Here is a 144,179-nt window from a genome sequence, read left to right as displayed (position 1 = left end):
GCATGCAAATATACAGTATAGCTAAAAGAAATAACTACAGACTTTTCCCAAGATCATACAGGTCTTTGAAGCATGTGATAAAACATCAGCAACATCATATTCATAGATGATATCATCAAAGGAGTCTGTGCTCTTTTTTTGTCAGGCAGAGATGACACTTTGTCTTATTAGTAACAATTTTAGTACACAGTATTTGTGGAAATGATACTGTTTTTAACCATAAGTATCCTCAACCTATGAGCATTAGTTTAACAACTGAAGTTACCATGACGCTGAAAAAAATGATTTACCACCAATGCTCATACTTATGACTGTAACAGAGTCCCTATAGTTATATGTTGAAAGAAAGTCTTCATCAAGGTCCCGTCCAAGCTGGGAATAAACAAAATGGAGACTGCTTTAGAAAGAAGGTTGTGGTTTATTGAAGAGCAAAGCCAGACAGAAGCATGGCTCTGGAAAAGCTGACCACATGTTGCTGGGAGTGGTGGGTTTTTATACCTTCTGGGGCTTTTGAGGTTGTTTCCTGATCCTGTTTGAGGATTTATATTTCCTGTGTCATGTACTTTGACCTGAGTCTGAGTGTACCTTTTTGGTATTGGTGGGGTAATCCTGTCCATAGAGTTTGGGTGGCGGATGTAGATTTTAGGGGTCTTTTGTCTTTTTAATCTCATCAGCGTCTAGCTTCCTGGCTCCAAGCTTTCTGAAAGGATTATCACATCTGCATTTTTAAAAGCTGGCCTCTGCCTAGTTTCTGCTTGAGGGAGAGGGGCAAGGGGTGGTTTCTGGGGGCCATTTTATGTCTTCTTCATTATTTGGGAAAATATATTCTGCCTTTTTAATATTCCCCAAAATATTTCTTTTTCTGGATTCTTCCCACAGTTATATGATAAAAATTTGAGTGAATGACAACTAGGAATAGCAATAGCATTTAGACTTATATACCGCTTCACAGTGCTTTACAGCCCTCTCTAAAGAGTTTATGGAGTCAGCATATTCCTTCCAACAATCTGGGTCCTCATTTTACCGACCTCGGAAGGATGGAAGTCAACCAGTCCTGAGTCAACCTTGAGCCAGTGAGAATCGAACTGTCAAACTGCAGGCAGCCGGCAGTCAGCAGAAGTAGCATGCAGTACTGCATTCTAACCACTGCGCCACCATGGCTCATAACTAGTATGTATTTGTGATCATTGCAGCATCCTTGGGACATGTGCTCATCATTTGTGATCTTTCCAAGAGGCTTCTGATAAGCAAAGTTAATGGGGGAACCCAGATTCACTTAATGACCGCATTCTTTAGTGACAGATGGTCTGGTCCCAGTTATGGCTGTACATTGAGGATCATTTGTAGAACAGAAGTGGAGACTGTTTTCAACCAAGGACCACAGTGAACATTTTTTGAGAGGCTGAATAGAGGTGTCCATGGAGGTGGGATGGGGTTAGAAGATAGTGGCTGTGATTGTGACATCCTACCCCCTTTTAATGTGTGCCATATCTGAGAAAATGGCAAAGCTTCCATTGGCTGCTGAGTCTCTGGGTGCTCCATCACCATTTTAAAAAATAGAGTGAACAACTGCTTGACTGAGATGGTATAAGGTCTCCTCCCTGAGCAGGGGGTTGGACTAGAAGACCTCTTAAATCCCTTCCAATTCTCAAAATTCTATGAAAAAGAGAGAAGAGGAGAGGCCTAACTGGCCTGAGCTGAGCTATGGTGGTTTCCCTCCCCAAAAGTTTTCCCTTTGAAATTGGGGCAGGGGTTGTTTAACATGATTATATTTAAACATGTGCTTCTGCCAACAAAACTCTCTCTCTAGTCCTAAGTGCTGATAAGGGCTTCTAATCTTGCCCAGGAAAACTTGTAACTCCCTTGCTACCCCTCCACAAGGGAAAAAAAAAGTATTTGAAAAAATCCTTTGGCAAGAATTTTTCCAAAGAGCCAGGAAAGAGTAAGCTTTTGTTAGGATTTTGAAATGCTAAGCAGGAACGGTTCACCTTGCAACAGATGTAATTGCACACCTTATGTTTTAGCCTTAAGAAGAACCCCAAAGTATTACACAGCAGCAAGAGGGCACACCCTGTTCTACAATGTTTTTGGAGGAGAAGTGTTTTTTTTTTTTAGTAGAGACACAGACGCCATTCGGAATTTTTTAATACTTCTGATTTTAACCTGATTTTGCTGAGTTGTTTTCTTTTCCAGAAAGGCAGTTTTTTATTGATTTTCCTGCCTGCCTTCTTTGGAATTGGAGACAGCTTGTTCTGTTTGTTCCAGACAGTTTGCCCATCTCACAGTCCTGGACAGGTTAGACTGCTTTTTCAGTGTCAACCTTTGCTCTTCTTCTAAGGTTTCAGTTATTTGCAGTTGATATTTCTTTCCCTCTGCCCCCTCCCATGTTTTGGCATTGAGTCATTGTATTATAAGAACAGTCCTTTTGTACCAGGAGCAGAGAGTTGTGTATAGGTGTGATTAAACGTGATCCAAAATGTACCATATATTTAGTTCTGTTTGGTAAATATGCATCTGATTTCATCAGCTGCCCAAGTTTGAAATTGTACATCATATATAGGTGGCTGTTTGGCTAATTGCCTAGGCAACGAGGGCTATCTTAATCATTTTATGAACTAGATTGAGGGACAGGCATTATAGAATTGAATTTACATGGAAGGAAGTATGTAGTGTGTGTAGTGGGGTGCCCCAGGGCTCTGTTCTGGGTCCAGTGCTCTTCAACATCTTCATCAATGATTTGGACGAGGGGATAGATGGGGAACTCATCAAATTTGCAGATGACACCAAGCTGGCAGGAATAGCCAATACTCCAGAAGATAGGCTTAAGATACAGGAGGTTCTGGACAGACTCGAACACTTTTTCAATTGTGAAAAAAGTAAGGTTCTACATTTAGGCAGGAAAAATCAAATGCACAGGTATAGTATAGGTGGTACCTTGCTCAATAGTAGCAACTGTGAGAGAGATCTCGGAGTCCTAGTGGACAATCACTTAAATATGAGCCAACAGTGCGCTGCAGCTGCCAAAAAAGCCAACACAGTGCTAGGCTGCATTAACAGAGGGATAGAATCAAGATCGCGTGAAGTACTAATACCACTTTACAATGCTTTTGTAAGGCCACACCTGGAATATTGCATCCAGTTTTGGTCACCACGATGTAAAAAATATGTCGAGACTCTAGAAAGAGTAGAGAGAAGAGCAACAAAGATAATTGGGGGACTGGAGGCTAAAACATAGGGAACGGTTGCTGGAATTGGGTATGTGTAGTTTAACGAAGAGAAGGGTGAGGGGTGACAGGATAGCAGTCTTCCAATATCTCAGGGGCTGCCACAAAGAAGAGGGAGCCAAGCTATTCTCCAAAGCACTTGAAAGCAGGACAAGAAGCAACGGATGGAAACTAGTCAAGGAGAGAAACAACCTAGAACTAAGGAGAAACTTCCTGACAGATAGAACAATTAACCAGTGGAACAACCTGCCTCCAGAAGTGGTGAATTCTCCAACACTGGAAGTTTTTAAGAAGAGACTGGCCAGCCACTTGTCTGAAAAGGTATAGGGTTTCCTGCCTGAGCAGGGGGTTGGACTAGATGACCTCCAAGGTCCCTTCCAACTTCTTCTTATTATTATTATAGAGATCTAATTTTTAGGACCAATTTGAAGTGACATGGGGCAGTCATCGTTCATCTGTCCTGTTTTGGTGTAACAGGCATAGACTTGCTGTCAGAAAAATAGAGGAGAAGGAAAGAGAAGCGGGTCCCGGACAAAGGAAACGAGAAAGTATGCAGAGCATATTTTCTGGAATTCTTTCCAACCCCTTTACCAGTAGCAGACTCGAAGGAATCTGCACTTTCTTCTCTGTAATGAAATAATATTTTGCATCTGTGTATGTATATTTCCGGGTTTCTGCTCCCCCCCTTGTGATACATCTGCATACGTTTTTGTGCATTCGTTCGTTCGTTCGTTCATTCATTCATTCATTCATTCATTCATTCATTCATTCGATTTGTCTACCTCTTAAAACCTATTCAGCTTTCAGCAGCTTATAGCAGGATCCCCAACCACCGGGCCGCAGCTCCTTTTGGAACTGGGCCACGCAAGCGCCCACCACTTGAGCAAATGGAGCTGCATGTGCTAACACGCCTGCCTGCCACTCACACGGAACCATCCCCTTGCCCCTGCCAGGCCAGCAAGCCAGAAAGGTTGGCGGCTGCTGGCTTATAGAACTTAAATTATACGCACCAGAAAACCTAAGGCAGGGGGTATTTGCACTGGTCTGGATCACAAGACTAGAAGAAAAGAAGGAGGGAAGAAGCTTAGACTGAAGCAGCCACAAACATTCCAAGTCACTGCCCAGTAGCTGCCTTTCCCACTGAAATACACTGGGATTTTTTTTTCTGGATTTTTTCCCCCTACTCCCAGAATTTAGAGAATTATTGCTGATGGACAGACAAGAATCCTGACTCCCCCCCCCCCTTGCAAACTTCTCTTTTCAATGTTAGGTTGGGTTAGACCAAGGGTAGGCAACCTCGACTCTTGTATGACTCATGGACTTCAACTCCCAGAATTCCTGAGTCAGCTATAAAAATTCTATAAAGAGATACAAATAGTCCTCATTTAGCGACCACTCATTCAACAATTGTTCAAAGCTATGACGGTGTTGAAAAAGGAGTATTTAAAGGGGGTTGTTGAAGTTGTGGTTGTCACAGTGTTCCCAGAGTCATGTGATTGCTATTTGGGACCGTCACTGGTGGCTTCTGACAAGCAAAGTCAACAAGGAAGCCTACAGGAAATGGTAAGTCCCAGTCATGCGATGTCACACTTAACAACTGTGTATGATTCACTTAATGACTACAACCAGAACTATTATTGTACGTTGGCATGGTCACATCTTTTTTTAATTTATTTACAATTGTGTCACTTAGTGACAGAGCTGTTTGTCCCAATTATGGTCATTGACTGAGGATTGCCTATAACACCAGTTCAACAGTTGCTTCAGCCCCATCTAATTGCCTCCACGTGACAAAAACCACAACTGAACTTTGTATATGTCTAATTCTTACATCAGGAGGACTTTATAGGTGAGAATGGCTCCAGTGAAAAACTAAGATTTATCTAAAAATATTGCATATAAATCAAAACAAAGACTTCACATATCACTGATCTAGTTCATGTTAATTTAATCCCCAATAAAAGAAAATATGTGTATCATCAGGGTTGAACTGTGGAGTCCTTGGTGCTCTTTGAGCTTGGGTGTTTTCTTGCAGACATTTCATTACCCAACTACAGTATGTGAGATCCACAATTTAATCTCCACCAGCATTAAGCATTACAAATTCATCCTAAATTCTAGGGAGACTCTGGACAAGAATTAGCAAAATGCTTTCACGCCCATGCACAAAGACAAAATTTTATTCATAGCCCAAGTTATATTTTAAGCAGTATGGATGTTTCAACTTCAAACACAGAAAAAGATATTTATACGAACAGCTGTTAAAAATCAAAATCCATGCCTTTCAGTGGCAGAGACAATGCTTGTGATTTAATCTGGGCAGCATTGTTTTTTATGTGATTGATTATTCATTGATCCAACAAATTAGGTATTGCTTTTCTTCCCCCCCCCCCCTGTTCTGATCTTATCCGGTTCTAAAGGATAATTACTGGTGGAATTGTTAGCTAAGTTGTCATGAGGATTGTAATGCTTTTTAGTTAATGCATGGCATATGTCCATGGTGTTCATTTAATTCACATATCTCTCCCCACTATTAATAGAGGTTACATGCCAATTATCCCAGATTCAATCAACTCTCTTAAGATACAATAGCTGTAGTGTTCACACCCTTGATGAGTAGCATTCCACTCAGATATTATAAACAGCTGGTCTACATAAGATTGAAGCAGTATTACTACTACATACATTTGCCAACAATGTATTTATCACTAGTGTCTCTTCAATGGGACAAGATTGCTCACTAAATATTCACTGGTAGTAATTCATTACTTGCTATTAGTCTCACTAAGTTCTCTGGGATGCGGTCCCAGATAAACATGTTTACAGAAAGTAGCTAGGGATCACATATTTTTAGATTGAGAAGTGAGAATTAGTGTGATGCCTGTTCTTCCATGTAATGGCCTACATTTAAATCTATTTTAATCTCTTCTCTTCCCCCCCCCCCAAAGCACATTAAAAAATATTGCAAACAAATTTCCAGGTTCCTGTGGCTTGAAATTTTGTTGAAAGCACTGGTTGTTAATGTTTGTTTTAAGTCAGAAAAATGACTCTTATTGCAAGATGAGTTTAAAAGCCCTTGCAATGTTCCTTCATCATCTTTCATGTCTGTAAACAAATTAGAGGGACAGTTGTGGATTTTGACACCTGAACATAAGACAATCCCATCTGTTCCCATGGAGATGCTGTATTCCTTTTCTGAGTCAACTGGTCAATCCACAAATGCTGTCCTTGCATTTCTCTCTACAAACCAAACATTCTTATCTGTATGCTTTGGGTAAAATTAAGGAAGATTGAGACAAAACAAAATGTGCTGGGCCAACACAAGGTTAGTTCCATCCTCCAGTTTCCAGCAATGCTGGAATTCCACTATCCTTGTTTTCTGAAAGTGCAGGAATACTTCTCAAGATGTAAACAATAACTATTAACCAAATGCAATAAAAACAACACAGGAATCCATCATGTTTATTTTTTTAAAGGTATTTAATCAGCTTTTTCTTGAAGAAAAGCAGAGCACGAGTGCTTATGGATTTATTCCATTGGCTACTGTAGTTTCCTTGTGATTTTGGTGTCATAATAACCCTGCAAGGAAATTACCCTTAGAGGGAGTAATTTGGCAAACAGAGAACACAGTCAGCCATGGTTTGCTTAATCAGTGCTTTTGGAAGACGTCCAAAATCAAACAAACCACCATATAGCTTCATGTGGAGATATGCAAGGTAAGACACTAAGAGTTTTGCAGTGTGACTGTAAGAAGCTAAAAAAATGCTGCCTGCCTGCCTATGTCACATTTCTAAACCATTCATCTCCCTCAAAGAAGGTCTCATTCTTTTGAAAGGGCAAAAGGAAAATATTGTTAATATAGGGCTATATTGGTTATGTTAAATTAAAATTAAATGTTTATTAACTTAAAGCAAACCAAAGAAAACCTTATCTCTCTCCCCCCCCCACCTTAATCTTGGTTCTTGGTTCTTCTTATCCAAGATCTAGACCAGGGGTAGGCAACCTCGGCTCTTTTATGAGTCATGGACTTCAACTCCCAGAATTCTTGATTCAGCATAGCTGAATCATGGACTTCAACTGAGTCATGGACTTCAACTCCCAGAATTCTTGATTCAGCATAGCTGACTCAGGAATTCTGGGAGTTGAAGTCCATGACTCATAAAAGAGCCGAGGTTGCCTACCCCTGATCTAGACCAATATAGGCACACCCCAAACTGCATTCTTTGTTGAATTGATCTTTTCTCATCAATTTTCTTTAACCTGAATTCCTGAAAAGCATTTGTGCTCCTTTGAAATGGCAGGCACCACAGCCTCAGTGTATAGGAAATGGCCGCAGGATAGAACCTCCAAGATCCCTTCCAACTACTACTACTACTACTACTACTACTACTACTACTACTACTACTACTACTATTTCTTCTTCTTCTTCTTCTTCTTCTTCTTCTTCTTCTTCTTCTTCTTCTTCTTCTTCTTCTTCTTCTTCTTCTTCTTCTTCTTCTTCTTCTTCTTCTTCTTCTTCTTTCTTCTTCCTTGAAATAAAGAGCAGGGCAGGAAGCTCAACATGACAGAGAGAGTTTGGCCACCACAATTATGTAAGCGGTGCTTCTCCTCTTAATGAAGTTGCTCTAGCATATCTAGCGGCAGAACAAATCAGCCAAATAAATAAAGCTTTACATTCTCTTGGCTTAGGCTGAAACCCGCCTGGCTGGTTTTACAACTTCTCACTAAATTGCATTCACATCCTTCCATGGGGGAGGTTTCACTGCTCCCAACTGTTAGGCTAGAACAAAGAAACTTAATATCTTGGAATCTTCCTCTGGCAGGAGAGAGAACAGCCCCTGTGTCAAAGGACAAGGCAAGCAGGACTGTTAGAAGGACAGAGAAGGTGGTTGGTTCCTGAAGCCTGGATGTATCTGCCATATCTATTTATTCATTGCTGTGTTTGATTGATAATGGCTCAATTAACTCAAGAGCGTTGTAGCTCTTCCACACTGCAGGAAAACACATCATACCAGTGTCTTTTTTTTCCTTGGAAAAAACCAAAAACAAAACAGATCCAAGAGAAGATACTTTTTATAGTGTGGGGACCATAAGCCACTTCTTGGAAAGAGCTGAAAATTGCATAGTAATAGGGCCATATCATGACCAAAGACAAGGCTGGCATCGTTTCTATGTGGCCTTCCTTGTATTTGGGGAAGTAGGTTTGTACAAACAATTTTACATTGCCATGTTCATGGATTTCCTGTCTGAAGATAGCCAGAAATAGCACTGCTGAGTTTTGACAATTGCAGAAGGAATTCTGTGGGCTGTGGAAAAAGAAGATTAGGGATCACATGCAGACCTGGAGCTGAAGTCACTCATCCTTGCAATAAACCATTTAAAAAATAATACTTTTAAGGCACACTGAGACCATCAGAGCAGAGGAAGGACAAGATAGAATATTGTGACAAATTTCCCTGGAAGTTTTCTTCCTTTGTGAAAAGACCTGTCTGTTTTCTAACCTAATCCTGCCGGATTTATTTTGGGGTTCTTGGATTTTTATTATTAGAGAAAGTACTTTAGAATGACAGGTAGGTTTTTATTTTTCTTCTTCATCACTCTGTAGCCTTCCTAGTTGTCTATACTACTTGTTCTGAAGATCTTGAGATTTTTTTCTGGGGGGTGGGATTGGATGGAACTAAGAAGGCTACAGATTTTTCGGGAAAATATTATACAGTAGAAGACAGAATATTTACACATACCTCCCTGTCATGGCTCCCACACTTACATTATTCATGGAAATTAATGAAGATTTTATTGTCCTTCCAATGTTTTTCTTTGGAGAAAAAGTGATTGTGGAGCCCCCCCTTTTTTCCATTTTTTCTTTTTTCTTTCCTTTCCTTTCCTTCCCTTTCCTCTTTTCTTTTTTTGTTTTGAATACTTTGCTTTTCCACTTCTATCTTTCTTATGCTTTTATATTGCTATTGGTTATTAGGTATTAGTCTCAGAATTGTACGGGAATCAGTTGGCCTATGAAAGAAACAAATAAATAAACACATAGCCATATGATATATATGATATGATAAATATAAGTACAAAAAATGAACTTGAGTTCAAAAATAGCTCTCAGAAAGAAGGGAGCTGTATCTCAAGCTCTGCAAGTTGCTAACCTGCATTAAGACTTTCCAGGTAGTCTTGCAAAGAAATACGAATCCTTGTTACCTTTTCTGTACATCTGAAAGTCGTCTCATTTCTTTTCTTTTTTTTCCCTTCATAACAATCTCAGAATATAGTCTTAGCAAAAATGTCACCTTCATTTTCTCTGATGGGCGGTCAGGTCAATATCATGGCCATAATATCTGAGAAAGAAATTTACATAGCTAAATTTTGCTCCTTAGTCATGTTTATAAAGAAATGAGATAGATATTACTGTTTCCTTTCAATTGGGAGGTGATCCTTTCCTCCCACAGTTCATCGGCTAGGGTGCAAATGAAAACATTTTTCCCCTAGATCTAAATAACATCTTAGTTGAAAGGAAATACGGTGCAGAGTCTTATAGTCCAACCACTGCAAAGTCCTTTTTTGTGTTACTGCCTTTAAAAAAGTAGCTGAGAAAGTAATCTGAAGAAAATGTTTGATGAAGGAGAAAGGAGACACTCTGCTTAGCTGCACTTGCTTCAACTTGCTCACAGAATTCTCCGCCTTGATTACTGAATGTGGAATCCAGAATTGCATGGAATAAAATGGAAGGATTTCAAGGGCTAAAAGGAAAGGAGATTTTTCTTCTCTCCTTGCGCATATTCTGTCTGGTGTTTTTAATTCAGAAAGGTTGAGAAATCCTCCACAAGTGATTAGGGGTGGAGAATTGGAGAGGGAAGAGGGACCTTTTATTTGGTTTCAAAGCCTGGTTGTCTCCAACAAACTATTTTGTTCATGGAAGTCCAGTGTGGATACAACCCATTAGGTATTTATTATAGACCGGCTGGCCCCATGAGAACCCCACCCCTGCTCTTATTAGCAACTGTTAATACCTCCCTCCCCCAATCTTGGAAATTTTTCACCTTTTGAAATTTTCTAATGTTATTTTTAGAACTTTAAACATTTTAATCTTAAATTATTCTGATTTTAGTGTTCATTTTATTGATTATATTGTATACTGCCCAGACCCCCTCTCAGAGGGAGATGGGCAGTTAAGAAATATGAAATATAAATAAAATGAAAAAGGCGGTGACATCAGAAAACCAAGCATTGAAAATGATTAGAGTATTTTCCTTTGCTCTCAAGAATCGCTTTCTTGAACTGAAATATGATTCAATCTCTCTCTCTCTCTCTCTCTCTCTCTCTCTCTCTCTCTCTCTCTCTCTCTCTCTCTCTCTCTCTCTCTCTCTCTCTCTCTGTGTGTGTGTGTGTGTGTGTGTGTGTCCCTCCCTTCAAAACCTTTTGTGTTACTGCTTAAATCCTCACCCGCTATTGTATTCATGCTCAGTCATCTTTAAATGCAGTTGTCTGTATTGATTTGTCCTTGTTTTGATTTATTTTCTCTTCCTTTCTTTTTTCTTTCAATAGTTTGTTTTAGACTGCAAGCTCTTTAAAGAAAGGACTATTTTTATCCATGTGATTTAGACCTGCAGTTCTGTATATACCCGCTAGTGTGCATTCTTTTACTCTGACTGTGGATAAGACTGTATTCCAATGAATGTGTTGCTAATGTTGCCATTTTTGAATGAAATTCTATGCTCGAATTACACTTTTAAACTGTTCAATAATTACTACAATGACTACAAATTAACAGGAGAGCTAATAGATTGGAATAGAATTTTATGCATGATAGCATGAGGACCCAGATTGTTGGGGGCAATAAGCTGACTTTGTAATAATGCCGCTTGGGGTGTGTGTGAAAGCCCTAACAAGCAGGCATATACATAGAATGAAGGCTACTGCTAAGCTTGTAAGCCGCCCTGAGTCTTCGAAGAAGGGCGGGATATAAATGTAATAAAAATAAAATAAATAAATAAATAAAAATAATATTATTGATTATTATCGTAAATAAAAGAATGACTTAACAGTTTCTTTCCCATTATGCTGTTGATATTTTACTTTATTGCTGCATCTTAATTTCTCAGCAGCAATTCTAAGTAATCTGAATTGATCGTTACAGATATTGCAGCTTTGCCCGAATATGTGATAATATTGTATAGCTTTACTGCACTTTTTTAGGAGTTAGCAACGTCAAGAATTGACATTGCTATTAAATAACACATTTGTATTATTTGAACTCAAAAACACATTTGAACATTCTCTTGTTTTATTAAAATAAATCCTTCCCATCTTTATTTTATTTTTAGTCTATATGTTCTCCATCATAGAAAACATTTAATTCCATTACAGAATCCCCCCTTCCATGGGTTTTATTTTTCCCTGCAGCTGAAGATGAAAATTCTACAATATAGAAATTACAGTCCTCAGTCCAGAAAAATTTACAAAGAATCCCCCAATATTAGCATATCAATAGAACTTGCTTTCCGGGAGTTAAGAAGGGAAGACAACATTTGCATCTGCATTTTTTTGAACAATGGAAGAAACTGATGGATCTACAACTTCACCAAAATTTATGCAAACTCCAGTGATTGTTGTTGGTATTGTTAATAGAAAATTAAAACTGAGAATAAATCAATATATACAGTATAGAGAGACATTTTATGCACTTTAACCCTGCAGTCAAAAGAAAGCAAATTACAGTATCTTCCCATCCTGTTTCTCACCTAGAAGGAAACAAAAAGCATTTCTATATTTAGTGAATGCTGAGTCTAGTTCTGGTCACCATGATGCAAAAAGATGCTGAGACCGTAGCAAAAGTGCAGAGAAGAACAACAAAGATGATAAGGAATTTGGAGGTTAAACCATATGACGAATGGCTAAGCGGACTAGGTATGTCTAACAAAGAGAAGAATTAGGGGTGAATAGCTGTCCACCAGTATTTGAGGAGCTGTCCCAGAAAGGATTGATTTATTCTCCAACAGACCTGAGGTTAGGACAAGATGCAATGGATGGAAGCTCCTTAAAGAAAGAACCAATTTGGAATTTCCTGACAGTAAGAACAATTAATCAATGGAATAGTTTGCCTCCCAGAGTTATGGGTGCTGTATTGCTGGAGGTTTTTGAGAATAGACTGGATAACCATTTGACCTGGATGGCATAAGGCAGGGGCCCTCAACCTTGGCAACTTTAAGACTGGTGGACTTCAACTCCCAGAATTCCTCACCCAGCTTTGCTTTGCTGGCTGAGGAATTCTGGGAGTTGAAGTCCACCAGTTTTAAAGTTGCCAAGGCTGAGGACCCCTGGTACAAGGTCTGTAGCCTTGAATGAGGGTTTGGACTAGAAGACCTCCAGGGTCCATTCCAGCCCTCTGATTCTATGAACTTTTAAATTATGACACACAAAATAGTTTATTGAGAAAAAAAGGAAATATAGGTAAAATAAAAGAAAGCAACACCTGGGTAGGCAGAATTCGAACACTCAGTTTATTTATTGACTATCTCAAGATTTGTTCCCTTATCATTCTAGAGAGGACAGTCAAGAGACCTCATCCAGATCTCTTTTGGAGATGTTGTTAGGTAGGTTGTTGTTGTTTTTTGAATTTTTACTCTTAGGAGTCTGTTTGGTTTGGAGTTTTTTTAGCTGTAACATTCTTGAAGAAACTGTTGTTTTCCAAAGCTTTCCCAAATTTTCTGTATCTGATGTTCTGGGTCTAGCTAGCAAATCAGAAATTATTTATTAACTAAACCAACCTTCTTAATGATTTCTGATGGAACAAACTAATTTTTTTGTGCTATTGTATAAGAAAGATTATACAGGAGAAGCTTTTTTAAAAAAAACAACAAAAGATGAATTCCATCTATTCAGGTCTCTCAGCATGGGCTCAATTTACAAATGCTTCAGGAAGAACAGTTGTGTCATATCAAAAAACAAGATTTGTCAATGTATTGTTATTTGTCAGCTGCTTTTGGTGATATGGATTATGAATGCTGAATTGAACAAATAAATATGTATTTTAACTGACAACAGCTGCTCAAAATCTCTTCTCTCTTAGCATACAGTATGTCCTACATGGCTAACATTCTGTTTTGCTGTATTTTACTTTGGACAAAAATGTTTTACAGACCATGAGACATAATTTGGCATCCTCCCATTCTAGTATCTTCTGATGCGTCATTAGCATAATTCCATGTTTAGTGATCTAGCTTTTATTTATATCCCATCTTTCTCCGGGACTATCAGAGAGCTTAAATGTGGATCTGTCTTGATCCTATTCCAGAAGAAGAACCCTTTTCTGATAAAGAACAACCCTGAGCATTGATGATGTTATCTAGTTGGACAATGAAACATCTGTCTTGTTCCTCCAAAGCAGATAGATATTCACTGAAGAATGGGTCCCTTTAAAGAGGTAGCTAAGCTTATCTTTTCTTCTCTGCAATAGCCCATGCAGACAATTGGCTTCTATGTCTACTATAAGTTTCTACCATGGGGCTAAGGAAAAAATAATGGGCTTAGTGCTCCATTTGTGGGATCACAACCCTGCACAGTCATATTACATAAATACAGAAGCAATTCCCACTTTTGAAATATCTCCCTCTGATTCCTAGACAGCAGGAGATGACAAGGTGCAATTAACCTATTCTGATGCTTATTGTATCAGGGTCAGACAGCTCTCTAGTGGGAATAGAACAGAACAGAACAGAACAGAATAGAATAGAATAACAGAGTTGGAAGGTACCTTGGAAGTTGTCTAGTCCAACTCCTGCTTAGGCAGGAAACCCTATACCATTTCAGACAAATCATTGTCTAATCTCTTCTTAAAAATTTCCAGTGTTGGAGCATTCACAACTTCTGGAGGCAAGTAGTTCCACTGACTAATTGTTCTAACTGTCAGGAAATTTCTCCTTAGTTTGAGGTTGCTTCTCTCCTTGATTAGTTTCCATCCATTGCTTCTTGTGCTGCCTTCAGCTGCTTGGAGAATAGCTTGACTCTTTTTTTGTTGTGGCAATATCCCCGTATGATGGTAGTGTCTTGTTTACTTGGGCCATGTTACGGGGCAGCCGGTGGGAGAATTCAATGGAGAAAGCAATTGTGTTTGGAACAGTTAATGGTAAAAGGAAAGCAGACTATGAAAGAACACAGTGGCTGGACACTCCCAAAGTTGACACCAGCCAGAAAATAGAAAATCTCAAAGAAGTGCAAGATTGGAAGATGTGGAAAGACCTGGTCCATAGAATCACCAAGAGTCAGACTTGATTAAATGGATAACTTCATCATCATCATGGCAATACCTTGAATTTAGAGAAAAAGCAGAGAAGCTGATTTAGTAGTTCTATTTCTCAAGCCTGGCCCTGGGCAATGGCAAATTAAGCTACTATTCAGACCAAGGCCTTCTGTGTAGAAAGTGGCTTATTAATAACAGAAGTGGCAGATGAACCTTGGTCTACTCTATACTTTGATAACCCTTCCTACCTCTGAAGGATAACAGGAAATAAGACAAAAAGGCCTATCAATAGATGCTATTTTTTTAGCAAATATTTGGTTATCCAGGAACAACTGATCAGAAGGATGTTGGATTTGGAATCACTTGTTTTAGTCTAGATTAGAAGATAATTATTTTGGTTCCAGGAAAACAATAAGAAAAATCACTTGTTTTAGTCTCGAGAATAATTATTTTGGTTCCAGGACTAGAATAAGAAAAAATAGGAAAATTTGTCTGTAGATTGAAATAATTTATAACCTCCACCACCTCCTCCTCCTCCTCCTCCTCCTCCTCCTCCTCCTCCTTTTTCTTCTCTTCTATTTTTTTGACAAGTGATTTTTAATGCAGCTGCAAAAGAGATAAAGAATTTGCAAAGGTGTGTTGCCATGAAAAGTTTTAGAAAAATCCCCAATTATTGTTTACAAAGAGTCCTCGACTTAACTTTTGACTTACCCATTTGTTTAGTGGCCATTTGAAGTTACAATGACACTGAAAAAAGTGACTTTTGGCTATTTTTCACATTTACAACCATTGCTGCATCCCCATATTCATGTGATCAAAATTTGGATGCTTGGCAACTGGCTCATATTCATGATGGTTACTCACTTAACATCTTTCTCACTTAGCAACAGAAATTTTGGGTTCAATTGTGGCCATAAATCGAGGACTCCCTGTATTTTATTTCTAAGTTGTTTTATTGCATTATGAAATATCAATAACATACTGTAGAATATAAATAATAACTGACTGAAGTGATAGTTATATAATGGAACTAGAAACTGTTAACACTGTTAACAGTGTTGTAAGTAAAATAAATTAAAACTTTAAATATAAGAAATATATATATATATCAGTGTTAAATAGATTTTTTAAGAGGTTAATGAACATAAGGTTGCTTTAAATTGTGCATGTAATGATAAATATGACATTGATGAAATTTTCTTATTTATATTTGATGAGTGGTTATGAAAATATGAATTATATCATCTGCTACATTATTTTAATGCTAGTTATATTAAAAACGTCAATGAAATTTTATAATGTGTAATAAAGAAGGGAAATGTTTTCCTGTTAAATTATCTGCAGAATTTAGCCTTTCACACAGTAGCTTTTTTAGTATATTGAAATTATTTCTATAATTAGGATAGCCCCCCCCCCCTTTTTTTTAATCCCTAGGGGAAGGATATTTCTGTTTTGATCTCTGGTCTCCCCAAAATAAAGGCATTTAAAATCTGTTTATTGTAACTTTAAAAAAATACTGTACTTCAGATTGTAGATACTGTTTATTGTAATTTTTTTTAAAAAAAATATATATACTCTACTTCAGATTGTGGATACCATTGACCATTGTAGCTTCTAAAAAAAGATCCTGACACTGCACACAAAAGATAGAAGCTTAAATCTCTGACTTTATTATGGAAGGTTGGCTTAAATTCAGAGAATTTTGCCATTGTGCGTAGTAGGAAGTTTTAAAATTCTTTCAGCATTACAGTTACATCTCTGCATAGTAAACAAATCTAAAGCTTCAGAGTTTGTAGGCAAGATTCATTTGTGTTGACCACATGTTGCCATTAATTTTTGGCCCTCATTCAAAAAAAAAATGTAAATAGAAAACTGGATGTAAAGAGTGGCTTTACCAAGGCATTGTAAAGTGGTATTAACACTGCATATGATCTTGATTCTATCCCTCTGTTAATGCAGCCTAGCACTGAATTAGAATTAGAATAACAGAGTTGGAAGGGACCTTGGAGGTCTTCTAGACCAATCCCCTGTTCAGGAAACACTATATCATTTCAGACAAATGGTTGCCCAATTTCTTCTTAAAAACTTCCAGTCTTGGAGCGTTCACAACTTCTGGAGGCAAGTTGTTCCACTGGTTAATTGTTCTCACTGCATTGGCTTTTTTTGTAGCTGCAGCACACTGCTGGCTCATATTTAAGTGATTGTTCACTAGGAGTCGGAGATCCCTCTCACAGTTACTTTATATATTTGTATCTGAACTGAAGTTATTCTTTTTCTATCTTTAAAAAAATATTTTACTCTATATTTTATCAGTTTTTGAAATTCAATGAAGTCTTATTTATAAAAAAGATCACACCTCATCTTTCTGCTTATATAAGCACTCTAGAGGATTGACAGCCATTAATGCAATATATAGACTATGACAGCAAGATCAATGCACTGAAAATCAGAACTGAAATCAGTATTGTTAAAACAATTTAATGGTTAAAAGCTTAGGAAAAGACATGCTGTGTAGCTATTTCCTGAACACTGGAGTCCAAATGCATCTGAACTCAGCAATTCTGTTTGCCTTCTAGCCAGTTATAGCAATGTAAATATCTTGAACATCTTACCCAGAACAATTGATTTTCACATATATTGGTCTTTTTGCTATACTACCTAAATGGCAAAAGACAATTTATGAAGTGAGATATACATAGGATGAAAACAAAAATGACTTCCAACAATATAAAGTTCTTGAGAATGGTGTTGTTGGAAACTAATTTAGGCTATGTTTCTTTTTCTTATCTAATGGATTTATTTTCTTTTGGTTACTGTTTCAGTGCTTTGTAGAAATTTCTGTACTTTGCACCCTAATCAGATATAGTGTGATGGATAGGCATGCCTACCATCCCTATCCCATTTACTCTTTTAAAAAGTTCTAATCTTGTTAAGTATAATGCATATTTATTTGTTTATCAGATTTTATAGGATGGCAACTATCTAGGTCTCTCTGTGTTTCACAATATTAAAGATAAAGGAGGAAAACCCCTTAAAAGCAACATTTTTTTTAAAAAAATTAAAGGATCAACGTTAAAAGTCTACCCCCAAAGAAGCATTTGAAAAGCAAAGGAAGAAGGATGAGGCTTCAACTCAGTAGGGAACGCATTTCAAAGAATTGGGGCACCAGAATGAAAGCTGTTTTCCAGTTGCTAGAAGGAAACCATGACAATTGTAAGCTTTACAGATAAACTCAGTGCAAAGGAAGAACAGACCTTAGAGAAAAGAAGGCTTTCTCTTTAGGTAAAAATTATCCTGCATGAGAGACAGTACATGCAACATAAGCAGGGTTCTGCATGCTCATCTTTACCAGGATAAGAAGTCATGGAGTTGTACAAGTAGTCCTCAACTTACAACCACAATTGACCCCAAAGTTTATGTTGCTAAGTGAGAAATTTGTTAAGTGAATCCTTGCAGTTGTTAAGTTAGTAACAAGGTTGTTAAGTGAATCCAGCTTTCCCATTGACTTTGCTTGTCAGAAGGTTGAAAAAGGGGATCCCATGAACCTCGGATGCCGCAACCGTCATAACTATGAACCATTTGTCAAGCCTCCGAAGGTAAATCATGGGGATGCTGCAATGGTGATAAATGTGAAAAATGTTCATAAGTCACTTTTTCCATGCTGTTGTAACTTCAAACAGCCACAAAATGAACTGTTGTAATTTAAAGATTACCTGTATTGTATGATGGCTTTTCATAACTTGGGAGATATGGTTATACAAGTATTCCTCAGTTATTGACAATAATTGGAACCAGGAACTCTGTCGCTAAGCCACATGATTGTGCCAACTATCAAGAGCAGTTGAAGCTGTCACAGTTGTCATAATTTTGGCAAATCCTGCATAGTTGCAGCATTCTGCAGTCACATGATGGCCATTTGTGACTTTCTGCTGGCTTCCCCATTGACTTTGCTTATTGGAAGTCAACAGTGAAGGTGTTTGAATTGTAATCCCAAATTGTGATCATATGGCTATGGACTACAACTACAAGGACCTATCTATCGTATGTACCTCTTGTCTAGCATCATTGTAACTTTGAACATAACTGAACAAATGGATATTTGGTGAGTACTACCTGTGTATATATTTGCTATATAATGAATTAGATTATTAGACTCCAGAATTGCCTACTACAGGCAGTAATGTTAAAGAAACATAAAGGTAAAGGTAAAGGTTCCCCCGCACATGCGTGCTAGTCGTTTCCGACTCTAGGGGCCGGTGCTCATCTCCGTTTCATAGCCGAAGAGCCAGCGCTTGTCCGAGGACGTCTCCGTGGTCATGTGGCCGGCATGACTAGACGCCAAAGGCGCACGGAACGCTGTTACCTTCCCACCGTAGTGGTCCCTATTTTTCTACTTGCATTTTTACATGCTTTCGAACTGCTAGGTGGGCAGAAGCTGGGACGAGTAACAGGCGCTCACTCTGCTACGCGGCACTCAGGATTCGACCCGCCAAACTGCCGACCTTCCGATCGACAAGTTCAGCGTCCTAACCCACTGAGCCACTGTATTTATTCTATCCCAGCAGAAACACCAGGTCTATTTCATTTATGTTCAATTAATTACTTTTCATATACTTTGAAATATGAGGGTTTATTCCTGCTTGTCATAAATGGGCAAAGAAAGTGCAGTTTCTTTGATATAAGCACTTGTGACAGTATCATAGAATTAGCCTGCAAATGCAACACCATGTCTATTAATCCTAGATGGCAGCAAAGAATTGTTTTTTTCCTGTACCCTTTGCTGCCATCTAGTGGTTACCCAGGTATTAATAGTCTATATCTGGCAGACTTTTGACAATGATCTTCCTTATTCTGCAATCTGGTATTTAATGCTGTATCCATTTCTGCTTTTTAAAAAAAAACAAAAAACAGGTTTCAGTATTTGTATTATGCTTCCCATTCCCCTAACTCTAACACTAGCTGGTTTAGAATAAGTATCTCATATAAATCTATGAATATTAAGTTAGCAAGAATACTCTGATCACATTACCAAAGACTGGTTGTCTATGGAGATTCTTAGTCATCCAGGTCATAGTTATACCAAAGATACTTTTTCACAAGGCCTTTGCCTTGTGAAAAAGCATCTTTGGGACTGCCAAAGACTGGCTGTCCTATGACCTCAGAAAAAGCATTCTCAAGATAAATGCTTGATTGCTGAATCCCCTTTTCCCTCTTTTTTGAGTTAAAGCTGTTGGCACATCTTTAGATGTTTGGTACCAACTGAAGACATAACTGATCATCTACTAGCCCAGTGCTGGGGAACGATGGCCCTTTTATTACTTGTGGCCTTCAACTCTCAGAATTCATGAGCCAGCTCAGGAATTCTGAGAGTTGAAGTCCACAAATCATAAAAGGGCCATCATTCCCCACCCCTGATTTAGTCATTCTGTTAAATGTGTTCTGCTGGCTTTCCTTTTTCCTACCAATGTCTAGTTGTTCCATGATGAGATATGAATTTTAAGCCAGGATGAGATTTTTAGCTTCCCACCCTGTCTCCTTCTAAATTTGCTTGCAACAACACTCTGGTGGCAAAACTATAGATTTTAAACTATTTTTCTCCCTCTAGAGAGAGAGAGATGAAAAACAACTTTAAAAGACAGGAAATGGGAAGGGGAAGGAGAATTGAAAGTACAACTAACTGAGACATATAAGATCATATGTTCCCATGAACAGGGCTAGAATTTTCAGATTGACAGGTACTGACTTTTTAATTTTTTTAAAAAAATAGGTATCACAAAGAACAACAATATGAAACAAGCAGGTAAATGTTACACAAGTATCAACCCCATCGTCATTATTTACATGGCTTTTGAACAAGGTGTGGCTCTAGAGGAAAAGAACAAGCAAGAAGAATCTTAAGACGGAACAAGGGCATTTGAGTTTTATTCATATCATGCAGAGTTATTAGTCATGTGTTTCAGCATTTCAAAATCCTGACATTCTAATTTAAGCTATTCTTCTCTCCTAAATTTCTCTGCCTATGTCAGCACTCCATAGTAAACCATACCTTTAACCATGTGAACAACAAACCATCTAGATCAGGATTTTCAATATTTGTGCATTTGTTCAGAGTTTACTCCTAGGTGCGTGCCTGAAATAGAAAAGTACTGAAAGATACAAACGCTAAAACATTTAAGGAATGGTTGCTGGAATTACTTATGTCTACCCTAATGAAAAGAAGGACTAGGGGTGACATGATAGCAGTGTTCCAATATTTAAGGGGTTGCCATAAAGAAGAGGGAGTGAGCCAGTGGTAGGATTCAAAAATGTGAACAACTGATTCTCTGTGTGGATCCCAATTCTGGAAGTCCATTCTGGGCCTGGGCAACAAAAAAATAGCTACTGGTTCTGCTGAAGTGATGTCAACCGGCTGAAACCCATCACTGGAATCATCCCATTCTCCCAAACATCTGAAGGCAAGACAAGAACCAATGGATGGAAACTAATCAAGGAGAGAAGCAACCTAGAACTAAGGGGAAATTTGCTGACAGAACAATTGAGCAGTGGGGCAACTTGCCTCCAGAAGTTGTGGGTGCTCCAACACTGTAGGTTTTTAAGAAGAGATTGGACAATCATTTGTCTGAAATGGTATCGGGTTTCCTGCCTGAGCAGGGGATTGGATAGAAGACCTCCAAGATTCCTTCAAACTGTGTTATTCTGTTCTGTTATTCTGTGCTATGAGCTACAATATATTTTAATATTGGTCAATTCATCCATTTTCAATAGACCTCTTGCTAAGTTTATCTTAGTGGTATCTTTTCCCCATTGTGGTCTGCCCCATGTCACTGTGAATAGCTTTCTTTAGCCCTGGCCAAACTTGCTTAATATTAGTTAGAAATTATAGGAAAGAGCTAAACATGAAAATGTAAAATAACTGGAACAGAAAAAAGTGAGGATAGAACTGGTAGTTCTGCTTTTTTTCATCAGCAATCATTGCATGAGCCTGCAAGTAAAAATACATAGAAGGCATTGCCAAATGACCTAGGTATGTGTGAGAGAAAGCGAGGGAAGAAGAGAAAGAGAGAGAGAGAAAAAAGGAGACAAGGAAGAAATATACCATGAAGGGAATTCAGGGAAGGAAGTTCTAGGATCAGTTGAGTGATAGATCAGACTAGTAAATTAATTGTTTATATTTCGACTTCACCCCATTAGAATGAATTCCATTACCCTTAAGAAATGATGCTATCATTCCATCAGAACAACTTGTCCTTATTTATAGAAGCCCATCAACCCAGCTATCTGAAATTTGGCATATGTGTTCCTCAAAGAATTGGGTTCACTAACTACGAATGTCCTCATATCCTGACCCAAAATATAAGCACTTAATTTAAAAAAAATCAAAATCCAACTGTAAATACTTTAAGCTGGAAACACCTTGTGCCAATTTCAATAAAATTTTAACTTCATCCTTCCTTAAAACACTTGACTAAAGAGACTCAAAGTTCAACATGCCCACTATTGTAAAAAACATTGCTACAGTACTGTATCTGTTTGAAGTCACTGGCTAAATGGTAGGAAAACCAAGCTTGTCAATCAATTTCTTCTCTTATTCCAGGCAAATAATTTGGTTAGGTGACCTTCAGAGAAATTCATGCCTAAATATTTTCAGGGGTTGGGTTGAATCCCCAAGCTGGACCCGGTGGAGTTTGCGTATATTTTAATCTCTAGCTAGTTTTCACTGAGTTATCCATAGCTCCACACCTCCTTTCCTTCTTAGTTGGCTGCAAACTAAGAACTCCTTTAGGATCTGAAGAAATCTTAAATATTTTCAGCAAACTACATTGTTTACTTGTAACTAAATCCTTTTAATAATACAGTACAATACAATCATGCTATGCTATGCAATGCAATGCAATACAATTATTAGTGGAAGACCCTGAAATTTATATCCTTCTGTTGGGAAAACTACCCATATATTTTCCTGCTTTCTTATCTCTATCTAGGCTATTATCCCAAAAGGACATCACTTATCTTATGAATGTTATATTTGCTCAGAAGTCTTAGATGAAGAAATTTGTTGCAAACAGTTTGAAAGTCCAAGCAAATTGCATCTTTTGGATCATCCTTATCTGTATGCTTCAAAGAACTTTTCATATTTGAAAAGTCTCTAGAATTTTACCACCATTTGCCTCTGTTTCTCAGATTCTGTCTTCATAAGATTGGACATTGCTATTCTGTATCTACAGTGGAGATGTTCCTCACTTCTTTGAAGTCTCCTTATCTTTTAATATCCCTTTACCTCCCATGATCTCTAATGGTCTAAACGCTTTCCTTGCCAGCTTGCTACTTCTATTGCTTTTTAAATTCATCTTAATCTGATTGATGACATGCTCTTTTAACATTTAACATTTTTGTGCAGTGCTGTGTTCTGTTTCATTTTTTTGGTCTGGCAAGATTTCCAGTTTCAAAAGAAGTCTTCTCTTCCCCCATATCTTGTTTGAATGCTGCTCCCCCATGTGGGTGGTCTCTTGGATTGGCTCTATTGATTTGTTTTATTTATTTATTAAAATTATATGGCCACCCATCTCACAGAAGGTGCCTCTGTGTGATGTTCAATAAAACCAACAGTTAAAATGGTAACCAAAAAAACCCCCTCCCAAATAAAATAAAATCAGAATTTTAAAAAAAAGCCCCAAGGTGATGAAAGGGAACACATCAGAATATCATATATAATGCAGGCAACTTTTTAGTTTTGGAGAGATGCAACCTGTTCAATTTTCTCTTTCAGCTTTTCTTACATTGATCCACTCATTTCTAGAAGTTTTAAAGTTCAATGTAATTATATTTTGATGCCTTTGGAAGCTTTCAGCTAAATGCAAATTATAGCTGATGGCACTGAGACACTCTAATCCATTCAACAACATCCATATCTTCTAGTAAGCAATTTAGGGAGAAGTCAAGTCAGGTTCTATGATCGTGGTTTAATTTAGGGCATAATCATTTAGGTATCTAAAAATATACAGTATTTCTTTGTGAGTGGATAGAGTATTATATCTATTCAGGGTAACAGTACAGCTTAATTCCAGGAAGCCTTGCATTCTTATCAATTTTTGCAAACTTTTGGAACCATGCTACCCTTAAATATTCTGAAAATGTCAATAAAATTGTTTCATCTTTACCATTTGCCATTAAAAGAGGGCAGTTAGCCTCCCTTATGCAATATTGAACCCACAATCTAGAACCGCACTGCTAAATGTTGTTCATAAATGTATGAAAGTTCTTTCTCATGAATGATGAAGAAAAAAAACCTTCATACATACAAGGCAGAATTTCATTTGCACTTAACTAGGAATAGGACAGGTAGATTTTGACGTACGGCTACAATTGAGCCCCCAAATTTCCGTTGCTAAGCAAGGCGGTTGTTAGGTGAGTCATGCCCCACTGTCATGACCTTTTTGCCAAGGCTGTCAAACAAATCTCTGCTGGTGTTAAGTGATTCATGCTGTTCTTAAGGAAATCTGGCTTCCCCCATTGACTTTGCTTGTCAGAAGCTCTGTAGGAAGGTTAAGGTTCCAAGGACAATCCCAGGGACCCTGATGCTGCAGCCATCGTAAAAACAGCTGGTTGCCAAGGGCCTAAATTTTGATCACATGACTGTGGGGATGGTGCAATAAGTGTGATTGTCATGGTTCCGACAAATGCACTACTTCAAAGAATTCAAGGCATTGTTTACCTTAAAGAATCTTTTATTATAATTGTATAACTTCAGCACGTACATATTAGAAGCCAAAAATCTGAATTCTCCTCCCCTGAACACATCGTATCAAACACAATTCCCTCCCTTAATTTAAACGTCATAAATCACATTCTCCAATTAGTTTCAAATGCAAACTTTCCCTGCTAACATCGGACGTTCTTGCTTGACCGCGAGAACCAATCATGTCAGTTTTTTCAGTGTCGCTGCAACTTCAAACTGTCACTAAATGAAGGGTTGTAAGTCAAGGACTAGTTGTATTTTTACAGCTAGTCCTCGACTTATAACCATTCATTTAGTGCCCATTCAAAAAAGTGACTTATGAACCATTTTTTACACCTAGGACTGTTGCATAAGTGTATGGTCACATGATCAAAATTCAGACGCTTGACAACCGACTCGTTTTTATGATGGCTGCAGCTTCCCAGGGTCATATGATCACCTTTTGTGACCTTCTGACAAGCAAAGTCAATGGGGAAGCCATATTCACTTAACAATCATCTCACTAACTTAACAACTGCAGTGATTCACTTAAGAGCCATGGCAAGAAAGGTCGTAAAATGGGGGAAAACTCATTTAATAAATGTCTTGCTTAACAAGAGAAATGTTGGGCTCAGTGGTGGACGTACTAGCTGTCTAAAGAGTTTTTAGTCAAACAGTCAAGAAGGGTAAATAGCTGAATTTCTCTTATAAATTGTTCCACGAACTTTTTGGAAGTGTGGAATAAAGTGGGAGACCTCCAAAATCAGAGACGTACATATTCTTCATTTTAGCACTGCAATTTGTTAAATAATCTCATTGACACCCTAGCTAAGCTAACTCAATACAGTCCTTAATACAGTACATTTGTGACAGAGCTAATGAGAATACATTGTCAATTTTGTACAACAGCTGTTCCCAACTTGGCATGCTTGTCATATGTAGAGACATGTCAGCTGAGAATTTAGGCAATTACAGCCACAAAACATCTGGAGGACAGGAGATTAGGAAAAGCAGTTTTAAAGGAAAAGCCATTCTTTACAAACGTCTAGTACGCTGAAATGTTCGAGCAAACTTGAAAAACTGGATGTCCTAAGCTAACAGCAAACAAAATTGCTGATGTGTGTTCTACAGAAACGCCCAAGAAAGACTGATACCTTATTTCATTCTCTTTCCTGCCAAGTACCCAAATAAGAGAGTGATAAAAAAGCTCCAGAGGCATTTATATACATACTGCCTAATCTGACCTTAACTTTTAAAGAACAAAATAAATCTTCTCCTCATGAATAGGTTCACTTTTCTTTCCCTGGTTCTCTAGAGGTGAATAAAAGAAAACATTTTGTGTTTTCATGCAGTTCAAATGTCTTTATATATTGGGGAAGCTGAATAACCTATGATTTAACACCAGTATCTGCTGATCAAAGAGATAAACTGTCTCCCGTCTGTCTGGTACATTTCTTAAGTCCTACACCTTCAATTATGTTTTTTCCTCCAACTCTTCCTAATGCATGCAGATGAGTCATTAGGGAGCCCAGCTTTTGCATTTTAAAATGTGCCCTGGAATTGACTTGTGAGAGAAAATTTGTTTTCCTGTTGAGGAGCAGCTGGTGAGAATGGCATAGAAAGGATAATCGAGAACAAAGCTGAATTCTTGAGAAATTCCAGCCTGACAAAACCCACATAGCTTCTTGCTTTAATGAAAGATGGGGGGGGGATTAGAAACCTCCCAAAGTAATTAAAGGAAAGCAGTTAAAATCTCTTCCCTTGGAGTTTGAACACTACTACTGTTGCATAAATCTATTTTTTTTTCTTAACCTTAATATGCAGAGGAAATTTTGAACCGTTTGAGTTGACTTCCTTTTTGCATCTGTATAGGTATATTTATATACACTGTTACACTTAAAAGAAGCTCTACATGGCAGCCCACTTCCTGAACCGAGAAGACATCCGCATTGAGGCAAAATGAAATGGGATCACAGAGAGCTGTTAACAGCCCAACTTTCCTTGAAGAGTAAGTGGAATAGTGGTATCCAGCTCCAGTGCAGTCTGTCAATTAGGTCCTCTTTTGGAAAAACCTCCTTCTATTCTTCTGCCCTGCTTTTTCCTTCTACCTTCAAAGAAATATTTACTCATCTACAGCTTTCTTTTCTTTTCTTTTTTTAAAATGGATCTTTTTATACTTCTGTAAAATTTGGAATTTGTTTTAGTGAATGCATATTATTCTCCCCCCATTCCCCCCAAGACAGGTTTCTAAGGGGCTGCCACAAAGAAGAGGGGGGGGGAGGTGTCAACCTATTCTCCAAAGCATCTGAAGGCAGTATAAGAAGCAATGGATGAAAACACCCATTACATCCCAGAGTTCTGAAACAGCTGGCAGATGTTATCTCAGAACCACTGCACCACATCATTCATAAATCCTGGAGCACCGGGGAAGTACCTCAGGACTGGAAAAGGGCTGATGTGGTTCCCATCTTCAAGAAAGGGTGGGGGGGTAATGGACCCAGGAAACTATAGTTTAACATCAGTTTAACATCAATACCTGGGAAGATCCTAGAAAAGATAATAATAATAATAATAATAATAATAATAATAATAATAATAATAATAATAATAATAATAATAATAATAATAATAATAATAATAAAAAACAGATATGTGAACAATTAGAAGCAAACAAATTTATAACCAGTAGCCAGCACGGGTTTGTTAAAAACAGATCATGCCAGACAAATCTTATTGCATTCTTTGATCAAGTGACAAAATTAGTGGATCAGAGGAATGCTGTGGATATAATTTACTTGGACTTCAGTAAGGCATTTGATAAAGTAGATCACAACCTACTACTTGATAAGATAGAAAAATGTGGGTTAGACAGTATCACCACCAGATGGATTCGTAGCTGGCTGACAAGCTGTACTCAGTGTGTGGTCCTCAATAGAACCACATCTACATGGAGAGAGGTGTGTAGTGGGGTGCCCCAGGGTTCTGTTCTGGGCCCAGTGCTCTTCAACATCTTCATCAGTGATTTGGATGAGGGGATAAATGGGAACTCATCAAATTTGCAGACGACACCAAGCTGGCAGGAATAGAATCAAGATCACATGAAGTATTAATACCACTTTACAATGCCTTGGTAAGGCCACACTTAGAATACTGCCTCCAGTTTTGGTCACCACGATGTAAAAAATATGTTGAGACTCTAGAAAGAGTACAGAGAAGAGCAACCAAGATGATTAGGGAACTGGAAGCTAAAACATATAAGGAACGGCTGCTGGAATTGGGAATGTCTAGTTTAATGAAGAGAAGGAAGAGAGGGGACATGATAGCAGTGTTCCAATATCTCAGGGGCTGCCACAAAGAAGAGGTAGTCAACCTATTCTCCAAAGTGCCTGAAGGCAGGACAAGAAGCAATGGATGAAACTAATCAAGGAGAGAAGCAACCTAGAACTAAGGAGAACTTCCTGACAGTTAGAACAATTAACCAGTGGAACAACCTGCCTCCAGAAGCTGTGAATGCTCCAACACTGGAAGTTTTTAAGAAGAGACTGGACAGCCATTTGTCCAAAATGGTATAGGGTTTCCTACCTGAGCAGGGGGTTGGACTAGATGACCTCCAAGTTCCCTTCCAACTTCTTCTTCTTCTTCTTCTTCTTCTTCTTCTTCTTCTTCTTCTTCTTCTTCTTCTTCTTCTTCTTCTTCTTCTTATTATTATTATTATTATTATTATTATTATTATTATTATTATTATTATTATTATTATTATTATTATTATTATTATTATTATTATTATTATTATTATTATATCATGCCAAACCAATCTTATTTCATTCTTTGACAAAGTGACTAAAATAGTAGACCAGCTAAATGCTGTGGACATGATGTACTTAGATTTCAGTAAGGCATTTGATGAAGTAGACCACAACCTACTCCTTGGTAAGCTAGAAAAAGGTGGAATAGACAACATCACCACCAGATGGATCTGTAGCTGGCTGGCAAACGGAACTCAATGAGTAATCCTCAATGGCACTACATCCATATGGAGAGAAGTAAGCTGTGGGGTACCACAAGTTTCTGTCTTAGGCCAAGTACCCTTCAATATTTTCATAAATGACTTAGATGAGAAAATTGATGGGGAACTCATCAAATTTGCAGATGACACCAAACTGACAGGAGTAGCCAACATCCCAGAAGACAAACTCAAGATCCAAAAAGATCTTGACAAACTTGAACAATGGGCCCTATCCAACAAAATGAGTTTCAATGTGGAGAAAAGCAGTCTTATATGTAGGCAGGAAAAATCAAAGGTATGAGTACAGATTAGATGAGACCTGGCTCAGAAACAGTAACTGTAAGAGGGACATTGGAGTTCTAGTGAACAATCACTTGACTATGAGCCAGCAGTGTGCAGCAGCAACCAAAAAAGCTAATACAATCCTGGGTTGTATAGAGCAGAATTTTTCAACCTTTTCACCCATTGTACCACTTTTAGGATATGGCAACATCCAAGTACCACCAGTTGCCTAGCAAGGTGTCAAAAACTTGATGACCAAAAAAAAAAAGGAAAAAACTGATAAAGTACAGGTAGTCCTCGACTTACAACAGTTCACTTAGTGACTGTTCAAAGTTACAATGGCACTGAAAAAAGTGCCCCCCAAGCCACAGCCGAGCAAGATGCCTGCCCACCCAGCGGCACTCTTCCTCCTGTCCGAGGTTTTCATTGTGAGCATTTCTGTTGAGGATTGGCAATGGTTGTGGGGTGGGGGGGCTGATTGGTTTTTATTCCCCCCATCTGCTGGGTGGTTGCAGCAGGTTTTGGTCACTTCACATGACCCTGGGACACTGTGACCATCATAATTATGAATCAGTTTCCAAGCATCTGAATGTAAATCACAAGACCCTGGAGATGCTAAAACATTCCAGCTGATCGGTGCTTCTTCTGGGCTCAGCAGAAGCACCAGGATCAGCGCCGAGCTCCAGCTGGAGCCTGGCACTGATCCTGGTGCTTCCGCTGAGCCCTGACAGCCCTGCAGCTCCAGCCATCTCTCACTCAGGCTTGTGTGGTGCTGCCACCGGTTCAGCTCATTCCCCTTCTCCACTACCACTTTTGTAGGATGGTTGTGTACCACCTGCCAAGTGCCAATGTACCACAGGTGGTACCCGTACCACTGGTTGAAAAGCCCTGATATAGAGGCATAGAATCAAGATCATGCAAGGTATTAGTACCGCTTTATAAAACCCTAGTAAGACCACACCTGGAATACTGCAGCCAAGTTTGATCACCATATCACAAAAAAGATGTTGAGACTTTGGAAAAAATTCAGAGAAGAGCAACTAAAATGATCAAAGGCCTGGAGACTAAAACATATGAAGAACAAGTGCAGGACTTGGGTTTGGCTAGTCCAGGGGTCGGCAACCTGAAAAAGCAAAAGAGCCACTGGGAACCGGTTCCATCACACATAAAAAAAGTGGGAGCCGCGCGTGTGCATCCACGCACGTGCATGCGCATAAAACAAAATGTTTTGTGCATGCGCAAAACATGTTTTGTGCATGCGCAAAACATGTTTTGCGCATGCACAAAACATTTTTTGCGCATGCGCGTGCGTGGATACACACGCACGGTTCCACTTTTTTTATGTGGACACACCTGCACGCCAGTGGCGATGGGTCTCCGTGGTGACGGGTGCTGGGTTGCGGCACCGCCTTCAGCCCGGGCATCGCCGGAGCCACCCCCAGGACCTCCAAACTGCCGCCCGAACACCTGTTTGGAGACCTGCTGGTGCCGGTTAAACCGGCACCAGCAGGTCTCCAAACCGCACCTCCGCTCAAACACCAGCAGGTCTCGACACGGGTGTTCGGGCGGAGGTGCGCGCGCACCTCTCCAAAGGTTTGGAGAGGTGCGCGCGCAGCTCCACCCGAACAGCGGTTTGGAGACCTGCTGGTGCCGGTTTAGAAAGCTGAAACCGGCACCAGCAGGTCTCCAAACCGCACCTCCGCTCGAACACCAGCAGGTCTCGACACGGGTGTTTGGGCGGAGCTGCGCGCGCACCTCTCCAAAGGTTTGGAGAGCTGCGCGTGCAGGTCTCCGCCCGCAGCTCTCCAAACCTTTGGAGAGGTGCGCGCGCAGCTCCGCCCGAACAGCGGTTTGGAGACCTGCTGGTGCCGGTTTAGAAAGTTGCTGCGGGCTGCGGCAGCTTTCTAAACTGGCACCAGCAGGTCTCCAAACCGCACCTCCGCCCGAACACTAGCAGGTCTCCAAACAGGTGTTCGGGCGGAGGTGCCAGAGAGGTGCACGCGCAGCTCTCCAAACCTTTGGAGTGGTGCGCGTGCACCTCCTCCTGTTCGGAGTGGTGCGCACGAACCGGGCGACTGGGAGCCGCAGGAGACGGCTCAAAGAGCCACATGCGGCTCCGGAGCTGCGGGTTGTCGACCCGTGGGCTAGTCTAAACAAAAGAAGAATCAGGGGTGACATGATAGCAGTATTCCAGTATTTGAGGGGCTGCCACAAAGAAGAGGGGGACAAATTATTCTCCAAAGCACCAGAGGGCAGGACAAGAAACAATGATTGGAAATTGATCAAAGAGAGAAGCAACCTGGAATTAAGGAGAAATTTCCTGACAGTGAGAACAATTAACCAGTGGAACAACTTGCCTCCAGAAGTTGTGGGTTCTCCCAAACTGGAGGCTTTTAAGAAGAGATTGGACAACCAGTTGTCTGAAATGGTATAGGGTCTTCTGCTTGTGCAGGGGATTGGACTAGAAGACCTCCAAGGTCCCTTCCATCCCTGTTATTCTGTTATTCATTTGGTTTAACACAACCCCATTGGGTTTGCATTGTTTTATTTACAATTGTTAGATTCCAAATTAAATAATGTCCATTCCTTAAATATTTTTGGATGGATAGAGAAATCAAATCTATTTCAGGAAGAAATTAATCCCTGGTAACATATGATATACAAAGGCTTGGTTCAGACATGGTTTGTCATTGTCTTCCTTCTGGGATGATTTTTCAACCTCTCCATCTGCCCTACCCTTCTGCATTTCTTACAACCTTCTCATTCAAGTGCAAACTAGGTCTGGCCTTATTCTTTTTCAGATCTGCTCAGATGGGCTTCCATTGCTGCCTAACTGGGCTCTCTGCAGCTCAAACAAATGAACCATAAAATGATAGAAATATGATTAGAACAAGAAAATTCTAAAACTACAGCTGTAAAGAGTTGAAAATTAAAAGAACTGAGAAAGTAAACATGGTTTGAGCTCCCTACTAGAATGATGTAGGTCTTTGAAGAGGTTTCACTCACCACATACTGCCACAACTGCAATTTTGGCAAGGTCTTTAAGGATTACAGTACATCATGAAAAATACCTTGTGCTACTCCAACACTAAAATTACCATTGCATAAATGATCAAGCCAAAGACTTTCTCTTCTCGATAGGGCAAAGTTATTTATCAGCTGAAAATGACAGGTTGTTTTTGCTAGGAATACTATGTGTGTAGTGACAGGATCTAGTTCCCTACATTGCAAGCAACTTCTTTAAGTGAGAGTACAATCCCATCAAGAACAGGATATATTTTCAAATACTTAAACCAGCCCCTAGAACTGATAACAGCTCAGTTCTAACTAATTTTAGCTTCAGCCTACTGTATTTTCTCACATTGAGTTCTTTTTATCCTGGAACAGGGTTTCTCAACCTGAGCAACTTTAAGATGAGTGGAATTCCCATAATTCCCTAGCTAGCCATGTTGAAGTCCACATGTCTTAAAAGTTGCGCAAGTTGAGAAACCCTGCTCTGGAGAATTTGAATCCCAAAAGAACAGCAAGGGGAAAGTAACAAACTCCCATCAGCATATTGATGACAATAACCCCCAAATGTGCAAATAATCCTTTCCTTTCATGTAGATGCTAAATAACATGGGAAACAAAACAGAACCAATGGAAAGAAATTAGAGAGAATGAGGATGATAAAGTGGAGCATTCAAATTGCAATGTTTACTGGCAAAAAGGGCCAGGATGACCTTAAGTTTAAAGATGCTAGTATTTTAAGAGCATCGATCTGTATTTTGATGTGTGTAAAATGTCTGTACTTCATCTATATTAATAACATTTTAACTGGTTTCCATCAATAATGAGGCCTCCATCTAGAAAAAAACCACCCTGAGGGAGAAGGAATGTTCACCTACCCACATAAATAGAAGCTTGTTGACAGTTCTTCCAACATACGTTTGTTTATATAGACAGAACATCTTTAAAAGATCCCAAATTTGGAAGCGTGAACAATAAAAGAACAGTGCACTTCTTTAAATCGCTTTTACTTTGGAGATGGATAAGTGGTGGGGGCCTTTAATACAAGATGCAAATCTTAAATTCTACATCACAAGTTGGCATTCTCCAAACCTAAGATTGCATGTATCCCCAGAATTTATTTTTGCAACTCCCGGCAACTTATCCAATCATGCCATTAAATTTCAGGCACTGAAACTGCCTGAAATTGATTACATGGCACCTGACTGTTTGGAGATGAGAATCAAACAGAAACCATAATAGAATCAAAATAAAGTTGATTTATTTTATCCACTTAGAAAGTGAATTTAAATATCTAGGTATTTTAAGTGATGCATTAAATATTTAAGGAATTATTTTCTTCTCGCCATTATTTATATTCAAAGACCCAGCCTTGTGGCTGATTTAGGGGAATTATCTGATGATGTTGAAGAATCAGATCTGTTATTTATTTTATTAATTTATTTTTCTCATTTCTGAACCGCCCATCTCCTTCAAAGAGAATTCATTTGAGAGATTTTAAAAAATAAAATAAAATTACTAATTGGGAGGGAATTATTTGTTGTTTTTTTTCCAAATAAAGGCTTTTAGGTCCATCAGTGTGCTGGTTTGGCTGATTGCCACAACAGCTGAAAAAAAATGTCAAGTGCTTCTCCATGGCTCATGTTATCTCTGCATTCATTAGCCAGGATCCTGAAGGATTAATATTTCCTTTTGTATTGAACAAAAGGGTAAGAAACACCTTTGTGATTTCCCTTGAACCTTCACAAGTAAAATGTTTAGCGATTTAAAGACCCCAAAGGCCTGAAAACCAACAGAACAGGCCAAAGGGTCACCCTAAGAGGGGGAGGGAGAAGAGATTTGGCAATAATTCTTATGTGTGAAGTTCAACCCCTGTATATTAGAGCTGTATACCTTTCTGAATCGGACTGCATCTTATAGATTGTAGGGGAAAATGTACTATCTTCAGTACTTCTTTTGATTCGAGGAGACGGTGGTAAGCCTGCTTTCAGGACCTTAGTATAAAAATCCGGGATATTTGAGGGAACACCTGCTGCCAGCATCAAGTTCCCTTCGTCCAGTGCGCTCCCACAGGGAGGGTCTCCTCAGGGTGCCGCCGGTTAAAGACTGCCGGCGGGTAACACCCAGGGATAGGGCCTTCTCAGTGGGTGCACCTGCCCTGTGGAACCAGCTGCCTGCAGAGCTTAGGACTGCCCCCAACCTCCGTTCATTCCACCGGGACCTGAAGACCTGGCTCTTCGAGCTCTCTGGCCCAGGCTGAGAATATTTTTTAATTTTAATTTTAACCGGGTTTTAATTTTCTCAGGGTTCTATTTAATCTCTTTTAATTTTGTTTTAACGTTTGTATTGACTGTTTTTTAAATGCCCTGTAAACCGCCCTGAGTCCTTCGGGAAAGGGCGGTATATAAATCTAAATAATAAATAATAAATAAATAAAATTGTATCCAATCTGTATCTGGTCCCTGCATAATTTACCACAATTCCAATAGGTATTTCCCATCTGAACTGGATTTGTCGCTTCTTAAGCTCATCAGACGGAAAGGCAAAATCTTTCCTTTTTCTAAGAATTTTTGGAGGTATCTCCTTTAAAATCATAATATCTTGGCCTGCAATTTGAAATTTTCCCCGATAAAAAGGAGATTAACCAGAAATTCTAACTTCAGTACTTCTGAATGAAAACTCAAAGTGCAAGTACTGAATGAGTTCAAGAGGTGAAGAAATAATAACAAATGAAAATCACTGGCTGCACCAATAAAATGTCAGAAGTACAAGATAATCTGCAGTAAGCAGTGGGGTACCACAAGGCTCCGTCTTAGGCCCAGTACTCTTAATAATAATAATAATAATAATAATAATAATAATAATAATAATAATAATAATAATAATAATAATAATAATAATAAAGTTGGAAGGGACCTTGGAGGTCATCTAGTCCAACCCCCTGCTAAGGCAGGAAACCCTATACCATTTCAGACAAATGGCTGTCCAGTCTCTTCTTAAAAACTTCCAGTGTTGGAGCATTCACCACTTCGGGAGGCAGGTTGTTCCACTGATTAATTGTTCTCACTGTCAGGAAATTTCTCCTTAGTTCTAGGTTGCTTCTCTCCTTGACTAGTTTCCATCCATTGCTTCTTGTCCTGCTCTCAGGTGCTCTGGAGAACAGCCTGGCTCCCTCTTCTTTGTGGCAGCCCATGAGATATTGGAACACTGCTATCATGTTACCCCTCACCCTTCTCTTCATTAAACTACACATACCTAATTCCAGCAACCGTTCCCTATATGTTTTAGCCTCCAGTCCCCCAATCATCTTTGTTGCTCTTCTCTTTACTCTTTCTAGAGTCTCGCCATCTTTTTTACATTGTGGTGACCAAAACTGGATGCAGTATTCCAGGTGTGGCCTTACCAAGGCATTGTAAAGTGGTATTAGTACTTCACGTGATCTTGATTCTATCCCTCTGTTAATGCAGCCTAGCACTGTGTTGGCTTTTTTGGCAGCTGCAGCACACTGCTGGCTCATATTTAAGTGATTGTCCACTAGGACTCCGAGATCCCTCTCACAGTTACTACTATCGAGCAAGGTACCACCTATACTATACCTGTACATTTGATTTTTCCTGCCTAAATGCAGAACCTTACTTTTTTCACAATTGAATTTCATTTTGTTACATAGTGCCCAGTGTTCGAGTCTGTCCAGATCCTCCTGTATCTTAAGCCTATCTTCTGGAGTATTGGCTATTCCTGCCAGCTTGGTGTCATCTGCAAATTTGATGAGTTCCCCATCTATCCCCTCGTCCAAATCGTTGATGAAGATGTTGAAGAGAGCCCTGGGGCACCCCACTACACACTTCCTTCCATGTATCTTCGTAAATGACTTAGATGATGGAATAGAAGGGGAACTCATCAAATTTGCAGATGACACTAAACTGGCAGGAATAGCTAACACTCCAGAAGACAAGCTCAGGATTCAAAAAGATCTTGACAAATTTGAACAATGGGCCCTATCCAACAAAATGAATTTTAATGTGGAGAAAAGCAAAGTTTTACATTTAGGCAGGAAGAATCAAAGGGACAAGTACAGATTAGGTGAGACCTGACTCAAAAACAGTAACTGTGAGAGGGACCATGGAATCCTAGTGGATAATCACTTGACTATGAGCCAGCAATGTGCAGCAGCAGCAGCCAAAAAAGCTAATACAATGCTGGGTTGTATAAACAGGCATAGAATCAAGATCACACAAAGTATTAGTACCGCTTTATAAAACCCTAGTGAGACCACACCTGGAATACTGTCACCATATCACAAAAATGATGTTGAGACTTTGGAAAAAGTTCAGAGAAGAGCAACTAAAATGATCAAAGGCCTGGAGACTAAAACATACAAAGAACAACTGCAGGAATTAGGTTTGGCTAGTCTAAAGAAAAGAAGAAATAGGGGTGACATGATAGCAGTATTCCAGTATTTGAGAGGCTGCCACAAAGAAGAGGGAGTCACATTATTCACCAAAGCACCAGAGGGCAGGACAAGAAACAATGATTAGAAACTGATCAAAGAGAGAAGCAACCTGGAATTAAGGAGAAACTTCCTGACAGTGAGGACAATCAACCAGTGGAACAAAAATCGTGGGCGCTCCATCACTGGAGGTTTTTAAGAAGAGACTGGTCAGTCACTTGTCTGAGATGGTATAGGTTCCCCTGTTTGAGCAGGGGGCTGGACTAGAAGACCTCCAGGTTCCCTTCCAGCTCTATTCTATTCATATCTGGCAAAGTGGAATCAGATCCATTAAAGCCAATATCACAATTCACATGCTAGGCTTTGACTTCTATAAAACCTTCAGCAAAACAAACTACTGACTTCCCTAATTGAGAAATCAGGGATGATCCCTTCCCTTTCAGGAAGATTTCTACTATTTTTTTTGTCACCAGGGGGTTCAATAGATCTTTTAACACATCACTGTTAATTAGCAGTTTAATTGTCTCTCCAATCCAAAGCTGTAACAATTGCCAATTAACCATTATTATTGGATTTCATTCAAAGAATGATTCCTTACAGGTTTATTTTTAGAAATGCCGGAACAGTATTATTAAGTATCAGTTCCATATTATCTTGAAGAAACAAGAGATCTATAAGATTGGTTTGGTTGTTACTTATTGGATGAATCCAGACCATCTCTGCTTCATTCTATTCTTTGGTGCATAAGCTCATGATAATATTTGCTGACTATCTTCAGCTTTTAGTAAAGAGCAGTTATTTATTTCCTGGCCATGGATATAATCCCCGAGTTCTTTAGTTCCTTGTTGATGTCACTCCTCTAGACGTTATGGTTCTCTACTTAAGAAATTTGAAATTTGAAAGATATTTGAAAAATCACTGTGTAGGTGTAATCAGGAAACCTGATATTTATTTTGGCACAGATAATAGGATTGCCAGCAAAGCCTTTAATTCACACCCACCCACCACCGTTACTTAAGCAAGAAGGATGCATATTATTTACTTTGCAAAAGTAATCACAGAGTCCTGAAAGGAAAACAAGCTGGAGTTAAGTCAAACAGAAATGATTAAACATGAACATAATAGAAACAGCATGTCTCTTTCCTTCTAGCTTCTCTCATGCAGGAATGAAAAATAAATTTTGAGGAAATATAAATTGGATTAGGTGAAGTCTTGAGAGAGAAATTGTAACATTTACGAAAATGGCCAATATTTGGACATCCAGTTATAGACCAACTCTTCTGTTGTAAATACTGCAGAATCTTCTCCAATATTACAGGCAGGGTTTTTTTCCTCATAGAACGCTCAGAACGGAGTTCCGGCACCTTTTTTGGATGGAACCTTGTAGGGTAGGCAAGGCAGGTTGTATGACAGGTGTGAGTTCCGGCACCTTTTTTTTTTTTTTTTACAAAAAAAGCACTGGTTACAGGATTATTATAGAAGAAATTATAAGTAATGATAACTGCTTATAAATCATAGTTACAATATACTAAAATAGATATTCAGGTGTGTAGAGACACATGGAATAAGGAATTAGAATGCCCAGCATGTGAATCTCAACTAAAATTATGATTAATTGAACAAAAAGTTGATTTTGTTTCTGTTGGGTGAAATGTAACTTTTTAGGAAGGAATTGATGGATTCGGTTAATATTACTCAATATTTGTGGGTGCTTATGTTCTTCTATATCAGAAATCAAATCAAAATGGTACAGGGTCTCCTGCTGAAGGAGGGGGTTGGACTAGAAGATCTCCAAGGTCCCTTTTAGCTCTATTCTCATTTAAAAATCACTGAAGGTTAATGCAAGTAAATACTATGCCTTCTGTGATCACAAAACCCCCAAATATTAAAGATTGGGAGGATACTATTTCTCCATCAAGTGTCCCATGTCCTGAGGAACATCATTTCTCTTTCTATATTTGAACAAGCATGACATCGCCTGGAATTTTTCCTGACTTCAAGGATTTAAAAGAGCCTCCTTTGACATTTACAGCCTCACTGATGCATTCAGGAAAAAGGACAGTTTTTAATGGAGGGTTGCCATTGAAGGGTGCTTCAACTCATCCCATCCGTCCCTTTCCCTATTCAGAAAATCATCCTTTTGGTGTGTGCGTGTGTGCGTGCACATGTGTGTGAATAAAATGAGAGTAAATAGACAGTGTGGCTGTCTTTACACTCAGAGAATGTAGAATGTGACCCACCCTGATTGGTTGATGTGTTCCTCATCCTTGTTGCACTAACTGGCAGTTTTTCTCAAGAAGCAATTGTTTGTGAGAAGACATAACACTTTCCAGAAATCATTTATTCATTATTGTTCCTTGTGAATGTCCACATGATTTTAAGAGTGGCCCTTTCCCCTACTTTACACATGATGGTTCCCTCTTCCAAGTGATCTTCCAGTGGAAGACCTCAGGCTACGGTGAGATTGGACAACCATTTGTCTGAAATGGTATAGAGCAGTGATGCCCAAACTGCAACCCAAAACCCACTTATGTATTGTTGGGTGGGCATGGTCCATTGTGTGGACGTGGCTGCAGTGGTAACGGCAGACTGGGTGGGACTAAAAAGTTCAATCAATCAATTCCAATTTTGCAAGATCTTTTTTTTTCCTGTGAGAAGTTGAAATTGATTGATTGAACCATATTTTTTTGCACACAGCAGTGGAAGCCTAAAGTGAAAAGGTTTTATAAAACCCAGCTGAAGGCCTAGGACTGAGGCGACAGCGTGCGTGCCCACAGAGAGGGCTCTGCATGCCACCTGTGGCACGCGTGCCATAGGTTCGCCACCACGGGTGTAGAGTTTCTTGCCTGATCATAGGGTTGGACTAAAAAACCTCCAAGGTCCCTTCCAACTCTGTTATTCCATTCCATTCCATTCTATTTAAACTGCAGTATTTTCTTCTGCATATACATTTATGCATAAAATTAACATACAGGTAGTCCTTAACTTATGACCACAGTTGGGACTGGAATTTCCACTGCAACACAGTCATTAAGTGAGTCACATCCGATTTGACAACCTTTTTGCCAGAATTATTAAGCAAATCACATGGTCATTAAGCAAATCCAGTCTACAGGGGGTTGTGTGTGTCAAAAATCAAAATGGTGGTTCCAAAGGTGTGACAAAAACCCTGCCAGTCTTCTGCTTGTGTCTTGATGTATGAGAAAAAGGAGTAGGGTGTCCATCTTGACCTTTCCTATTCCGACTCCCCTTGGCTGCATGAGTGGGTCCAAAAAATATGCCCTGCATATTAAACTTTAATTGCGGAACTATGGCTGAGGGCGAAGTGCCATTGACTGCTGGGAAACTTAAAATGCATTTTCAGCTGGCAGGAATGGTAATTAATTGAAAAGACAGGAGGTGAAGTGTAAGACAGAAGAAAGAAAGAGGAACTTCTCCAGTGCTGATTTTTTTCCAGAACTGTAGTTTGTGACAGTTCTCTTTTTTCCCCTTTTAATCTTCCAAATTCTTCTCCAAATGGCAGCTCCAAGCCAAAGACAGGATTCCGGTCAATTAAGTACATCAGGGCTTTCAAACCTGGCCACTTTAAGACTTGTAGACTTCAACTCCCAGAATTCCCTAGCCAGCATGTAAGACTTGTGGACTTCAACTCCCAGAATTCACTAGCCGGCATGTAAGACTTGTGGACTTCAACTTCCAGAATTCCCCAGCCAGTGTGCCTGGCTGAGGAATTCTGGGAGTTGAAGTCCACATGTCATAAAAGGGCCAGGTTTGAAGACCCCTGTTCTAAGACAAACTTGATGGCCTACATCAGACATGTCAAACACAAGGCCCGGGGGCCATATCTGGCCCGCAAAGTGGTTTCATGCGGCCCGCGAAGCCATCCTGGAAACAGTGAGGGAACGGCCCCTACTGCCTTGGCCCTGGCCCAGAGACCCTCCTGCCAGAGACCCTCAGATCTTTCCCACTCCTGCCCAGGCCCTCATAGGCACCCTTGATGCGAATGATGTAGAGCTGGCCATGCCCACCCAGTAGGCCATATGCACTTTAGCCACGCCCACCCAGTAGGCCACACCCACCCAGGCCACACCCACCTGGCCCCCTGAGGGCAACCGCAATGCTGATGCGGCCCTCAATGAAATTGAGTTTGACACCCCTGGCCTACATGTTTCTTTCTGCTTCTGGCTTTATAGTAAGAAACACACTAATGATTGTGAAACAACCACAATAAGCTCTTAATATACTCCAACAATTTATTCTGGGTTACCTCAAAGAAGAGACCTTTGTATTTTGCTCTAAATCATAAGTCATTCTGGTCTGGTTTAGAATGGCATTCTGAGTTCTTGTATGAAAGTCCAGGTAACTAATAAGAATAACAGAGTTTTTTTAATGGCTTCCTTTGCATAAAAGGTTTGAGAAGTAAAACCTGCGAACTCCTATGGTTTTGCTTTAGATATTGCTTGACAACACCCAAATCTTTATAGGTTTGGGGATACTTTTTAAAAGAATAGGGATTTTTTCGGGGGGAAGGAGGGGTGTGTGTGACCTGGTTCCTATTGGGTTAGTTCCTGATCTCTGCTCTGAAGCCACTCTTCAAAATATCTTCACTTCCCCTTTCAGTCAGGAAATATGGTTTCAACTTATATGCTCATTGCATTACAATTCTGTGCAACAAAATTATAAATACTGGGAACTAGGGGATAAAACGGGATATGCCCTTTGCTTGACGTGATCTGGCTGTACGTATGACCACTTCTAAACTGGGGTGCTTCCTGTTTCTCTTTCAGATCCATCGAATTTCTCACCTTCAGCAAACTAAATGGAATGACGGTGCATGTAAGTTGCCAAAGGCTGCTGAGATACACCTACTTGAGTAATAGCTATATGGCTAAAGAGATTTCCTCTGAAAGCAGAGGGTGAATTAGAGCTGTAAGGCAAAGCAGAGATATAATAGCTAAACAAGGATAGGTGGACTCCCTATAAGTTTAAGAATGTTCATACTCAAGAAGGGGATGAGTACAACTAGTCTGTAAATTTCTGTTGCTAAAAGACACAGATTTTAAGTGAGTTTTGCCTCATTTTATGACCTTTATTGCCAGAGTGAATCACTGCAGTTGTTAAGTTAGTAACATGGTTGTTAAGTGAATCTGGCTTCCCCATTGAGTTTGCATGTTAGATGGTCGCAAAAGTTGGTCGCATGACCTTGGGACACTGCAACCGTCATAAATATGAACCAGTTGCCAAGCATCTGAAATTTGATCACAGGATCATGGGGATGCCGCAATGATCATAAGTGTGAAAAACAGTCATTAAGTCACTTTTTCAGTGTTGTTGTAACTTTGAACAGTCACTAAACGAATGGTTGTAAGTCAAGGGTTACTTTTAATGCACAATGAGAAGACATCAACCAGAAGATAAACTGGTTTGATCTGCACTAGGTTTGATAACAAAGAAATAAAAGAATCTGAATCATATATGATTTGTTAGGCCATTAGAAAACTCAACTATTCTAATTTAATTTGATGAACAAGAAATTGCTTCCCCCCCACCCCAAGGATAAGGAAATAATCAGCGAAATTCTCACTACATGGAATCTTAGTGCTTCCTTTGCTACATGATGGACGAGAAGTGTAGGTATAAATGTTTATCTTTTATGGAAAAATCATCTCTCAAGTAAACTGTGGCTTCTTTTAGTGCTTTCAATTTAATGTCATGAGAAGAAAGATACTGACAGGAACTCTTCCATGTGGCAGACTTTTCTGCTTCCAAGCATAGTTCCAAGGTACATCATCAGAAAGAAATACGAAAGAAATTCTCAGAGATTCTCAGAGAATTCCCTGAGAATAATGTAGAAAAACAGCAGCATGTTTTGCTGGGGAAGAAAACATTTGAGAAATTTCCAGGCAGACTCCAATGCAGAAGTCTCAACTGGTTTGAGATCCTGTTGCGTTTTGGCTCAACCACTTTGAAAGACAATATTGCCATTTCCAGTTCCTGCAAACTGGCTTTCTGAAGTTGCTGCAAGGGGCAGGAAATCATGGTGCAGTTATTACTTTTAATTGCTTAAGGAAATACTTGTATATTAAGTAGATCAGCCCCTCTGAGTTCCACCAGTACTGCTGATAGAGATATATCATACAAATGGTGCAGGCTCTCTTCTTCCATATATTTCTCCCTGAATTTTAGAGGCACAAATGGGACTTTATTGTACACTCCATCAGTTACGGAAGCACAAGGTCACAACTTTGTTTCTGTAATATAATGGTGGTGGCATTGTTGAATCACCTTTTCTCATGAAGTCTGTTCCATAGGCAGCTTCTGTTTGTCCAAAGGTTATGTCAATTTTAAAGGAATGTCTTTTTTTTAAAGTGCATATCAAATTTTTCTGGAATCATTTTAATTTTAAATGACATGCTCGAAGGCCAGCTTCAGCTCTTCGCTGTGTGTGTTGCTGCGTGTCTGGAGATTGTGCTGGTGTTTTTATGAAATTCTGTTATCACTTCTGCAAGGCTTTTGATTCTATGTTTTACTGATGGCTTGAAATTGATTATGTGCCATCGGGTCATTTTTGACTCTTAGTGACCACACACATAGATTTTCTTTGAAACTATCTATCCCTAACCTGTTTTTTCAAGACTCCCATCTTACACTGATGTTTTTTTAGATTCTGGGTGTTGGTGTATTCCCATGATCAAATAACTTTCTTGATTGCTCTCAACCCCCCTGGAATTCAGCCTTTCCTCTTTCTTACTTTGTGAAAACTAGAATACAAACACTTGTACACCATAGACCAGGATCTCCAAACTTGGCAACTTTAAGACTTGTGGATGTCAATTCTCAGAATTCCCCAGCCATCAGGGGAATTCATTTTTATATTCTGAAGGAGCTTTTGTAACTTGTAGATATATACTTGGGAATAAAAAACCTGGAAGAGAATGTTTTATTTGGCAATGTGCCAGCTTTTTATTTTTGTTTTTCAATACATAACAAGTTGCTAGGGCAAACAGCCTGATAGCTCTAAAAGGGACACTGGCGCCCCCAAGGCCATACCTACTTAAATGAAGAGTTCCTGAGGATTACTAAGCGGACTACATCATTACTATTTCATTTGGAGATTGATTACATGCCGTCAAGTCGGTTTTGAGTCCTAGCAACCATGTAAGTAGACGTTTTTTCTATATTGTTCTATCCCTAATCTAGCTCATTTGCATTAGAACTCCAGACAAGCTTTCAAATTATAGATGCCATTCAGATTGATAGAAAAAGTTGGAACACCTTCAAAGAAAAGGAAATAAGTCTCTATTTTCCTGGTCTATTTCATTGCTCTCTTCTTTCTCTGACTTCCTAGTTTTCTAATTTCTCCCAGTCCTGAAAGCCTCATTACTAACTCCTTTGTTTCTCATCCTTCACACTTCTACAGATGATATGATCATCGTTTCTCTTCCCAACAGAGTTCCTCAGCTGTTACTTTATGACATGTCTTTGACGTAAGCGTACTATTTTTAACTTCCAAATAAATACTGTGCATATAAGTATTTCCAGTGCTTTTTTTGTAAAAGAAAAAGGTGCCGGAACTCACACGTCATACAACCTGCCTTGCCTACCCTACAAGGTTCCATCCAAAAAAAGGTGCCGGAACTCCGTTCTGAGCGTTCTATGACAAAAAAAGCCCTGAGTGTTTCAGATTAATTGAAAATGCTTCTTTTTCCCATTCCTGTTCTTTGTATCCTCTTGTACATCTAATGTTTTTTTCCCCAGCCCACAGGTTTTTACTTCCTATCGACAACAGTATTCTGTAAGAAGGACTAATTCACAGAAATTTAAAACAGGAATTAAATTGCTTACTGCTTGCTCATTTTTTTTAGCCCCTGAATTTAAAGGAAGAGTGGATTAATTCTTTGCCTTAAGAATGGCGATGGAGAGAATGAGAAACAACTGAAGAAGTTTAGGATACAGTCAAAGCCATAATTTATTTATAATTTATAACATTGATAGGCTGCCCAACTTACCTCAGAGTAACTGTGACAACCCTGGTGACATGACATCATTGGTGCAATGATATGGGACCTGTGATAGTACTTGTCCCATTCCAGGGGTAGGGAACCTTGGCTCTTTTATGACTTGTGGACTTCAATACCCAAAATTCCTGAATCAGCCATGCTGACTCAGGAATTCTGGGAGTTGAAGTCCACAAGTCATAAAAGAGGCAAGGTTGCCTACCCTTGTCCCATTCCCTCCATCATTTATCTTGAGGGAGACTTTCATGTTCTTCAAAGCTGCTCCCTAATTGAAATCCCACCGATGCAAAGAACCTCTTCAAAGGTCTTTACAGATCTAATGTTACTTTTTGCATGTCCAGGTGGAATAGGAAGAAGCCATTCTTTAAAAGAATGACCTCAGAAAGTACATTATAGTGCCCTCTGCTGGTTGTAAGAGATTAAAACTCAGCTAGAGAGCTCTTTAGAAGTGGAGAGATGCGAGTGTATGAAGCAGAAAACAGAGCGTGGAAGTGGAATTAAGTAACAGTCAAGGAACTTTGTCAATAAAACTGGGCAAGGCGTGAACATTGTAATCACATATCAGGGAGGACTATCGTATTCTTAGGAGACCATGCACAGCTGTGTACATGTACAGTAACTAGTTCAAGATGTTGAAACAGAAGTTGTTGGGAGAGAGAGAGAAAAAACAGGAACTGAGACATTTTCCAAGTTGTTTGATTTCCTCACCACAAGGAGAAAGAGGTTTATAGTAGTTTGGCATAGGCTGGCAAGTGACTGTCCAGTGATGAAGTAGTTTGGCATAGGCTGGCAAGCCCCCGGTGCTGAAGCACCTACAACTTCTGAAGGCAAGCTATTCCACTAGTTAATTGTCTTCACTATTAGGAAGTTTCTCCTTAATTCCTGGTTGCTTCTCTCCTTGATTAATTTCCAACCATTGTTTCTTGTCCTGCCCTTTGGTGCTTTGGAAAATAAGTTGACCACCCTCCTCTTTGTGGCAGCCTCTCAAATACTGGAATACTGCTATCATCTCACCCCTAGTCCTTCTTTTCTCTAGACTAGCCAAACCCAAATCTTGCAACTTTTCTTCATATGTGTTAGTCTCCAGGCCTTTAATCTTCTTAGTTGCTCCTCTTTGCACTTTTTCCAAAGTCTCAACATCTTTTTTGTAATGTGGTGATCAAAACTGGATGCAGTATTCCAGGTGTGGCCTTACTAAGGTTTTATAAAGCAGTACTAATACTTCTGTGATTTTGATTCTATGCCTCTGTTTATACAACCCAGGATTGCATTAGCATTTTGGCGGCTGCTGCACACAGCTGACTCATGTTTAAGTAATCGTCCACTAGGCCTCCAACGTCCCGTCTCTCCCCCAACATTTACTGTTTTTGAGCCAGGTTTCCCCTATTCTGTAGTTGTACCTTTTGTTTCTCCTGCTCAGGTGTAAAACCTTGCTTTCTTCCATATTAAATTTCAGGTTGTTGGAATTGTTCAAGTCTATCAAGATCTTTATGGATCCTGAGCTTGTCTTCTGGGGTTTTGGCTATTCCTGCCAGCTTAGTGTCATCTGTAAATTTGATGAGTTCCCCTTCTATTCCATCATCTAAGTCATTTACGAAGATATTGAAGCTACTAACAATTGACTCATTAACATTAGCACATCTGCAATTGAAGATTGACAAAATATGTGTCTGAGCAGACTTTAATCCAGCAGTTTCCTGTGTGCGTGAGAAAGAGAATGAGTAGGTGAGTGTCAGGTTTCCAAATGCAGTGTGTGATGTTTTATTTTTTAAAGAAAGCTTTATTTTGTTTGTATGTATGTGGAGTTGTCTTTGTTAAGCTGGGTGGCTGTAATTTTTATATTTGTTTCTTTTCCTTTTTTCCTTTTTATTTCAATAAAACTACACACACACACATATTGCAGATTAATCAAATTTTCTAAAATTTAATTTCAAGACAAAAAACAAACTCAATGGTTCTCTTACAAAATATTATAAAAAGTGACACAAAATTATATTGAGTGATTCTGATTAGTTGATAGAATTGCCTTTTCAAAAAGGGATGTTACTTATCTCTGGAATTAAATCCTTAACATGAGGAATAGTACTACTTTTCCAATTTTTCAAAATAATTATCTTAGCCATATCCAAGGCCCTAAAACTATCCCTCCTCAAAAATAGTCATAATCTAGAGTTTTGGGATATAATTTAACATACCAGTAATACTAATATCTTTAATATTAAAACATTTTCTATAAATCTAGTTAGTTATCTGAAAATATTATTCCAGTAAACCACAAGACCAAATCACATCTTAACAACCCTGTAATATTTTCCTCCCAAACCAGTGTTGTGATGGCAGCTTAGCCATTTCTCTACAAGTATGACATCACACACATGTATGAAGAATAGAGCTAGTGGCACAATACTACGACATCACTTCTGTCATTGTGACAAAAACAGGACGATCCTGAAAATACCTACAACGCTTTTTATCTCTCAACACTGAAAAAAGCATCCATACACAATTGCTTAAGAGGTAAAAAGAATATGGAAAAAACAAAAACCAAGCCAAATATTCTGAGATTTCACAGAAGAAGGTAACCACCTATGCTTGGGGCAAGCTTATTCTAGCATATACATGATATCAGACATTACTTAATCAGCAGTGTCTGTCTTAGTCTCCCAAAATGTACTTGGAGTTTAACATCTGATTATTATCAAGCAATAGGAGCAAAAGAATAAAAGAAAAAAAATATCCATAGGATTAATAGATGTTAATGTAAATGAATAGCTCTGGTATATGGGTACATAATTTTGTTGTTGTTGTTAGCTGCGAAGTCGTGTCCGAGCCATCGCAACCCTATGGACAACGTTCCTCCAGGCCTTCCTGTCCTCTACCATCTTCTGGAGTCCATTTAAGCTCACGCCTACTGCTTCAGTGACTCCATCCAGCCACCTCATTCTCTGTTGTCCCCTTCTTCTCTTGCCCTCAACCTTTCCCAGCATTAGGCTCTTCTCCAGTGAGTCCTTCCTTCTCATTAGGTGGCCAAAGTATCTGAGTTTCAACTTCAGGATCTGGCCTTCTAAAGAGCAGTCAGGGTTGATCTCTTCTAGGACTGACCGGTTTGATCGCCTTGCAGTCCAAGGGACTCGCAGGAGTCTTCTCCAGTACCATAGTTCAAAGGCCTCAATTCTTTGGCACTCGGCCTTTCTTATGGTCCAACTTTCACTGCCAGTACATAATTTACATAGAGCTATATTAGAGAACAAAGGCGCGGTGGCTCAGTGGGTTAGGACGCTGAGTTTGTCAATCAGAAGGTCGGCAGTTTGGCAGGTCGAACCCCGAGTGCCGTGTAACAGAGTGAGCGCCCGTTACTCATCCCAGCTTCTGCCAACCTAGCAGTTCGAAAGCATGTAAAAATGCAAGTAGAAAAATAGGGACCACTATGGTGGGAAGGTAACAGCGCTCCATGCGCCTTTGGCGTCTAGTCATGCCGGCCACATGACCACGGAGACGTCCTCAGACAAGTGCTGGCTCTTCGGATTTGAAACGGAGATGAGCACCGGCCCCTAGAGTTGGAAATGACTAGCAAGCATGTGCAGGGGAACCTTTACCTTTACCTATATATTAGAGAACTGGGTGAAATCGCCTCACCTGACAATAAATGAATTTAAAGCATTGGAAGGGTATTTTTTTACATTTTTTTCCTATTTAAGAAAGAGTTCTTACCTTTAAACACTGGGTATTGACGGAATCATAAATATTATCTGGGTAAATCACAGGATAATATGTGGAGGTTCTGCATTTGTTACTCTTAGTGTAAATGTTTGGTAGAGTTTGGCACCAAACTGTCAATATCTTCAGATTTGTTTTAGGGAGAAGACTTGGAGATCTTTCAAATGCAATGAAGAAAGATTGGGATGAAAACCTGCTTTGACTAAGCTGCATGTAACTGGAACACCACTTCCTTGTGAATCAAAACGTGGGTGAGCCAGAAATGTATTTTTTAATGATTCACTGGAAAATCAGTTTTGGGGAAATAGATTTATCCGAGAGTTTTAGTAATTACAGTATGTTTGTTCTTTTGGTTTCTAGTTCCTCAGCATGGTGTACTTCAAATGTATGGGACCATAATTTCCAAAAATTTTGAAGTGGTGGTCACAATATATCTAGATCTAATCTTGGCAACTTTAAGACTTCAACTCCCAGAATTCCCCAGCCAGTGTTTCTTAAAATTGCCAAGGTTGGACACTCCTGATTTAGAAGGTGTCATAAGAGCTGTGGTGGCACAGTGGTTAGAATGGAGTATTCCAGGCTAACTCTGCCCACTGCCAGGAGTTTGATCCTGATGGGCTCAAGGTCGACAGCCTTCCATTCTTCCGAGGTCAGTAAAATGACTCAGATTGCTGGGGGCAATATGCTGACTCTGTAAACTGCTTAGAGAGTGCAGTAAAGTGCTATGAAGCGATATATAAATTTATGTGTGATTGTGATTGCAATTAGTATTGCCTATGGTTAATAGATAAAAAGTCACCTCATCAAGCTTCTAATCTTTAGCCTGAGAAAACTTTGTTAATCTTTTCAGCTTCAAGGCTTACCAGCTCCTTCTTGCATAATCAGTAGTAAGGAAATGTGGGACGCATAATACAAAGTGTGTAGAAAGCAACATGTTGTCCTTCCTTGATTTTATACAAATTACTTCATTAGGAGCATATGTGAGTTTGAGATTTAGTAAGCATTGAGTCTGGCGGCAAATGAAATGTGAATGCTATAGAAAGAGATTATATTTTTAACAGAGGCTGTCCATGAAATAATTGTTCTCAAACATTCTTTTAGGTGATCTGGAGCATGGCAGGGCTTTCTTGAGTGAGAAATGTAAATTGGAGTAGTTAATAACCTGAAGGAAGAAGACTGCTATCTAAAACACAAACTATGTAACAGGAAGATAATATTACTGAGGTCATAGAAAGAAAATGGAAACATTACCATTTTGGAAAAATATTTTCATTGAGCATGTTCTTCAATCCAACCAAAAACTGGATTTCCTTCAAAATATGATCAGAAGTTATGCTTGATGAAACTGCACTGTCTTTTCTTCATTAAAAGGAAGAAAATAGGGCCACAAAAATCTGAGCAACCACTAGATGGCAGCAAGGAAGCAGTTTTCTATATTAGCTTGATGACAGCTAGTGGTTATCTGTTGTGAGATGGGCTACACAAATTATTTAAATAAATTGCAAATAACGTCTAATAAACAACAAATTAATAACATCTGGATTTTTGAAGACCCTGTATTGTACTACCTCATATCTATGTTTGATCTAATGATTAAGGCACCAGGCTAGAACCAAGAGAATGTGAGTTCTACTCTAGCCATGAAAGCTGGCTGGATGCTTTGGGCCAGTTATTTGTTCTTATCGCAACCCCCCTAATGCTAGTAAAAAAAAGAACTTTCTCATTCTTAAGCAGAATAACAGAATAAAAGAGTTAGACGGGACCTTGGAGGTCTTCTTGTCCAAACCCCTGCACAAGCAGGAGACCCATTCCAGGCTCTTCTTAAAAGTCTCCAGTGATGGAGCACCCACAATTTCTGAACGCAAGATGTTCCACTGGATAATTGTTCTCACTGCTAGGAAGTTTCTCCTTAGTTCTGTGTTGCTTCTCTCTTTGATTAATTTCCATCCATTGCTTCTTGTCTTGCCTTCTGATTTTTTGAAAAATAGGTTGGCCCCCTCCTCTTTGTGGCAACCCCTCAAATATTATATTGGAACATTGCTATCATGTCACCCCTATCATGTCTCTAGACTAGCTAAACCCAATTCCTGGATTTGTCTAATTGAGTGAAACAAACCCAAATCTTCATTAAAATCTTTATCTCAAAATCTTTATTTAGAAAATTTTAAGGATTTTATTAAAAAAAATCTTGTTCTTTTCTGAACAGTTTTAAGAAAAGTAGCTCATTTTAACATTCTGGTACCATTTTGAAACAATGCATCTGCAAAGCCCATTGAGACTGTTTGGAGGATGGATGGATAGATAGATAGATAGATAGATAGATAGATAGATAGATAGATAGATAGATAGATAGATAGATAGAGGCATGTGATTCTTCTCTTAGAACTAGGACCACCATATCTGGACTACATATTTCTGAGTTATATAAGACTTTTCTGGACCTCTTTGTTGCTAGTTTGTGGATTTTGTCTTTCATATCTAGTATTTATTTCAAGCTTTTATTACAGGGGAAAAAACATCCCTTCAAAAGGGATGGTGCCGGATTTCCTGTTTTTGCACTGTCTGTAGTCTGTAAAGAGTGTTCACTAAAGGAGACACAATGGAAAGGGAGGAATTGTAGTTTTCCTGAATTCTTTGTTTAAATGTTTTCTTTACAAATGGATAGATGAGAAAATAAACTTTATGCAATATGTTTTCTGAAAAAAGTGGGTGCGGATAGGCGTGCGTTGGGGGTGTCTGAGGTCATGTACTTCTAAGCCACGATTTAGAAACCAGAGGAGCTAGGCTCATGCTACATGAAAAGGTAGAACAGGTACTTCTCATTTTAGTGAAATGTGTGAAGAAAGAGAGAGAACTTTCCAGGTCAGGCCTTCACTCAACCTGCTTTTCTTCTTCTCTCCTAATTACATATTGAAGAACACAAATGGGCATGTACACTCAAAAGGTTTGATTGCAGAAGTCCCTGGAAATGAACCATCCTGAATTTAGAATGAAATGCTTACTAAAAGCCCTAAACTGGAGCAATCTGGAGTGGTTTCAAAAACTACATTGGAGTGGGTGCTCCAACACTGAAAGATTTTAAAGAAGAGATTGGATAATCATTTGTCTGAAATGGTATAGGGTTTCCTGCTTGAGCAGGGGGTTGGACTAGAAGACCTCCAGGATCTCTTCCAACTCTATTATTCTGATATGGTCTAGCCCAATGTTTCCCAACATTTGGTAACTTTAAGATGTGTGGACTTCAACTCCCATTGGGTGTTTAAGTCTCTGTCTTAAATCCTCTAATGAAGGAGCATTCATCATCTTAAGCAATATCTTGTCCTAACAATTGTCAGCCTCAACTTGCTTCATGTACTTTTAATTCATTGGTTCTACTAGTCTTGACCTCTGGAGCAACAGGAATTAAACCTATTTCTCTTTCTGTGGGATCACTCTTCAGATATTTGAATATTGGCATCATCTCTCCTCAGTTGTCTCTTCTGTAAGCTAAACATACCTAGATCTTTTAACTATTCCTTTGTTCCAACCCCTTTTCCATCTTGGTAACTTTCCTGAGCATGCTTCAATTCTCTTTGAACGTTGGCGCCCAAAAATTTCCTTTCTCCTTAATGCAAGATTCAGAAATCTGAACTAGGTCAAACTGAACTAGTCTAAACATGAGCTTCAGTATATTGCCGAATATTCAGTTTCCAATAAGGTTCAAATGTAGAAAAGATGATTTACTGTACTAATTTAAACTTAATATAAAGGTAAAGGTAAAGGTTCCCCCGCACATGCGTACTAGTCGTTTCCGACTCTAGGGGCCGGTGCTCATCTCCGTTTCAAAGCCGAAGAGCCAGCGCTTGTCCGAGGACGTCTCCGTGGTCATGTGGCCGGCATGACTAGACGCCAAAGGCGCACGGAACGCTGTTACCTTCCCACCGGAGTGGTCCCTATTTTTCTACTTGCATTTTTACTTGCTTTTGAACTGCTAGGTTGGCAGAAGCTGGGACGAGTAACAGGCGCTCACTCTGTTACGCGGCACTCGGGATTCGACCCGCCAAACTGCCGACCTTCTGATCGACAAGCTCAAACTTAATATATGATATGTAATATGAAATTGATTTACAGCAATCTGCCCCAGTCAAATGGCCACCCAAGAGGAAGAGCAAGAAAGACACATAGACACATGCATAACTGTCAATCATTTGGCTGGAGAAGTGTAGATTACAGTTTTCTGTGTTCATGTGTGTCATTTTCTCATCAAAAATTCAGTGAATGTCAAAGTGTCCTTGGGTGTCCAACATTTGATGTGGACTTTGATACATCCTAAATATATTTCAGAAAACAGTAAAAAAGCATCAATAAGTGGTACTCAGGTTTTGCAAAATTGGGGTCACAGTCACAAGACAATTAATAGAAATCTTTAAATAAGCAATTAAAAGGAAATAGGTTTTCTTAAATAATGTTTATTGAATCAGAAGGAAATCAAAATATACAAGTATTTAAAATTCAGGTGCTAGTTTAAATTATAACATTAGTCTTACTGTTCCTTACTTTTACAATAATGAATAGAATGTGTTTGTATGTGTAGCACAGATGTGCTGTAAAAAGTTCTGACCACAGAATGTTGGGTAAATCAGTTATAATTTGCATTTGTTCTTATCCATTTTTTTAAAAAAAATCATATAATTGAATAACCTAACAATCCGATCTTTCCCTGCATAATAACACACAAATTATATTAATAACACAGAAGTAAATATGTCCTTTAGGTTAGTAATAAAAGGGCCTCCATATTGCTCCTTTGTGTTGGATTCTGGTTAATACTTTAATTACTTTTGAGAAGCAAACTTTTTGCATTTCATTACATGAAGACAGGAAGAGATGAGAATTAGTGAGAAATCCTGTACATTTCAGCTTTTTCAGTAAAATTACAGGTAGTCCTCGACTCACAATCATTGTTTGACAACCATTCACAGTTACAATCACGCTGAAAAAAGTGACTTATAACCAGCCCTTGCACTTAAGACCATCATGTGACAATGCAGTCACATGATCAAAATCCAGACACTTAGCAGCTGGCATATAATCACAATGGTTGCAGGGTCCCTAGGTCACGTGATCATCATTTGCAACCTTCCCAGGGGGACTTCCGACACAGTCAAATGAGGCAAGCCTGATTCACTTAACAACTGTATGATTCACTTAAAGGCTGTGGCAGGAAAGGTCATAAGTGACTCACTTAGCAACCACACCACTTAGTGATGGGAATTCTGTCCCAGCTGTAGTTGTAACTTGACAACTCTCTGAAATCACTTGATAACCAATTTCAAAAATCCCTTTAAAAATGTATGTATGCAGCCCTGGTACTCATGATCAACAGTGGGGTGCTTTTGTAACCCACTGTTGTACATTTGTGTGTTTTGAAAATAGTTTAGACACTAACTTGCAATGGAGATTTTTGGGGTTTTCTATTATTCTTTTCCCTGGAAAATGGTACTTTACAAAGAGGATCCCCCTGATCATATAATATACATCTAACTATAAGCATTTTAATCTCATCTTTTTCTTATTGTCCACTACAATCCTAAGGAAGCCTACTCAGAAATGAACCCCACTGTCCACTGAGTCTTACATTATATTATCTTTATAACTGCAGCCTTAGAAAGCTTCCATACTCTGGTCTATCGCCCTTCATAACTGCCTTTGCAAACATCACATAATAGTGAGCAATGGCTCAGCTCCTCATTTACTATCCTGAGTGTGCATTGTTATCTGATAAAACTACAATAAGGGTGGCCTAGAAAAGGAGATATGAAATTTGCCTTCACTTGAATGTAAACAACACTCTTTTGTCCATATTAACCTATTTGTCAGAGCTATTCTTAGCTTGCCAATTAACTTCTCATTTTGGAAAGTTCTTTTTAAGTATCTTTGAGTTTTAATGCCAGTACATGTTACTTATTTGATTCCTTTTAACAGGGTTTGTTTGAAGTTGGTTTATTGTCAGCTTTTTGAGACAGGTTAGAACAGAAAACCAATTCCACAAGTTTTATTGAAACTTTATTTACTGACATAGGGCATAGTCAGAGAACCTGAATGCCTGATTGAGTTTTCCCCTCCCTCATTGTGAGACTTTAGTGAATTAAGGAGCCAAACTGGGCTTCTTTCTGCTGTTTTCCATTTTTCTTGGGCTTAAAGCATGTGTGTTGACATGCTGTAACCACCTCTGTATAGTTTCTCCAAGGCTGTCTCTAAGCCTTACTGCACTTTGAGAGAGGCTCTTAAGAATATTTATCTCCACATTTAGCACCACTATTTTACTATATCCCACAATATTCCTAGCTAAGATTAAAATTAACCCAAGACCACCCATGAGAAGCATGACATATTTTCAGATCCTAATAGGATATGTACAGGTAGTTCTCGACTTACAACAATTTGTTTAGTAACTATTCAAAGTTACAGTGGCACTGAAAAAAGTGACTTATGACAATTTTTCACATTTATAATCGTTGCAACCTCTCCATCATCATGTAATCAAATATTAGATGCTTTGGAACTGGCTCATATTTATGATGGTTGCAATGTCCTGGTGTCATGTGGTAATCTTTTGTCACCTTTTGACAAGCAAAGTTAACGGGGAAGCTGTATCACTAACTTAAGAACTGCAGTGATTCACTTAACAATTGTGGCAAAAAAGCTCATATAATCTGGCAAAACTCACATAACTGTCTCGCTTGGCAACAGAAATTTTGGGCTGAATTGTGATCGTAAGTTGAAAACTATTTGTGCATTGTTTTTTTTTACAAGAGGCAGTATCCAAATGGTTTGTTTTTAATCTTAAATATAAGTTGGTTTGCCACTTCGAACAGATATCCCATGGGTGGAATGGACTCAGATTTTGAGAAATTATAAAGAAAATGTCCACTTGCTTTGAAGTGGGAGAGCCTGCATATCGATTAGCCTTCGCTTTCAGAATTATCCACCATTTCATAGCTCATCCCATACTAATGGCCAAGAAAGCATCTAAGCCAAACATAACACACACACAAAAAGGGGCAGAGCTTTGATTTGCACAGGCACAGTTGCTATTGGGCTTTTTTTACTGCCCCTTAGAGATGCCCCTACTTGTTATAGATCTGTTCAAATGACGTTAATAAGTACAACATGAACAGCCATTAACCATTAATTTTCTTCATGCTTCTGTATGCAATTATGTTCTCACAGAGCAAGGAAACTGAATTTACATTATGTAAATTACTGAAAAATAAACAAATTGCAAACACATTAATACAAATGGTATTCTTTGCAGAACTGGGCAAAGTAAGACAGATGATCCAAGGCTGGTATTCTAATTTGAGTAAGAGGGCAGTTTCAGAATTCATTCATACTCCAAACTCGTTCTGAAATGATTGACTTAGCTGCAGCCAAGAGTAATTGCAAAGAATTTTTGATAATCAGAGATCATGAAACTACATTATTTATTTTATTTATTTACTGGGGCTTATATGCTGCTCTAATTGTGGAAAGAGAGCTGGGCTAGTCTATGGCAACCAAAGATTCCAGAGGTTTCTGATAGCATCTTTTATGGAATGATATAAGTTTCACGAGCTACAGTCTCACTCATGAAAGTTTACATATTTTAATAAAATCTGTTACTTGCAAAAAAAGTTCAATCGGACTTCATCTGCTGTTCTCACCTAACAGGGCTCTGGAGTGATAAATGGGCCATAGGACCTGCTATCAGATGCCCTGAGATGGTTCTCTCTTAAAAATTAGGACATTTGAAGAAATCTGGGATGGAGATTACATTTCATAGAGTTTGGAAAGGCACAGAGGAGAAATACATTTTCTTCCATTTAAAAAAATACAAACATACTGTATGCAGGTCACTTTTTGTGAATTTAGAGGGGTTTCTTCTGCATCACACTCCACACTTTGCTCAATTCTGTGATGTGATTTGCAGCTAAAAAGATGTATAGGAAATATCAGTGTCTAAATGAAGTACATTATGAACTCAGTACAGAAATGCATATATTAGAAATGCATAATGTATATAAATTGGTATGTAGGTGTTCTCCAGTTTCCTTTAAGTTGGTTTTTTTTTTTGGATTCAGAAAAAAGAATGAAACAAATTTTAACCCATTTCCCCATACTGGTAACGTCTATCCGCTTTTGGTTTTTGATGAATCTACCAGATGTCCTGGATGCTGAACTCCCTTTAAATCTTATTCCTTCTGTAAGCATTTGTTTGTTTGTTTTTCAACTTTGAACAGAATATGTTCTGAAAGAAGTAGTCTCTCAAAGCATATATTAGCCCAGGAGATGGATTCAGGGTTGCAAAAAGGTTTGATAGTGTTTCATTTGGCTGCAGCCCCACCACTCCATTTTATTGCTATGTGTTAAAAAAGGCATGTCAGGCAGCTAAACCAATTAGATGATGCCTTTTTGAGTGCATGACCAATGAGGACACTGGATTAGATAAATCTGCCTCATGGTCATCCCGTGGAAAGTAGCATGATCATGACAGTAGGACAGAAGGTATACATAGTGATTCAACAGACTGGGCTGCACTCAGGGTGGCAAGGCAGTAGGAGAAGCAGTGGGTGAATGATAATGGAAACAGACACTCCCACACCCACACAGACAGCCCACAAAATACCTTACTTGGGATGGCCTTGGATTTGTATATCAGCCTTTAGGACTTAGTTTGCAACAGCCATGAAAAGAAGGGAAGGCGAGAGGGAGGGATAAACAATACCAATCATTTCCTTTTTTCTTTTTGTCCTGAAAGGAAGAAAAGTAACGATGATCCAGTGACTCTTCAGAGACTTCCAGTTGTTAATTATTTGGGTTTCACGACAGACACAATAGATACGGGATCTGTTTGTACCCCGGCATCTGACATCCGTTTGGGACTCTGGAGAAAAGGGAGAGAAACATGTAAATATTGCTGAAGATGCTCAAGAAATTTTGTGTTTATTTATTTCTCTCTTTAGTGGGCTATTTTCTTTATCCAGACGATGGAGGAGTCTGCATCCAGAAATGTGTGCACATTTTACTGTATAAGCAAACAAGCAAGCTTACTGCCAATATGAAGCAAATTCCATGTGAAAAAAGCTGTAACATACAATATATGCATATGGGCTTCATGACTTACACATTTGCATAATGTTTTATTGCAATTTATTTTGTTCTTAGTAAGTATGAGAAGGAATAAAGATTATAAAACTTGCCACTCAGATCAGTGAAAGCTTTTGAGGGGTTTTTGATGGAGAAAAACAAATCAAGATGGCAGTCACTATGATACAATCAAGATCCAGCAGTTGTTTTTTTTTAATGTGCATCACAACATAAATACCCCACATTTCACTCAAAATCTTTGGATTGTTAAGAGTTAGCTTTAATTTAGCATGCAAAAGGATTGGGAACGTTTTTTAAAGACAATATTTGGTCACTAATTATATTACCTGCACTTTTTTATGCATTTGTGCATATAACCCCACCTATCATATTTAAAACACCAACTCGTAATATATTTATATTAGTACCTCAGAAGGTTTGGTCAATCATATCTCATTATTCCTCAAAATATTCTGTCCTGGCTTAGTTTTCCCCCTCTGTCCTATGTACTAGAAGGCTTTGCATGTGCAGAGACAAAGGAAGAGGTTGGCTTGATGTAGCTTCTGTGATTCTAATTCATTACTGTATTGATCCTACTTAAAAATAATATTAACATTTCACTTCGGTAAGGAAAAATGAAATAAAACATGGATTACAAATAGCTCCCAAAGGGTTCTGGGGTGCCTTATATAATATTGTTCATTTCTCATCTGATAGGACATTGGACAAGATTCATTGGGAATGGTTCTAGCATAGTTCTCCTTTTAATGTCATCTTGGGCCTGCTCTTTGAAACAAATATATAAGTGCATGGAGCTTGGCCTGAGGATTCATAGTCTGAAAGACACATGGAAGAAAAGAGGAGCAGATAAAAATAGGATAAAAATGTTGAACCCAGGTTCTACAACTCAGAGAATGTAGTTTGCTGCAGCAAAAATTCCAGGAATAAAAAAAAAATTCTTCTGAGATAGAAATGCACTCAGTTGATATATACAATGCAACACATTTAACATGATCACTATCAGTCTCTTTTTTGGAGTTACCCCATCCATATTGAAATCCAAAAAATTCAGGTAGATTGGCTTCACGCACAAAACCACAAAAAGACTGAATACAGTAAGATTAAAACAAATTGCAATTAGCATTCTGTGGGAATGAATCTGCTAGGTCTTTAGCATCATCTTTACAGCATAAATAAAATATCTTTAGTGGAAGGCAATATCTTCCCCTAGCAAGCTCAACCTGGCAATACTGTAGTGTGAAAATAGATCAGCATGATCAACTTCCAGGATGTTGCTGTTGTTATCATTATTATCATTGTTGTTAATGTTGTTATAGTTATTTATTTTCTCAGTCTATCTTGATTAGCAGATTCTATATTTTGTAACTGTAAAAGTAAAAGTGAGAAAACATTTCCCTCATATTCCGATGTAGGTGCAATCATTTCCAGTGAAGCAAGAAACAACAACGAATAATATGATAACTCGACATGAAACACTAGACTAAGCCTTTAATTTAAACTACAGTGTCTTGTATGAACAGAGATCTATAGTTCTTTAATTCAAGGCATGACTTTTTTTAGGCCCAGAGATTTCTGGACCTAAAAAAAAAAAAGGCAATTAAGCTGATTTCTCTGATAATTTACCCGTAACCCAGATGGAAAACCACTTATTGAATAAAAATCCATATCAATCCATTTTTCAACAGCAGACTAACTATTTCACAATCTAGCGCACTCTAGATATACTTAGACCTCAACTTTCAGAATCCCGGTCAGTTTTCAGATGTGCTAGTAGGGAATTCTGGGAACTGGTCGTAATAGAATTAGAGGGCACCAGGCTGGCTAAGGATTCCAATTCATCCGAGTTCTAAAGCAGTCCAGAATAAGGAATTTGGTAGTCCCTTGCTTTTATAGCTCTCCTTTTGGTAATCTCGGAAGAGCCAGATCTCCCTCCAGTTTGGTGCCTCTTCCCTTCAAACCATTAGTCTCTCATTCTTGCTTGGGAAAAGAATGAATGTGCAGGAGCTATTCTCATCTCCCCAAAAAAGGTTTTCTTCTAGAAGTGCTGGCTAAGTGGGGATTGCTAAGGGAAGATAAAGGTAACCTACAAGGCCCTTGAGAAACCCTCCGAAGGTCTGTCGCTTCTCCGTTCGCTTGAGAGGGCTTTGTTGTGCTGCGTCCTCTCCATTCTGAAGGGAGTCTGTCTCGGCGGCTTCTTCTTGTCTGGATTCTTGTGGATCCTTGGTTTTCTGGGGGATCTCTTGTGACTTGTTTGGGTTGTCTGTTGAATTCTTGCGGCTCCCTTTGCTTGCAGGGTCTCGATTCTCAGCCTGGGTCAAAGGTCTGTCTGTGAAGTCCAGGGTCTAGAGCAGTTTCAAACAGGGTTACTTGGTTGGTGGGTTTAAAAGAAGAAATGGGCAGCTTGCTTTGCAAAATGAAAGCCCAAATGGGGAACAATCTGTTTGCTCAGGAGATCATGGATACAGGAGTAAATGCCAGTAGTGGGCTTGGTTCAGGGGTGTCCATACAGTTCATTAAAAAATAAATCAACGTGTCAGACAATTTAAGCAATAAGTACTATAAATCAGTTGGAAAACAAAGAATGGAGAAATCAGAAACCAAATACCTATCTATATTATTTTTGGTCCTCCCTCCCTCCTTCTTTCCTCCCTTCCAAAAAGTCATGGTGATTTTGGCAGCAATCCCAAAGATATATACTTTTTTCATACCATAAAAAAACAACTATGCCATCAGGATAATTTTCTTGACATAATTTTTAACCATTCTCTGATGAGACCCCTGGCACAGGGCAAAGAACTGTACAGCAAGCATAATCTGCCACATAAGTGATCTTCTGTAGTCCTGGGTTTAATGTGAATAAAAATAGCATCACTGGGTTTCTACAATCTCTCTCCCTTCCCTTATTTCTAGATTTTTATGTTTATTTTCTTTAAGGATAAAAAAAGAGGAAGATGTTCGGCCCAGAGCTAGGAGCAGATAACTCTTCTGGCACTGGCATATGCCGTTTCAGCATTCCTCCCTGCCAACTTATATCCCCCTTTACAGCAAGGGTAGCTGGCATCTTAGTGCCCTCCAGATGCTGTGATTTTAACATACACAAGCTCACACTAACAAGGCCAGTGGCCAGGAAGGGGTATCCAGAATATCCAAAGCATATCATCTATAATATGGTGGATTGGTATTTATCTCTGAGATTTCAAAAATCAACATAAGGTTTGATAGTATATAATCTATCCAAATCATAAGGTATAAAGAAATTCAGGGCTGATCTTTGGAAAGATATGGGAGGCACAGAAGAAAGAAAGAAAGAAAGAAAGAGAAAGAAAGAAAGAAAGAAAGAAAGAAAGAAAGAAAGAAAGAAAGAAAGAAAGAAAGAAAGAAAGAAAGAAAGAAAGAAAGAGTGAGCCATTTGAGAGGGATCTGGAAAAGACACCACACAGTCCAAAGATGAAAAGAAATGTGAGGTGAAAACATCAAAATAACCCTGCCTTGATTTTACTGTATTGTTAAGTAAGAAGAAATGGAGAAAAGATGACTTTGTTTCATTTACTTTATTGTTTTTGTGAAGACATGACAATTACAAGAGAACGTGTTTTAGACAAAGGAAGGAAAAAAGAGCAGGATACAGTACAGATAAAGAACAAGATACAAAATGGCATTGTTGTTATGGCTGCAGTTTCAAATTACAAAGTACAAAGAGGTTAATATATTCATCCATCACCTTTTGTAGTTGGAAGTCTGGAATAAGGAACTAACTAAACAAGACAACACATTCTTTTAAATTGGCTCATAGAGCAAAAGTAGGGTAATAACCAGGCATTTGCTAAAGACTGCAAAACAAAAATGATGCAAGGGCATCAAATGACAATTTTGTTTTTGAAGATTCTACATTTAATTAATGGTCTGCATCTCTACTTTCAAAATGGTTGCAATTGCAGAGACAGTTTCTGAAGTTAAAAGAAATATTAAATCTGTCTGAAAATTTGGCCTAAAATTATCATATTGTATGTTTAATCTGAAAAGCCAGTTTTCCCATGTCTGTGTCTATAAATGCTGCAACCACTTTATATCGTTCTACTTTAGTCAGCTGTTTTACCAAAGCACTCTCTGGGGTTTATACATAGTTCATAGGCATATCACTGAATAGTTCTTAAATTTTATAAGGCTGAAATGAATGTATTTTCAAGCCTGAACATCCAGGCTTCATTTAACCTTCCTTAACTGGGCTGAAATACTAGGAGTCACAATCCAATACTTCTGAAGAATATGAGGTAGAGGAGAATGGGAATGGTTAATCTTCTCAATAATAATGACAAGACTATTGCCTCAACCAGTGTTTCTCAAACATGGCTACTTTAAGATAAATGCATGTTGGCTGGGGAATTCAGGTAATTGTAACCCACACATCTTAAATCTGTTTAAATATTGTATTAAACAGAAATGTTCTGACCAATTGATGCAGCATTTGAGAACTATATTATAACAAAGCAAATTTTCTTCATTTTAGCTTCAGTTTTGAATTGAGTTGAACTGAGTGGTTTTTGAAAGAATTTAAACCAACAGTGCCACTTTCAGTACAAAAACTATTAGGAAAGAAAGGCAGGAGGGAATACATAAAGTTGTATATCAAATATAATACTAAAGGATCATGTACATTCTCATTAAACCCCAGAAGTAGAGTTCAGTTGAACCATCACCGAAGGAAAACTGAATGATCCATCCACTTACTTGGTGATCTGGTGCTGGCCCATTTATTTCAGGAGGAGTTACACCTGTGTCATTCCTGACTGACTAAAATAACAAAGGATTATATGAATTTCTTCCACGTTCCTACAATGATTATAAATGATTGTACATGGGAGTCTAGCCGAGCCTTTTCGTTTCAGGACTTAGGAACACAATGGCAAAAAAGCATGTGATTTCTTTTCTCATCGGAATGACCTCTAGGGAGCCTTTAGCCAAGCATGGGAGTGTCCCGTGAATGTCTATTTAAAATATGGTCTGTCACATCATTTATCATACATTTTATGTCTTTCTTAATATAGTCTATTAAATTCTCCCTCAGAAATGATTTGTTTCAGTGTGTCAGGTTTTAGACCTGGATTTGTTAGTAGACTGTAGAACTCCTGACACTTCACTCTTATTTGACTTCTCAACTTGAGTTGGCAGGAAAGTCTCAGAGGTGACAAGGTTAGATTAGAATCTATATTGTAGACAAATATGAAATATTTCACATGCTAAATGGTTGTCCATGTAGTGAAAAAATGCCAGGGACTTTTATATATTCTCAAAGGTTTACATTTCAGGATTTCTTTTTCCTCCTGCCCTTTTGAATTAATGGATGCTTGGTCTGATGCTTGGTGGACTGCTACTGAGGTACTTGTGGTATATTTAGATAATGGCTATTGCTAGCCTAGGAAATGTTGATTCCCACTGTGAAGGTGGAACTGAAGAGAAGTGGAATTCAATAGGAAAAAGCCCTTTACACAGGCGCATATCTCTAGCTCCTTGAGAGCCATTAAAATTCTACCTACCATCAAGTGCTATATATGAACTATATAGATATAATGTGAGGTGGACTTATAGACAACTTTTAACATTCCTTTTATATTCCTTACTAGCCATATATTTTGTGAAATGGAGGCCCAAAGTTGGGTTCACTGTTGGTGTGGTAACAATGATCATCCATCCATCCAATTTGGTGAACCCAGCCCAATGTAGGGCTGTTAACAAAAACTTTTAATTAGCTGGCACTGGATTGTCCCATCATATTTACTATTAATTAATTAAATTTTAAGCTGTCTGACTACTCAATAACTATACTGTAGCTGACATACAAATTCAGGAACATCCATCTTACCAGTTTAAAGAATTTTCTCAGATTTGTTTTGGTAGATCTGTCTTCTCCTTTAGACTTGGTTTCTGCAACTTCCTGGCTCCTACTTTCAACTTTCACTGGGGTCTCTGGAGATGCTTCAATTCTTTCAGTGTTTATCACCTCTATGTCATCCGTGGGAGTCTGCAATGATTCAAAAGAAGTGTTATCAAGGATGTGTGAATTTATCCAAGACATTTAGATGAGTCAAGATGAGATTCAGAAGGCCTTTTCTCAATGAGGCTGAAGAATGGCAAATTAGGTGTTCTGCTTCAAGAGGAAACAAATTCAAGACTTCCAGTTTTGCGTGGTAGCAACCGGTCACGGGCTTGCAGATTCTCCGCACCCCCCGCAGCTAATTTCACCCTGCCTGGGACCCTAAATGGATCTACGCCGCCCTGGAGCGGCGACAAAAAAGAGAAGGGTGCTCCAGCGATTCTGGAATGGTGGCGGCCATTCCATTCGACTTGGGGAAAGCCTTCTAACCTGACAGGAGAAAGGCTGGCCATATTGCATCGACCAGCCCAAGCTACTAGCAACTGAAATCCAAAAGAACTAACCAGCACAACTGTGAGCAGCGTGCTTGAAACAGGGTGAGGAATTTGATCATCTCTTTTCTATTGTACATTTAATTTCCTGGAAAAGATCCTCAAGAAGCAAAATATCTCTGAAAGGGAAGGAGGGGGATTCCCCCCCATCCTTATACTAACAGAAGTGGCAAATTAATCTTTTTATGGATGATCAAAATATATGAAATTGAAAAACAAATAGTTGCTGACACCTAGTGGTGGATGAAGACTATGACAGCTATGAGTTTAATATAAGAAAGCCTGGGAAAAGCTAATCTGTGTTTGTGACCTTCAAAGTTTTAGCAACAAAGAACACCTGTGACAAAAAAAGACAATAATCTGGGTTGTAGACAAAGAGAGAATTATAAATTTCAGGAAAAAAAATCTTTTTTGAACTATTTGGATTACAAATATCTATTTAATTGGGACTCTAAAGCTATTTGCAGAGAAAAGAAAATAAGAGAAAAACTCAGATTCGTGGCCATCATGGATCAGAGACATGTAGAAAGAACATATCAAGAAAACATAAATATTTCACAGGAGGAGATATATAGTATACTGCAACTAATTCAAACAACAATGACTAAACCACAAAGAAATCCAAAATAACTTTGAAAATATAAATCAATCTATTTCTAAGTTACCTCTACAACAACAAAAAAATCCCAGAGGTTTCTGCAGACAGCAACTTGTCCTTATGATCATATCATAAGATTCAGCAAGTTCTTTTCTCTGGATATTTTTAGATCCAAGTGTTACTGATTTGTTCCCATTTTTTTTAAAAAAATAACTGGACCCTATGCTCCACATATACACCCCTTCAGACTGAATTTTAATGTAACATGACTAACTCAATGTTATTGCAAATAAGATTCACATCCAGATGGACACCAGGAGCTGGTCTACAGTGAAGTTATGCTTTATTGATTAGCATTAATTTTATATAATGTTAAAAGTTTTAAGCCACTCAGAGAAGGATAAATGAATTTGAGGAGCAAGGTAGAAGGTTTAATAAGAATGAAGATTAAATAGTATAAAGGTAAACTAAGACAGTGATCTTTCTCCATAGTGAGAGGAGGAGGAGGAGGAGGAGGAGGAGGAGGAGGAGGAGGAGGAGGAGGAGGGGGAGGAGGAGACATTGTGAAAAATGCTGGCTAGTGCCAAAATTAGTGCTCTGATATCAGATTTCTCTTTTCGCTTTCATTAGCATAATAAACGTTACCATGAATTTGGCAAAGTTATGCCCTAGCTATGCTATATTATGCAATCCTTATTAGGGATTAATTTAAGGACCTGTGAGTTGTGTAGTATGAAGTAATGGTGTTACCAATAAAGGAGAATATTTATAGCTCAGAGTTGAAATGAGGGGTCCTTGATGCTTTCTGAGCTTGACTGTTTCCTTGCAGACTTTTCATTACTCAAACTAGGTAACATCATCAATGCTAGTGTTCTTAGTAATGATGTTCTTCCAACTTTTCATTTAAGAGTTATCATCAGAAATTTAGCTGGAAATTTTGTTACTTAAAAAAATAGAAATAGTCTTAATTAAACTGGTTGATAAAAGTGGTAGTTAATAGAAGCAGAGTTAATTTAATTAAAATTATAATTTAGTAATTTAGCGATTTTAAAGAAAACTGGAACACTTATCATTCATAATTAACTCATTATAATTATCTCATTATGTTATCACTGTGTTGCTAAAGTCTGTTTTTATTCTTTTATACGCAGTGCACTGTAATAATCCTGTAATACCATCTGATGACAGAAAAAAACCACAAAGTCAAATATAATCCAAGATTATATCAAATGCTTATACGCAGCTAATAATGAAAACATATTATCACATTAAAATATGATACCACTGAAAACATTTTTTAAATAACTAGCTTCTCTTTCACACTCTCACTTTAGCAGCTATATTTCTAATATTTCTCACAGTAACAGCATTAATTCCTCCATCCATAAACCATTTAGAAATTTTTATTTTTATTTCTAAAGCTGAACACACGCTCAGTAAGCCAGAAGGCTTTTGTCATGATTTACTTTTAAAAATAAAATAGTGCATGGGATTCTCTTGAGAATATTGTATATAATTCTTCCGGTCATATAATGTTAATTCAGTGGGTTTAATTTCACTAGTGATACACCTATATCCTGGGAGGGACCTTTGTGATCTAAGAGAAATATTCAAGAAATCATTTGCTTTGGGAATATGCTTGACTTGAAATCTATTCATTGTGAACAGTAGAACAGTTGTGATGTCCATGATTTAGAAGTCACTGCAGATACCCTTGCTTAGATGCTGGGGATTTGTGAGATTAGAGTGCAATTAGACCTACAAGGTCCCTTCCAGCTCTGATTATTCTATTCTATTCTGTTCTATTCTATTCTATTCTATTCTATTCTATTCTATTCTATTCTATTCTATTCTATTCTATTCTATTCTATTCTATTCCATTCCATTCCATTCCATCCCATCCCATCCCATCCCATCCCATCCCATCCCATCCCATCCCATCCCATCCCATCCCATCCCATTCTATTCTATTCTATTCTATTCTATTCTATTCTATTCTATTCTATTCTATTCTATTCTATTCTATTCTATTCTATTCTATTCTATTCTATTCTATTCTATTCTATTCTATTCTATTCTATTCTATTCTGCAATTGCTGGACTTCAGCCTCCAGATCCAGATTTATTTATTTTTTTTGCTTAGATGTGGTTGTGGATTGCATCTTTATTAGATGTTCTCATTTTTCCATCCGTCATGCAAGGAGATGACCAAGACTGTTCTCAAATATTTCTGTGTCTTCATTTATGATTCCTCTAAGAGAATAATAGCAATGGGGTATGTTGCATCTGTGATACAGCTCCTCCAGGTTACACTGAATTTATACCAAACTCAGGTTTTCTTTCTTATCCAATCTGCCATCACACTGAATCACAGTGGAAATAATACATGAGCAACCTGCTTAGGTAACTCCTGGAAATATGATGGCTACCTAGCTGGAATTGCATGAAAAACATTAATTATTTTTCTTGAAAACTCACCTTTCTTTAAATAAAAAATGTAGTGGGGAAAAAAATATTCCCAGCAACTCATGGAAACTAATCAAACATCAATTGAGAAATTAAATAGGAATACAAAAACAATAGCAACAAAAAAACTACTAATCAATTTAATTGTCCTTATATCATCTTATTTACAAACTGTTTCAAAGACACCTTGTGTCCGCGGGAGGCTACCGTTACTCAGATATTCGGGTGTGAGTCGCTCCTCCTGAGATTTGGCCCTGGCGCTCAGTTGGGCTTGTTGCTGGCGTATCTTTTGCCTACCTGTGTAGCAGCAGCCCTGCCCAAGCTCCTCGACACACTCTCTGGGTTGGCGGTTGAGTTCCCCAGACTTATGGTTCTGGGGGACTTTAATCTGCCATCCCTAGGAGGTTCATCGGGGTTGGCTTGGGAGTTTATGGCCTCCATGACGGCCATGGACCTGACCCAGGTAATTCAGGGCCTGACTCATGGGGGTGTGTCACACACTCGATCTCATTTTTCTATCTGGACGGTGGCTTGATGATCTGGGAGTGGGATCTCCAGCTATTACACCCCTGTCATAGACCAATCATCACCTCCTGTGGCTGGCCTTCCATTTCAACCCCCCATCACGGGGTTACAGAACCGACCAGGTGGTTCCATCTCAGGTGCCTAATGGACCTTGAACGGTTCCAGGAGGCGCTTGGATCTGTGCCTGCCAACTTCGCTCACAGCCTGGTCGATGCCTTAGTGGAAGCCTGGGAAAGGGCGGCCACAGAGGCACTCGACCGCATTGTTCCCATGAGGCCCCTGACCCCGCGCAGATCCCGGCGGGCACCATGGTTCTCCGTGGAGCTCCGGGAGATGAAGCGTTGGAGACAGAGCCTAGAGACCTGTTGGAGGTCCAGCCAGTCTGAGTCTGATCGATTGCGGTTAAGAACCTTCACGAGGTCTTATCTTGCAGCGATGGAGGCAGCGAAGTCTAATTACTTCGCTGCTCTCATCGCATCCGCAGATAATCACCCGGCCGCCATGTTTGGGGTGACTCGCTCCCTCCTGAATCAGGAGGCGAGGGAGGAGCCCCTGCAGGGTCATGCCGAGGAGTTTATTCAATATCTGGTGGATAAAATCGCTCAGATTCGGGCTGGCTTGGACTCCGACTGGGCAGAGTCTGACAATGGGGAATCGAGCGGTCTTGGGAACATTACTTGGGAAGAATTTGATCCTGTGACTCCGGAAGAAGTGGACAGGATCATGGGGAGGCTGAGTTCCACCATGTGTTTATTGGACCCGTGCCCCTCCTGGCTGGTTTATGCAGCTCGGGAGGGGACACGAGGCTGGCTCCAGGCGGTAATAACTGCTTCTTTAAGAGAGGGTAGCTTCCCTGCCGCCTTGAAGGAGGCGGTGGTGAGGCCCCTCCTCAAGAAGCCTGTCTTGGACCCGGCCATTTTGAATAACTATCGTCCGGTCTCCAACCTTCACTTTTTAGCGAAGGTTGTTGAGAGTGTGGTGGCGCATCAGCTTCCTCTGTTCCTGGAGGAAGCAGATTATCTGGACCCCTACCAATTGGGCTTTAAGCCCAGGTACAGCAGGGAGATGGCATTGGTCGCACTGGTGAATGATCTCTGGTAGTCTCGGGACAGGGGTTGCTCCTCTGTCCTAGTCCTATTAGACCTCTCAGTGGCTTTTGATACCATCGACCATGGTATCCTACTGCGGCACCTCAGGGGGTTGGGAGTGGGTGGCACTGATTTACAGTGGTTCTCCTCCTACCTCCTGGGTCGTTCGCAGTCGGTGTTGGCAGGGGGGCAGAGGTCAGCCTCAAGGCCTCTCGTTTGTGGAGTCCCTCAGGGGTCGGTCCTCTTGCCCCTTCTGTTCAACATCTATATGAAGCCGCTGGGTGAGATCATTCGTGGTTTTGGGGTGGGGTATCATCAGTACGCTGATGATACCCAGCTTTTTATTTCCACCCCAAATCAACCCGGTGATGCCCTCGACGTGATGTTCCATTGCCTGGAGGCAGTGAGGGTCTGGATGGGGAGGAACAGGCTTCGTCTAAATCCCGACAAGACTGAGTGGCTGTGCATACTGGCATCTCGGGTTGTCCACTCTATTCCATCTTTATCTATGGAGGGGGGTGAGGTGTTACCCCCCATAGATAGGGCTCACAACCTGGGTGTCCTCCTTGACTCACAGCTCAGTTTAGAAGATCATATAGGAGCTGTGACCAGGGGGGCTTTTGTCCAGGTTCGCCTGGTGCGCCAGTTGGGGCCCTATTTGGACCGAGATGCCCTACGCACAGTCACTCATGCACTCATGACCTCTCGGATAGACTACTGCAACACTCTCTACATGGGGCTGCCCTTGAATACCACTCGGAGGTGCCAGCTGGTGCAGAATGCGGCTGTGCAAGTTGTGATGGGGGTCTCCCGATACTCTCATGTAACACCTCTGCTCCGCAAGCTGCACTGGCTTCCAGTTATCTTCCGGGTGAGATTAAAGGTGCTGTTGATGACCTATAAAGCCCTAAATGGCATGGGTCCGGATTATTTACGGGAGTACCTTTTGCCGGCGTTAACTTCCCATCGTCCTGTGTGCTCCCACAGAGAGGGCCTCCTCAGGGTGCCGTCGGTCAGGGAATGTTGACCGGCGGCCCCCAGGGGGAGAGCATTCTCTGTGGGTGCACCTGCCCTCTGGAATCAGCTCCCTGTTGAGCCCCGGATGACTCCCGACCTTCACTCTTTTCGCCGCGACCTGAAGACTTGGCTATTTGAACTTGCCAGCCTGGACTGAGGGATTGGGATTTTAGATTTTAAATTTTAAATTTTAGAACATGTTTTATTGTTCAGGGCAACTTGGTTTAATTTATTTTAATTTTTGTATATTATGTGTTGTATATAGTGTTTTAATTGCCCTGTACACCGCCCCGAGTCCTTCGGGAGAGGGGTGGTATATAAATCCAAATAATAAATAAATAATAAATAAACTTTATTTTCAGATAATGCCAACAGCCTATTTGGATGAACTATTCTGTATAAGGGATTACCAATTGCACACAGTTTATACATTTGTGATAATTTATAGGTGGAAAAATCTCTGATCCATTACTTATCACACTGCAGATTGTATCAGGAATCCAGAGCTAGATTTATTCTGCCTTTATTAATGCAACTGAAACAGTTCAGCATAGAAGAGAAAATCTATTTCCTGCTGACTGATGTAGATGAACGTGTAATGAAATGAGTTGTGTTGTTTGCAGTGGCTGCGAGAAAGATATGGATGTAGATATTGACAGTACTGTTAATTGAAGGGGTTTGAATTGAATTAATATAAAGATAAAGGTAAAGTTTCCCCCGCACATGTGTGCTAGTCATTTCCGACTCTAGGGGCCGGTGCTCATCTCCGTTTCAAAGCCGAAGAGCCAGTGCTTGTCCGAGGACGTCTCCATGGTCATGTGGCCGGCATGACTAGACGCCAAAGGCGCACGGAACGCTGTTAACTTCCCACCATAGTGGTCCCTATTTTTCTACTTGCATTTTTACGTGCTTTTGAACTGTTAGGTTGGCAGAAGCTGGGACGAGTAACAGGTGCTCACTCTGCTACATGGCACTCGGGATTCGACCTGCCAAACTGCCGACCTTCTGATCGACAAGCTCAGTGTCCTAACCCACTGAGCCACCGCATCCCTTGAATTAATATAGGTTTTTGTAATTTTATATGAGTTTTGCCAAAAATCTAAGCACTACCAATAATAATTGTAACTTCCAAGTGAGTGTCTCTAGAATCCAAGCCAGTGGTGGGATTCAGCTGTTTCGCACCACTTCGGCAGAACCGGTAGCTACTTTTTTGTTGCCCAGGCCCAGAATGGACTTCCAGAAGCTGCATCCAGACAGAGAACCAGTTGTCCACATATACGAATCCCATTACTGATCCAAACATACCTTTTTCCAAAAGAATTTACTTATGGGTATGGGAGTAGAAGAAGATCTTTCCTTGGTCATCTCCTTGGGAGCTTCATTGGTGACAACCACAGCTGCTAAGGCTGGTTGTGGTTGTTGTACTGGAGCTTCTGGAGGCTTCACAATTGGCTTCACTGCTGGAATTTCCTGAGGTGGAGGCACGTTTATTTCTGGTTTTGTAACAGGGACAACGGGGATAGGCTGCTCAGTTTGCTAGAAACAAAATAAATCAAAAATTGTTCTGAAGAAGATGAACTTCAAAGACCATCAGTGGAAAAATGGCTACAGTGGACGACAAAAGAAGCTAAAAAAAAAAGGCTTACTGGCATCTTTAATGCCTCCTTAAGTAACACCAGCTGCCTGCAATTAGTGCAGGTTCGCATCCCACCAGGCTCAAGGTTGACTCAGCCTTCCATCCTTCTGAGGTAGGTAAAATGAGGACCCAGATTGTTGGGGGCAATAAGCTGACTTTGTAATAATGCCGCTTGGGAGGGGGGTGAAAGCCCTAATAAGCAGGCATATACATAGAATGAAGGCTATTGCTAAGCACATTTGATTTGTGCTTAGATTGTAAGCCGCCCTGAGTCTTCGGAGAAGGGCGGGATATAAATGGGATTAAAATAAATAAATAAATAAAATAAATCTTTCATTCCAGCACCCTCACTCATTCATCTTTATTCACTAGACAGGTTATGAAAAAAAGTAGAGATCTATATGGGCGATCAAAAACCATAGAAATACTATATGCAAATGAAAACTCAGAATTGTCCGTATTATTACTCACCTTGGTATTTGCTGTCTGTTGAATATCTTTTTTTGCCTAAAACAATGTAAAACACACAAACACAGAGAGAAATCATGTGGGCATTCTCATTCTCTAAGAATAGAAGTGACTGTAATGATATTTAAGAATGGAGAGATCCAGGCACTGCACAGGGTTTGACATGGTGAAGCCATTATAAAGAAGAGATTGCTGGATATATTTCAGCATTTCTCTGACATTCTGAAATGTTTGCTCTGTATCTTGAAATGTCACAGGGGATGGACTGGAGTATAAAACTGAAAACATGATGTAGCTAAATTAAAATCATCTCAGAATGATGGTTGGAGAAAGTTCCTAAGGAGTTTTTCTTCTGTAATTTTATGCAGCCATTAGGCTGACTGATTGGAAATAAAAAGTCAGAAAAATGGAAGGATATGCAGATATGTATGTCCTTCAGTGAGTCTCCAGACTTCCAGCTTAGCCAGGCTATGGCTGAGAATTTTGGTAGCTGATATCCAGACGGGCCTAATTGGGATAGGCTAACACTTTGGAATTTGGTATCACAAGAGGAATGTCAAATGTCAAATGGGAAAGTTTCAAAAGGGAAGAATTTATGAACAATCCAGCAGTCAGTGTCTCGTCATCTTGATGGTTAAATGTGTCCAACCGCATGGCTCTCATTACCAGCAGGAGAAGTTGAATGGGATATTATGCTCAGCCAGTTAAGCCTTTGTTCTAATGTTCTTCTTAATCGGGATTTACAATGATTTCACCATATCAGCAATCAAAAGGAAATGTTTATATCAATATTTAGTATTTGATATTAGGCAATGTCATGGCTTTGGAGTTCAAATTAGTTAGTAATCCTGGGGAAAAAAATCTGACATGGAGGTGAAATTATCTGAAGCAAATCTGTATTAATTATTTTGGGACTATGTAGTATCTTTGGTGAAGAGAATTCATCAATTCAGATGCTTCGTAAAAGTAAGTTGCGGGCACCATTGAATAGAAATGGCTTCATGGTAACTATCTTAACTGTCTTATGAAGCTAGAACATGTTTTACATGTGCAGTATAGCCTGTTGTCCTAGGTTTTGTGATGGTGTTCCATCCAAGCCCTAATTGTGCTGGCTCAGCAAGCACAGTAGCAAACTTAGCAGTGCCGCTACTCAGTGAAACACGGAAAACTCATTTTCCTGGAAATAAGAATCTATGCCAAGGCAATGCTTCACATTTTCATCTTATAAAAACAGCCTTCCAGGTCTTGGTGCCATGATGATGCTGGAATTCAAGGAGTTGTGTTTACAACACATTAAATGTTGCCAGTTTTAACATATTTAACATGTGTTATAATTTCCTAAAATCAGCTCTTGTTCTATGATCAGTGTAGCTCTTTTATAAAGAGCTTGAATTAACTGGGCCTAAATTTTTTTTTCATATGGAAGGAATTTAATCACTTTCCTTTTCTTCAATCCAGGGCTAACAAGATTGAAAAACTCAAAGATACCTGAGCCTTCCTTCCTTCCTTCCTTCATTCCTTCCTTCCTTCCTTCCTTCCTTCCTTCCTCCCTCCCTCCCTCCCTCCCTCCCTCCCTCCCTCCTTCTGTGATGGCAGGGGAGCGGTTATTGCATGATTGGCAGTAGGTTGGGGGCAGGGCACTGAATTTCAACATTTCAAAGAGAAGGAAAGAAAGTCGGACAGTTCAGCTTCAAATTGCTTTGTGAAGTGAAACTAATGGCAGTATGGAATTGCTCTTAAGTTCTGGTTAGGGCAGCACAGGTTTTGTTAGTGAGAAAGGGCTCAATAACAAGACACAGAAAATAGCAGTCAATATGCAGTTAGTGGGAACTTCCTTCCATTGAACCCTGAATTCACAGATATTAATGGAGAGATAGATATTCAGAATTATCATGCTATTTCCCTGCTGCCAAATTATATCTTTGTCAAAGCCAGCAACAATTCTAAAAAATAATATGTCCAATTGAAGATTTGCTTTTCAATAAGTCTAGCTGCTACATGCTTACAGTCAGGATAAGAAGATTTAAAAGTTATCTGTTGTTATTCAGGGTTCGAGCTCTTCATTTTACTCTCCCATACCAACCTTATGTCTAAACAGTTTGCTAAATGTACTATGTCCTAATCGTGGGCTGTCTGGCTTCTTTTTCTTGGTGCTTTTGACAAGGGAATCAGTCACCGTCTTCTCAGCAAGCTGCCCACCATGGCCTGTTTGAGATCCCTTTGTGTGACATCAATCAAAGTTGAATTTTCATTGCGTGCTCTGTTTTCCTTTTGCCCATAACAGGCACCAGCAATAGTTTATGCACAATGTCTTTATAAAACTCAGTATTCATATCCACAAATCTCACTTCACTGAAGAGAATTCTATATTTTGTTAAGTACTATATATAGCATTGCATTTTTTTTCAATTGCAGATAGTCCTTGATATACGACCACAATTGAGCCCAACATTTCTGTTGTTAAGTGACATCTTTGTTAAGTGAGTTTTGTCCCATTTTATGACCTTTTTTGTCACAGTTGTTAAGTGAATCACTGCAGTTGATAAATTAGTAACACGGTTGTTAAGTCAATCTGGCTTCCCCATTGTTTTTGCTTGTCAAAAGGCTGCAAAAGGTGATCACATGACCTTGGGACACAGCAATGGTCATAATCTGAATTTTGATCACATGATCATGAGGATATTACAAAGGGAGTAAATGTGAAAAACAGTCATGTCACTTCTTTCAGTGCTGTTGTAACTTTGAACAGTCACTAAATGAACTGTTGTAAGTCAAGGACTACCTGTATTTGCAAGAATATATTATTTGAGCAAGAAATCCACACATATCTACCACTGAAATGGCAATCATGTAACCACAGCTGACCACAGCGGTGTGGTGAGATGACAACACTGAAGTGGCCACAACTTTGGCAAGTTTCAATCCCACAAGAGTCATGGGTTTTAGATTTTAGACATATGCTGTAAATTGGTCCATTTGAGGTCCATTGATTAAACATTGTTTCCCTATGAAGTTTGCCAAATTGAAGGTTACAAACAATCTAAAAGACACAAGAGTTTTAGTAAATGAGTCATTACCCTTAGCAAAACCTCTCTGGGTATAGGCAACAATGTTGCCCTGGCAGAAATAAACCACAACAGACTCAGTTCTTACAACAATGAAAACCAAAATGAAACAGATGAGTGAACCTAGTCATCACAAGCATCATGCTTAATGAGAATTGAATTCAACTCCTTATCTAACATAATCTACAATAGCTTTCCCCAAGCTAGCAGCCTCCACTTGTCCAGTGTGGCCTCGAAGAATAATAAGGCAGTTGTGAAGGTAAAACAAATGAAGATCATGTATGCAGTTCTGAACATCATAAAAGTAAATCAAATAAGTAAAATGAAGTAGATCAAATAAGTAAAATAATGCAAATTAAATGACACATAAACTTTAAAATCACCCACCCAACTTCATATCAGATGCAGTGCTTTTCCATTTAAGATGAGATGTGTGTGTGTGTGAATCAATCCTGAAATACCCAGACAGGTAGCCCCCCCCCCCCCCAAAAAAAAACACCCCTCAAATGTTGAACTTGCAAAGAGAAAGACACTCACCTTATCCTCAGTGTCACACTTGGAATCAGCTTTGCTTGGTGAAACCTTTCAATACAAAAATCATTCTTGAAATCGCAGTTTGTAAAACTATTCCAAAACTTGTCATTGATTGAGAGGAAGTAGGAGGACATAGTTTTAAAATACAGAGATATAGATTGAAACGATGAAGTTTCTAGCTATATGTGAAGCAAAGTAACAATCTGGTAAAGTTACGTTTTCCCCTCAAACATTCAAATTGGACAAACATCTGTTAGAAAAGAAATTGGAAGCTTTTTTCCCCCCACAAAAAATAATCAACACTAGATGGCAGAACCACTGCTGCTTTTGATGAATAAATTCATTCATTTTTTGTTTGTTTTTCATTTGTTTGTTTCACAAGTCACTCCTAAGGCCCAAGAACCAAGAACAACATATGGAGTTACTGCTGAGTAGCTTCTTTATTGTTATTCACCTATAGGAATCTTGCTAGACTAAAACAACTATATGTACAAAATGGATGTATTCTGTGAACTGCTAAGGAGTGGCCATCTTAACTCTCTTCCTGCCTACCAAACTGCCCAAGCTCTGCTGCCTCTTTGACCTCTGGATATCAACTGCTCCCTCCTTGGGATTCCAGACTACATTCCACGCCATCATTCCAGTTATACACATTTTGTTGACTACAGTATTGTCTTGCTTTGAGTCAAAGAAAGGAAACAAAGAACCCACATTCATGCCTAGCAGGATATACAATCCCAGATGTTATCTTTTAGTTATCCGCCACTGGAAAAAAATATTACCAGTCTTGATCAAGTTTTGATTCCTTCCAGCAGTTATTTTATTTTCTTATATTCTGTCCTCAAACTACTTAAAGGTAAAGGTAAAGGTTCCCCCGCACATGTGTGCTAGTCGTTTCCAACTCTAGGGGCCGGTGCTCATCTCCGTTTCAAAGCCTGATCGCTTGTCCGAGGACGTCTCCGTGGTCATGTGGCATGACTAGATGCCAAAGGCGCACGGAACTCTGTTACCTTCCCACCGTGGTGGTCCCTATTTTTCTACTTGCATTTTTACGTGCTTTCGAACTGCTAGGTTGGCAGAAGCTGGGATGAGTAACAGGCGCTCACTCTGTTACGTGGCACTCGGGATTCGACCTGCCAAACTGCCGACCTTCTGATCGACAAGCTCAGCGTCCTAACCCACTGAGCCACCACGTCCCTCCAAACTACTTAATGCATATGCAAAAAGGAAAAAAAACCCAAGAAACGTGTCTGAATTCATGTGGTTTTTAAAATTAACTTTAAATGTCAGTCTTACGCTGTTCAGAAGTTCTATATAGGTTGAATTTAAAGAGCATTGTTTCTGAATAAAAGTCTTGGTGCAGATTTTTTTTATTCCTTCATCGATACTGGTACATATTTTTTTCATTGTGCTTAACTAAAAATCCTGCTTTTGAGAAAGAAAATTTATTTATGAATATAATACTTTTAAATGGTTGCCCAACTCACGCATTCTTAACATTAAAATTCCATAATTTAAAAACCTGTAACCCCCATCAGAATATATCTGATAATTTTGACTTGATCTTTCTAATTAATGAATAAAAACCATAGCCTTTCATACTCAGTTAACTTACATTCTTCTATAATAGCCTTTTTCAATTTTGCACCCTAAATCCAAAGATTTCTGGTTAAGATGACTCTTCCTAAAAGCAAGGGAATTCCAATCCAATATAACTGTTGGGTGCCAATCTGAGGAAAATTATTCTATAAGTTCCTTACTTCTTCTAAAACAGAAGCCTTGCTTTCTACATTGTCTAGCAAGTATAACCAGCCACACTATCTTTGTCATAGTTCCGACTAATGAAACACTTCAAAGACAATCTTTGACAATCTTCTTATCTGCCATACATGATTTACATGATTTTACATTTGGCTTCTATGATAGTTACTTTTCTGCTGCTGTCATATTTTAAACAATTGCCCCTTTTAAAGAAGGAAGGCAGGAAGGAAGGAAGGAAGGAAGGAAGGAAGGAAGGAAGGAAGGAAGGAAGGAAGGAAGGAAGGAAGGAAGGAAGGAAGGAAGGAAGGAAAGATTGATAGAAAATGTGTGTAACAATTCATCTCAGATAGGGAAAAGCCAAGGATAACATCTTACCAGTGTTTTGAAGAAGCTCATGATGTTATTATCTGTCCTGGTTGCTATATTAATGTTCTCTGTTTTTCTCTCTTCTTGGGCAAAATCTTCAGAGGCCAAGCAATTTGCAACTGCTATATCCTGTTGCAGAGTGGTTTGGTTGCACTCATCTATTAAATTCTGCATCAAAAGAAAGCATGTTTCTTTCAGATCCTAACTTCTGGAATGCCAAACAGATTTGTAAAAGTAATCTGTTTGCCATTCGTATCATGTTGCTCTACAAGAAAGAGTCATAATTCCATCCATATTTCTTCAGCCTACATATCCAGAACAATTGGTCGTTTATGTAGTCAATGTCAAAAATATGTATGGTTGCCGTTGGTTGGAGGGACATTGTTCGGAATCACAGAGAACAACGAATGCAAGAAACATGGTTGCATATTCCAAGCAACTGAATATTAAATAGTAAACTCCACGACTGCAGTTTTGAACTCTGAATTCTGAGGATAATATACTACCACACAGGATTTTTTTGGAAAGCTTAGTTTATAAAATTTAATTTGCTTAGCATTTGCTTAAACCTAGCTAAAACTTTAATACTGATGTAGCATGGAAATGTTCTCTTGATGATTGTTTACATTTAAAAAATAGTAATTTCTGCAACTGTAAGGATTTTTGAAAAAAAAATATATTGTTCAAACCTTTGAGTTTGAATTAAATAGTAAAAACCACAAAATGCCTTATACAGAGAAGACCAATGATACTTTCTGGGATAATTAACAGACTAAGGAGCAAAAATGAATTCAAAACAATCTTGATAGGTCAAAAATGGGCTGAAATAATACCAGAATAGAGAAAATAAAATAAATAGAATATAGAAGAGAGGTTTTTCTTTTTCATTTCATGCCTTCAAGTCAGTGTTGACACCTGGCAACTGCCAGGACTAATTCTTGTAGTTTTCTTGGCAAGATTTAAGAATTGGTTTTCCCTTCCTTCCTTCCTTCCTAGGACTGAGAGAGAATGGCTGGCTCAGCTGACTTTGTGTTTAAGGTGGGACTAGAACTCATGGTCTCTCAATTTCTAGCCTGGTGTTTTTAACCACTACAACAAACTGGCTCAGCAGAAAGAATACTGGGCTTGAAATAGGACATTTGAAAAATATTTTGGAACTGCAGCTATAAGGTAAAGGTAAAGGTTCCCCCGCACATGTGTGCTAGTCATTTCCGACTCTAGGGGCTCATCTCCGTTTCAAAGCTGAAGAGCCAGCGCTTGTCTGAGGACGTCTCCATGGTCATGTGGCCGGCATGACTAGACGCCAAAGGCGCACGGAACGCTGTTACCTTCCCACCATAGTGGTCCCTATTTTTCTACTTGCATTTTTACGTGCTTTCGAACTGCTAGGTTGGCAGAAGCTGGGACGAGTAACAGGCGCTCACTCTGCTACGCAGCACTCGGGATTCGACCCGCCAAACTGCTGACCTTCTGATCGACAAGCTAAGCGTCTTTACCCACTGAGCCACCGCGTCCCTTATAACTGCAGCTATACCCAAGCTGAATATGAGTCAGTTATGATATGGCTGAAAACAAGGCAAGTGTCAGGCGTGAAAGACCAGAGTTACATGTAAAGTGCAATTAAATGGATTTCTTACTGCAAGCCAATGCACAGGAATCTTCTCAACACCTGTTTAGATAAGAGTCAAGAGCACTCAAGGTCACATTTGTGGCTATAAGGGATACTAGGCCATTCCTTCTTCTTTTTTAAAATTTAATTTATTTGTTTTATTTTTCACAGTTCCTTTAATATCCCACAAACTAACCAATGAAATATAAACATTTTTTCAAGTATTTAACATTTGTTATATCAGTAACGCTGCAGGTATTATATATAACCATACATAAATACATACACGTAAGTTTGGGTGCTGCTCGTCCATTTCCCCTTTCACTGTATCCACCCTCCTTCTCTCTCTTCCCTCTTCTCTACTTTCTTTCTCCCTTTCTCCTTTCTTTCCTACTTCCCTCTTCTTCCTCTCCTCTCCTCTTTCCCTCACCACTCCCCTCCCGTTTCTCCCCACCTCTCCTCCTCTTTCCCTCCAACCTTCCTACTTCCTTCCCCCTCCTCTACTCTCTTCCCTCTCTCCTCTCCTTTCTTCCCTCCCATTCCTCTTCTGATACAATTCAGGGGTGATGTCTGAGCAGCTCCTCTCCTTGGATTTTCAGTGTCTATATTAGGTATCCGCCTCAGGGTTCTGGCATTCCTTCTCCTACAACAAGTGCCATTTCAGGCAATATCAATGAAAGCATAGCTTCACATACAAAAATTGCTCAACTGTATTCTAGCTCTGTCAAGACCCCAAATTGAGAACAGGTTTACAGAAAGATAATTAGAAAATGAAGTTTCTAATTGGTTAGTGTATTTGTATTCTATAGTAGTCTTCCTCTCTCAGGAAATTGAATGTAACACAGTAACTATATGTAAACAAGAATATGAGTGGTCTGTGTATGTGTGTTTGAATACTTGTGTGTGTGTGTGTGTGTTTCTGTGTGTCTACCTCATCTTTCTCATTTATTCCACCTTGCTTTTCAACAATACCAGGGATATTTGAAGCAAATAAACATTTTTTTTCTACTTTGTACAGCCGAACAAAGTAAAATATACTCAGAAATGGACACTCACAAAAGTTCAGCTTTGACAGCTGTTCTCTGCCCACCTACTCTCTTCTCTTTTGTTGTATACAAGCTGAACAATTCCTAATTAATTTCATACTTGCCAACATTTTACAAATGATAAAAGCAGCATCATTGTCTAGTAGTTATAACACTCTCTATCCTACACATGCACACATATACACAAAGAGACAAAAACAGAATTACACAGACTGTTTTTCTGCTGTGCTAACTTACTGTAGAAAAGTTTCTAAAAGTTTTAAAAACTGGCCAGATTCAGAGCACATTCTTCAGATAGACAAGCCCTAGCTCTTTTAGGTTTTAACAAATGTGTACACCACTTTTTTGGTTAAAAATCAAGAAAACTAGTAAAGGAGAAGAGTAATATTTTAAAAATACAATGACAGTATTTTTTTTATCTTTCATATCTTTCAAGAATGGCTGCAGGACTTGGGTGTGGCTAGACTAAAGAAAGGAAGTAATAGGAGTGACACGATAGCTGCATTCCAGTATTTGAGGGGCTGCTACAAAGAAGAGGAGGTCAAATTATTCTCCAAAGCACCAGAGGGCAGGACAAGAAACAATGGTTGGAAACTGATCAAAGAGAGAAGCAACCTGGAATTAAGGAGAAACTTCCTAACAATGAGGATAATTAACCAGCAGAACGCCTTGCCTTCAAAAATCATGGGTGCTAAATCACTGGAGGTTTTTAAGAAGAGACTAGACAGTCACCTGTCTGAATTGGTATAGGTTCTCCTGCTCAAGCAGAGGACTGGACTAGAAGACCTCCAAGGTCCCTTCCAGTTGTATTGTATTGTATTGTATTGTATTGTATTGTATTGTATTGTATTGTATTGTATTGTATTGTATTGTATTGTATTGTATTGTATTGTATTGTATTGTATTGTATTGTATTATTGTATTGCATTGCATTGCATTGCATTGCATTGCATTGCATTGCATTGCATTCTATTCTATTCTATTCTATTCTATTCTATTCTATTCTATTCTATTCTATTCTATTCTATTCTATTCTATTCTATTCTATTCTATTCTATTCTATTCTATTCTATTCTATTCTATTCTATTCTATTCTATTCTATTCTCAGAGATTGCCCTGACATATCCCTGCAGTACAAATTAGTCATCAACTTACAGTTATTTGTTTAGTGACCATTCAAAGTTAAAATGAGAATTTTTCACATTTATAATGGCTGCAGTATCTTACAGTCATGTGATCAAAATTCAGACGCTTGGCATCTGGCATCATTTATAATGGTTGCAGTGTCTCGGGGTCATGTGATCATCTTTTGTGACCTTCCGACAAGCAAAGTTAATGAGGAAGCCAGATTCACTTAACAACCATGTTACTAACTGAACAACTGCAGAGATTCACTTAACAACTGTGGCCAGAATGGTCATAAAATGGGGCAAAATTCACTTAACAAAATTCTGCTTGGCAATAGATATTTTGGTCTGAATTGTGGCCATAATTCAAGCACAACTTGTATTCTTGCCAGGTTTTTCAGAAGTGGTTTGCCATTGCTCCTTCCTAGGGGCCAAGAAAGAGTGTCTGTCTCAAGGTCATTCAGCTGACCTGTTTCTAGCCTGATGCTTTCACCACTACAACAAAGTGGCTCTCACAATAAGAGTACAACAAGCAGCTAAAATATTATTAATTCAGAGAAGGGAAAACAGAAGCTAAAAGGATGCAACCATGAGAATTTTTTTTTAAAAAAAAGCAATCAAAATTTCTCAATTAGTCCAAGTTCACATCCCTAACAATCAAAAGTCTTTCTTAAAAAAGCTACAGTACTACAAAGGAGCCATCAAATTCTGCTGGTAAACTTCCAAGCTAATTTCACAGGAAGGTAGAATTAGGCCAAACCCTTTCTTGACGTGCCTAAGGTAGACAGATGGTTAAAGGAATAAACTGAAATATTCTCAGGTCAAGATAGGGAACGGGGTGGCCTAGGGTTCACCAAAAGGTTTTATTTATTTATTTATTAAAAAAAAATTGGAACAGATAAAAATTTCTTTTAATGGATGATTTTATTTGTAATCTATGGGCACAGTGTAAATGCCAACATTTTGTCACTGACAACATACTTGTCAACAACAAATGATACATAAATTATTTATCATTCCTCATATAGATGAACAATATATTGACAATCATATGACATATTTTTTTTAAATTCAGTTATGTGTATAGACGTAGGGGCCCACAAAGGCAAACATGCCTAGGGCTTACAAGTCATAATGGCGCTCTGGGCAAAAATGTCCCCAGCCAAGTTTGACAAGCCCCGCCCTCTTCTTCTGCATGCCTGCATCATGATTTCACTGCAGAGTGTTGCTTGCACAGTGACATCACTGTGTCTGCTGAGATGCCGTTGAAAGCAGATTTTGCTTGCTGTCAAAAAAACAGACCAGTCAGGGCAGCTGCTTTAATTACTGATGGCAATTTTCAATTACTGACTGTGAGCAGACCAGCTGCTGCTAACCTGGTTTTTGAGGGCAAGGAATAATTATTTTTTTAAAAATAAATAAAGAAATAAATCTGGGGATCAAGTAATGTCAGACAACTTCACTGGTTGGTTATAGTGCAGATCTTGTTTTATAATAAATTAAACAAATATTATTTAGAATTCCTGGGTGATATTTTGGAAAGTTGGAAGCAATTAGGAAGGAATATTCCTCAACCAGAAAAAAAGGTAATTGTACTCTCTCGGTCTGAACTGTGAGCTCATGGCTACTTTTGAAAACATGAATGTTATCCCGGGTTCTTCTGTATAGTGTTTAGCTTTTAAACCCTCCATATTTCATTTTAGTGCTTTTTGAAGGATGCAAAGTATTGTATTGGGGTTTGGCTTTGTTAGTTTTTAGCAATTCTCTTAGGGACCCACTAGGAGTCACTTTATAAATGCATTGATCGTATGTAATAGCTGTTGTTTTGGGGGTAGAGTGCACATGTTTTGTAACTTGCTGTTTCAATAGCACTTGTGTTTTTTTTAAATGATGGCTTTTTAAATACTATTTTATATAATAATCCTGTTATTATATAGAAAACATAATTCAATGGATTATTCGATAGTTGCATTTTTCATTCATACAATACAATTCTTTATGCAGTGCTTGGCTGGGTGGGAGAGACATTATCAAACCACAATATGAATCTATTTAGAAAGATATTCAGAAATATATTATGGAGCTTATTCTACCCCGTGGAGATCCTTTTCTACATGTCTTTCCTTTACCAGAAAAAAATGGGTCACGTACTGTTACAAAGAGAACATACAGTTCAGTGGGATGGAAGTGGGCAGTGGAGAGAAATTCTTATTATATGTGAAATGCTGCATGCATGGAGTTATGGTATAACAAAAGTCCTTTAACTTTATGAAAAGCTAATATTATTATCCAGCCTCCAGAAGTCCCAGCCTGGAATAACAGATTTTTAAAATAAAACACTTATTTTTACCATCTATGACCTATGGCCCTTTTATGACCTGTGGACTTCAACTACCAGAATTTCTGAGCCAGCATGGCAGGCTCAGGAATTCTGGGAGTTGAAGTCCACAAGTCATAAAGGGGCCATAGTTCCTCAACCCTGATCTAAGTAATTAGGTGGTTAACCAAGTTTAACAATCTAATTGTTTAATAGTCACTTAGGTGAGATAGGCAGTATAGAAATTTTAAATGAATAAATAATTTTGGAATCTAACTGATTTTACATTTTTCATTGTAACATTTCAGAACAGGAATTTTTTTTTTAAAAAAATATTACCAGTGACATTCTTCCATTTCATCTTCATGATGGTGATCAGATGACTAGACAAAGTCACAGGAGGAAGACATTTTGTAAAATGAATTCCTGAGCTGGGAATTTCACATATAGACACTTCTCAAATCTGAACAGTAATTCTAGTTGCCTACTTACTATAGAACACTTTTCTTCCCTCGTTCTTTAGGTAGGTTAGAAACGATTAAGAGTTTAAATCCAGCAATTGGGGATATCAGATGAAAGAAAAATCTAAATATGACGAAGAACTAAACACTGATTTAAGAAAAGCTAACAAGACTTGTAGGAATTTTGGAAAAATTTCGTACTGATATATAGTTCCATGTTGGACAGACAAAGAAACATGAGAGAGAAGAAAAATGGCTGAATCTGGATCAGTGATGATGAACCTTTTGGAACAGTGGAAAATGCATAACTTGACTGTGATGGTGTTGCACACATGCTTCTCCACCAAAGAAAAAGTCTCAGCTTCAGTCCTCATGCCATCCCTGCCAAAAAGGCCACCTCATGCTGTTCCCCAAGGTGCAGGAACACTTATTTACATAAGTGCAATAAATAAATACAATAATTAGTACAAACAGCAGCCATGATGATTGATCAACAAATAGTAAAGCCATGTAACAGGGCCCTTAACACATTCAGAGAACCAGGCCTGGGTGTGTAGCCAAATTTTTAAAGCTTGGCAAAAAGCTAACAGGGTTGGGGCCATTCTAATCTCTGAGGGGCAACTATTTCATAAGGCGAGGCCTACAGCAGAAAAAGCTCATTGTTATACCTAATTGTGCATTTTAGAAATGGAAAGTGATTAAAATTGGAAGTAGTGGGAAATGCATAGACAGAAGAACGTTGGAGATACACAGGTAGTCCTCAACTTACAACAGTTCATTTAGTGACCGAAGTTAGAATGGCATTGAAAAAAGTGACTTATGACCATTTTTCACAGTTACCATGGTCACATTATCCAACTTCAGATGTTTGGCAACTGACTCACATTTATGATGGTCGCACTGTTCTGGGGTTATGTGATCACATTTTCTGACCTTCTGACAAGCAAAGTCAATGGAAAAGCCAGATTCACTTAATGACCGTATTACTAACTGAACAATTGCAGTGATTCACTTTACAACTGCAGCAAGAAAGATTGTACCATGGGACAAAACTCACTTAGCAACTGTCTTACTTAACAACTGAAATTTGGGCTCAATTGCGGTTGTAAATCAAGGACTATCTGTATTGAGGGATAGATGGAAAGAGAGATATAAAAAATGATTAGTAAGTCCTTTTTTTGGATTATCAATCTCTCCTTTTCATTATAGATCTGTACTGACCAAAAAAGTTGTTTTTACATATTGAATTTTCTGTGCATAATAAGTACACTAGTTAATTAGTTAGTAAGTTAGTTAGTTAGTGAAATTTATTGGTCTTTATAAATATCCTAAGGTGGGAACAATCATAAATCAAGGGTACCTTCAAATAAAAGTCAAGTTGGTGGCCACAACTTTACAATTTAAACCCAGCCTTTTTCTTTTTTTTAAACAAACACTGACATATGCCAAAAAGAGCCAGGTTTTGATTATGCACTCCCAGCTGCCATTCTGTTTTATCCACTCCTGCCCCCAGCATACGCCCTGGTACAACTCCTAGTCTTTGAAGATACAGACAAGGAGATTTATGAAAATGATCCCTTCTGCCAGGACCCCATTCACATTCACATGGCTATGGCTAATATTTCAAGCAAACCATTTACCTTGGCCTGAATAGTAACTGCTCTATCCATGCAGTGAATCCTGCCCTTGTTTTAATTGTGCAGCCTCCTGAATGTAGTTTTGTGAAAGAAAGCCATGGTTCAACCAAACACAGAATGTCTGTCTAGCTGCAGGACTCTGCCCTAAAATAGGAGCATCTCCTTCCTTTCCTCATTCCAGGGATCCTGTTTATTTGTTGGCATGTGGGGAAAAAAACTTTAATGTGATTAATATAATTGATTTTCTCCTCAGAAGCTATAAGCCTTAGTTTACTTAAAGAGTGACCAGTGCCCAGAACAAAATCCAGACAATTACAATTCTATCTAATATTTTGACTTTCTGTACAAATATGCAGTCTATAAAATTGGGGGTTCTTGCCCAGCCAAAGGAGTCTTTATTATAAGAGGTGTGGCTTTTCCATCAGACTTCTTTATCTGAATATAAAGTCAAACAAAATACAGCTGGGAAAAATATTAAAAGTTTTTTTTCTTTTCTTTTTTACATGAAAGATCAACTTCAGGCTATCTGAACATGTGTATGCTACAACCTGCTGCTTTGAAATAAGAAATGCAACATAAGAAGCTTAGGATCCCATTCCTCTTATTGTGGCTTGTGTAGCAATCTTTCCAGGCATGAAAGTTTGTAATATTTTCCAAGCTTTGCACAAACAAGTATTCTCAGTGCTTCAGAATGTTTAGCATAGTGTTTCTCAACCTTGACAACTTGAAGATGGGCAGACTTCAACTCCCAGAATTCCCCAGCCAGCTTTGCTCTAGGAGTTGAAGTCCACCATCTTCAAGTTGTCAAGGTTGAGAAACACTGCATCTCAAGATGCAGTCCTCTCCTACTGAAAACTTAACTTCAAGGAAGGCTTATTTGTACTCTGTGACAGTTCCTTAAGAATGCATTTTTGTCACAGGTGATCTCAGCCAGATTAAGAGAGAGGGGAAAAAAATAGATGAATGAAGTTGCAAGAGGCAGAAGAACTGGTTATGAGAAAAGAAGAGGCAAGGATCATGAAGCTGATGATACTGCCAGGATTTTGTGAAGATATTTTGGAAACAGTTCAGTGATGTAGAAACTGCAATTGGGCATTGTGAGAATAAGGTTTGTAGAGTGTACAGTCTCAGTGACAAAGGACAGGGGACTGAATATCCTGCAGTGCCCAGTATCAGCCTAGGATCTTCACCTCATCATAGGAACCTACCATTGAAATCAACAAAATGAACAAGTACTAAACCATAGACTGGGTTCATATATTGTACTAAGTCATGCTTTGCTGAACAAGCCACTATCGGCTGGGCTCACTTTTTTGTCTAATTGATGATCTACGGCTATAAACCATTAGCTTTAACATTTTTTTTCTTATCATGATGTATGAATGCAGTCATGTAAAATGAGGAATATTTAATTCACAGGATAATCATTTCTTCTACAACATTGTTTATGCTGTTATGTATAAAGTGGGGTGCAATCAGGATGTTTATTTTTTAAAAACCCTCTTTGTAACTCACTAAATCTTATTGAAGCAGCTAGGATTCCATGTTTTAATTTTTTAAAAAAATGACCAAACTAATCACTCTGCCTAATGACAAGGCTGGTCTTATTTATTTCTCTCCCTCAAGCATTGTTCCACCTCATTAATCTGAAACTATCTTGATTTTCCTAAGAACTTTTTACAAAAGTCATCAGGAATAAAATGGATATTCAGTTTGTGTCTAAATGCCTCTAGGGAAGAAGGCCATCTCTTGAATAACTGGTTCCACTGTTGCATTGCTATTACTGTCAGGAAGATTTAAAAATTATAATAATAAAAATAATAATTGAGAACTATCTTGCTATGGCAAAAATCCATTATTTGACAATGGACAACAGATTTTTTAATCCCAGTTCCTTCAATCTCTCCTCATAAAGTTTAATTGCTCATCTTCTGATCATTTTCATTGTTCTTCTTTGAACCATTTTTTTTTAGTTTTTCTAAATCCTTAAATTGCAATGCACAGAACTAGACTCTGTACTCAAGAAAATAACTTAGCAGCATTACTTTCTGGGATTTGGAAATGACCCTTCACTTGATGTAGTTTAAAGCTGCCTTTGGTTTTACTGCTCCTATATTACACAAATGATTCATATTCAGTTTGTAATCAACTACAAGATCTGTTTTGCATTTTTTTTAACCAAGCTAGGAATCTTCTCCCTTCTAATCTTGGGCTTGGGCATGTGTTTTTCTGTTTCCTAAATGAATAAATCTGCATTGGTCTCTACGTTTTTTTTGTTATTTTAAGCTCAATTCATCTGTTAGGATATTTTTGAATTTTATTTCTGACTTCTCTGGTATTAATTATCCCACCCAGTTCCAATTTCTATACTTACCTTTCCCTGCGATTCATGATCTGAGGTGCTTTGTAATCCTGCAGGTTCTTCTGAGGAGAGGCCTACACCTGGACTGCTGTCAGTCACCTCCTGTTGACTTTGCTCCTGTTCTCTGCTCTTAGGTTTTCCTTTTTCCAATTTGAATATTCTGTCCAAAAAGGTTAACTCTTTGGACTTCGGTAAAGGGACATTCTCCTCTTTAGCTGTTGCTGAGAGTTCAGTTTCACTATGAGATGCTTCACTTAGGTTTTTATCAGACGCTTTCTCTGCCGCAGCTGCCACTGAAAGCTCCCCATTTTCACTCGATGCTTTGTTTGCTTGAGCCGCCTCTGAGCTGACATCAAGTTGAGCTGATCCAACGGGTGAATTTGTCGCCTGCGCTTCAGTACGTCCTGGTACAGACCGTGAAAATGCAAAGGCAAAACGAGATTTGGCAGCTGGTGGGATAGGTTTGGCTTCTTTCCCGAGATTATTTCCACTGGCCTCGGAGTTGGAGCTTATCTCCATTGTTTTCTGGGAAGAAACAGCTGCATTGTCCAGGCCAACACTCACTCTTGCATCCACTACAAGTGCAAACAAGAAAACAGCAATTCTCCATCACAACAGGAAAGATGCACTATTAATCGTAGTTGCCTGCATGTTTAATGGACTGACTGTAAACTGAAAGGTCTAAACAAACACAGTGTACATGTTTCGTTCTCTTACCAAGTATGATGTTTGGCCTAGCAAAGAATTTGAATTACCCAAATTTACCATGTGGTCATTGGTCCGTTTATAAGCCCTGCCTTTTTAATGACATAGAGCTGTAGGATTAATTAAATTAGCAAATAAAGATTAATAATTGAAAGCCTTCCCTATTTCAAAACTGTTTGGGCCCTGTAAAAGTATGGCTGCTATTACTAATTTTTTAAGGATATATTTTTTCAAAATGGCAAAGGTGAGATTACAGCCCTTTGTTGAATCTTCAGGAGTTGTCATTATATGAGAAATAAGAATCTGGAAAACTCAGTAAAAAAGGCAGAACTTGGTTTGAATGCCAGATGCTAGTTAATATTTGAGAACACAGTCTGTTTGAGAACTGGCAGGGTTTCTTGTATACAGAGTTCTCAATTTATTTAATGACCATTCAAAGTTACAACAATACAGAAAAAGTGACTTACAATCGGTCCTCATATTTACAATTATTGTAGCATTTCTATAGTTACATGAATAAAATTCAAGTGCTTGGCAACTAGCATGTATTTACAATGGTTGAAGATAATGGAATCACGTGAATGCCATTTGTGACCTGACAAGCAAAGTCAGTGGGGGAAGTTGGATTCACTTAACAACCATGGAAAAAAAAGGTTGTAAAATTGGCTGTGATTCACTTAATGACCATATTGCTTAGTGATGGAAGCTTTGGTCCTAATTGAGGTCATAAAAGGAAGGGAAGGGAAGAGAAGGGAAGGGATCATTTATTTCTAAAGCTAAATAAATTTCATATTCCCCTATTCTAGTGTTTACACTGAAACAATCATGCAGTTTGATAAGCAACAATGCAGAATTTGCTTGCAATTGGATTCTTCCAATTTGCTAGTGTAGCCTACAATTGTGGAACTTCCTGGGGTTCTCCCACTCATAAACTAACCACATTTGATCGTACTGTTTCCAGGCTAAAACACAAGGTCAGTTACTTGCTAAAACACTGAAGACTCTAGAAATGAAAAACAACAATTGAACAACCTGTTAATTTGTTCATTCACTTTGAAGAACTGTCTTTTACCTACTGTTTTCTGTCCATTTTAATGTAAAGCCATATTTTACCAGTTCTTCTTTCACCCCCATGAACTCTTTTTAAACAAGACACCAGAAAGTTTTGCATCCTTAAATATTACCGTTGTCAAATGGTCATTTGAGTGATTGTTCATGTCTGAAAATAAAGAACATACTTTTCTACTTTCTCTGAAAAAATAATATTGATAACCATTGAAATGATGTGGCTTTTCTCCAAAATGTCCAGTAATTCAGTTTCAAAAAATAATAATGTACAGATTAATATTCATATTTACTTCTTTATATTTAATGTCTTTCATCAAGGAAACATCTGCCAATCTATGGGCTTTGGTCCTTCTCTCAGACACTAACAATCACAGTCGGCAACCTAATACCCACATTAGAAGTTGAACTATTGTTTTTTTATTATGTCATACTGCATAATGGGTGTTGTAGGCCTATACATCAAGGACCTGGACTGGAGAATGTTGTCCTATTGCAGACATGTCAAACACAAGGCCCGGGGGCCGGATCCGGCCTGTGAAGTGGTTTCATGTGGCCCGCGAAGCCATCCTGGAAACAGTGAAGGAACGGCCCCCACTGCCTTGGCCCTGGCCCAGAGACCCTCAGATCTGTCCCACTCCTGCCCAGGCCCCCATAGGCACCCCTGATGCGAACGATGTAGAACTGGCCATGCCCACCCAGTAGCCATACACACTCTAGCCACGCCCACCCAATAGGCCACACCCACCCTGGCCATACCCACCCGGCCCCTTGAGGGCAACCGCAATGCTGATGTGGCCCTCAATGAAATTGAGTTTGACACCCCTGTCCTATTGGGAATTGGAAAGTGTCCCTTAGAGGCCACTTTGGTCCTTGGATTTAAGGAAGATTGTTGGTACCAGGGGGTAGGATTACATTAGAAATTCTGATCATGGCATTTCATCTTGGAGTTTTATAGCTCCCAGGGCCTGAATTGTTGAAGTATTGGAATTCATAGATTCGTGATAGGAATATATTTGGAGGAGACTGAGGCTCAAGTAAGAATATTTAGATGGCAAAAATTATAAGGGAGCACAACCTATTAAGAAGTTCTGTTGTGTTAGCAAAATAAAAAAGAATTATTTCAGATAACTCTCAATCAATCCATCTGTCACATTTAATTAATTAATCCTATCACTGTTTTGTAGAAAAAAAATACCTTATCCTGGAGCAATGCTTCAGAAGATTTACCATGATAATTCATTAATCAGTACAATACAGCAAAGCAGATTCTGGCTGTTCACTCAGTGAAGTGAAGAAAAAACAAAGATAAATGTGTGTGGATATCAGAGCTTGCACAACTTGCAGGAAGAATTTAAAAAATGCTTTTAGGCGTGTTCCTCAACTACTGTACAGAAACATTAGCCAAACATGAATAATAAAACAAGGGAATGAAAAAAATCCTAGAGTACTGAATGTACAGTAATAGATGAAAACCCAGAATAAATGAATTATGTTTATCTGTGAGTATTCAAAACTTTCAGCAGAAAAGTAAGGGCAGGAAAAAAAGATGTGTGTCATGAATAAATTTACTTCATATTGGACTCTGTTTCTATTTCTGTTTCTAAAGCAAATCTACAAAACTGCCCTAATCCATTGATCTTGTCTACCCATTAGAATGTAGATCTGTATTTTTCAAACGGCTTTCATATGGAAAATTACTACTACCTGCCTCCTTCTTTATTTCTTAGCTTATATCCTGCCTTTGTTATTTTTACAAATAACTCAAGGCAGAGGACATACAATATTCCTTCCTCTTCCTCTTTTCTTCATAACAACAACCCTTGAGGGGGTTGGGCTGTGAGAGTGACTGGCCCAAAGTCCCTCAACCAGTTTTCATGACTAAGGTGGGATTTGAACTCATGATCTCCCACTTTCTAGCCTGGTGACTAAACGATTAGACCAAACTGGCTCTATTACTTTCTTTTTAGTTCCTTCAAGTCATTATTTATTTATTTATTTATTATATTTTTATACCGCCCTTCTCCCGAAGGACTCAGGGCGGTGTACAGGGCAATAAATATAAAAAACAGAATATAAAAGTTAAAATACAATTAAATATAATGCCCACATTTAAAATTTAAAACAATAATTAAGAACATGTTTAAAACCCCAACCCTAACCCATCAGACCAGGTCAGATTGCTCAAATAAATGCGTTTTTAGATCGCGCCGGAAGGAGCGAAGGTCGGGGGCCATCCAGAGCTCAACCGGCAAGCAGTTCCACAGGTCTGGCGCGCCCACAGAGAACGCCCTCCCCCTGGGGGCCACCAATCAGCATTCTTTGATCGGAGGCACCCTGAGGAGGCCCTCTCTGTGGGAGCGCACTGGACGGAGGGAAGTTGACACCGACTGCAGGTGTTGCCGTAGGTAATCCGGACCCATGCCATGTAGGGCTTTGTAAGTCATTGCCAACACCTTGAATTTCACCCGGAGGGCAACCGGCAGCCAATGCAGCTCGCGGAGCAAAGGTGTAACATGGGAGTATCGGGAAACTCCCAGTACAACTCACGCGGCTGCATTCTGCACCAGTTGAAGCCTCCGAGTGGACTTCAAGGGCAGCCCCATGTAGAGAGCATTACAGTAGTCTAGACGAGAGGTCACGAGTGCATGAGTGACTGTACGCAAGGCATTATTGACTCCTGGCAGCTGCCTGAATTAGTCCCTGCAGTTTTCTTGGCAAGATTTCAACATTTCAGAAGTGATTTGCCATTGCCACCTCCTTCTTAGGGCTTGGAAGGAATGATTGGATCAAGGTCACCCAGCTGGCTTCATGTCTAAGGCAAAACTAGAACTCACAGTGTCCCAGTTTCTAATCTGGTACCTTAACATTATACAAATTGATTCTCTCATGCTAGCTATCCTTTTATTCTCTATCGGTATGCTTGATATGACCCTTAAACTTTCAAAAGGAGCTCTAGGTAGCTTACAGATAAAACAAAGAGTCCCAAAACAAAGCAAAGCAAATATCCAGAACCGAATAAAGAGGATCAATCACAGTGTATTCCATTCAAGGTCTTTCAGTTCTTCATTGGCTCCTCCCATGCTCTGGCCCAATACCTAGGGGAAAAGCCAGGTTTTATCAGAAAAAGGCCCATCTGAACCTAGGGTGAATATTGATCCATAGGGCAGGTATTGTAACAGAGAAGGCATGCCACCTAACTTACACCAGGTGAAGGTGTTTCATAGAAGGGACTTGAAGCATGCCAGATAGACAGTCCTGTTAATAATCCAACCATGAAGAGACTTGTAAGTGATAGATAAATTACATTTGGAAGCTTATAGGGAGCCAGGGAATAGGCCTTTGAATCTACGAATGACACAACTGGAATACAAGATGAATTTGTGCAACAGCTATAGCTAATTTGGTAGGAGTCAAGAGGACCCCTGGATTATACTCTCTGACTAAAACCAAAGGTGGAGAATCCCAGTTGCTGGAGAAACTCAAAAGACAGAGATTCTTAGTCTTGCTTGGGTTGAATCAAAGCCTGTTCTTCCTCATACAGATTCCTACATCTTCCAGACACTAAGATAGAACCTCAGTGGCATGACTTGTCACAACTGTTGTTTGTTAAAACTTTGAAGGTCACAAACACAAATTAGCTTTTCCCAGGTCTTGCCAAGTTTTATATTAAAGTCATAGCTGTCATAGTCTTCATCTACCACTAAGTGTCAGCAACTATTTGTTTTTCAGTTTCCAAAATGAACAATTATCTTTAAAATGAGAGTCTTAACCATTCATAGAATTTTAGATTTATCCAGATTTAAGTTTTAAATTTCAGGTTTTATATTTATTTCACTTCCATATATTTTGATCCTCCATAAAAAGATTAATTCGCTGCTTCTGTTAGTATAAGGGTGGGGCAGAAATCCCCCTCTTTCCCTTTCGGAGGTATTTTGCTTCTTGGGGATCTTTTCCAGGAAATTAAATGTAGAATAGAAAAGAGAAGATCAACGGTTGCGCTGGTTAAAGCTTTTTGACTTCAGTTGCCAGTAGCTTGGGCTGGACGATGCAATACAGCCAGCCTTTCTCCTGTCGGGTTAGAAGGCTTTCCCCAAGTCAAATGGAATGGCCACCACCATTCCAGAATTGCTGGAGCACCAATCTTTCTTCATCGCCTCTCCGGGGTGACTTAGACCCATTTAGGGTCCCCAGGCAGGGAGAAATTAGCCATGGGGATATGGAGAATCTGCAAGCCCATGACCGGTCGCTAACGCACAAAACCAGAAGTCCCCTCAATAAAGTTTTTCACCCATGCTCAATTGGATTCACTGTTTACCATCCTTCAATGATGCTTTTCCTGAATTCATCAGAAAACCATGGAGCTATCTGAGACCTACAGACAGGGTTAGTCTCCGTAGTTCCCTCTGAAACCAAACAGATCCATCAGGTGCCTGATATTTATCTGAAAGGAAGACTCAATTCTTTACAAAGAAATCATCTTTATAACAGGGTGGATACTTTAGATTAGATAAGTATATGTTAAAAGAAATAAATGAGTTTATTTTTCCATCTAGTATTTCTGTTGGTAAATATGGTGAAAATCTCCAAAGGATGGCAGGCAGTGATGGGATTCAGCCAGTTCACATCAGTTCAGCAGAACCAGTAGCTGATTTTTTTGTTGCCCAGACCCAGAACAGACTTCCGGAAGTGGCATCCCCACAGAGAACCGGTTGTTCACATATTTGAATCCCACCACTGATGACAGGTACTATTCCTCTTATTAGAGGACAGCCAGGAGGGCTAACTCACCAGGGTGATGTTTGAAAACTTCTGATCCTCCCCATGGCAGTGCTACCAATTGCTTCAAGAGCTTTTTAAGTGTCTTCAGATCAAAGTCACACATGTTATGAAATAAAGTCCTAATATTTGTGCCCGTTATATTCAATCCCCAGAAGCCTTTTGGATTCTTGTGACTCCACAGAGCCTACCAGAGATGATGAACATGCCTGACAATTTCTGAAAGGTTTTTTTTTTTAAGGGAACTTTGAGGAGTTCTTTGATGAAAAGTTACTTTGAGCTACATCAGAACTTGCAAACTACTCATGCATGCCCCCCAAAGACCTGGAAGAATCAAGGAAGATTTTAACCCTGCGTTGATTTGCGATTAACTGGACCTACAAAATAGGACATTCAGCAGTGCAGATTGCCAGGGGCATCAGTGTAACTCCAGTAATAAAAAAGCAAACGAAGACGGTAATTCTGTAGGTTGAAACTTCACTGGTCACACAAATAAGTTTGACAAGATTATTTGGATCTGCCTGTTATTTTAAGCAGATTGTCAATCTTACCACACCCTTTGACTAAATATATTCTGCTGAATAAACAACATCAAGTAGGGTGCTGAAACATCTATTTATTACTGCTGTGGTCTCTCTCACATCCTTCACTGTGCTGTAGCTTCCCTGTCTGGTCCCTCTTTCCAATCAGAGAAAAATCTTCTTTTGACACTGAACTGAAACAGAAAAGCAACCTTTGGAGTTGACAGGCATGATTGGAACACTGACAGCCCGTTGTAGGTGCTGAGACAAAATGGATGGGGGTGAGGAAGAACCTGTCCAGCCTGTTACAAAATAGCCATTTACCACAAGGTAAAACTGCTTTTTCTAAAGTTCCAGGGCCAGCTCGGGCTTTCTGAGTTAGCTTTGCCTTTCCCCCCCCCCCCCCCGGGGAAGTAGTCATATTGCCAAATAAAGTTTTAGACTACAATAATAATCCACCTTATTTGTTTTCTTATCCTGGTAATGTGGGGTGTGCAAAGACAGTTTTGAAAGTAAATATGTTCCCACAGACTAGTACTTTACGATATTTCCATTGAAAAAGATAATCTTTGAAATTTTAAGTTTTAGGCAGGATGGGAAGCCTAGACTATGCCAAAGTCAATGTCCAGAGATTATACGAGTAGTCCTCGATTTATGACCACAATTGAGCCCATCATTTCTATTGCTAAGCGAGACGTTTGTTAAGTGAGCTTTGCCCCATTTTGAAACCTTTCTTGCCACAGTTATTAAGTGAATCACTGCAGTTGTTAAGTTAGTAACACGGTTGTTAAGTGAATCTGGCTTCCTCATTGACTTTGCTTGTCAGAAGTTTGCAAAAGTTGACCACAAGACCTGGGATATTGTAACTGTCATAAATATGAGTCAGTTGCCAAATGTCTGAATTTTGATCACATGACCATAAGATGCTGCAACAGTTGTAAATGTGAAAAATGTCATAAGTCACTTTTTTCAGTGCTGTTGTAACTCTGAACAGTCACTAAATGAACTGTTGTAAGTCGAGGACTACCTGTATCTTCACACACATATACACTTTACTCCCCCCCCCCCAGCATTCCCCTGCACAGATCTGCAAAGATTTCCTTTATAACTATGCAATTAACTTCATGGCATAATGTGGTATTTCTTGAAATTCAAGATGCAAGACATTTTAGACGAGCTTGCAATAATGTGCGCTTTCCTACAATATTATATGAATGCTAGTGTAGAATCTACTACTCAGGCTGTCAGTGGCAGAATGTTTGAAAGCATCTGAAAGTGTTGTTCGTCTTGGCTTTTAGAGTTGTATCTCAAATTAGGCTCCAAACATATCTATGCATTCAGCCATGAAAACATCTTAACATGCATCCAAAGAAAACTGTAGGGTTGCTTCACAATCTACTTACACTCACTTAAGTAGCAATGGATGCACAATCAGAAGAGCTGAAGGATCAGGTTAAGCAATGATCATCAGGGAAAACATCTATCTATGTGGCTGCTAAGAGCTGGTTAACAACTTGTTGGCATGTAATCAATCAACTCCCCTTCCAAAAGTATGGACATCCAAAGCAAAATCAATGCTATCTATGTTTCACAAAAATGAAAGTCAAGCTAAAACATGATTCTCACCAAGCTAAACATATTGAAAATCTGGATCTGATTCCTCCTATAAAAAACAAGAGGGGATAGAAAGGTCAGTCTGATTTAAAGATCAAAAAGGTTGTGAGTTATAAATTCCACAGTTCCTTTTATTTTCCTAGTCTGACTGCTGCCTGATATTGGAACACAATGTAGGGTGAAGAAAAACTGAGACCAAAGAAGTAATTATGGAGTGAAATGTACTCACACATAGACACACCATTTGTATGTTCCTTTCTCTAAAAATCTGCAGGATTGATACAAACCAGGACTAAAATATACACATCTGTTCCTATCACTTTTAATTTAACCCTTGCCTTGCAATCCATTTTCCACTTTATGATTCAAACAGATGTTTCTGCAAGCCTCTTCCACAACAGAAAATATTTTACAAAGTACCAAGACTTTGTCTCTTAATAACAACCAGCTTTGTCTTCTTTGGCAGCTTTTGCAAACATGGAATTACTTGAAGTGCCAAGTTGCTGTAAAAACTCTCTCCTCTGAAAGTTATTAGCAGAAATGTTCAGGAGAAAGAGCATGGGCTGTAATACGTTGGGCGTGCACAAGCAATGTGTTATGTTGTAGAACAAAGGCAAAAGTGATCAAAAGTAGCTACTGATTTCACAGATGAATAAAAATGTCTCCATTTTCCAAGCAAATAAACGGGGGAGCAAAACTCTTTGTGGAGGAATTTGGCAAGGAGTTTGTAATTGATTCCACATAGCACAGCAAGTAAAGGAAGCTTCATGATAATCTGCAAATTATGCACAATGCTTGTTCTGCTTGAAGAGATGCCAGACTTCACCTATTGGAGGTTCAAACATTTGTCCATATTACAGGAAAAAGGTTGAGGAGAAACTGACTAACTTGAACAGACCATAAAAAGTGAAAAATTCCTATCTAGGACAGGTAAATTTTTTGAAAAGAACAACAACTATTAATAACTCTCCCTTTCTAGTGATTCATGTGGTTGAAGATGAGTTGGAACACTAATTCATATAGTTTGAACTAATCACATTGCTATATTTTGATCTGCAAGTCATAGGATTGTTAACAGGGCAGAATAATATAATAAAATTACTGAATAACAGAGTTGGAAGGGACCTTGGAGGTCTTCTAGTCCAACCCCCTGCACAAGCAGGAAACCCTTTACCATTCCAGACAAATGGTTGTCCAATCTTTTCTTAAAAATCTCCAGTGTTTGGAGCACCCACAACTTCTGGAGGCAAGTTGTTCCACTGACTAATTATTTTAAGTGTTAGGAAATTTTTCCTTGGTTCTAGGTTGCTTTTCTCCTTAATTAGTTTCCATCCATTGTTTCTTGTCCTGCCTTCAGGTGCTTTGGAAAATAGGTTGACCCCCTTCTTCTTTGTGGCAACCTCTTAAGATATTGGAACACTGCTATCATCTCGCCCCTAGTCATTCTTTTCATGGCTTTCGACTATCTTCTATCTGTCAAATCCTTCTTTCTTTTCTATGGCTGAAGACCAATTTTAGCAATGTATTAAGACATCAAGAGCTGTGCACACTTCATAAACTGAAAATAGGCAAACTAATTAATAATTGTGGCAGATTGTTTACATATTGATCTTTGTCAACATTTGAATTAGTGCAGCTTGGAGGAAAGGGCAAGAAAGAAAACGTTCAGTCATTTTTGCTCCTAAATTCTAATCCCTTTATCTATGATATAAGCTCCTAGACACCTATTTCCCCTTTTCTTTTCTTTTTTAAATGCTGTTTAGTAAAGTCTAGATCTGAAAAAAAATGCTTCAGATTTAATATGCACGGGGGACTGAAAAAGAATTCCTGCTTATCTGTCTAATCAGGAGTCAGTTCAATAAATAAGCTAACAGTTTTGGAGAAGCTGTTTGCAAACTGTTGGACATGTGATGGCCTGTTCAGTTGAAAGCAGGTTAAGCAACTTTAGGTCACTCCACTTGTCAGAGTCTGTCAATTACTTGACATGTTTTACCATTTTCTTGTAGCTCCAACAGATAAGAAAGAGCCAGCAAGTTATTGATCTCCTAGATATGATAGGGCTGGCTCAGCTTGATGTATACAAAGTTGAGCAGACCAGGGTAAAGCTCATTATGTATCAAGACAGAATTCAACACTAAAAATAAGCAGAGCAGTTCAGTTTTCCCACTTGATGTGTGGTAGTAAAAAAATGAGACCTCCCGCCAAGTGGAGGACCATCATTACCAACTTAGTTCTGGCACATGTTGTAAGTTATCTCACAAGCCTTTTTTTTCATCTCCAGCAGTTAAAATACAATGTCATAAACTCTAAGATTTTCTTTAAAAAAAATCCATGGCACAAAGTAGCCATGATTCTTTGTTTGTAGGATTAACTCTACCCTGGGGTGATGGGCATGGGAGCCTGTTTTTGCACCGGCGTGTATCTTTTCTCTTTCCTGCAATGTCACATGGAAAAGAGGTGAGCCAACTCCAAATGAGTCAATCAAGTCAAACTATTGATTAATGCAAGCTAACACCCACAATGTAAATTTGCTATTGACTATCAGCCTTTTGTACTCAAAACTGCACCTTCATTGTACACAGAAAATAGACAAGTGATAATGCAGGGTGCGCACACACATACATACATACAAAGAGCAAGAATTTATAAGACCTACAGAGTACTTTCCATACGACAGTGGTAGGCTTTGTAAAATAATCCCAGAAAGATCTGTTTGTGGCAATAATTTAGGCTGTACTGGTGAGTGGAATCTTTTTCCTGAAACGTCTAGTGAAGATGACCATAACTACTTTACTTGCAACTTGAAAAAAAATTCCTGGCCTTCCATTCTGCACAATATCAAAAATGCCATCTGCTCTTTAAATAATTCACAATGCTTAGAGGCTTGGAGCAATATTAGATTGAGGATACCCTGGGAAATTTCCCAAGGGATCCATGTCATCCTGGAGATCATTGGACATATGCAACTTGGGAGCACAGAGCTAAATACAAAACTTGTTGAGATACCAAAGATCTGGCAGCTGCCCAAAGTCATCAGCCCTAGGTCTTAGACAGATGTGAGACATTGCTCAGAATTTACAGAGAAGAAATTCATTCATGTGAAATGTACTCAAATCCCTTTAGAGCCTGTTGCTCTAATGCAATCTCCCTCAATATGCTACTATCCAGATGCTAAAGATGAAGGTTTCCTCTATCCCAGGCATGTCAAACTCACGATATCACGTGATGTTGCATGAAGTATCACGACTTTTTCCCCATTGCCGGCAATGGGGTGGGCGCAGTTTTGGTGTGATGCATCCGGCCCATGGGCTGGCAGTTTGACATTCCTGCTCTATCTAGTCGATTCTGACTCTAGGGGGCAGTGCACATCTCTGTTTTTTAGCCAAGGGAGCCACCATTGTCAGAAGACATTTCCATTATCATGTGGCCAGCATGACTATACCTTTCCACCACAGTGGTACCTATTTATCTACTTGCATTTTCACGCTTTTGAACTGCTAGGTGGGCAGAAGCTGAGGTAAATAACAGGAGCTCACTCCAATGTGAGGGACTAGGGTCTCGAACCTGGACTGTTAGCTTTCCAACTGACAAGCTCAGCATCTGTAACTGCTGAGTCATCACACCCTCCAATCAAGATGATACAGGATACCAACCGAAACAAGCTTGCTAATAATGATAATTCTAATTTAGGACACCAATAGCTTGAAGGAAACTTTGGATTATTTTTTTAGAAAGACTCCAAAGTAAGTCAGTAAGTATGATGATGATAACTACTACTACTACTACTTGTTTGGGGTCTTATTTTTAAAACAGGACAGAACAGGAGAATTATATTTTGGTGGGATGGATTCTGGTTGCCTGTTGGAAACCTTAATCAGGCCAGTTTTGGTTTTACACTACGGCTATCAAGCTTAGGCATGCTCCCTTACTGAATTATTTTCACCATACTTCATGCTTCTTCTGTAGAAGTCCGATTCATGGGTGACGTAAAGATTCCATGAATTCCCCTAAGCTTCCCAGTCTATAAAAAGCTCACCGCTTTTTATAAGGGTCACTTATAATAAAAATATATATTATTTATCATGCTGATGGATTTTTACAACCTGCCCAAACAACCTTCACCTATAATATTGCACAATATTTCTAGACCACAAGCTTTCTAGACTTCAAAAATAAACACTGACCCAGATCTCTATGTCTGCATAGGTAGCTCTCCATCAGGTGCTTTCCGGAACTGTTAGCAATATTGCTAGGGGAAGAGAGGAGCTGCAGTGCCACCTCGGAGAAATTTTCTTGAAATAGTGGCCAAACTTTTTTTGGCCCATAGAGTTGAACTTGTAATACAGGTAGTCCTCAACTGAGCTCAAAATTTCTGTTGCTAAGCAAGACAGTTGTTAACCAAATTTTCCCCCATTTTACGACCTTTCTTGCTACAGTTAAGTGAATCACTGCAGTTGTTAAGTTAGTAACATGGTTGTTAACTGAATCTGGCTTCCTCATTGACTTTGCGGGTCAGAAAGTCACCAAAGGGGATCACATGACCCCGGGACACCCCAACTGTCATAAATACATGCTAGTTGCCAAGCAGCTGAATTTCTGATCACGTGACCATGGGGATGTTGCAGCAGCCATAAGAGTGAGAAACAGTCATAAGTCACTTTTTCAGTGCTGTTGTAACTTTAAATAGTCAATAAAACAATCGCTGTAAGGCAAGGACTACCCATACTGTCCTGGAGATTGCAGTGGTTATGGTTTGTGATATCACGACACTACCAGGAAGAGAAGGATAAATAATTCTATCCTAGAATATTTTTGAGGTCCTTGGGAGTTTTCAGGGCATAAGGGACACTTAAACATGGCCAAGAGCTATATTACCTGTTTTATTTCTATACTATTCCACTCAAAGTTTCTTTTAAAAAAATTGCAATTGGAGGATGGTTGGCAGTTTTTAAGGGGCACAGTCGCTTGAAGACTAAGGCATCCATACTGCTGCTTAGAATACTTCAACTTGTAAGAGAAAGATCTGAAAATTAACACCTGCCTATTCTGAGAAACTCTATTGTTATTCTGTAGGTGCTAGAGGTTATGTAGTTTATTGGGTCATGGAAAACCTTGCATTATATTATGCACTCTTCCTTCCTCTATCTCCTACTCACACTATGAAGTAATGCCACTTGACTGTTCACCTTTTCAGTTCCCACAGAGTCTGGTCCCAATTATATAAGATGTGGATATGCTAAGCTTCCTTGCCCAGAACATACCAGCATCACTGTTTGCAGAAAGCTCCGTCTGTGCCGGTTGGATGATGACAGGTCCATTCTTAAGGCTTTCAGAAGGTTCAGAGGAAACCTGCAGCATAAAACTAAAGTTTGGTCATCAGAACTACTGATTTGTCCTGAATGTTTGTAATGTTTTATGCAGTATAGCAGTCAACAGAAGTTCAGTTGGAACCAGCTTTGGAAAAAAATGTGACCTGATAAAAAATGAGCAAAATGGATTCAGTTCATTGGACGCAAAACACTGTAGATTTGTGAAATGATCACTTCTCCAGATTCATTTCTCCAAAACAATGTGTTTTGGGGAGTAAATCTAGCCAATTCATAAAATCTAGACAATTCTGTTCTGATTGGATTTGTATAGGAACGTACCATTAATCTCTCATTTTTATTCTCCTACATAGGTTTTTGCAAAATATCTCCATTGTAAATCAAAAATATCAAAATGATTATCTGTTAAAATAGGATTGCATGAAATGATAGACAGAACAGACAGATAGATGATAGATGCTAACTAATTATCTATCTATCTATCTATCTATCTATCTATCTATCTATCTATCTATCTATCTATCTATCTATCTATCTATCTATCTATCTATCTATCTATCTATCAACTATCTATCTAATCTCCAGGTTCAGAGACTGGTCTCTTCTCCTAGGAAGCAACCTTTCAGAACAGCTCCCTTGAGACAGTTGGGAAAAGAAATGAAATGTTAACTTTTGGTCCCCAAACTACCCACCTTTTGTCCCCTTAAAAATGTTATGTTCAGAATATTTGGGATGAATATACTGAGGTAGTCCAGTGGCTAAGATGTCATTAGGAGCTTTTTTTGAAACTGATATTTCTAGGTGTTACTTTGTGATTTATGATTACCTCTTTCTAGCTTCTGTTTACCCATAGCTGGAGCCTACCATTTTGCATTTTATTGTTAAACACTTTACTGCACTCTTCAAATGTTTTTCAAGCACCTTATTACTAAGCCTCCTTGCAGTGTATCATAGATAGATAGATAGATAGATAGATAGATAGATAGATAGATAGATAGATAGGTAGGTAGGTAGGTAGGTAGGTAGGTAGGTAGATAGATAGATAGATAGATAGATAGATAGATAGATAGATAGATAGATAGATAGATAGATAGATAGATAGATAGATAGATAGATAGATGATAGATATTCTTCAGGAGTGTTTGAAGCTGTGAAGCAATCTTTCAAATGTTTTGATGAAGCAAAATTGGCCATGTTTACATATAATGGATTCTCTTCCAGAAAAATTAATGAATTAAGGTGAATCCACTCTAACCTACATGCTCCACCCATTGCTCCCCTAATATGAATATTGTCCATCTCACGTAGAGTGAGCTCTAGAAAAACAGTCCACTTATCAGTCTGAAACTTTTTTTTCAGGAAATAATACACCACAGTCTGCTAAGATAGCTTGAAAAGAATGGCAGTGAAGGTCACCATTCTGAATTTTCAACTTAAAAAAAAAAGTTTGGATGAACCTGTAGTTTTTATAATATATATTGCTTTGAAGGTTCCAAATCAGTTGTTGAGCTAGGAAACATCTATAGACTTTAGTTTTCCCCAAAACCAAGTCTTATCAGATGCAGGGAAACGTGTAAAAGAGTGAAAGATATCAATGTATTGGACAAATCTCTGGTTCCATGAAGGCCAAATAACTGCCAAGAAAAGCACCAAAGACACACACTATGGTCTAGAAGGGTTAAATCCATGTTATTTATATGTCAAAACATGTAGAGTGTTGTGCATATTTTAATACTATTTAAATACTGTATGAGCCAAGTGTTTTTGAAAAATATTAGAAATCAAAGACTAAGCCTGCTGGGAATTCTGGGAGCTGAGCTCCACAACACATCTAGAAAACAGCATATTGGGTATGGCTAATATACACAAATGTTTACTCAAAAATTTACCTGTGAATATGATATTTCACTAACAGGATCTTGGTCTTCAGATTCTTTTGGAATGAACTGTGTATTTCCCATAACAGTGGCTGTACTGGGAGACAAATGAAACAATTAAGTACAGATGAATGAATATATTTTAGCCAAAAATCAGGAATGGGCAATAAGATTGCTAAACTTCGGCTTGTAGGAGCACCAATCATCATGGTCAAGTAGAAAAGTATGCTATCAGGTGTAGTTCAATAACATTTGGAAAGCAACAGATTTTCCATTCTAAGCCTTGTTTTATCATTACCGATGGCCCTTGATTTACAACCCTTAGTTTAGTGACTGTTCGAAGTTACAACAGCACTGAATAAAGTGACAACTGGTCTTCAGAGTTAAGACCATCACAGCATCTTCATAGTCATATAATCAAAATTTGGGGACTTGGCAATTAACATATATTAATGATGGTTGCAGGGATCACCATATGTGACTTTCCTAGCTGGCTTCAGACAAGCAAAGTCAAAGAGGAAAGCCAGATTCACTTGACAATCATGTGATTGACTTAACAATAGTGGTAATAAAGGTGGTAAAATTGGGACCTTACTCTACTCTACTTTCCTGCTGTGGCATGTTTAGAAAAAGGATTGCTTTCTGAATCTCAAACAAAAATAAAAATGGAAGTTCTCAACATTCCCCCCCCCCCTTTTCCTCTGGGTGACAGAAGTGCCTGATTGGAAGGCAAGCAGAAAAAAGATGTGATTGGTTTTTTCTGTAATTACGTTTCTGTTTTTCTTGGTGCTGAAAAAAAAATAGGCATATACAGCAAAATTTATCATGATGCAGCACTATCAAAAGAACAGGGGATGGAGAGAAGTCCCCTGCTCCCAACTGTGAAACTGTTAGAATTCCCCAGATGATAGAGTAAATGTTCTTCACTATGATACATATCAGAATTTTAAATGTGCAGTGCTAAGTAATCCGAGTTTCGAAAAAGCCAATATGAAGTACCCAATTTTCTTATCAGAAAGTTGAAGGGATGTTTTCAGACTAAGGTTTATTGCACCAAATATTTTCAGAAGTTCAGAAACAACTCCAGACCCTCCTATGATATTAGGTAAAGGTAAAGGTTCCCCCGCACATGCGTGCTAGTTGTTTCTGACTCTAGGGGCCGGTGCTCATCTCTGTTTCAAAGCTGAAGAACCAGCGCTTGTCCGAGGACATCTCCGTGGTCATGTGGCCGGCATGACTAGACGCCAAAGGTGCACGGAACACTGTTACCTTCCCACCGTAGTGGTCCCTATTTTTCTACTTGCATTTTTACGTGCTTTCGAACTGCTAGGTTGGCAGAAGCTGGGATGAGTAACAGGCGCTCACTCTGTTACGCGGCACTCAGGATTCGACCCGCCAAACTGCTGACCTTCTGATCGACAAGCTCAGCGTCCTAATCCACTGAGCCACTGCGTCCGTTGATATTAGCTTTGTTCAAATGCTGAATTCTCTTGAAGGATCCACAGGAAAATTAGCATTTCCTGTATTTTACTTCTGCAGGACTTGGGGGTAGTTTGTCCTCCTTGCTCCAGATGTATCATCCTTAGAATATTTAGGAGTATCCATGGATTTTTAAAGGAAAAAATGGCTTAGCATGCCTTTCATTCATGTTTTTCCATAATATTTTTTTAAGGGCACATTGACACAACTCTTTAATTTCAGCTTGAATATGCTGTCCTAATTGTTGTTTAAGATACACATTTTCCTCTCTCCCTCAGCCCATAGTCAAGGCTGCCTGGTTTTGAGGTTTTCTGATCTAATGTGTTTTCCATCTACATCCAACAAAACCTTGTTATACAGGTAGTCCTTGACTTGGAATGATTCATTTAGCGACTATTCAAAGTTATAATGAAACTGAAAAAAATGACTTATGAGTGGACCTTGCACCTAAGACCATAGCAGCATTTCCATGGTTACATGATCACAAATCAGACACCTGGCAACCGGCATGTATTTATGATGATTGAAGCATCCTGGAGTCATGTGATCACCATTTGCAACCTTCCCAGCCAACTTCTGACATGCAAAAGTCAATGTAGGAAGCTGGATTCACTTAATTTGCAGTCAGATCTTGTCAGAAGACGAAAGCCACCAACCTGTCCATCTTTCAAAATTCACTTCCTTTCCAGCTTCTCCCTCATGTTAACTTCAAGATGGGGATAATGACTTGTGAATGCAAGGAAATATATCTATCACACTACCTTCACTTAACCTGCAATAAACTATTAGGACAGCACCACTCATCACTGTGCCAAAATAGAAGTCAGCTATGGGGAAAATTACGATGCTCTACATTTGTCTCACAGACTGGAGGAATGCACATGAATTTTACTGTCTGGGTATCTCTATATTAAGAAAGAAAATCAAGCGGAGACATTAGCTGTTTATTTACTGCCTGCTTTAAAAGTCATGGGAGTGAGGGGATTTTTGTTTTTCTGAGTTCTGGACTAGTCTGAGGCAGGTTGGATAGAATCACATTTCTTTGCAGGAGTGTCTATGGAATAAGAAAAAGCCCAGAATCACTTTTCAGAATGTGATGAGCAGCTAAATAAATAAATAAATAAATGTTGAAACAGTCAAGATGGGAGTTTCAATTGTGCAATCACAATCATCTTAGCTGTTTTGACCATCCTCTTTGGCACTCCTGTATCTTTGTGACACCCCTTATTCTTTGTGCTCTCCTGCAACATGTCAAGGTCAAATGAAGCAAAGAGGACTGCAGGATGGCTTCCTCACACTTGTGAGGAGATGGGTTGTTAGAAATGTGCCAATGTGGAAATGTAATGTAAGCTATTTAAATTAATTTTGACTGCCCATTCCAAAAACTCTAGCCGGCTTGCAATTTCCAAATATACAATTAAAACACTTAAAAACGTGAAAGAAAATGTAATGAACTGGATTGAAAACAAGCATAACAATAAAAAAAAATGACATGGGCTCCATAGACATATTAACTCAGATTGGGAAGTATTGCCACAGAAATCTCAAAGGAAATGTTGATACTATGAAGCTTAACATATTTATGATGACTTTGGTTTCTGCAGACTACAGCAGCTTCATTAACTTATGCCACAATAAATCTGTTAATCCTTATGGTATCTCTTTATTGTTTGTATTTTAAGGATGTCACTAAATTTGAGCCATAAGGGCTGGAACATAAGTCTGGAACTAAAAATCATTGATGCCTGTCCAAATTTAGCTGTGACAAAGAGCAAGAAGGAGAAATTTGTTGGGTGTGATTGCCTGCTAAGTAAATATCCGGTTATGCAGCCAACTAAATCACTTTTTAGCGGATGCCATTGGTATACTCACGGAACAAGCAAAAAGCAATGGCTTTTAATAATGTCACATGCTCTTAATCTTGATCTAAGGGAAAACACGAGAGAGACAGTGGAGACCAGCTATGGGAAGGTAAATTCTTTGGATCTCTCTCCATTCAGATAAAGTCATTAGTCTGCTTTGTCAAAATAGGCAGCAAAGGGAAGGGTTTGGTATTAGTCACTGGAGAGTAAATAAGAACCACCCAAGAACAATTCAAACAAGTTTACAGCACAGCATACTCTGCATTGCAAGACCTTATAACCTCTCAGCCTCAGAAACAAGCCTCCAAGTTTTTCATGCACCTCACAAGACCAATTCACACATGACTGCCATACAGACACTTGAGTCTTCAGGAGGAGAAATCTGGCTTTGCAAAAAGCTAGCATAGCAAATGTTTGGAATAAAACTCTACTTCTCCATCTGTCACTCCTCAGTCAAAATTGATCCCTCCTAAACATATTTGAGTGTGTGTGTGTATATAAAAGAAGTCATCAAAAGGCATTGCCCAAGTGTGGAAAATTAAAGCCACTGCTTGCTTGTTGGCATATATCACCAGACCTAACAGACATTATCAATGGACTCTTGCAAATTTCTTGAATTCTGAAACCTGCAAAAAACAAACCATTTTTCTTTTTCTTTCTGAAATTATTTCTGGTTTGTACCTGTGAGACTGAATTCCTCCATAACCATTTTTCCCTTTATCTTTTCTATATTAAAGGCAGGTTTCTCTCATATTAACATCAACTTCAGATGACTTTACAGACACATCAATGTAATTTTCTTGGCAGCAGATAGAACAGATTTATCATTGGTTCTTCCGGGATGTCTTCTGACCTCTCTGTCTAGAGTCAGAAATATTTTGGTATGGATGGCACATCATCAGAAAATCTCCAAGATGTAGGCTGAACTGAGAAAACAATAAAACCAAAACTTTTGTGTGTATGTGTGCGTGTGCGTGTGTGGTGTGTGTGGTGTGTGTGTGTGTGTGTGTGTGTGTGTAACAAAGCTCTATATTACTGCCCCCCAAAAACAGCATTTACATGTTCAGGAGTTTCAGCATGACTTGAAGGAGACTTTACTTTTTACACAAACTAACAACTAACACCTTTACAATAAAAGGAAGATGGCACCTTATATCAGCAAAAGCAGGGTGTCCAACCTTGGCTACTTTAAGACTTGTGGACTTCAATTTCCAGAATATCCAAGCCAGCCATCCTGGTTAGGGAATTCTGGGAGTTGAAGTCCATAAATCTTAAAGTTGTTAAGGCTGGACACCCCTGAGCTAGAAATTGCTAGAAACTACATGGAAACAGCACAGCTTCCCTTTTCCCCTGTATTATCATATTATTATAAGTTATATCACTTTTACTCAGAGCTTTCTAACATACCCAACTTTAGCAAGAATCAAATGTTTCTATTATTAGTAAAATTATAGGTTGTGGCTAGGTAGAAAGTCCATGCATGATAGGTTGGTTTATTAACACATGAAAAATTTGAGCTATGAAGGATAACTCAAAAATGAACATAACCTGTTATTTGTGAGCAGCTTTAAAGAAAAATGTAGATAATGACAGGGAGATGCCTCTTTGTCATTAGAGGAACACCTTCAAAAGTAAGGAGAAACTATGGCAAGGGACAAGCTTCTTCTGATCTTGGTTTTTCTGCTGTTGTTTACATCTTGAAATGACAAGGGTTTGTATGTACTTGTGTGTGTGCCTTCCAGTCAGTGTTGACTCCAGCGGACTGCCCAGACTAGTCCCTGCACTTTTCTTGGCAAGGTTTTCTCTCCTTTTCTCCCCTTCCTTTCTTCCTAGGGCTGACAGAGAGGGACTGGCCCACGGCCACCTGGTTGGATTCATGCCTAAGGTGGAACTAGAACTCACAATCTCCTGATTTCTAGCCCAGTGCCTTAACCGCTACATCAACGTGGCTTTCAAAAAATGGCAAAATATGCTGGTTTTATCGCCTGTTGTGAATTTTTATCTGTAAGAAAGCAAAACTCTTAACAAAAAGCCCTACAACAAATTATTTTTTATATAGCAGTATTCCAATATCTCAGGGGCTGCCCCAAAGAAGAGGGAGTCAAGCTATTCTCCAAAGCACCTGAAAGCAGGACAAGAAGCAACGGATGGAAACTAGTCTAGGAGAGAAGCAACCTAGAACTAAGGAGAAACTTCCTGACAGTTAGAACAACTAACTAGTGGAACAACCTGCCTCCAGAAGTGGTGAATGCTCCAACACTGGAAGTTTTTAAGAAGAGACTGGCCAGCCATTTGTCTGAAATGGTATAGGGTTTCCTGCCTGAGCAGGGGGTTGGACTAGATGACCTCCAAGGTTCCTTCCAACTTATTATTATTATTATATTACCCATTGTCTTCCTGTGTGCTCCAAAGCAGCATAGTCTAACAGTTCATTTTGTTCTCATAAAATGTTCCATTACTTTGCTGGCCAGAATGGTTTCCTTCTTGGGAAGCAGAGATACGAACTGGGTTCTCCCCAGTTCTGGATTTCATCTGCTGCTTCCCAGAGAGGACTGTAAACAGGAAACTGGCTGAGGAGCCCTGATTTTTCCAACTCCGTGCACTACGCAGTCTCATTTCTCCAGCTATTGCCTATGAATTGGCTCCATGTTATCAGCTTTGGGTAAGAAGGAATAGCAGATAGGCTAGCCATATGGGCAAGTCTTGAAGACCCTGCAGCGTAAGAAGCTGGCGAAATCTCTGAGAAACACTCTCCCTCCACTGCATAAGGCAACGAAAAAGAAAGGGAGAAGAAGAAAGGAGGGGGGGGGGAAAGCCAGCCAACCAATCAACCGAGTTGCAGTGTGTAGCTTTTATGTTTTGGTTATGAGGTTAAAAGTAAGATTAAAATATACATATTTGATCAACTAGCCAGGATGCTTAATATATGCTATTTGATGGATATTTAACATTAACTAATATACATACGTACATGCAAACAAATTGTACCTGCCTGTGTTTGCAGAACGAAGCCTGGCTCCGCTGTGCTGCTGATCCCTTCTGGAGCTGTTCAGCCACAGGTGCTGCACTGTTTAAACGTCTCTCCCAACAGGTAACTTGCTTTGCCTTGAGCAATATTCAGAGTATGTAAACATTAGGTACAGCTACATGGATAGGGTGGAGCTTTGGACACTCAGCTATTTTTTTTTCTTCCTGGCCTCCAGGGCAATGCAAGTCTGCTCTGTTACAAGTATGCTTTCCACCATTAACAGAACCTGAAAGATCTATAGGACCTTTAAAAAACAAAACGAAACAGAAGACCCCCGAGGCTTACAGCTAGTTATGTATTACTTGTTACTTGGACAAAAAGTAACAGTATGGTCTTAAGTGTGTTTATGCAGAAAGAAGGCTCAAAGCATTTAATGGGAATTACCTAGGGAATATAGGATGGCAAGAATGTGGTGTATCCACATGAACAGGCACTGGATCAGTTGATGGCTTGCTATGAGCAGACTGCACAGCCTTTTGAAGAAAAGGCTGCTTTAATTTGGATTCTATATTCTCAACAAGGGTTTGTTCTGTTGCTTTGAATTCTTTTCATTTTGTAAATCTGGGAGATAGTATGGAGGCTACTACCTGCTTACTGGTACTTCACCCTTCATAGATGGTTGGATCAGCCAGAATGGTGCTTAAAGGAAGTGAAGAATGTCTCTTTGAAGGTAAGATGTGTCCACCCTATATAAAACAGGCAGTTATAGGACCTCGGATGGGGGGAATCCATCCCTTGATCTGGGAAATGTGTCTTATAGGCAGATTACATTTTGTTTCTGGGAAAAGTGATCAATAAAATAGTGATCTTGCAATTTCAGATATATCTGGATAATATTGAATATCTGAAGTCATTTCAGTTCAGATTTCAGCTAAGATACAGTACTATAACTATTTTAGTTACACATTGATTTATATCCAATTTAGAGACCGGTTAGGAAATAGTAAACACCAGCTAGATTCTTTCATTGACCATGATATTTAGCATTTAGCCATAGTTCAGGCCTTTCCTTTAAGGTCATGTCCAGTTAACATAATCAATCAATAGAATGCAGCTGGAAGGGATTTTGGAGGTCTTCTAGTCTAAATCCCTGCTCAAGCAGGAGAACCTATACCATTTCAGACAAGTGACTGTCCAGTCTCTTCTTAAATACCTCCAGTGATGAAGCAGCCAAAATTTCTGAAGGCAAACTTCAGTTAATTGTTCTCACTGTTAGGAGATTTCTCTTTAATCCCAGGTTGCTTCTCTCCTTGATTAGTTAATGAGAAAATTACATAAAGAAACTACATTTCAACCTCTAGAAGTGGAGATCCTCTGTCTGACAAGGTACTAAATTATCTTCCATGGGTCACATCTATACGAAATTACAGTAAGAAATAAACCAGATTTTGGAGTGGAGTGACATGAATACACTGATGACATTCATCACTACTGCTCCTCCTTATTTAACTCAAGGAACAACTGACATCCTTATACATTGAAATTTAATAGTGGCATCAAGGAAATAATCAGCTATTATTTCATCAGAGATCAGTGCATCAGAGAAAACAGGATGAAAAAAGTTGGAGGAGCTGCTGTGGAAAGTTCTTACACTAAACAGACTATGGACAATGCCTCAGTTCCCAACAGAGGACATCTATTGCCAACTATTCTTAAGTTTTTGGTTGGTCACTAAATGAAGAGTTGTAAGTCGAGGAGAACCTGTATAGGTAGTATAGGGTTGAATACTTTGTGGTTCAAAGTCTGCAGCAATTCAGTGATGTGAACTAAGCCATTTCAATAGACCATGACAGGGTTCATTTGAATATAGAATTCTTTGTGAACAAGGTGATTGGATTTTGTGAATCAGATTTAGCAAGTTGTCTGAATTCAATCAGTTAGTCTAAAAGTCTCTCCTCATCAGCCTCCTTCTCCTGCTAGAAACAGTTGCATAACATTTTGAAGCCATTAGGTAATTTGAAAGCGTCAGTCTAGGAAAATGGCCAGAGATTGTATTTTCCAAAATCTAATACCTTTAATCCAATTCAGATTTGCTATTTGAGTCAGTACCATCCATTCAATTTATGATAGGTCAACTTAAAGAATGATATGTTCAGGTATATTCAATGGAAAAGCCAGAAATTGGCTAAAAGAATGTATGATGCTCACAGCATATTTACAAAAAAAAAGTTACTTGAATGATCCATGAATAATAAATGAAAGGGAGCTGAGCTTTTATGTATAGTTCTCTCATTTATTTATTAAAGAATCTATCACATGAAATTCCTGCTTTTGTTTTTATTACGACAATCTATGACTTGAAAGTGAGTCAGAAATACTAACAAGATCATGGATTCTTAACCCAAGTTGCACAAATGACATGGTAAACAAGATTGCTCCATGCCCTTATCCTTAAAATATATTTTAATCCTTTTCTCACAATACCAAACCTGTATGGCAACAAGGTATTTTCACATTTGTTTTCCCCATTGGATGGAAATCACAATTCCAGGGAAAATTGGACAATCTGTGTCTCCTAGACTGTATAGAATCCAACTCTTGTAATTGGCCTGATTGCGAAAAATAGCATTTTTAACTTCCCAAACATCTCCTTACATTAGCTCCACACACATGTGAGATACAGAACCATCCATATTGGCCTCCCACAAAATGTTGAGTCCAGGCTTTGGTCATCAAAGATTGACCTTTTCTGCCACAGAGGAATCACAGAATGCCCTCCATGACTGGAGAACTGGAAATACCTGGAATGATCTGGTTGTGCTTTCACAAGCTCTTTCTACAATAGTGATTTATAATGCTTGATGGTATTATTTGCCCGATGCTGGGTGATATATCAGTAGTGAAACCAAGTTAGAGGACATTATGCTATAAATCAGTAGTATGGAAATGACCACCATGACAATATTCTCACAAGCATTGGATGCTAGACTGAGGTGAAGTACAGTATATTAGCATTATATTATGATTGGAATACTTGCTGACACTTTGTTGTTCAAAGCTTTTTCCAGGGATAATTCAATATTAATTCAGTTTAATTAATGTAACAAAGCCATGCAGTATTTTTCATCTAAAGAATTTCTGTCAGTTTAAATCTTATGGATACCCTCCCCTCCCTTCTTTTTCCCCCCTTTTCCATTGTACTATTTAATATTTGAATTGGACACTAAGAATGGCTGATCGAAGAACTGACACTTTTGAACTGTGGCGTTAGTGTAAATTACTGTGTATACCATGGACACCAAGAGTAGCTAACAAAGAAGTGTGAAATTGTATAAATCCAGACGCATCACTGGAAGCTAAAATCATAAGACTATGTCTGATTTAGTTTGGCCATGTGCAAATTCATTGGAAAAGGCAATGATGCTAGGAATGGTTAGTGGACAAAAAAGAAGGACAAAGAACACACCGGCTTGATAACATTAAATCTGATGCAAAGTTGAACATACAACAATTGAAAGGAGCTGTGTGCTTGACAGAATAGCATGGTGAGCACTTGCCTATAAAGTCATCAAAAGTTGGACACAACTAAATAGTTAAAGGCAGCAACATTTAATATTATTTCTATTTAGTATTTTTATATACTGCACATTTAACTTGATTAAAGTCACTATATAGAACAGAAAAACTGCAGCACATGAATTGTACATTCTGTGCTACATGGTATTTCATTGTTTATGCATGCCAAGTGATAGTTGTTTTAATTCATCAAATCAGTGAGTTATTAATGTGTTCTTATGTTTCTTTTGCAAATGTTGGACTATGTGTTCTTTGGACTTCTTGAGTTTTACTTCTGCTAATTTCATGGTCCTGTCCATGTAGTTTTACTGACAACAGTGTTGAAATAGTTTCCCATTCCCTTCTTCCAGGAAACTCCAATTTTGTGATTTCCTGGTAGTTTTCCAATCGTACACTAACCATATTTGACCCCCAGCTTCATACTGCAACCTAGCAAGAAGACACGAGTAATCAAAATAAGGAAGAGGGAATAGCAGGAATACAAGCTCCATCCCTTTCCTCTCTTATCTTCACCCACCCCACCATCTCAGGTTCCGACACTGTTGTTTCTATAACCCTCACATGAGCACAGTTAGAAGTCTCCTTGTGACCTCAGAATGTGTTTCCTGGCATCTGCAATTAGCATCAGATATATACCCAGGCAAGGTTTTTATTTTTCAGATTTTGCCACCGATTGAGGCAAACAGGAAATTGGGGTGGGGGGTGGGGGTAGCATATGCCACCCATTTCTCTCTCCACCTTGAGACCTTTGAAGAAGAAGAATGTGTGCCTGTAAAGTTCCTTTTATGTAGCATGGATTGGGTGAAGTTATGAATGCTCCAACACTGGAGGTTTTTAAGAAGAGATTGGACAGCCATTTGTCTGGAATGTTATAAGGTTTCCTGCTCGGGCAGGCAGTTGGACTAGACAACCTCCCAAGTCCCTTCCAATTCTGTTATTCTGTATTCTAAGGGCAGAGAAAGAGCTGGTGGATTATTTCCATCAAGCTGTTCTAAAGAGATCACGGTGTTGCTGCAGAGGGATCTATAATGTACTATGATCCTAGTTCTACAGTCAAAACTCATGGATTCTCTGCACTAATGCTAATTGACTGGATCCTTGAAGAAACAAATCCTTGATTTATCATCAATTATCAGGATATTTTTATTCAAGCTCTGCCCTGTGGCATTTGTTCTAGACAATATTCTCTTTATTTGCTTTGTATAGAGGATTGTTGTCCTATGCTGCCTCTAGAGTTTGGTACTACCAAAGATTCATTGTGTCACCTGATGTGCCTTGATCTTGGCCTACTTCCTGCATTTTAGTTATAAATACTTCCTTAATTTCTGCTTCCTTGAAGATAATATCAGCATGCAAAAGAGAGAGCTCATTTAATACTGGGAGTTGAAGGACAAAAAACATCTTCCACCCAGTACAAAATACTGCTTTCTAGGCAAACAATTCAGAGCAGAAGTATGTTTATGTGTCTTCCGTATATTCTTTGGTTGCTCTCTCTGTCTCTCTGTCTCTGTCTCTGTCTCTGTCTTTGTCTCTGTCTCTGTCTCTGTCTCTCTGTCTCTGTCTCTGTCTCTGTCTCTGTCTCTGTCTCTGTCTCTCTGTCTCTCTGTCTCTCTCTGTCTCTCTCTGTCTCTCTCTCTCTCTCTCTCTCTCTCTCTCTCTCTCTCTCTCTCTCTCTCTCTCTCTCTCTCTCTCTCTCTCTCTCTCTCTCTCTCTCTCTCTGACTCTCTGATTTGCTATAGGGTTATTACTTCTGAGCTGCAAAACCCCCAACCACCACAAAAGGGGAGCAAAGAGATATCAAAGATATTAACAGTTTGCTGCCACCTTGTGATCATCTGGATTATTACAGTTTAGATCTGCAAAAACTCATCCATTTCCTTTCCTTCTTGAACAGTATTTTATAAGCATGATCAAGTTTAGATGTTATTTAGGGAGGATTAAAAAACAAAATCCTGAGCCTGTATACCTCTAGAAACAAAGGCATTTGCCTCAAACTGAATTGTGATGTTTAATTTTGAACTATTGGCATAGCTGTAAGAGTTTGGGGACTGCTACTTTTGACAGATGATATTAATATTTCTGGATAGCGGAAATGAAGGAAAAGATTATTGCTGAATCACTGTTGATTGTGAACTATGAACAATTAAAGCAGAGCTCAAATAGAAGATTCTAGATATGAAAACTTAAATTGTGCATAGACAAGTTCATACTAGAACTTAGGGAAGAAACTAATTGTTTTAAAGTGGCAGGATACTTTTGTTCAGTTTACTATAAAGTACAGGTAGTTCTCAACTTGTGACTGCTTATTTAATGATAGTTCAAACTTACAATGGCCTTGGAAACAGTGATTATCAGCCTGTCCTCATTATGAACGTCATACCCACCCCACAGTCATATGATCACAATTTGTATGCTTATAAAAAGAAGAAGAAGAAGAAGAAGAAGAAGAAGAAGAAGAAGAAGAAGAAGAAGAAGAAGAAGAAGAAGAAGAAGAAGAAGAAGAAGAAGAAGAAGAAGAAGAAGAAGAAGAAGAAGAAGAATTTTTTTTAAAAAAATATTATTCTTTTTCATTTTTATAATAAAAGTCAGATGGCCCAGGATAGTTGATCAGGTCATTTTTGTAGCCATAAGTATTATATCCTTTATCCTTGAATTATGCTAATTCCCAAGTCAAGGAGCACCAAACAAAACCTTATCCCCTCTAATGTGCTTGTCAGAAGGGGACCTCTCTCGGGCTCCTGATAAAACTGCCCTTCACAAATGAAAGTTTGGCGCAGAGTGATAAGAATGAAATAAACCGCTAAAGTATTTGGGATGGGGGCTAGCTTTGAAAGAATTTTCAAGCTGAGAACAGTTATTTCTTCATGTGGGAGCTCCACAAAGAGCCAGGGATACTGTGTCACCAACCAGAACTGAAACAGGAACATATTGTGAGATGGCTGGAGGGGTGGGTGGGGCAGGCATTTCTGGAGCACAATTGTTCTACTGTCTGAGCTGTTTTGCTATCCCACTAAATAGGCCCCACCAATTGCAATACTATGCTAAATATTTCACTCACTGAGTCCAAGTTGCTGTACAGGGAGTAATGGTAATACCAACACCCCCTATCCAAGCAGTTGTGGTTTCCAATGACATTATTTCCTTTGACATTCACACACATGCACACACATACTCTGCCATGTTTTTTTCTGTCTTGCATTGAGTCGGCTTTGATCTTCTCACCCCTGTAATGGGCATCAAACCAAAGGAATTCTGCTATCCTTCTTGGGTAGTCAATAATCAGAATGCTTTTTTAAAAAACTCCAGCTGTAATGGTGAGATGATTGGATTCATTTTTACACAAACCTTTAATCAGATTTAGATAATAATAATAATAATAATAATAATAATAATAATAATAATAATAATAATAATAATAATAATAATAATAATAATAATACTGGCAGGGCTTTTTTTCTCATAGAACGCTCAGAACGGAGTTCCGGCACCTTTTTTGGATGGAACCTTGTAGGGTAGGCAAGGCGGGTTGCATGACATGTGTGAGTTCCAGCACCTTTTTCTTTTACAAAAAAAACACTGAATACTGGTGATGATGATGATGATGATGATGGAAGGGGATTTATATCATGCTTTTCTTTCAGGAGCCCAAGGCAGTGTACATATCCTGCGGTTCTCCCTCAAAACAGCAATACTGTAGCATAAGATGGGCTGAGAAAGAGGTAGCCCAAAGACACCTAAGCCTTAAGTGATAAATAAATACTTGATTACATGGTTACAAATGGATATGATGATGCAGAAAATTTTGAAAATCAACATCCAGATGAAACCAGAGTTTTTCTTAGGGGGGGATTTTTCTTATAGGACTTATGGATAGAAAAGACTTAATGACAATTGTTTTTATATATGGTAACAACAGCAAGGTTGTTATAGGCACAAAGATGGAAGAATGAAGAAACACCCACAAGTGAAATTTTGAAGATGGTAGAGCTTGCAGAAATGGCTAAATTGATTTGTTTGATCTGGGAGGGAATAACAATTACTTTTATAAAAGACTGGAAACCCTTTATGGACTTTTTGCTGAAGATGGATACAAATGAACTGATGGTTTCTGAAGTTACTGATTTAAAAGGGCTGTAAATGGGAAGAAGGGAACTACGTTATGTAGTTTTGAATGCTAATAAGTATGTCTGTAACAGCTGTAAATAAGGTTGAAAGTTGCTTCTTTAATTATTTTTCCTTTTTTTCCCCTCCACGACTTGCTTTTTGTTATTTTCAACATCATTTTTTCTTTCTTTCCTCCTATTCTTTTATAATTTTTTTGTTTTTATCTTCTAACTTTGTAAAAAAGTATTTTGCTATAAACTGTTGTTTTAAGAAGTTTTTTCTTTAAAAAAAGAAGAAGGGGAGAACACACACACAAGTACAACTACAATAATTAACAGCAGGTGGCAGCCTTTAATTATTTTAAGGACAGGCTCTAGGATCCAAGGCTGCTTCAGAAAATTCTTGGAAGAAGCAGATTCTTTCTGCTTTTTGGGGGTATATTTGTGTCTTGCACCTAACTATATGGCATAAACTTGCCCAGGAAAAATATTTTTTTCTATTATTTGCCCATTTGTCTGAGATGGTATAGGTTCTCTTGCTTCAGCAGGGGGCTGGACTAGAAGACCTCCAAGGTCCTATTCTATTCTATTCTATTCTATTCTATTCTATTCTATTCTATTCTATTCTATTCTATTCTATTCTATTCTATTCTATTCTTGTAGACCACATAAAGCCCATAAGTGAGGTGGGGTCAGGTTATTCCTATCATTATTAAGGTCACATTTTCACCTTATTCTTTTTTTAAAAAAGAATTTTATAAAAGTTTATTTTAAGGTAAAATACAAATGGAAACAAAAGTCAAGAAAGAACAAGAAGGAAAAAGTGCAAAGATAAAGAAAAAGAAAAAAGTAGTGACTTCCGACTTTATTCAGTGCAGAAGAATACAAGAAAAGTTACAACCTCTGCCTTTTGTTTTTCATTTCTAGTTAACTCAACCCTTTCTATATATATATATATATATATATATATATATATATATATATATATATATATATATATATATATATATATATATATATATATATATATATATATATATATATATATATATATATAAAGTCCAGAAACTGTTCTCAGGTGGAAAGAAAACTAGATAACTTCTTGTCTTTAATGAAGACACCTGATTTTGCCATCTCCGCCAACTCCAACTTCTTTCCTTGTGGGAATTGTGTCTTTCCATACATATCTAAAGCTGTCCAGGACCTTTTAAATGAAAGGGCAATGGAACATACATAGAGGGAACTCTACCCAAAGTGGAATTTAGTTTTTGAGATGTTCCTGTGAATTGCTATTTTTCATTCAGGGCAGCAAAACATAGCTGAATATGATACCAAGTATTATTGCAAGTTTGCAGATTTCCCAGCAGATTCCCAATTAATGGGTGATTAGCTTTAATGGGGAGAAAACTCCCTTTTTACAACCGTGTAACCCCTTAATTCAGGGTGGCTGAAGAGAAAACGATGGAATAAAAAAAAATTACATTAGATATTGTTATCCTTCTGTATTAAAAATTATAACTGAATATCAGTTTTGGGAAAGGCTTTGAGTCAAAATTCAAGGCTTCTGTGGTCTACTTGTGCCCTGCAAGGTTGTGGCACTATAGTGATGATCACAATCAGTGCAGGCTCTGGTACTAGTAGCCTTTATCTCCAGATGTAACTCTTTTTCAGCTATAGCTGTTTAATCAACAACAAGCTTCCCTGGATCGGGATAGTTTGACCACAGTGATCCTACTTCAAAGTTAGATTCTGGCAATGGTCTTCATGTAGGCTCTTTTGCCATGTATGTTTAGTAGTAGTAGTAGTAGTAGTAGTAGTAGTAGTAGTAGTAGTAGTTGAACGTTATTGAAGGAAACAACCGATAGCATAGATAGTACCATTCTTCTGTGGGAAATGGGCTGACTGTGAATTTGGTCCCGAGGTTATTGTTTTTATGCATTAAAACTCTTGTAGCATACGATTTATCAATTAGATAGAACAGCTTCTTTCTGTTACTTATCTAGATTATAAGAAGTTTAAAGGATGCCTCTAAACAGCGTCACATCTACTACGCATCTGCTAGATTGCAGTCTAGAACAGGATATCTCTGACAGAGATGCATCCATTGTGGAATATCCTCTCTGATCGGGTATCCTTTTCTGGTTTTGTGCTATGCTGTGCTGGTATTTAAAAAAAGAATAGCAATAGCAGTACTACTTAGACTTTTATACTACTTCATAATGCTTTACAGCCTTCTCTAAACGGTCTACAGACTCAGCATATTGCCCCCAACAATCTGGGTCCTCATTTTACCGACCTCAGAAGGATGAAAGACTGAGTCAACATTGAGCCGGTGAGAATTGAACTGTCGGCAGTTGGCAGAATTAGCTTGCAATACTGCATTCTAACCACTGTGCCACCATGGTTATTTTTTTAACATGTTAGCAGCTATGTGGAGAGGGAGAGGGAGGGAGGGAGAACTAGTGGTGGACACTTGCCTCCCATTCAAGAGGTTGAGAGTTCAATCATAGGTAGTGGCAAATGTTTCTCTCACACACATAAAGAAAAAATATCTGCTGTGAACTCCACATGGCATCAGGCAGGGCATCTGGCCAGTAAACTCTAAGCTCCATCCAGTCACTCCAACTCTGTGCAGAATTAAAGGATTATAGGGTTGTAAAAAAGGAGCTTTTTATGGGGAGGGAGGAAGAGAGAGAGGGGGGAGAGAGAGAGAGAGATGGCAAAGCAAATTATTGCAGTTTTACAGATATAGATATATAAAATAGTCATAAAATGTGCATGAAAACATTACTACAACACCCCTGTGATTTATACATTCATGTTTGACATTGAAATACAGTAAAAAAAGGACAGAGTTTATGTTCATAGTATCATGATGATCATAACTAGGGAGGATATGTGTGATGTGTAACACCTGTCTTCTCCCTTCCGTGATGTCTTATATCTTCCCCTATCCCCTAGCAGTTTCTGTATAAAGCAAACTTCTAGCTGGATTGCTCCTCAGCTGAAATAACATCTACAGTAAATTATGTTTGGAACATTGTTAGAACTCTGGCTTTGCAAACAATTTTTAGTTCTAGCAATGGAGTCTTGGAGAGAATACTCAATGGAGGGAATAAAAGAATTCTGCAATTAATTTTTGAGATTCCCAGCCAGTCTCACAATACCCCAGGAAGGAAGGAAGGAAGGAAGGAAGGAAGGAAGGAAGGAAGGAAGGAAGGAAGGAAGGAAGGAAGGAAGGAAGGAAGGAAGGAAGGAAGGAAGGAAGGAAAGAAGGAAGGAAGGAAGGAAGGAAGGAAGGAAGGAAAGCAGGGAGGGAGGAAAGCAGGGAGGGAGGGAAGGGAAAGGGAAGGGAAGGGAAGGGAAGGTGTTATGTATGGGGTATGAGCAGCAGCTCTGCAGGTACCATCAGGGGGCGCTGTGCTGTGGTTGGATTGGCTGAGAGGGTTTTGGCGGGAGATACAGATGGATGGATTGGCCAGAGCATCACCTAGCCAAGTATATAAGGGGTCCAGGTAACCCCCTTTGTTCAGTATGTGCCTACTACAAATAAAGAGCTGACATGCGGTACTCATCTGCCTCCTCATTGCCATGCGGTCCACAACCCACTACACAATAGAAGGGAAGGGGGGGAGGTTTCTGGTACTCCTGCCATCTTTCCACAAGGAAACTGAATGGGAAAGCCAGCAGGAATTTGGAAGTTGCTCCCACTCCCACTGCTTTTTGCCCACCCTTGGTTATTCTGTTTTTCTGTTTAAGGGGGAAAAGTCTTTGTTGTCTAATATTATGTAAATATGAAAATTGCTAGGACAACTCTGGGATCTATTCCCACTTTTATTTTCACTTCTGGGAAATAAACTACTTCAGTGGAAATGTTATTTTTACTTGCCAGTTCTTTAGCCTTAGGAAATTTGCAAAATGCAAAAGAGGATATTCCCTTTCATTTTAAGAAATCTTGCAGATTTATGTTCCATAACTATTAAAGCATTTATCAGCTGTTTAGTAGTATGAGAAACCAGACATCATTAAGAAACTAATGGCTGAGAGGGCTAAGCAAAGGCTACATTAATCCTTGTAAATTAAGTCAGACAATCTTTTGAGGCTGTTGGAACATAAACCTGCCAAAACAGAGAGGTTGTTCCCACCCCAGTTTTAAACTATCCAAGTGTTTTCTATGACCAATACCTACATTACTGCTGCTAAGTTTATATTTGCCTGTTTTTCTGGGGAAATGGATCCACTTCCAAACAAAGCATTGAGTATAAATGCCTTCCATTTTCATTTTTGAAGATGTCTTTGGAGTTCAGAAGCATTCTTCTAAACAAAGCATATGCTTGAGGCCACATAGTTACTCCATTCAGTTGTATAATAATTTAAAGATTCTATTGATTGATTATCTACCATCAAGTCAGTGTGGACTCACAGCAGTTACATACCAGTAGATAGATTTCTTCCATGATGATCTGTCCCTAACCTGGTCTTCCAGTCTTCCAATGGAGCACCCATCATTACTGTACCTGACTCCATCCACCTTGCTGTTTGTTATCCTCTTCTTCCTTTTCTTTTCATCTTTCACCTTTTCCACCAGTAGAGTCATTCAAGAACAATTAAAGATCATATTGCATTCAGTACTTCTGCATGAATAGAAGGTTCTAATTTATGTTGGTTGGCAACTGGGAATACTACATGTTGGACTAGACAGATCTTTGGATTGAGCCTGCATGGCTCCTTTAATATATTTTGCCTCTGTCTTCTGAGTTATGAACAAACATCTGTTTCAGAGAAGGTTACACAGGGTTGATCTCATATGCTACTGAGAATTTTGTTTCTGATCTTTTCTAAATTACATGGGCTTGTTAAAACATAGCAATTTAAACCATATCACAAAAAGATGTTGACAGTTTGGAAAAAATTCAGAGAAGAGCAACTAAGATGATCAAAGGCCTGGAGGCTAAAACATATGAAGAATGGCTGCAGGACTTGGGTTTGGCTAGTCTAAAGAAAAGAAGAAATAGGGGAGAAATGATAGCAGTGTTCCAGTATCTGAGGAGCTGCCACAAAGCACCAGAGGGAAGGATGAGAAACAATGGTTGGAAACTGATCAAGGAGAGAAGCAACTTGGAATTAAGGAGAAAGTTCCTGACAGTGAGGACAACTAACCAGTGGAACAGCTTGCCTCCAGAAATTGTGGGTGCTCCATCACTGGAGATTTTTAAGAAGAGACTAGATATCCACCTGTATGAGACAGTATAGGTTCTCCTGCTTGAGCAGGGGGCTGGACTAGAAGACCTCCAAGGTCCATTCCAGTTCTATTCTCTAATTCTAATTTCTCATTGTACTTTAATGATCACTACCAGCACAGCTGAGAAGCCTACTAAACATTAGGCTAAGAAAATCTTTATGCCCTGCACTCTGTATGAGACAATGAAGTTTCACGTTCCTGGGCATATCCATACAATCAAAGCTTAAACTTAAGGTTCCCATATTTCATTTAATGGACACTATCTTAATAGCAAAATACACACCTGTTAAAGCATTCCCTGCCTGCTTCTTATGAAGTCAGTGAGAAGTCATCAGCATAAAGCACATGCAAAATTTAGTTTAAAGATAATATTTTCAGAAAGTAACAATCATTCTGCAGTTTTGTTTCTGCATTCTAAATTTATGTCTTAGTGCTAAAATAAGTTGTTTATAATCAACTGGTCTTCCAAGTAAATGAAATACAGAAGATAATTCTTCTCCACTGTAGTTGAGTTGTTCTGCTACAGGAAAAAGAGTCAACAGAACTTGTCTTTAGGTTATGACCATTTGGTCAATGATTATTCAAAGTTATGACAGCGCTGAATGAGTGGTACTTATGACCAGTTCTTGGAGTTCTGGCTGTTTCAGTGTCTCCTTGGTGATCCAAGTCCTTGGCAACAAGCTTACAATTATGACATTGTTGCAGGCTGAAGTAAAGTGATTTCTCTTGTTTCCAGCTGATTTCCCACAAGCAACATCAATAGGGAAGCTGGCAGGATGTCAGAAATCGTAATCATGTGATTTCCTTGCTTAATGACCCACATGGTCCTTGCTTAATAACAGCAACAGGGACTACTATAATTGCTGTTGCTAAGTGACATGGCCATACAATGTTGTGCTTTATGATTGCATTGCTTAGTGAACTCAATTGCCATCATAACCCGAGGAATACCTGTGAGGCAAATGGCAGCAATGTTTTAAAATTTGTTTCATGCTGCTCAGAATCACTTGTTTGTGAGATGGGTGGCTATACAAATTGATTTAATAAATTAAAAAGAAATGAATTTATGCCAGTTTTGTTCAAATTTACCAGATCTCACTATCCCTTTCCTCAGGCAATAAAGTAGTTGAAATTGCCCAGAGAATTGAAGCAATCTAGCAAAATGATGAATGGACTCCATGTCCTATTTTTGGCTTGCAAAGACTAATGTCCTGTCTGTGTAACCCAGGAAGCAACATATCTGACTGGCATTTGTTTTATTATTATTTTTTGCTGCTATTACTGCTCTTTTTAAAACAATCACAATGTAGTTTGACTCATCCTGAGTTGTATCTGAAAAACAAAGTTAGATATTTTGAACTCAGAAAGTGACTTTACTATTTTTTTTGTAGACACATGAGTTTGCAGCTGAAGTTGTTAAAGAAAAAGCTAGACTCTGCATTCTTGATGCACCTCTCTCTCTCTTTTTTTTTTTAAAAAGTCCACACTATGGACCACATCACAGTCCCAAAATAGCATCTTTTGTACCCTTTTTTAGCCTTTGGGGTCAACTGTTGGTAGAAGTTACTTTTGGAGGTTTCTATTATGGGAAATGGAAGATCTGATTTTGCTTCCAACTCAGTCTAGCTAACCACTAAGTAAACTCTAAAAAAAATCTAGGTGGTTTTCTTCTTCTTCTATTTCTTTCTTTCTTTTTTCTTTTTGAAATGCTCCCAACAGTAATAACAGGATTTTACCACTATTGACAAATGTAGTTCCAACTAAAAAAAAAAAACTATGGTCTGAATAGCACATTTTTCCCATGCTAGAAGAATGGGTGATTCTTAGCACATTGCATGAATGCCTGTCTAGTCATAAGAAAACTACACCATGTCGGGATTTTTCTGAATACACGGGTCTGACATGATATCCAACCTAACCTAAGCAATCTTAAATTCAATCCCTGGTAAGTACTTGGAATACGAGGGCTGAGTATCAAAATACAAGATGGTGGATGCCACAGCACAATCACAAGCCTGCCCCCTGCAGAAAATGATGACATTTTGATTGCCCAGGCATGCCCATCACCTTGACCTTTGACTTTTGCCCTTTGCAAAAATTCCACACGATGGACAACTACTTATTTATTCTGGACATGTCCTTTATTTAAAGTGATTTCAATAGCTATGACATCTGTCTGTACTATGGTTCTCCCCTTTCAGTTCAATGCTCATGATATTGTTACCATTATTTGGGGATAAATATATAATATTTCAAGGTATCCATCCAGTGCTTTTTTTGTAAAAGAAAAAGGTGCCGGAACTCCGTTCTGAGCGTTCTATGAGAAAAAAAGCCCTGTATCCATCTAATATTGAATTATGTAATAAAAACTGTAAATGTATTGCTTTATAAAGAACTTTAGATTTGTTCAGCAAGGAGTACAGCTAAAAAGATGATTTGTTTTAAGAAGATACTGTTCTACAGGAGTTAGAATTCTGGATTGAAGACATGGTATCTCTTTGTCTTTGAATTGGGCCTTTGTCAATCTAACGAATAAACTGACCATCAATTTTTAAAAAAGAGAAAAGAAAGAGAAAGAAAACATTCTTGATGAGTTTGCTGGATTCATTTGTATAAGATATAATTTTCAGAACTTCATCTTTTATTTTCATGCTGAAGAAAGATGACATTTATTAGTATTATACCAGTATATAGCATATTCAAAACACCAAGTACCAGACTTTTTTCTTTTTCTGCTTCATTTTTTTAAAAACTGGTTACTTTAATACTTTTAACCTTGGAAGCAAACAATTTAGAACTCTAAGATTATTTGTAAAGAAGACTATTGAGATTAGCAGACTTAGTGGCTTGTGTGTGTGTGTGTGTGTGTGCTTGTGAAAATATGAAATAATGTAATGCTGTGCCTACCATACCTTGCAGATATGATTTATCATGCCACTTTCTAAAATAAAAATAACTGGCAAAGAAGTTCTGTAATCAATACATGCCAAATTGGCTCTAGATTTTGTTGTCACACAAAGTTGGCAATTAAAGATTCTACTCTAAGACTTAACAGCTCTGTATTATCAAATTTTCAAAGTATTACCAAATCTAGGTATCAATATGAAAATAGGGAACTGCTTTACACTTAGTGAGTTCCTTAGCATCAAATATTATCAATTATAGTAGAATTTCAACAAAGTTTTTGCAGCATAATCTGCTACTTCCATTGAATTTGTACAGATGGGACCCTGTAAACAATACCAACCAAATATTTTCTCTTCCTGGTCAATTCTCAGTCGTCATGATTCAGTGGTAGAGCCATTATTTCAGTGGTAGAGACATTCCTTGCAAAATTAGGCAGAGATTTACTTCTTAATCTATAGAGAGAATTAGGAAAGGGTGCAAGAATAAAGGGGTACCTATACTGTATTGTTTGCTATCCCCAAGATGCATTGATTCACTAAAAAGAAGGAGTCAATCTATTCTCCAAAGCACCTGAAGTCAGGGCAAGAAGCAATGGATGGAAACTTATAAGAGAGATCTAGTTTAGTACTAAGAAGAGATTTCCTGACAGTAAGAACAATTAATCAGTGCAATGGCTTGACTCCAGAAGTTGTAGGTGCACCATCACTGGAGATTTTTAGGAAGAGATTGGACAGCCATATGTCTGGCATGGTAGAGGGGTCACCTGCTTGAGCAGAGGGTTGGACTAGAAGACCTCCAATTGTCCTATCCAATTCTGTTATTCTGCTAAATACTATCAGCAAGACCATTGCATGTAACGTAGCTGGACTATGTGCCTTCTTTTGTGCAACTTCCATTTCCCTTGGCTTCTCCCTAAAGTGGAGGCTGGCTCAGGAATTCTGGGAGTTGAAGTCCACAAGTCGTAAAAGGACCACTGTTCCCCACCCCTGCTCTAAAGCATATAGTTAAAGTATAACTAAAAAACCAGGCCTTTTGAAACATAGTTCAGGGAACTCCAGAATGTGATGAGTTACTGCAAGAGATCAAGGGCAAAAAAGAAAAAAAAGAAAAGAAAAACCCTCCACGTTCACCTGAGGACTCAATTTTCAGTCCCTATAGCCTTTCCTCTTAATTAAGAGTTCATTTTTTAAAACTAAAATGTTTGGTGGCCTGGAAAAGCTGGACATACCCCACCCACCCCCTGCTATAAATGACAGAGTCAAAATCATATTATTTTCTCAGAGGTTGCTTTGAATTTCAGTGCAGTTTACTCCCAGCTGAATGGTTACAGAGGACTGTACATTTCCCAAAATGAATCCTTTTTTGCAAAATAAATAAATCCAGGAATGAGCAATGTGGTAAACAGGTGCTTTTTATTTAATTTAGGGCATGAATATGTGCCCAAACCTGACCAGCACAGTGCAAAGGAATGTCTCCTTTAAAAGTGACATTTGTCTGTCTTTATTTTTGCAAGTGAGTTAAGTCACATAATTCATAATCGGAGGTGGAATTTCCAGAATAACCTCAAATCAGGTAGAGTCAGCAAAGGATTAGATGTACCAATGTAAAAAATTCCTACTTGCAGCAGGAAGTGAACATGAATGAAAAGAGGTCTGATTCAGTTTTTCTTTAGTGTACCCATAGAACTGAAGTTGCAAGATTATGCCACTGTATCCCTGAGCATTTGTGTAGGGTTTCTAAATTCTTTCCTACTGGCTCATGTACACTTTCAGGATCAAAGTTAACATGGTAGGACTGGTTGTAACATTAATCAGCTTTGTGGAGTTGCTTTAAAGCTCAGATGCAATGTTATATGAGCCACAGCCACCTGCCATGAACAGCTTTATCTTTGTAAAATCTAGATCTGTAATAACATTTGTGATATCTTTCCCTTTGAGGTCAGATTGGCTCTGATCTTGCTGGCCTTTCAGAAAGACCTGGACACCTCCTCCCCAATCTGTGAAAAGTGCCCTACAGCCATTGAATGATTGGCCACCTTGCCATATATAAGGGGACAGAATGTGGTTGGCCATGATTTAAGAAGGTTAGAAATGGTTAGTATTTAGATGGGAGACTGTCAAGAAATAGTTGTGACCCTAACATGGTAGAGAGCATCAGTATACAAATAAATATCTTTTAAAAGAGGCAAATTACAAAGTTAGGGCACCATGCCTTTAAACACAGACAAAGAGGTTTCCCACCTCCAAAGAACCATTCTACTATATAGTGTTTATGGAGGATTTTTTTGCTAAGCTTAGCTGCCATGTTGGGAATCAATAAAGGTTAAAGTATTGCAGCATCTGTACAGACCTCTGATATCTCAGCTAAATTATCTTGGGATAACCCTGATGGCAATTAGATTTACAAGAGAGAGAGAGAGAGAGAGAGAGAGAGAGAGAGAGAGAGAGAGAGAGAGAGAGAGAGAGAGAGAGAGAGAGAGAGAGAGAGAGAGACAGAGAGACAGAGAGAGAGAGACAGAGAGACAGAGAGACAGAGAGAGACAGAGAGACAGAGAGACAGAGAGACAGAGAGAGACAGAGAGAGACACAGAGAGAGAGAGACAGAGACAGACAGAGACAGAGACAGAGAGAGACAGAGACAGAGACAGAGAGACAGAGACAGAGAGACAGAGAGACAGAGACAGAGACAGAGACAGAGACATAGAGAGAACATTTTCCAAACTTAATTGACATGGGGGGTAGAGAGGTGATAATTACTAGGGTCAGGATGCATGGGTACCACCATAGTAATTAAATTCACAATATTACTTTTGGTAATGTAGTTCTTGAAGTACAGAAATAAGTAGCACTTGGCAACTCATTTTCCTTGAAAATCTTTCTATTCAAAGTAGTTAGATCTGGGACTATTGGAATAATGTTGGGGCCTTGAGGAATAGTTCAGAAATTGAGAGTCTATGCCTTCTACCTCCATGCACAAGGGACCTTTCATCTCTGCCATTCTATTTCTCCCACAAAAATAAACTGGAAATGTTATGTATTGGGCTCAAATGTAATACCATGTGGGTAGCTGGAGCAGCTAATGGCTCTCCAGCAACCCAGACTACAAGTCTCCAGTGCTGCTATTGGCTGTCCCTAGGTGGCAATGGTTGCTTCAAACCTATTGGCTGCTGCCTAGGGGCTAGACTATAAATTGCAGCTAGTTACAGCCTTGTTCTCAGTTCACAGTCTGCAAGCAATAAACCATGAGTTTGCCTGAACTCACTTGTCTCACCTTCTTTCATGTACCAAAGAAACTGCTACACAACACTGGCGATGAAGATGGGATCCTGCTTTCCTGAAAAGAGCTGAAGTCTACAAGGGGAAGGCTGTGCATGCCGAAGGGGAAAAGGCATTTCTCCCCCCCTCCCTCAAGGTCGGCTAGCAAGCTACGCTAGTGACCTTGTGCTCAGCGGACTCATTCCCTGAGCCCTGGAAAGCAGGATCGGAAGAAACCGCAGGAACCAGCAAAGACAGAATGCCGAAGGTCGGGAGACTTCGAGAATTTGACGTGAAGCACCCAGGTTATTTGGCCCAGGTAGAAGACTACCTCCAGGCAAACCAAATCGTGGAAGAAGGACTGAAGGCCGCAATGCTACTCTACCTGTCCGGCCCAGCAACCTTTGACTTGGCCAAGAACTTCTTCACTCCAATGCCAATAGAATCGGTCTCCTATGCAGACCTCAAGAAGAAGCTAACCGAACATTTTCAGCCCAAGATGTCAGAAATAGCCTGGCATTTCACATTTGACCAGCGAGTGCACCAACCCAGCGAATCAGCTTCAGAATTCATCACGGCCCTGAGGCAGGCCGCATGCCTGTGCAAATTTTCGAATTTAGAAGAGAGACTACGAGACCGGCTCGTCTGTGGCCTATGGAACCGAATGCTTCAACAAAGACTCTTTGCCAGACCCAATTTAACGTTTTCAGAAGCACAAGACTAAGTAATGGCTGACAAAGCAGCCAGGGGTGCAGTTCAAACAGTCCAGCCCGCCAAAACAACAAAGCATGAAGAAACGGTCAATCACAAGGACGCCAAACACCCGAGGAGTCTTCTGAGGAAGAAGAGCCTGAAATCAACAAACTACAAAAGCAGCCCAATGTGCAACACTGCAACAGCCAGCAGCAAGAGAACAATTACAAGGCAATTCTCTTACCTAGATATAAAGGATGCGGTGGCAACCATTTTTGCGCCGAGTGCAGATTCTGCTCAGCCACGTGCAGGGCCTGCAGAAGAACAGGCCACATCGCAGCGGTTTGTAGAGCCCGCCAGAGGAACCGGCCACCCAAACAACAGTCAGAAGATCCGACTAGGAGAGGTACTGGGGCCCAGGGTCCGGTTAGTGTGGGGTTTTTCAGAAGCCGTAGAAGCATGTGCCGCACTGGGGCCTGACGCCCCCTCAAACCTAAACTCAGACTCCTGGTAGAGCTACAAGGAGTTCCATGTAAAATGAAATTGGACTCTGGCTCTGCAGTCTCCATTATTTCTCAAGACACTTTTAATTTCGTGTGCAGGTGCAGTAACAACTGGGCCAAACTAAGGCCCTCAGATGTCATTCTAACTGACTTTTAAAATGCTCAAGTTAAAGTTAAGGGAGAAGCCACCTTGACTGTAAAATTTAAGGAGTTTTTTGGGCACCTGGATGTCATAGTAGTAGGGGGCCAGAGAATGAGTCTCATTGGACTTGATTGGTTTGATTCCTTAGGTATTCAGATTACTGGTATCAACCGGACACAAACTGCAAACCTTTCATCAGTATGCGAGGAATATGCAGACGTTTTTGATTCAGCCCTAGGAACATACACAGGCCCGCCTATCTCATTTAAGCTAGATCCCAACATACTTCCAATTAGGGTTAAGCCTTGAAGGGTCCCCTTTGCCTTAAAACATAAAATTGATTCAGAAATTGAATCAATATATAGTCACCCTACTTAAAGCCAACAGGGAAATTTGCATTTGTGCAGACTATAAATGCACCCTCAATAAAGCCTTCAAGCAACACGCTTACCCGGTTCCTGTAGTCAACCATATTTTAGCCTCCTTGCAAGGGGGAACCATTTTTGCTAAACTTGATTTAGCACAGGCCTATCAGCAACTGCCAGTTGATGAGGCCACAGCCACAGCTCAAACGATTGTGACTTACAGAGGGGCATTCAAAGTTAAACGCTTACAGTTTGGAGTCAGTGTTGCACCGAGTATTTTTCAGGGAATTATGGAGCATACACTCAAGGGTATTCAGGGTGTCTGCCCTTATTTTGATGATGTTCTTATTGCAGGGGAATCCCCTGAATTGTTGGCCAGTAGGCTCAGGGCTGTCTTGCAGAGGCTTCACGAAGCAGGCCTCAAATTAAAAAAGAGCAAGTGTAGTATTGGGGTCCCTTCAACAGAATTTCTGGGATTCAGAATTGAAGCTAACGGCATTCACCCTGCTGAATCCAAAGTGAAGGCCATTAAAATGGCTCCTAGGCCCAAATCCAAAGGAGAGCTACAAGCATTCTTGGGCCTCCTCAACTTCTATCACACCTTTTTACCTAACAAGGCCGCATTAGCAGAGCCTCTGCACAGGCTCTTAGATAAGAAAGCTCCATGGAAATGGACTAGCATACATGATAAAAGCTTCCAGGACTTAAAAGCACTATTGTCAGAAAAGTCCACTGTAACTCATTACTAAGAGTCTAAACCAGTATGTCTTGCATGTGATGCATCTCCTTATGGGGTGGGAGCAGTTTTAAGTCACTTAGAAAAGAATGGAACACATGTTCCTATAGCGTTTTACTCAAGGACGTTGTCCTCTGCTGAGCGCAACTATGCTCAGATTGACAATGAGGCCATAGCCATTGTTGCTGGAATAAAAAAAAATCCATGACTATTTATATGACAGGGACTTCATGGTCTTTACAGACCACAAACCTCTGTTGGGACTTTTCACAACAGACAAACAAACCCCCCACATACTCTGTCCAAGAATGTTGAGATGGTCTATTTTTCTATCTGCATACACTTTAAAATTGATTCACAAACCAGGCAAAGAAATGGGCCATGCTGATGGCCTCAGCAGACTACCACTGCCACTAATGGAACCAGATCTGGCTCCTGCTGCCAGAATTCTGTCCATACAGGACCTGCCTGAATTTCCCCTCCATGCTGGGGACATTGCTGCTGAAACAGCTACAGATAAAACACTCAGTAGAGTACTTTCATGGGTATATACAGGGTGGTTGGATAAAAGCCCAGGTTCTGAATTTCAGAATTATTTTGTCAGAAGGCAGGAGCTATCTGCCCACAAAGGGTGCATTTTATGGGGAAACAGAGTCATAATTCCCTCCTCCCTGAGAAACAGGGTCTTACAGTCATTACATGAAGGCCATCCAGGCATTGTCAGAATGAAAGCTTTAGCAAGAAGCTACCTTTGGTGGCCTGGCCTCAACAAGGACATTGAGGCACATGTCCATGGTTGTTATACATGCCAGCAATCTAGGTCTGAAATGCCACAGGCTCCAGTTCATAGGTGGGAGGAAACACACACTCCCTGGTCTAGAATTCACATAGACTATGCTAGGCCCTTTCAGGGACAGCTCTTCCTCATAGTGGTGGACAGCCACTCCAAATGGCTGGAAGTAATTCCAGTCCCTAACATGACTACTGCTAGGACCATCCAGGTGCTGAGAAAACTCTTTGCCACACATGGGTTGCCAGATGTCTTGGTTTCAGACAATGGGGCCCAATTCACTGCTGCTGAATTTCAGGCCTTCCTTAGAGTAAATCTCATCAGACATGCAACATCTGCACCTTTTCACCCGTCTTCTAATGGGAAAACTGAATGAATGGTGAGGACAACGAAGGAATCACTCAAGCGCATTGTAACAGGTGACTGGCATCACAGATTGGCAGATTTTCTACTCTGCCAGCATTCTACGCCCTGCACTGCTACAGGCAAAAGTCCTGCAGAACTGCATTGGGGGAGGTGACTGATCGCTAAACTGGACAGGTTGCATCCAGATAGAGTGGCAGCAGAAGCCTCTCGACCAAAACCCCCTAGGGGGCAGCAAATGGGCGATTGGGGAACTATGGTCATGGGAATCTGTGGGTTCCTGATAAAATTACCAAAGCATCCGGGCCCCTGTCTTATGAAGTGGGGCTGGAGGGAGGGCGAGTTGTCAGATGCCACATTGATCAACTCAGGAAACGGTTTCCAGAACAGCCACTAAGTGAGGACTGCATCATAGGTCCCTCCCAAGGTCCTCAAAATTGCGGCCAAGCCAGTCGTCACATGGACTATCAGGACTTTTCCTTCATAACCAATGAGGAAGCAGAGGGAGAAGTGGGGAGTCTGAAAATGCAACATGGATCCCCTGAAGGAGCAAGCCAACCGAATTTCAGCAACCTCTGTGCCTACTCTGCTGATCAGTCTGACTCTGGGGTGGGCCAACCTGGAGAGGCCAGCCAAAGAGCATCTAATCCCCTTGACTCGGGAGCATCAAGGGACATGGGTCTACCCAGCTCACTGGGTAAGCTGGTAGACCACAAAGTGACTAGTACTCTGAGGCGTTCCACTAGGACACACAAGCCTCTTTCATATCTTGCTGATTACGTTGTAAAATAAAGAGCTATAATGTTGTTGTATTGTAACTTGTCACTGTACTAGAGAAACTGAAGCTATGATGTTAACTGTCTAGTATGCTGTCAATGAAGGCCTATTCATTCAGATGCTATGATGTTAATTGTCTAATGTGCTGGCAATGAAGCCTATTTATTCAAATACTATAAGTTAACATGTAACCTATATTGTTTTTTTAATTATTATTTAAGGTAGTTTTGATAATGAGTCTTGATAATTGTATTAAGACTAACTTATGTTACAATATTGTCTGATCTAAGAGGGGAGGGGTGTTATGTATTGGGCTCAAATGTAATACCACGTGGGTAGCTGGAGCAGCTAACGGCTCTCCAGCAACCCAGACTCCAGGTCTCCAGTGCTGCTATTGGCTGTCCCTAAGCGGCAATGATTGCTTCAAACCTATTGGCTGCCGCCTAGGGTCTAGACTATAACTTGCAGCTAGTTACAACCCAGTTATCAGTTCACAGTCTGCAAGCAATAAACCATGAGTTTGCCTGAACTCACTTGTCTCGCCTTCTTTCCTGCGCCAAAGAACCTGCTACACAACAGGAAATATCTCGGCATTTCCACTGAAATAGTGGGATTAAAGGATGATCATTTCCTAGGCAGTTCCAGTCCAAGGTACTGGCCTTTGTTCTTTGATTAAGTTGTGTGCTGTCCCTGTTTGTGTTCTAATTCTGAGGTCACCAAGTGCATATTGGAGTTCTCAGTAGGGATTAAACCTGTATAAACCACACCAGGCACTCTTACCTTCACTTTCTATAATAGATGACCTGGTGTCCTTAGTCACCTTATTACCTTATCAGTTAGTTATAAAGATATATAGGGTGTGAAGAAAAGGAAGAAAGAAAATGATAAAAACAGCACAATGCCATTTCATAGTATCTTTCTCAACTGCCCTGTATCTTTTCACCACTACAATTTAACTAGCAAAAGCTTCAAGGAAATATTTCTCAGAAAAGTATTTAAACCTGTTCTACAGCTTCCTGTTGATAACGGTGAGTATGGTTTAAAGAGGCCAGAGTAATTGCTAATGTATTAGTCATTAAATAGTAACTTTATATCTCAATAAGTAATTTCATTAGATGAAGGAAAGAATCTGGGTGACCCCTTATACCAAACACAATTAACGGAACTGTTGGGGGAAAAAAGAGATGATTGTGCCACGTAGAAATAGATTGAAGGAACTTGACTTGTTTTGATTATCTTCTGATCAGGAGTTTAATAGTTCAAAACCTTCTTCCCCTTTTTTCTCCATTTAGAACAAAATATATTAGTTTTAGCAATAAAAATAGCATTTAGACTTATATACTGCTTCATAGTGCTTTTCAGCACTCTCTAAATCAGGGGTGTCAAACTCAATTTCACCGAGGGCCGCATCAGCATTGCGGTTGCCCTCAGGGGGGTGGGTGGGTGTGGCCAGGGTGGGCGTGGCCTACTGGGTGGGCGTGGCTAGAGTGCATATGGCCTACTGGGTGGGTGTGGCCAGCTCTACATCGTTCGCATCAAGGGTGCCTATGGGGGCCTGGGCAGGAGTGGGACAGATCTGAGGGTCTCTGGCAGGAGGAGGGTCTCTGGGCCAGGGCCAAGGCAGTGGGGGCTTTTCCCTCACTGTTTCCAGGATGGCTTCGTGGGCCTCATGAAACCACTTCACAGGCCAGATCCGGGCCCCGGGCCTTGTGTTTGACATGTCTGCTCTAAATGGTTTACAGAGCCAGCACATTGCCTCCAACAATCTGGGTTCTCATTTTACTGTCCTTGGAAGGCTGAGTCAACCTTGAGCCAGTGAGGATCGAACTCCTGGCTGTGAGCTGAATTAGTCTGTGATACCTGCATTCTAACCACCATAGCTCCTTTTCCAACAGCCAACCTTTTTGCACAGTTGTTTTTTTTTTGAGGAACAAGTTAAAGTAGACTCAGAAGCTAGATTTACACCTAAAGCTAAGCTCCAACTCATAGTTTAAATGGGTGAGCTTACATATACTAAGCTACAACCCTACTGTCATAGGAACTCTGTTGATTGTCTATGGAGATCCTCAGTCATCCAGGTCATGGTTGTCCCAAAGATGCTTTTCCAAAAGGCAAGTGGAGTTTCTTTGTTGTTTTTTTTTGCTCAAAGATGTTTCGTTTCTCATCCAAGAAGCTTCTTCTGTTCTGAACAGTTCAGAATGGACTGACGAGATGGATAAGAAGCGAAACGTTTTCAAGGGGAAAAACAAAAACCACTTGTCTTTTGAAAAAGCATCTTTGGGAAAACTCTGTTCATTATCTTAGGAAACATATTAATCTCCCTCCCTGAAGCACAGGAGCTTATTCAGAGAATGAGAAGGAAAAGCTCTTGTGTGGCTAACTACACTTAAAATTCATACCTATTCCACTAGATATGTCTTCAAAAATTCTAAGATGGGGGAAAAAGCCATTAGGGCTATTAATTCTGGGAAAAATTCTGGGAAATATGCAATTCATATCTGTAATGCTTTCAACCTTCAGAGGTGCATGCTCCAATTGTTCAAAGCATAGGGAGCCAACCTATTTTTGATTCTGGTGAAAGACTGTTCCTGTTTTTAGTTTAGTTTAGTTTTAGTTTTATTAAATTTTTATACCGCCCTTCTCCCGAAGGACTCAGGGCGGTGAACAGGGCATATAATAAAAATACAAAAATACAAAAGTTAAAATAGAATTAAATTAATGCCCGAGATAAAACAATAAAATATACAAATATTTAAAACCCTAAATTAACTCCCCATCAGGCCAGGCCAGCTTGTTCAAATAGGTGGGTCTTTAACCCGCGCCGGAAGGAGCGGAGATCCGGTGCCATCCGGAGCTCAACCGGCAGTTGATTCCACAGAGCCGGGGCGCCCACAGAGAAGGCCCTCCCCCTGGGGGCCACCAGCCGGCATTCTCTGACCGGAGGCATCCTGAGGAGGCCCTCTCTGTGGGAACGCACAGGGCGGAGGGGAGTTGACGCCGGCAGCAGGTGGTCCCCGAGGTATCCCGGACCCATGCCATGTTTTTGACACCAGAAGATACAAAATTCTGTTTAAATTGTTCCCTAGAGTTTAGTGAGATCTTCCTAACTGCAGCAATGAAATAACATTTTGCTGAAAGATCTTTTTGTTTGTTCGTTTCTGGTGTAAATGTCTCCCATGCAACCTAAGGGTATGAAAAAATGCAGTCATGTAGGAAATTACTCTTACAAAATCCTGCTTTGGACTCAGAAGACTCTGTACTTGGATAAGATGCTCAAGTGAGTGATTGCTGACCAGACCCAAGTATTCTCAGGTTAAAATGACTGAAATGCATTTCAAGTTGGCTTATACTTTGATTTATGGTTGACTGGCTTGCATGGCTATTCTATGACAGCCTTCTTCAATTTTGGTGTCTTCCAGATATATAGACTTCAATTCCCAGAATTTCCAGCAAATCCATATTGATTGGGGAATTAATTGGAGGTTAATGTTCACAGAACTAGAAGAAGCCCAGTTTTTTTTTGGGGGGGGGAATACGGTATATTATAAAATAACCTTTACCAAGAAAAAGACAGAAGAAATATCATTCTTATTTTCCCTGATTTTAGAGGTGATTGATCATAGAATAGTTCTGACCTTACAGCCCAAGTTGTGTTTGGCATGCTTTTATTTTCAGATTGCTGATCCCAGAACAGAGTGTATTGTTATTAAATATAGCAATACAATCCTTGTGTGTCCAATCACACTTGGACCAATAAACAATTCTGTTCTATTTTAAGAATTCTATTCTATATTTGAGATGAGATCTGGAAAAGATGCCCAGATGGACTTGACAGCATGGAGCATGGGAGGTGGATATATGGTATGGGAATAGGAGGTATTGTACATAACTGGGACCTAAGCCATACAGTGCATCTAGTGCAGTTATTTCAACATAGGATGATATTGGCAACTTCAAGATACTATCACATTGGCAGTTGTTTGCAATTTCTAGACAATCATCAAGGGCCATTCCATAAAGAGCAATTCATCTCTGAAGTGACCATTGTATCTCCTTTAACAATGTAATATCAGAAATATTCTTTTATATAACATACACCAGTGGTTTTTTTAAAATGTTCACCAATGATCTAAATATCTTCTTTTGTTTTGTTGTTTTACTGATTTTTAAGTTGACACCTTTTTTGTAGACTACTGTATTGGTTGAGAAGCAATGTATCTTTCCACCTACAACTACTTTGATCTTGAAGTCACCTTCAGAGACCCAATTGAGAAGTGTTAGGAATTTACAAATTACTGCAGTGATGGCAAATCTGTGAGATGTATGTCACAGGTGATGTAGGAAATGACAAGGCTGAGCCTGAGGAAGGGGTTAAATGCATCATAAGTTATGATTCCCTGTGTGCCCGCAAGAGATCTAAGTCCATCCCACTTTGAATGCCTCTCTTATCTTTCATGCATTTTCCTTAACCCAAAGTTGGTCAGATTCTTGTAGAGAGCTTAAGCTTGCAATAAAGCTTTATACCTCATTTAAACTGTCTGAGTATCCTGATTTCCCTGGCGCTTAACAGGTGGTGTTCTGGGTGACACACGGGCATTCACCAACACTTGACAACAGCTATTCTCAAAAGCACACTCCATTCTTATGTGATTTATTATTATTGTTGTTGTTGTTGTTGTTATTGAAAGGTTACTAGGTACCTTTGTTGGCATCACAGGACATGTGATATCCAGTTGGCTACTTTCCTCCTGAGTTTCAATCCACCTCACTGGGTGTTGTTGTGGAAAACCAGAGAGGGATAGGTTAGCTGTCTTTAGTTCCTGAAGGAATGGTGGAATATACATTAGGGAGACACACACACACACACACACACACACACACACACACACAAACACACATACATACACACTGATAGCAGTCAAAATTTTTTTTGAAAACAATCAGCATTTTTTTCTGTCTTAAAATTTTGAGTTGCACTTACTCTCTACAAACGTTTATATAATGTAATTATACTAATACTGTTTTGTTTCTCTGTAATTGTCTATCTTGTTGGCAGCTGACCTGTGAAATGCTTGTTTTAACATAGGCTAAAAATATTACAAAAAAGCAGCATTTGAAAAATTACAGTTGGACTATTTTTGAACTTTGGAAAGACCTTGCAGAACTATATTTTTCCAGTATATCTTTAACTCAAAGTACAAAATTCTCTTGGTTTTTAAGTCAAGGCTGAGCAACGTGCAAAATAAGTGAACAAGGCAGTCACTGAACTTTCCATTCCCATGGGAGATGGTTAGAAAGAAGACCTGGTCAGATAAAGTATAGGGTTAGAGCACTTTTTTAAAAAATTTTTTTGAATATGAACAATAATAAAGGACATATAAAGTCCTCCTTCTCATCCAAACTCTTTTTGTAAAATGCATATCAAGCAAGGGAATATTTGAAAGATGCATTACAGATGATAAAAAGGACACTTTTCACGGAAGGAAGAAGGAACCGTGTCATTTAAAACAGGCCCTGTGGTTTAGAGCTACTATGTAATCTGTGCCTATTATGCCACAGGTGTTCATGAACTCGTTTTTGAACATTTGGATACACTTTGTCAAGTTATTTCCAGCTTCCTGCTTTTGAAGAATTGCATGCTAAGGCAAAGAAAACACAGTGTCTGCTTGTTTGCACACTATGGCTTAGCTAGTAACCCTGTAATATGTTTCTGGAAATGAGTGCCAATTCTCCCACATTTCCGTTTCATATTTAGAGGAACTGACCTTCAATTGAGTCTTTGATTAATCATTCTTGGCTTGGGAAATAACATGTGCAAAAATGACTGGAACTGATTGTGAACTTCAAAAAGATACTAGGAAAGCAGCTGGAGAACAAGGAAAGCACAAATAATCCCCAAAGATTTTTATCTTAGGTATTTATGGGTGCACATTTTGTAAAAAGAGGCAAATTTGCACCATCAGATTGACTGTGCAAATGCTAATGGAGCAACATGGAGCTAGGGAGGTTTGATTTTTTTTCCTTTTTAATATTAAAGTGCTTTTATAAATCAAACTCTAAAAAAATCAGGTGTGATGTATGTGAACAGACCTGATTTTGAACATTCTGCAAAATCCCCTGAGGGCTGAAGTGACTGAAATACTGGCTGGGATCATTCAATAGAATGAACCAGTCTAGAATCTGTTTCATGGGCAACTAGTTCATTTCCAAACTCAGCTCAAAGAATAAGTAGTCCTTGTTTAGCAACCACAATTGGGACTGGCAACTTGGTTGTTAAGCAAAACAGCCACTAAGTAAGATTGGAACTGTGCTTATAATCTTCTCTCAGCTTTGCTTTATAGACCTGTGAAGGTCATATATGCGAGGAATGATCATAAAGTTACTTTTTATATCATCCTATTTGCCATTGGACAAACCTTGGACAAGCACCAATTAGATCTTTGCAGTAGAAATTCTAGACGAGAACAGGAAGAAAGGGCAGCATAATACTAATGTGCTAAGCAGTCTTTTAAGATGTGAAATGAAAAAGAGAAGTAACAGTGGCAGGCCAGAACTGGCATTATCTCCAGATGAAAAAAAATCTCTTTGGCTGGTAACCTGGCACAGGTGGCAAAGAGATCCAGGCCTCCCTATATAGCCCTTTCTCGTTATCACCATGGATGTCCAGAATACTGTACCTTGTCATTTGATCATGAGTGCCACATGGTCATTGGCCATAGGGGCTGTTTACAGAGGCAGCCACTATGGTTATTTCACCATGTCTCTCTCTAAGGATCTTCTCAGAATTATGTCTACAGTGCAGTTAGCTACTGCCAGTTGAAAAAATAGTAGTTGCACTGCTTCTGCCATTGAAAAGGCACATAGAGGAGGTGCATAGTAAGATTATACCATGAGATTAAAACTATAGGGAAGCAGCAGTCTTTGTTCCACCTTCACATTGCCGTAGATGGATTGGGGGGGGAGGTCCCAATAGTGTTTGCATAATGTGTGCATTAAATTAAGCTCTGATCAACGCTTGCTAGGAAAAAAAACAAGGTTAAAACCAAGAACAAGATTGTGAATCAATCTTGCAATCAGCTTTGATCTGAATAATGCCATATACTACTACACATGTATTCAACCTTTAGAACAAGCAGACTTGTTTTTATCCAAATTAAAGCAATAGGGAATCTACACAATTAAAAGAAAGTGAGGGGGATTAATTATCCATCAAATATTTCATTATTTCTTAATGTGGCTGTTCCTCCCAAGTGTGAAATCTCACATGATCATCTAAAATGGCTCTGTCTAGAAAACATAAAAATGAAGAAGGAAGGCTATTTGGTAGCTTCTTCATACCACACTGTTCCCTGTGACCGTGTAAGAACTTCACTTTATTTTTGCAAAGACAGTTCCTGCTACAGTTTGCAGGAGCACCACCTAAAGACTACTTTGCCACCTCACAGAGTTTTGGGCCAAAGTCTGATTCTATTAATAGTATACCAGGATCAGAGGGTCAATCATAAGAGGTTCGCCCAGGGTGGTTTTCTATGAAAGTAAGTTAAAAATAGACAAAAGTTCTATCTTGGTCAAACGTTAATTTGGTGGGATAAAAATAAGTATTGCACCAGCCTTGCAGGCCAATAAAAATATGACTTGGGTCACTGGGTCTTCTGCGGTTGCTAAAACTGTGTAATAAGCATAATCCCTACAATCTGGTCTTCAGGATACTTGCAAGGAAAGGAATAAAAGCTAAGCAAAGTGATAAAAATGTGATGCATTGGATCTTCTGCAGCTTCTGAAATGGTAGAATGGGTATATATGGAGGATACTCTTTAATTGTTGCTTTTAATCTACTAAGACTTTATTCTAGTTGCACACATTCGCTCAGCAAGTTTGAAGTTATGATGACACTGAATGGTGGTACTGACAGTCTTTAGAATTCCCTTCCTGGACCATTGCCTCTTGCACACACTTGTTTTATGACTGACTGAAAAATGTCTCTCATTCCAACCTATGACATGATGGGGGAAAAACAATACAAACATCTTAGTGAGACTGTGGACACTTAAAATGATTTGGAAGAAATACAGGTAATTCTTGACTTATGACCAGTCACGTTTGAAATTCCCTAGGGGAGACTTACTGTACAGTAAATGTACTGTACTGTACAGTTTTGAAGTTCTGACGGCTTCCCACACCCCATGATCATGTGAACGCATTTCAGGCGCTTGGCAACCAGCCTATAGGAGATGACCTGAGACAGCCTGCATTTGTGGCCATTTACAGTTTCTCATGATCATGTTTTTCAACATTTATTGCAAAAAGATGAACAATGGGTTTTCTTAATGATCATGGCATTTGCTTAACTGCAGTGCTTGCTTTTTGACCACAGCATTTGCTTAACAAGTGCTGCAAAAAAGGTTGAGTCAGTCACATGGGAGACCAATTTTACAACCATCACAACTAAGACCATAATGAGCAGGCAGTTTTATGGTCATAAGTTGAGTACTTACGGCCACACTTTACTTTGGGTTCTGTGAAAGTGCAGAACCTCTCAACTTGTACATTCAATCTCCATGACTTTTTCCAGACTTTCACATGAAGATAAAAAAGGAGTCCTGTTTTAACAGTCAAATCAAACAGTCAAATTTACTAAACTGATTGCTTAAAGCAACTGCTGCTTCCCACCCTCCCACCCCAAGCTTTTTGCAGAATCCTAGGCAACTTGAATAAAGAGCAAAGAGTTTCTGTGCTTGTGTGAATTCCAAAGCACTTTTGAATCATTTTTGAATAATGCACAGCCCTACTGTTTAGATTTTGATCAGCATTCTAATGTCAACATATTTAGAACTTGGAGCAATTCCATCCCAGTGGATTGCACATAGTCCCCAGGGAATGTTTTTAAAAATGTAAATATAAAAACACCAGAGATTGGAGAATCAACCTTCATACTCAAGTTTTTTCCCCCCTGAAAGTCAGAAGAACCTTACATTAGTTCAATGCTCAAAATAAAAAAAAAAACCCTATATATGAAATCATTGTGGACTCTGGAAAAAAAGATAATGCTAAAATCTTAGGTTTCTATAGAGATTGTCACATTACCTAAAGACTTATTTACAGGCAGAGTAATTGATTACATGAGATGTAGCCATGAAGAATCTGACACAAAGATACTTCATGTGCAGCCAAGAATTGCTAATATGGCTATCAAATTTGAACTTCAGTTGCTGTAATTGTAATTCTCTGGCTGAAGCTGAATTGCACAGCAAGGTTTTTCACTATATGTGCATTTCCTTTCTTTTATAATATTTTTCAGTTTTGAAGGCAACTCCCAGCAAAGTTGTGACAACTATTTTAAACATTTTATAAGAAGTCTTGCAATTGAAACAACAACATTAAAAAAGGCCCACAATCCACATAAATGATGTAAAAAAGCAGATTCAGCCAAGCATGATCAGTGAAAAGCAGAAGGGAATAATGTGAAATTACTAGTGTCTCAACACTGTTGCTGTATCATGGTTATATGAGTTGAAATGCAAATTCTGACTTCAACTAAAAGGCTCAGAATGCAACATTCTCCTCTTAGTAGATTCTGCATACCCACCACATATGACTGAAGGATTAATTGGACTATGAAGACCTTATTTTAATCAAACCACCTCATTACAAAGCTGAAAAAGAATGAAGTCTCCCCTCCACACATTTCTAAAAGAGAAAATAACAGAATAACAGAGTTGGAAGGGACCTTGGAGATCTTCTAATCCAATCCACTAGTTCAGGGCTTTTCAACCAGTGGTAGGGGTACCACCTGTGGTACATTGGCACCTGGCAGGTGGTACACGACCATCCTAAAAAAGTGGTAGCAGGGGAGGGGAATGAGCTGAACCGGTGGCAGCACCACATAAGCCTGAGCGAGAGATGGCTGGAGCTGCAGGGCTGTCAGGCTCCAGCAAGAGCTCGGCGCTGATCCTGGCGCTTCTGCTGAGCCCAGAAGAAGCACAGATCAGCTGGAATGTTGCAGCATCTCCAGGGTCTTCTGATTTACATTCAGATGCTTGGGAACTGATTCATATTTATGATGGTCACAGAGTCCCAGGGTCATGTGAAGTGAGCAAAATCTGCTGCAACCACCCAGCAGACGGGGGGAATAAAAACCAAACACAGCCCACCGTACCTCCACTGCCAATCCTCAACAGAAATGCTCAGAACAATCAAAACCTTGGACAGGAGGCAGGCAGGCAGGCAGGTGTCTTGCTCAGCTGTGGCTTGGGGGGCACTTTTTTTCAGTGCCATTGTAACTTCGAACAGTCACTAAGCAAGGAGCCTTGGTGGAGCAGTGGGATAATGCCTCCTTAAGTAACACCAGCTGCCTGCAATTAGTGCAGGTTCGCATCCCACCAGGCTCAAGGTTGACTCAGCCTTCCATCCTTCCGAGGTAGGTAAAATGAGGACCCAGATTGTTGGGGGCAATTAAGCTGACTTTGTAATAATGCCGCTTGGGGTGTGTGTGAAAGCCCTAATAAGCAGGCATATACATAGAATGAAGGCTACTGCTAAGCTTGTAAGCCGCCCTGAGTCTTCGGAGAAGGGCGGGATATAAATGGAATTAAAATAAAATAAAATAAACTGTTGTAAGTTGAGGACTACCTGTACTTCATCACTTTTTTCCCTTTTTTTTCTGGTCATCAAGTTTTTGACACTTTGCTAGGTGACTGGTGGTACTAGGATGTTGCCATATCTTAAAAGTGACATAATGGGTGAAAAGGTTGAAAAGCCCTGCCCTAGTCAAAGAGGAAACCCTATACCAGTGGTGGTGAACCTTTTAGAGACCAAGTGCCCAAACCACAACCCAAAAACCATTTATTCATTGCCGGGTTCCAGATGTGCATGGCCAACTGGGTGGGCGTGGCTTCAGTGGTCACGGCCGACTGGGTGGGCATGGCTATGGTGGGTGTGGCCACCTCGATTATGCTCATGGGGAGGGATGCCTGTGTGGGCTGGGCAGGGTTGGGGGAGATCCAGGGGGTCTCTGGCAGGTGGGGTGGTGGGCTGGAGGCTCATCCTGTGGGGTGAGGCAAAGCAAGGCAGAATGGGTGTGCCAATTGCCGCAGGGCAAGTCAAGGTGAGGCAGGGGCTGGAGCAGCTGCTGCCTGACACCACCGGCCCCACCACACACAGATGCCAGTGAGTGCATGGGGGCAAATGGTGTCCATCAGCAGCCACAACCTCCTGCATCATGGCAGCCCCATCGGC

The 144,179-nt window shown here is 39.2% G+C and overlaps 1 protein-coding gene across 1 annotated transcript; it reads right to left on the bottom strand.

The window, feature by feature from the left end:
- Positions 1 to 56,490: 56,490 nt before the first annotated feature.
- On the bottom strand, positions 56,491 to 103,268 carry BCAS1 (brain enriched myelin associated protein 1; the record flags this gene model as incomplete). The annotated part of the gene is made up of 12 exons (XM_081322525.1): positions 56,491 to 56,565; positions 58,877 to 59,131; positions 61,518 to 61,580; positions 62,650 to 62,808; positions 70,212 to 70,442; positions 71,014 to 71,049; positions 73,094 to 73,228; positions 74,613 to 74,657; positions 76,746 to 76,904; positions 87,309 to 87,871; positions 101,242 to 101,329; positions 103,197 to 103,268. 12 exons carry the CDS (start codon positions 103,266 to 103,268, stop codon positions 56,491 to 56,493), a joined length of 1,881 nt encoding a protein of 626 aa, XP_081178651.1.
- Positions 103,269 to 144,179: the final 40,911 nt, after the last annotated feature.

This window comes from Vipera berus (assembly GCF_964194415.1).
Source record: "Vipera berus genome assembly, chromosome: 3".
Classification (NCBI taxonomy): Eukaryota; Metazoa; Chordata; class Lepidosauria; order Squamata; family Viperidae; genus Vipera; species Vipera berus.
Note: the sequence above shows the minus strand (reverse complement) of the source record. Positions and strands in the feature narration are given on the sequence as shown.